At 35.2% G+C, this 144,179-nt stretch overlaps 2 protein-coding genes, 1 long non-coding RNA gene and 1 other non-coding gene across 4 annotated transcripts; 2 read left to right on the plus strand and 2 right to left on the minus strand.

Annotated features, from left to right (window-relative positions):
• Nucleotides 1–1,187: 1,187 nt before the first annotated feature.
• Rox8 (TIA1 cytotoxic granule associated RNA binding protein Rox8) lies at nucleotides 1,188–3,587 on the minus strand. Its single transcript, XM_069832621.1, has one exon. The coding sequence runs from the start codon at nucleotides 3,472–3,474 to the stop codon at nucleotides 2,254–2,256; it is 1,221 nt and encodes a 406-aa protein (XP_069688722.1). The 5' UTR covers nucleotides 3,475–3,587; the 3' UTR covers nucleotides 1,188–2,253.
• A 413-nt stretch (nucleotides 3,588–4,000) lies between these two features.
• Gcn2 (eukaryotic translation initiation factor 2 alpha kinase Gcn2) lies at nucleotides 4,001–73,984 on the plus strand. Its single transcript, XM_069832211.1, has 28 exons — nucleotides 4,001–4,375; nucleotides 11,191–11,360; nucleotides 13,133–13,268; nucleotides 14,648–14,767; nucleotides 19,143–19,333; nucleotides 23,039–23,151; nucleotides 24,154–24,320; nucleotides 24,436–24,555; nucleotides 25,937–26,108; nucleotides 26,202–26,439; nucleotides 26,556–26,673; nucleotides 26,824–26,973; nucleotides 28,464–28,706; nucleotides 33,058–33,215; nucleotides 34,579–34,782; nucleotides 40,800–40,997; nucleotides 44,132–44,309; nucleotides 45,611–45,777; nucleotides 47,785–47,959; nucleotides 48,153–48,546; nucleotides 49,564–49,751; nucleotides 51,749–51,979; nucleotides 55,367–55,524; nucleotides 59,892–60,123; nucleotides 61,613–61,722; nucleotides 65,651–65,879; nucleotides 67,421–67,587; nucleotides 72,521–73,984. Exons 1-28 carry the CDS (start codon nucleotides 4,328–4,330, stop codon nucleotides 72,645–72,647), a joined length of 4,902 nt encoding a protein of 1,633 aa, XP_069688312.1. The 5' UTR covers nucleotides 4,001–4,327; the 3' UTR covers nucleotides 72,648–73,984.
• TRNAF-GAA (transfer RNA phenylalanine (anticodon GAA)) lies at nucleotides 68,148–68,223 on the minus strand. Its single transcript has one exon. It is a non-coding gene; the product is annotated as a tRNA-Phe (tRNA).
• A 13,912-nt stretch (nucleotides 73,985–87,896) lies between the features above and the next one.
• On the plus strand, nucleotides 87,897–127,251 carry LOC138704573 (uncharacterized). Its single transcript, XR_011333369.1, has 3 exons — nucleotides 87,897–88,053; nucleotides 107,880–108,057; nucleotides 121,709–127,251. It is a non-coding gene; the product is annotated as an uncharacterized lncRNA (long non-coding RNA).
• Nucleotides 127,252–144,179: the final 16,928 nt, after the last annotated feature.

Genomic DNA, 144,179 nt, shown 5'->3' on the forward strand with positions numbered 1-144,179 from the left:
TTATAATACAAAATTAGGTGCAATTGAAAGGAAGGGCAGGAAAAGGAGCAAGAACCACTGTGTTACCAGATTTTGTACTTTAGTCCCTTCACTGCTCTTAAGAACTAAACTTTCTACTTGTAGATTAAAATGAGAAATATAACTTACATATTTTTTTCCTTACGTGTAATTTTCGTCTATAACCAGTATATACAAAAAAAAGTCTGTCATCCATAGTGTGATACAATTTGCAAAAATTTGAAGTTCCAATATTATACATATTCTTTAGCTTTTCTTAATGGAATATGGAAATAAATAATTATTTCTAAGAGCTACGAAAAAAAGTTTAAATGTTATCTACACGAGGCATCTCTAATTGGCATAATAGAAAAATGTACTGCACAGCAGATGAACGTCATTAAGCAAAAGTTGCTCAGAATAACTTAGCTATTTCAATAATTTTAAAACACAACTTGGCTGGCACATAACTTCATATTATAATTTTTACAGTATTTAAATGTCACAAGCTGAAATTCTCGTCAATTTAGAAATTTAATTGCGAATATTAAGTAAATATTTAATAGTGACAAGAGTATTAAATACAAAACTTAGAAAATTATATTGATTAGCAAATGTTCTAAAGTGGTCCTCAGGTTTCTTTCAATCAGCACAAATATTATGATGTACAGTGGAATGGTTACATTATGTGAAGGCAATTATGACTGAATAGGTGTAATGACGTTAGTAAATTGCAGTAAACATGCTTCACTTAAACCTAATGATGGACTGAGGGAGGAGGATGCCTTTTATGCAGCTGAAGACCAGACGCAACACTTTTATGTAAAAACAGGGTCTATAAAATTGACACCTTTTGTCTAATAAATGAATTGATTACCAATTCGATCAGGTATGTTATATTACATTAAAGTCCATATAGTTATCACATTTTCTGAAGGAAATGATTTCGTATTTCATAAAACGAATGTAATAAGAGATTCAAATAAAACCAATAAAATAAAATGTAAATGATTCTAACAAGTTACACCTTGATATATATTTTTTTTTAAGTGTTCACACATGAATTTAATACGTGTGAATAAATTATGGTACATAACTGCACGTTACATCAGAACTGGCCGCTATGTCCCATTTTAACACTTTCAAAATTCATGAGTTCGGAACAGTTGCAACAATCAGAAACACAGTGCTCCCAGACCCAAATATTTTATTATAACAATCAAGAAGAATCAAATCAGCACAGTCACCTTCAGAGATACATGCTTGTGACAATTATTGATTGAAACTTAAACATAATTTTTATTGAATTGTTAGTCATTGTCTCACCCGTTTTAAAACAGAGATCACCAGCAGGAAGAGTCTCTGCTTTAAAGCCCAAGACTTAACAATACGGGTCAAACTTTTCTTCCGTGAGCATAAAACCGTTTATGACACAACTGAAAAAAAAAAAAATGCCACAATGTCTCTAACTGAAAAAAGGCAAGTGCAATCAAATAATTATCACTTGTCACTGGATCCAAACAGCACATTTTCCACACAACTGGATAAACTTGTATTATATATCATTTGTTTATTTTTTGGCCTATTTCTCCACAAGACGAGAGATATATCCTGCTGGTGGTATAAAGTGGTCCTTCCTTGAACGCTCATTCCACTGTTTTTTTTATTTTTTAAGAAAAAGAATGGCTATATAGGATCAGACATTATGCTAGCGCATTCTAGCAGACCTACACAATCGTATCACTGATTACATCTCATATATACCTCTGTACTTTCATGAATGCTTAAATTTAAACTGAACACTACCTGCCTTTGTTTTGTTGCTAGACTTATAACAAAACTGAGTGGTGTTTTATATGAATCAGAGTACAGATACTGATGTAATGATAAAATAATACATGACAGGTTTTCATTTCAATGTTTATAACGTTACACAAATTATGACGACACAAGTGTCTGATAAAATGGTGGAGTAAAAAATGGTTTTGTCACTTTTACAGGAAGGTCTCCCACTTGTGGAGGCAGCAGGATGCCAAAACCATCTTTCTTCCATCCCCATTTTCTTGGGCAAGACCCGGTCGAGGTTGGTGCAACAAAAGTCATTGCCTTGAGTTGAAAATTTTCTGTGCTTAGCAGCTTACCAATTGTCTCTGTAGTTGAATTTCTGCAACGCGTATAATTTAACCGATTCTCTCTCTCTTGATATTTGCGTCCACCAAATATCACTGCATGCATAGGCTAGGCTGTCTATGCACATCACTGCGTCTGGAACTGCTGCATGGTGTAAGCCATCATGCCGGCACCTTGCTGCTGCATCGCTGCGCCCTGAGCCGCCGCGGCCATCTGCTGCGCTGCGCCCGGAACCTGTGCCTGCGCAGGCATGCCTTGCCAGGCCGGCACTTGCATCCCCATTCTGCTCATGTATTGTGGTGGTTGGTAGCCGAACTGTCCATAGGGGTAGCCCTGCATCCCCTGCAGATACTGACCTTGCATCTGGGCGGCTGCTGTAGCCGCGGTCGCCTGGTAGCTTTGTGGGTACCAATACCCCATCTGTTGCCCGTATGCATACGGGTACTGGGTGCCTGCTGGAACCTGCCCCGTGTTCTGAGCGTGGTTTGGATCGCCCGTCTCCTTCCCCCAGAAGCACTTTACTGGTTGACCATTTATCTCCGTGTTATGAATGGCCTCTATAGCGTGGGTGGCCGCCTCCTTCGTTGAGAATCTGATGAAGGCGTAACCCTTGTCTTTGAAGACGCGGATGTCTTGGATAGTGCCGAATGGAGAAAACGTCTTCTGCATTAGTTCTTCAGTAATTCCATTTATAAATCCACCACAATAAACAGTACAATTTGTAGGACTGGACTGATTATATACTTCATCAAATGTCGGAGCTTTTGTATTTCCGTGGCGCGGTCTCTCGCTCCTTGGGGGTGGTGGTTTTCTTGTAGACCAATTTGTTCGAATGCTTCGACTACCTAGCCATTGGCCGTTCATTGCGGCGATGGCACTCTCTGCCTCTGCTTTTTTGACAAAAGATACAAAAGCATAACCTTTTGATTTTAGTGTTTGTGGATCTCTAACTATTCTGCAGTTGGAAATTTCCCCAAAAGGAGCAAAAGCTTCCCTAAGCGTCTGTGTCTCTATTTCTGGGCTCAGATCTCCGACAAATATATGATAGTGGTTACTTGTGTCTTGTTTTGGTTGGTTACCTGGTGAAGTGGCCCAATTTACCTTCATCTCTTTCTCGAGAAATAACCTCTTGTTCATCGCAGCCAAGGCAGTAGCGGCTCCTTGATGGTTGGTGAACTCCAGGAAGGCGTACGGATCATTTCCGGGCTCACGGATGATTTTGCAGCCTTTGACGGGTCCAATCTGCGAGAACAAGGCACACAGAAGATCTTCGGATACCGAAGCATCCAAATTCCCTACATACAATGTCCTGGGATGACTTTCCTCGCTCATCATCTGTCTTGACATAATATTTCCTTCCACTTTGTAAGTATTTTATTATAAGTACTTCGTTGATTGGTAGCCCGCTGTATCCACATATGCTTCTAGAAATGCTTGACGCATTCCGGCTGTCTTTTGTCAAAACAAGGATGCTGTTCAGAAATCTATATCGGGATTATTCATAGAGCGCTCTGTTTCACCATCGAGCACAAGTAATCGATACATACTCCTGCTTTTTTATATAATTTCTGTCGTAAAAAATGTATGATATGTATTTCGAGCGTTGAACTTTCTTCAGAAAGAATTTTAGTCACATAAAATCAACTTCAGCTTATTCCAGTCATTGAAAATTAGTTATTGTCTTTTACGTTTTGCGAAATTCATGACAAATACTAATGGAACGGATGCGACAATCTCGTAAAATGGAATGAATTGCAAGAATTATTAGCTATAGGTGCAGAAAGTGGTAGTTCCTTTAAATTTATTATCGTTTACAGAGCACGTTTAATGGTATCTTTTAATTTCTGGAGTGATGTGACATTAAAATATAGAAATTTGTAGGCTATGATCAAAGTGTTTTCGGAAAGTCTCGGCGAGTAGGCCTATAGAAACGCATGACAACGCGGTGTATATCTCACATGTATAGCTTTTCTTTATCATTTGTTCGCAATTTAACAGTAGGAATAATACGAAGGCCTACAATCACAACTTATTTGTCTATGATCACAACTGTCATAAACGTTGTCAAGTATGACCAAAAGCATGTTGTTCAAGAGTGTGAAGTACTGGAAGTGTTGAATTTAAATTTTATTAATTTTAATGTGATTGTAGTAATAAATAGAAAGACCTTTTCCTGTTGAGATGTTATGATACGACTGGAATGGAATCTCTACAGGAGCGTCAAGAAAATGAAATACAAGCACTGAAGGTTAGAATTGTCAAAATAAGCAGAAAAAATTTGGGATAAATGTATTAAAGTGGCGATATTTGTTGGAACTTTAATGAAAATCAGCATTTTTTTTTTAAATAGACCCAAAATACTTTTATTAATAATGTAGTCTATAAATTTTTAGGTATTCACGGTATATTGTGTTCATAAGTAGACTTTGGTATTCCACATGTCTTGGAGGGATTTAACGTTTCGTAACTAGCTACATAAGGTTGTACCATTAGAGCAAAATAGGTACAGCATGACGAGTCACCCACTCTGTTAGCCTCGTTATGTCTGGCTATTCCAAACAACTAGCAATCAGTTTGTTTCGAGTTACTTTTCTTCATTACTGCTTTCAGAATAAACATGGGTGTTATTGGAATGATGAAAGCGAGAGAATTAGGCCCATGTTGGATGGTGACTGGGAAGATAAATAAATATTCTCTATTGTCAATAGACTTGTAGCACAAGTGTCTGACATTGTTAATGAAATAAACTACATAGGCCCTACTATACAACTAAGTACATGACATTGTTAATGAAATAAACTACATAGGCCCTACTATACAACTAAGTACAAATCAAATACACATACACAGTTCTAAATCATCTGAATTATGTAAATATTTTCTAATCAGTACATTTTTATCAGATATTTTTTTACTAAAACCTGCTCTGAAATAATCATTATTGCGTCTAGTGTAGGCCTAAGTATGTAATATTGGTGAATGTTGTTTTTTTAATATTGTACTTTCATTTTTGATTGCAAGAAGAGCAGCTTTATATGCATAGAGTGAATATAATGTAAATATTTTATTATGTACTAATGTTGTTTTGCACGTTTCTGCAGATTTCAAGTAATATGTAATCCTTATAGACTTTTTTTGCAATCTAAATAGTCTGATGGTGTGAATTTTTTATGCGATTCCCCGTAGGCTATTTCAGTGCCATATAAGTAAGGATATAGGCCTATCACTCCATAATATATTTGGATTTAACAAATTTAGATCACTGAAGGACTTGAAATACTGTAACAGATATAGTGACTTACTGATTCTTGCAGATATAATCTATATGGTCTGTCCAGATTAAATTTTTGTTAACGATTAAGCTTAAACATTTTTGAGAGCTTACAATCTTTATATCACTATGGTCCCTTTGCAAATAATAATTTTGAATGCTAGAAAGGCACATATTCATCACCGTGGTTTTATCCATATTGCATTTGAGATTATGCAATTCAAAGAAGTTTATGAGAGTATTTAATGTTTGTCTTGCAGTGTAGGCTTTCACGGCCGGAGTCTATAGATGTAGATTCATTTTCCGGGCTGAGAGGCCGTGGTCTATTAGTTGGTTTTATACCAGACGTTTCGTCTGCAACTGCGGCAGACATCTTCAGTGGAGTGGTATCCGAGGTCGCAAGACTCTTCTCGGCGTACCTGAGGCAACTGACCCTGTGTCTGGTTGTGCGGGCGTATTTATAGTGCGGCTCGCGGGCCGAGGCCTGTTGTCGCTGCGGTCCGCGCCGCTTTGTTCGCTGCTCCCGTTCTGGGTTCCGTCCTTTTGTTGTAGTGGCTTCTTATCTGTTCTGTTTAGGACCGGGTACCAACACTTGTTTAGCTTTACGCCTTCTTCCTTGCGATTAAAGTTGTTGTTATGTTTATGTATTTCGATCGCTTCTCTATGTAGACGGGGGAAGAAGTGCGTCGTCGTGCTCAAGATGTCCGTGTCCTTGAATCTTATGTTGTGATCGCCCTCTTGATAGGCATGTGCTGCCACTGCCGATTTGTCGATCTGTCCTAGGCGGCAATTCCTATTATGTTCTGTCAGTCTCGTCCTGACGCTCCGCTGTGTAGTACCGATGTAGACCTTCCCACACGAACACGGAATCCTGTAAACTCCGGCGGACAGCAGCTTATCTCGTTTGTCCTTGGATGACCTCAGCATGTTCCGGATTTGCTTGGTCGGCAGGAAGGTCGTTTCCACTTCATGACGCTTCAGCACCCTGCTGATCCGGTCCGTCACATTCCTTAAGTAGGGTAGGAAGACCGTGCCCTTCTTAGTCGCTCGTTCCTGTGACTGCATCGACGGTGTTACTCTGGGGCGCATGGCTCTCTTTATCTTCGGCCTTGAGTAGCCATTGGCCATGAGTGCAGTCGATACATGGCTCAGCTCCCGTTGGATGTGTCGTGGCTCGGCTACCCGCCTGGCCCTGTTGATCAGGGTTTTCATCATGGCCCGTTTCTGGCCGGGATGATGATTCGAGGTCTTATGCAGATATCTGTCTGTGTGGGTCGGCTTCCTGTAGACGTCATGACCTAGGGTGCCATCTGTCCTCCTTTGTACCATAACGTCCAGGAAGGGTAACCTACCGTCCTTTTCCGTTTCCATAGTAAATTGTACTTGCATATGGAAGCTATTCAACTGCCTCAGGAAATCCATCAATGATCGTTCACCATGGGGCCAGATTACGAACGTATCATCGACGTATCTAAACCAGCATGAAGGCTTAAGTGTCGCGGCTTCGAGGATCGACTCTTCAAGAAACTCCATATAGAAGTTGGCTGTCATCGGACTTAGCGGGCTCCCCATAGCTACACCATCCAGCTGTTCATAGAATTCATAATTCCATTGGAAATAAGTTGTGGTCAGAACCTGGTGAAACAGGTCCACTACATCTTGCGGGTAGAACTTGTGTAGCAGCTCCAGTGTGTCTTTGACCGGTACTTTAGTAAACAATGACACCACGTCAAAGCTTACAAGTAAATCTTCAGGCCGCGTTCTCAACATCTTGAATTAAGGTGATATGTAATTAATTAAGATGATATGTAATTAAGTTGGTATGTAATTAATTAAGGTGATATGTAATTATTTAAATTGGTAATAGTTGGGTGAAATAGAAGTACTTATAAGTTAGATTTACTTTTGCTTATCGTAGGCGTTATTATAGAATAGTTTTTATTTATAGTCCTAGGTTTATTGCATTTACTATTTAAAGATTTACGTTTATTTTATTTCATGTAATTGTAATTACTGTATATTATATATCACTGCCACGGGTGTATACCCAATTGTAGTGTTAATAAATACATACATACATACATGTGAGTTTCGTTCCATCCTTGTTTCATTTATTATTTTTCCAGACATTTTTATTAAATGTTCTTCAAAGAGGTAATTTTGTTACTGGAGGAAGAATTTTATAAAATCTGTGCACATGAAGATGCATTTAAGCTAATTTAAAACCTGTATTCTATGCTAGAACAAACAAAGCAATCCAGTGTTTTTCTGTAGCAAGAATGCTTTACTTTTAAGGTTTTATGCTCTGTTTATGACTTGTATACTCTTTCCATTTTTTTAGATTATAGGTCTAATACTAGGGAACTTGTACCTTTTAAGTTCCTCAAAATTCGGATGTTTTTGGACAGAAAGAAATGTATGCAATAACTTAACTAGGTTCTATGCCATTTTCGCCCAGGTTAGCTCATTCAAAATATAAGTAGTTCTGTGGTAGTCACTTTTACATCCATTTCAAAAGACTTTATTTGAAAGGAAAGTATTGTTTGCCAAATGTAGAATCTATGTATTTTTTATATATATATAATTTGAATTGATAATGGAAATTACGGGAAAATGGCTGAACGGATTTTAATAAATGACCCCTCATTTTGAAGCTTGGAACCCAAAGTTTTTCAGAAAAATAGTAGTTTTCAGTGAAATGTCAATTTTGCTACATTATTTCCCTATTTTCCAAAATCCATCTTTCTTCAGTTTTGAGAACTAATTGCATTTCAGCACGGCCATGATTTTAGAATAAAACAAAACACTCACTACAATAAACAATAGCTATTACACGAAGGCCATGACCTGCAGGATTGCTGACATATTTAGAGTTCAAATTCAATTGGTTATTAAAAACTTGAAGATTCGCTAATTTACAGGTCTGATTCTGCGGTGTGTAATTTTCTGAGTACAGCTGTGTATTGGATATTGAAATCTACAAAACTTGAAGTGGTTTGATTACATTATTACCATTAGCAATGAAATTTCATTATAGTTAATGCCATGATGTGATTATTTTTCATACATATTAATGCTATACTGATGATATGAAAGTGAAACGTTTTGGGGTTACGTAAGTAGATATAGAGAATGTGTTAAATTAGATCTTCATTTCTATAATTTACTGAGTGGCGGCTATTATATATATAAAACTTACGTAAGATAATAATATTGTTATTAAAAATCAAATATTTTTATAGTTATTAATCAAGTGGGGTTGGGTCTTTTTCATATACTTAATGGCGGTGTGGTGTAGATACTTATATGCGTCATTCTCTTCGGTATTGGCTTGAGAGAGCACAAAAATTAGAGTTGCTAAGGAAAGTCGGTATTACTTATAAAATAAGAGGCCTACAAAATTTTGTAGTCTCTCGATCATTTTAGCAAGATCTTTTACCAGGATAAAATGATTTTACCCTCTACATTTCAATCTCTACATGCAGCAGCTATATCAAAATGCTATGTCTATTGTTCCAAAGCATAGCAAACCTGACTTTTACAATCCACTATGACCTGAAATAGCTATTGCTTTACTTCCACATGAAAAACCCACTGATTGCCCTTTCATTGTTACTTGCATTTTCGCGTTGAAACTCAAGAGACATAGGATACATAGTTTCAAGAAAAAGTTTTGGACATAAAAACCATTCAGAGGGAGTATGTTTCATTATTATGGAAGCAAATAACTTTCAAAATGTCTGGTATTTTTCATTGAAAATAAATCTGAAAAATTTTTAATTGAATATGTAATGAACTTAGTTTGCAGCATTTGCTGCACAAGCCACTAGTCTATTCTAATAGTGGATGTGAGTACTCGTTTCTTTTTCAGTTACAATGCCTATGAGGGTACATTTCACAGTGACTGAATAGTTAGTATCTCTGTCTTCCACCAGGTTCGATCCCCATCTGATTCATGAAGGGTTTGTGGTGGACAAAACGGGCGCGAGGGGTTTTTCTCGGGGTTCTCCCATTTCCTCTCACCATTACCATATCATTATCCTTCCACCAATACTCCAAGTCACCCTCGCTCTGCGAGGTCCTGAACCAGACCTGCAGAACAAAATAAAAAGTGGCTGAAGGCCAGAAGGAGAACCTACGATCTATCACCGAAAGTCCTCTCCCATTGAGACTCCTATATATATATACAAGCACGCACACTATTTCTTTATCCGATTTGCTCAGCTCTGAAAATGACCACAACACAGCGGTTGAAACGTCAGCCACCAACACCAAGACAACGCGGTATAAGCCCCGAAGTTTATCCAGAGATGATGTAAGGGGTTGTTGGACAGTAATGTCATTTAGGTCAAAATTACATAAATTCTTGCTTAACAGATTAATTACTGATTAATATTTGTTACTTATAATGAAATTAACATCTGTCCATTCTTATTATTACCATTAATTTCTCTAAATAGAATACAAAACCTCTAATGGCAAAAATCTCATTACATTAATGTTCTCATTATATCAGTATATTATAGATTTATATTTCGTTCCCTATAACATAGTTCTAGTAAACTTCTATTAAATTAATTCTCATCATTTTAACCAACTAGCTATCTCAACTTAATTATAATTCTTTGCATATTGCATACAGCCTGAATTGAATTACATTAGCTCTTATAATAAATTTCTAAATTATAGACATCAGCTCAAAGAATTTTGAGTGACCACAAGGGTCCTGAATACAATAAACATGTACAATATAATGTGATGTGATGCATTAAAGAAAAAAGAAAGTTAATTGTTGAAGGCAAATATAAGTTGATTAATTGAAATAGAGATGATGTAATATTTGAAGAGAATCCTTGATAATATTTATAAGAATAGACATTACATAATCAAAAGGAATCTTATAGGTTTTTTTCTCAATTTAAATAAACATGTACTAGGTCTAGTCGTTAAAATTTAACTGAAGAATATCGCTGGAGAATCTTTTAAGTGTATTGTAAATATTCATAAATTAAATATGTATGTAACTATTGTATTGATTAAGGCTGGTTGAGTGGAAGAGAAGGCCTTATGGCCTTAACTCTGCCAACGAAAATAATACATTCTATTATTTTTTTTTTGAGTTGGTTATTTAACGATGCTGTATCAACTACTAGGTTATTTAGTGTTGATGAGATTGGTGATAGCGAGATGGTAATTGGCGAGATAAGACTGAGGATTCGCCATACATTACCTGGCATTCACTTTACGGTTGAGGAAAACCTCGGAAAAAATCCCAACCAGGTAATCAGCCCAAGCAGGGATCAAACCCACACCCGAGCGCAACTTCAGACCAGCAGGCAAGTGCCTTAACTGACTGAGCCACGCCGGTCGCATTATTATTATTATTATTATTATTATTATTATTATTATTATTATTATTATTATTATTATTATTACTGCAGTAGTACTCTAATGTACTGCTGTCTGCTTAAGTGTCCTTTTGATACAATCACAAACAAAGGTGTGCTGTGTAATACATAATGACAAACGGTTGCATTCTGTTCCCTCTTGCGAGAGAGCTCACAGCGGAAGATATGCTGCTCTTACAGTGATGGTAAACATTTGCTCATTTTTCAGAAGATATAAATTTTATGACCCATGGTTGTAGGACCTTTATTTCTTGTTTTGATGCATACTACCACATCTTTAAGTATTGTAACCTTTTTTCAGAACATCCTGTATAGACAAAACTTCGACCATGTCATTACGTGGAAGCAGATGTAGCGGTGATGACAGACATCTCCCTTTTTCAGGCAATTTTCACTCATGAGCTTCACGACGCCCGTCAGCAGGATGCCTGGAATGTTTGGCGTCCTCTGGAAATTGTGATCACTCTGACTCCCCAGCAAGGAAGCAGTGGTCTGCAGGAGGTGCATGCCCACATAGACCTCCATGTCAGCTGCTCGGAGCAGTACCCAGAAGAGTAAGTTCCAGCTGGAAGGATTTTCCTTCCCTACACACAAGATCTTCTTTCGTGCTTTAACCTATCAAGCTAGCTGCAGAGTAACATTGTGACTTTGTATTCTGGAACTCATTCACTCACTCTCTATCTTTTACTAAATTCATTCATTTAGTCTTTGTATTCATTTGTTGCTTGTTGATACAGCAAGAACATCCATTCTTGGTCAGATGGGGATCCTAAAGAAAATTGGCGTGGATTGGAAAGAGACGAGAGATGACTATTCAGTAATCTTTATGTGAAACGAGTGAAAGTGAGGATAGGAGAAGAGTGAAATTGGGAGAGGGGTATGTCAAGGATGTCCTTTATCACCTATCAGTCCACCGAGTTAGCTCTGTGGTAGCGCATCTGCTTCCAGACTAGCCGCCCAAGGTTCGATTCCCAGTCGGATCAGAAATTTTCATGTAAAATTTCTACCTCGGGACTAGGAGAGATGGCAGTGTGCACCATTATGCCTGGGTTAAATCCCAAATCTCTCCGCAGTGCACATGAAGAGAAGGCATATATCACTGTTGATAGTGATTCGCCCGTCGGATGAGGACGTTAAGCCTGGCGGCCCCCTTGGTGCTATTCGACAGGAGTAGGCTACGTGCCGGCACCGGGTTTCCCTTCCTCCCTTCCTCACCATCATCCTCACCCATTCCCTACAATACACTTACATAAGCATGCGCGAGCACACACACACACACGTATGCATCTGACGTCTGACTAGTGTAATATGTAGCTAATCGGCGATGTATGCAATGGAGGGGGAAAGGAACTGGCCACCCTACCCCATTATCTCCTGGCCTAGTTGCCTCATAATTGGTGCCTTATTGGTATCACTTGTGAGGTTCAGACCTGTCTTCAGACAGTTGACTAAATAACAACATAAGACGACCTCGAATTTAAGACGACCCCTGGTTTTCCAATGGCTTCTGTAAGATATCATTTTTTTAGTTTTTTTTTTTTTTATGAATTCGCAGGTAATTAATGCATTATTGACTATGGCTCAAGAACATATAAAATTTCAGTTTTGCTTAGTCTGTAGAATTTTAGATCTCCTGGATGAAATGAAATTTGTATCCCTGTAGGACTCTAAAGCAGTAGTGTCAGAGTTGTAAGCTTCAAAACCGGTTGTGGAGCTAGATCGGAGCGCGAACTTGCTTATGTCTGTGGAAACACCGGAGCACGCAACCAGTCTAGTGGAGCGCTCCGCTCCGTTTAGTCTCTGTCTGACAACGCTGGTCTAAAGTGTAAATATTCTATTTAAAAAAAGCTGTATACACGAACAAACAAAATGGCTTTATGGGGTTGAGGTTGAAGTACAGTGAACATTTGAAATATTTTTTTTTTCTCATATACCACGCAAATCAATACTATTGTGGACGAGAAGACCACAGGAGAAACAGCTACGCTTACTGTGTTATTTAGTGTATGTACTGTACAACAAAAAAATTAGGCAACGTTTATATTTTTCTTAATACTCGAAATTCAGACGCAAAAATTGAAAAAAAAAAAAAAAAAAATCCTCGTCTTATATTCGGGTAAATATGATATGTAATGCTAATAATTATAAGTTCTTCACCACCATTGCAAACAACAACAATATGAAGGCATGACAAAATTAATTAGTTTGTACATCGAGAGACGGTGGAGAGAAGAACAAAGTTATGATAATTGTCTGAATATTTCGTTGTTTCTGTATTTAATGCTTCATTCCATTTTTGTATTGTTACCTTGATCATTGTTTTCAGAGTACCAAAGATACAGCTGGAGAGAAGTAAAGGACTGTCAGTCCAGCATGTCATTCAGCTGCAATCTGAGCTGGAGACATTGGCAGAAGAACTTAAGGGTGAAGTTATGATATTTGAACTCGCCCAGCATGTCCAAGTAAGTACTAAGTGTTTTGTTGGGGAGTACTCCTATAAGTTGGGCAATTGATGTTCCTCCACATCACCTTCTGAATTAAAAACATCTGGTGGCTTGATAATATTATTAAAAAATACAAACTCACTTCCGTTTTCCCTTCAGTGTTAGAAAGCTATCTGTTAGGAAGAATGCATCATAATTAGTCATTCATTTTACTCTATTTCACGTTTAGGAACAAATTGCCTTCGAAAGTTCGATTTTATTAAACTGTTTCATTTGAATATAGATAATTCAAACCACAACAATCATGTCTACTTGCGTGCATTCAGAAAACTCACTGAAACCAAGGGCCACACCTGTGGAGTAACGGCTAGCGCGTCTGGCCGCGAAACCAGGTGGCCCGGGTTCGATTTCCGGTCGGGGCAAGTTACCTGGTTGAAGTTTTTTCCAGGGTTTTCCCTCAACCCAATATGAGCAAATGCTGGGTAACTTTCGGTGCTGGACCCTGGACTCATTTCACTGGCATTATCACCTTCATCTCATTCAGACGCTAAATAACCTAAGCTGTTGATAAAGCATCGTAAAATAACCTACTTAAAAAAAACCCAAGGGTGACCGATGCCTAGTGATAACTCGTTTATTTTATTTCATTTAGAATTTATTTTAAGTAATTTTTAACTGCTTATTAGGCCTAATTTCGTTAAAATAACATTTTTTATAGCGGGATGAATTTTATTACGTTAAACTGAATAGTTCGTTACATACTCGTTTTTCACACTGAACATTTTTTACATATAAATTAATAGTAAAATGGCAGCCACCGGCGTAGGTCAGTCGGTTAAGGCGCTTGCCTGCTGGTCTGAAGTTGCGTTCGGGCGTGGGTTCGGTCCCCGCTTGGGCTGATTACCTGGTTGGGTTTTTTTTCCCCGAGGTTTTCCCCAACCGTAATGTGAATGCAAGGTAATCTGTGGCGAATCCCCGGCCTCATCTCGCCAAATATCATCTCGCTATCACCAACCTCATCGACGCTAAATAACCTAGTAGTTGATACAACGTCGTTAAATAATCGACTAATAGTAAAATGGCCTCATGTCGCCAAATATCATCTCGCTATCACCAACCTCATCGACGCTAAATAACCTAGTAGTTGATACAACGTCGTTAAATAATCGACTAATAGTAAAATGGCCTCATGTCGCCAAATATCATCTCGCTATCACCAACCTCATCGACGCTAAATAACCTAGTAGTTGATACAGCGTCGTTAAATAATCAACTAATAGTAAAATGGCTGGGACTAAAAGATTATTTCGTTATTCTGAAAAATTCGTAATTGCGGCGTTCGTAATAGCAGCATTCCACTGTATATTATTAGCATTTCTCACATTTGGCTGTTACAGAAATTTCTGCATATACACAACAAACCAGGGTTTAAATCCTTCTATGAGGAAATGTTATCACGGCAGCAACAGCAGCAGCAACAGCAACTACTTATCAGGAAGCAGAAAGAAGACAAACAGGTAACTAGAGCAGAGTCCAATTCTCTGCATGAAATTTTCTTCCCTTGAATATTGAATGAGATAGTTCTCAGCATCATTAGGAGAAAATTATTTTAGGCTTTGTGATTTACGAATCAAGATTATGGGGGAAACCATGCTCACCTAAAGCATTTTAATATATTGAGGCCTTATTGTATAAGCAATTTGATCTTAGATCAGAGATAATATTGATCTGCATTGAAGCTGAACTTGGATATTTTTGTTCTACAAACCTTAATCGAAGAACAGTTTACCTTGAACTTGGGTGAACTTTGACTGAAGAAATTTCTCCGATCAAGTTATTGTATCTGAGTTCAATTATTAATTCCAAACCAAGGACATCTGCCTGGCAGTACAAGTGACCATAAAGATCCAGAATATAACATAAATTTATTAACAATGTATATAAAATAAAAGTGTAACGCTAAAAGTATTCTATTTGAGATATATTTTTAAATAAAAGAAAAAAACATGCTTTTGAAGGAAATGGTAAGTAAATAAATAAACATATTTAATTCATACATTGCTGAACTTAGAAATATTTTTATTACATATTGGGTATAGGTATAGGAAGTAAATCCCGAAAAGACTAAGTATATGATTATGTCTCGTGACCAGAATATTGTACGAAATGGAACTATAAAAATTGGAGATTTATCTTTCGAAGAGGTGAAAAAATTCAAATATCTTGGAGCAACAGTAACAAATATAAATGACACTCGGGAGGAAATTAAACGCAGAATAAATATGGGAAATGCCTGTTATTATTCGGTTGAGAAGCTTTTGTCATCTAGTCTTCTGTCAAAAAATCTGAAAGTTAGAATTTATAAAACAGTTATATTACCGGTTGTTCTGTATGGTTGTGAAACTTGGACTCTCACTTTGAGAGAGGAACAGAGATTAAGGGTGTTTGAGAATAAGGTTCTTAGGAAAATATTTGGGGCTAAGAGGGATGAAGTTACAGGAGAATGGAGAAAGTTACACAACACAGAACTGCACGCATTGTATTCTTCACCTGACATAATTAGGAACATAAAATCCAGACGTTTGAGATGGGCAGGACATGTAGCACATATGGGCGAATCCAGAAATACATATAGAGTGTTAGTTGGGAGGCCGGAGGGAAAAAGACCTTTGGGGAAGCCGAGACGTAGGTGGGAAGATTATATTAAAATGGATTTGAGGTAGGTAGGATATGTTGGTATAGACTGGATTAATCTTGCTCAGGATAGGGCCCAATGGCGGGCTTATGTGAGGGCGGCAATGAACCTTCTGGTTCCTTAAAAGCCAGTAAGTAAGTATAGGTTATTGTAATGCTTTATATATTTTAGTGTAACATAACCTAATAACACGTGAATTATTTAACCTCCTCTGAAACAATATATCGTTTGATTGTGTTATTTTTATAAATATCTGACTATTGTGATGACTCTACTGATGATGAGAACATTGCATTTCATCGGGCTTCCCGAATATTTCATTTTAGAGAAACCTTGTTAGAGGAATGACAAATAAACAGTTTAAATTGTGATTTCATTTAGAAAAAAGATGCAGTGCATTTAGAAAAAAAAAGAATGGGAGAATTTCTAGTGAAACCAATCAGGAAAAACAATCCAATAAGTATTGTCAGACCATCGGATCTGTGCCCCTGTAAGATATGCGAACTGAACCCTAATTCCTTCTCAGCCTCGGTAATTCATTTCTCTCCCTGCATTCCTATCTCTCTCTTTTCTACCTCTCTCCCACTACTCACAATTTTGAGCCTTCTTGCGGGGCAGTTTATTTGCACTTGCAGTCCAGTGTTGTCAACTCAACATGAACACTGTAGCATGGAGTGGTGAAAGAAATATTATTAAGCAAGTACGTAATAGCATTTTGCGATGAAGAGAAACAAACAGGTCAATATATGTTTCCTATAAATCAGGCAACGAAAAGAGCAGCTGCGATCACAGTTGGGGCCTATTTTATTTCAATTGATTACATATGAAAATTACTTACTTAACTAATACTAATAGTACAATATTTTTATGTAATTTATATAGGCAGATCAGAGTGCCTAACAAAGAAAATCAGGAGAGAGGGAGGCTGTGCAGGAGATGAAAAGCTAGAATCACCAGGGAAGAAAAGACCAAGGGAACCTTTAATTCTTGTAGATGATATGAACCGATGTATTTTAAGAAGAAAGGTACAAGAATTTTATACCATGTAGAATGAAATTCCGACATTGAAGAAATTACTGAAGGTTGCGAGAGACAATATTTTCCAAGGTTGGAGAGAAACGCTGTGGAAAGTGATTCGAGACATGGGATTTAGGTTTAAAAAATGTAGAAATACAAGATGTATTTTGATTGAAAGAAATGATATTGTAGCATGGAGGACCAGTTATTTATGATACCGTTTGACGGAAGTTTGACAACATCCCTATTCGGCAAGGTTCGTGGCTTGCCATTTAACGTGGTGGGAGGAAAGTGGGTGGAATGGAGTGAGTACAGGCATTAACTTTTTTAAGAACGACGACAGCACTGAAGGGGCACAGATCCGATGGTCCGACAATAACTCCAATGTGTATGTTGTTATTATCTAGTCCTACAAATTTATTTATTAATTAATGCCTTGGGAAGCTATAGTCATCAGATGATAAAAAAAAAAAGAAATAGAAGCACATGAGGATTAATTTGCCAAAATTTAAGTTGAGTAAAGTACTTCTTTTTTTTTGGGAGGCGATGAGAAGCTTTTAATTCAATTTTTAGTTCATTATCTGTTGCTTTTGTTCATTGTAGTGGTGGAGGTATGTATGAATGTTGGTAATAAAATAAAGTATTCTATGTAATAAGTTTAAATAATCTTAGAATGTGTTTTATTTATTAGAATCAAGTTTAACCTATAAAATAGCTTATTTTAACTAGTTATTTTTGTTTTAACTGTAACTCCTGCATTGATCACTGTCGCAAATAAATAAGAGTGGTTTGTATATTATAATGTACCAGTACATCTTCTGAACTCTTATCATATAGCTGAAAATCAGACTCTTAAAATGTTGTTTATGTTACAATGGGGAGTATAACCACAGTTTACTACATACAGTCACGAAGCTTGGAATGATTTTTTGCCAATGAGTTGCATTTCTCGCGATAGTTGCTAGCTGCTTGGAGCACTGTGAGTACTAGGAACAATAGACTGTGTCACTGCCATCATGATCTAATACAGGCCGTAAGGCAGACCATGTGACTCGCTTAACCCGACCACGAAGGGCGGCGTTTCAACCATATAAATTAATTGGAATGCATAAAGAGTAACATATATTTCTCTAAAATATAGTGTAATTGCATTAATAAAATTTAAGACAATGATTAGGGGACACTTCAGACATTAATTAAACATAATGTCATGTATGACACCCGTCACATTCTATTTGTCTGTATTTTAATAGTACAATTGAGTATTGAATTATTGTATTTATCTACTACCTAAGAGACGAAGTAACACAATCGTACGTACACTAATTTCATAGGAGTGGTATGGTAAATTTTCTGTCTACAGTTAAGGAAGGTAGATTTGCTAAATTAAAATCACAATATAAATTCGTTTTTATTGAACCTCAAAATAGCTTCCATTCTAAACTTAAAATGTTGATGCGAACAGATTATGTTAACACGTAAAATTCTCTTCACATTAAAATAACACAGTTTTGTAATTATTTCTGCAACATATTATGCAACAAGAAGTAAACGGAACTTATGGACACATTACACTAAATTAAGCTTAGCAATGATACGCAATAAAGTTATAATATAATATTTCACTGAGCTACATACACTGAAATAGAAAACCCGAACATACATTACGGCCTGGTGTAGATCGAAAAGGCATTGACTGTGCCGTATTTCGCTTTGTTGTGAGAAGTTGTGTAAACTGTGAAATATTCGTTATCGGTTGTAATAACTGTAAATGGCTAAAATACAATAATTTGAATAATAATATGGGACAAGGAGACGTTTGTGGTACTATAAATATTGTAAGAAAAAGAGGTCAGCGTTATCCTTCTTCCGAAAGATCCAGGAAGGTTAGTTTATAAAATATAATATATACTTTATGAAAATAATATATGAACCTTATGTATTTCACATTTCAATAGTGGAAGGAAGGTGTTAATTTTTTCAAAAGAATACGATATCGAAAGTACAATACATTATCGTCTGCTGGGGAAAGGGTCCGTGATGAGGCGATAGTAGCGATCCTGGTGGTGAGCAACTATCCATGTTTGCATATTTAGTAAGTATTGAGCTTCGTGACTGTATATATTAGACTGTGGTATAACTGAATTCTGTGTATTGACAGCTTACAATTTATATTCCAGAGGCAGGCCATTCAGGACGAGATTCAGAGGAAGCAGGAGGCATTGAAAGAGGAGCAGCGGCGTAGGAGAAGTCAGTCCAGATCTGTTCAGGAGGCAGCCGATAAAGCAGCAACAGTTAGTAACCATACAGGTCACATTGAGAGAAGTCGCAGTTGTGGTTACGTTCGTACCTGCTCAACTTCCAGAAGAAGGCAAGAGTTTCCAGTTCAATATGATATACAAGTAATGATTAGATAGTCTTCCTTCCAAACGATGATGACAGTATGATGATTATGATGATGATGGTGATGATGATGACAACGTTGACGATGACATGAACAACAATAATAATAATATAAATAGGAATCTTGAACAAAAATTAATGTGGATAGCTCTGAGCAAAATATTCATTAGGTACCATTACATATAACCTACATCTAACTCCATTACCTCTTCAATATTATAATGAAAGACATTTACATAACATATGTACTTTTATGCTCGACCATGCCGAAATGTAGTAATTATACACCTGGTAGCAGACCTTTAATGCATGTCATTAAAGTACACCTACTCATTAAAGGTCAGGTCTTTGAGCCAATGACGACTCAGGTTACAACTGTTCAGCCAATGACAGGTCAGCTTTCTACCGTTATAAAACCGCAAGTATCGATTATTCTCGGATATGCAATCGAAAGAGAATTAGCGAAAAGCCACGGAGGCTGGAAATCCAATACTGTCGCAGAAGGTTATGTTCTGTTACTATAATAATTAGCGTTAATTGTAAATAATATTCAAATAAATTCAATTTGTCATCTCGTTTTTCAATGCCTAATTTAATTTCAATGTTATCTCTGTAGGTTCTTATGGCCTAGCAAGGTCAATGTGAACATCTGTTCCTCGGAAAAAATCAATACTTTCGCGTCTGCGCATATCTCACAACATACGGGACATTGGTCAAGGTCAGATACAAAGAAACTTAATAATATCAAGTTAGAAATATGGTCGAGCATAAAAAGTCGTATGAAACTCACCTATAATGGTAATTAAGAAGCTCGTATGAAAATTATGAAACTCTCGCTCGTTTCATAAATATCCATACTCGCTTCTTAATTACCTTCATTATAGGCTCGTTGCATAATGTACTATATATTCATAGATTATGCCCTAGGTTGCCGCACTTAATGTAAGATGACCAGACTTTCAAGCTCCAAAATTGGAACACCTCGTAAAGTGGTGAACTTTTTATATAGATATACGTGAGAAATAAAAATACCCAATAAAAAAAAACAAAATCACGATAAAAATAATATATTCCAATACATGGATAAAATAACATAAAAACACAAAAATAACACAGTATTATTATTTTCCAATGGCTAGATTTGACGATCAAGTCATTTTCTCTCTAGCTTCCCAGTACAAGCTAACAAGGTCCTCAGTCTGTTGTGCAGTTGGTTTTAAGGCTGTGCAGAATAGAGAGTGTTGTTTGTCCATGATTTGGTCAGGGTTGTTGGATTGGTATATACCTATCCTGTGTAGAAGGTGAGCCAGGCAGTCATGTCCTGACATCTACCTAAATTTTGCTACAGCTTCCTTGTGGTCTTTATATTTTACTTCCATTGATACTTCATTAATTTTTTCCCACGACTTCCCTCTGGTAGCTGTAATATTTTCTTGTGTGTTTTCCATTTGAAATGTTTTCTTGATTTCTTCAATCTTCCTGCAGAGGTTTGATTTGGAGTGGATTATTATTTGGGGTTTAGTGCCTTTTTTGGTAAGTTGATCTGCCATATCATTTCCAAATAGTCCAACATGTGAAGGTATCCACTGGCAAGCTATAGACTTGTTTTGATGTCCTAGGTGCTTTAGGAGTTTACGGCATTCCAAGATGGTTTCATTTTTTGATCTTTGGTTGGAAGTTATTGCCTGAATTGCAGCTTTTGAGTCTGCTAAGATCACAGCTTTTGTGAACATTTTCAAATGGAATATAAAGTTCTTAAGTGCCACTTCTATAGCTTTTACCTCTCTATCAAAGGATGTGTTGTTTGCACCTACTGTAACATACCGACGAAACAAGACCAAGTAAATGCCAGATCCTGCATTTTCGCTCTTCATTTTGGAGCCATCTGTGAAGATTCTTAGCCACTCTGGTTCTGGGAACTTTTTATTTATTTCTTCTAATGTTAGTCGCTTGGTTACGAATGGAGTTGTGTCATTTTTCTTTATTATTTCTTTTATTGAGAGGTTAGCATTACATAATTGGTAGTCTAGTGGGTTCTGCATCTGAGGTTTTTGTTCAGTTTTGGCTTCCAAGTTGTGTTTTTGAAAAAGATGATCAGAATGTTGGTTGTGTGCTTAAGTTCTGTGGTGCTGTACTTTTTGGTTGAAGTGCTATTGGTAATAACATATTAAAATTGATTGCATGTGTTGAACAGATCGGTCCAGAAGGGAATCAGTTGATCTGCTGTGTTCTTGAGATTTTGAATACAAATTCCATCTGGTCCGGTTACTTTCTTGTCTTGCCCTGGGATGGCTGCACTTACTGCCCCTATGCTTATCATCTCTATATCGTATGACTCTGACTCTTTGATTTGACATGTTGCAGTTAGCTTATCTTTGTTGAGGAGAAGGGAGAAGTGTTTTTCCCAAGATTCCTTTGATATCTCCTTGGCAGTGCTGCTTAACTTTCTGCCAAGGGCAAGAAAGGCCTCTGTTAGCACCTCTTGAGCTTGGGCTTTTCCTCGTTCTCCTATGAAATTATATGCTTTCTTTTTCTCTTCATAGAGATTTAAATTTTGCAACCTGTGTTTTGTGCAAAAGTTTTCTGTTTGTAGCACTCGGCATCCTTTGCCTCTGGGAGTTTTCTATTCTTTTCAGAGTGGTATCTAGTTGGTCCTTTTTAAGGAGGGCTGGAGCTTCGTCAATTGCTTGCTTTCTGGTTTCCAGTTGTGTTTCCTCCAGTTTTCTTGAGAGTGTAAACAGATATAAACAAAATAAAATTCTAACAGCAAACAGTAATAGTTAAAATAATTATCATGAAAGCCTGCAGGAACGCTATTGGAATGCATATAGTGTCTGAGCTGTCAAAGCCTTTGTAATCAGCGTATTCCGAATCTCACCGGTCCGGTGGCATCAATGACGTCACGTTGCAGCGAAATAAGGAACAAAACTGCTGGAAGGATCGATGACTGTCATGGCGACTGTACAAGTTGTTGTCTGTGCTACGCTAGCAAAATTTTGCGAAATTTTCCTACTCCCATCTCGTTCAAAGAAAAGATAGCATAAACAATTTATTTCTTGAACCATAGTAATAACGGGTCCGTTGACATGTTCGCTCATAAGCCATTAACATATTGTTTTTACGTTGTGCTCATTACAAACAATACAGCAGAACTAAAGCAGAACACACCGCCATGACACAACAGTGCACGATGTTATTCGTCTGCTAATTTCCGCCCTATACAAGAACCAATCAGATTCAGTGATGGCGGCTGATGGAGACTGCCACCAGCTCTGCAAGTTGATGGCACTGGTGGAGCATCAATGACGTCATCGGTGGAATTTGGAACACCGTGATGCCATCGGATTGCTCACCTGTGAGATTCGGAATGCGCTCCTTATCTGGTTTTGTTAGGATTCAGATTCACTTTTTTTTAAGGTTGCTAGAATGTAAGGGAACAATTGTCATCAATATATGTTCAAAATGAAGGCAACAAACAACAAAATTCTTTTGTCATACTATGAAACCACACTAAAGTAATAGCTTAACTGTACATAGTTGCTAGAGTAAAGAATCTTTTTGTTCCCTGTCCAAAAATACGAGAAATGAACGCATTCAAATGTTCTACGTAAATGTAATAAATATGACATGCTTCTGCTTGTCATATTTTTAAGAACCTTTTTGTTTATTACAGGAGTCAGAGCACCTCAGAAAGCAGTGAAGGATCCTTATGCAATCACAAAGGAACAAAACTTATTCAGTTTACACATAGAGGAGAAAGGCAGATTTATAGAGGTTCATGTTTAGGTAAGATTACATTTAGATAATGCATATTTGGATATAACCATATGGAGTATACAGGAAGCACAAGTCTGTTTCCCTTACATAATGACTTTAGTAATAATAATAATAATAATAATAATAATAATAATGATAATAATAATGATGATGATGATGATGATGATGATGCAGTATATAACAAGAACAAATAATTATCTAATCTAAAAAAATAACGTTCAAGATCAGATTATTAATGTAGTTATTTCAGCTGATAAAAATAATGCCCATGGCTCGTCAATATATCTTTTCATTAATAATAATCTTCCTTGTATGCAATCGTGAAAACTTTGTAACTAATTCAATAGTTCATAACATAAATACACATCAAAAAATGACTTTCATACTCCATCGGCAAGTCTATCATGCTATCAAAAAGGAGTACGTTATATGGCAGTAAAAATTTTTAATAGCCTCCCTATCGATATAAAAAATGAAACTCAAAACATAAGATTATTTAAGGCCAAATTAAAGAAGTACCTAATTTCTCACACCTTCTATTCTGTACGTGAATTCATGACATTCAAGAACACTTCATGATATTCATACTAAAACTTTGTGTTGTACTAGTAGACTATATTGTAAATCTCGTCTGTATATATTTCATCTAGACTGTGACTATAAATTAAGACTTTATAATAGTATTAAGTTTTTTGACTTGTTCCATATTCTAGCTGTAAAACAATGTATGAATACCATGGAATATTAATAAATACAATACAATACAATAAAGAGGGAAGCTGAAAACTGCAAAGATAAAATAAATAACGAAATGTAAACATAATGCATGTGGAATGTACAGATTATGTCACATTATTTATCATTGATGCTGTAGAGCATATTTATGATGTTCATATGTTACTTTTTAAACTGTATTCTAAAGTCTGATTACTTTTAATATTTTCTTCTGTGAAAATTGCTGTTCATAAAACCTAGCATTTTAATTTATAATGTGAACTTTGATAATTTTAGGTCATAGTCCGAGAGGCAGTGTGGTATATGCTGGAGTTGACATGACATCGGGTGAAATGGTCGCAATTATCGAGTGGTCTTTCAAGTGCAAACCAAAGAGCAACAAAAAAGTGACCTTCCATGACACAGAATCTGAATCTAATGATCTCACAAATTATATGAAACAGGTTATCTTATTATTATTTTTTATAATTTTATGCAGATTTTATACTCTTAAACAATCCTTTAATTTAGTGCCAGTTAATAAATTGACTCTATAGAACTTTGATTTTTTTGTCACAGATTTATAGTATTGAGCAAGAACTGAATTATCTTCAGAAGTTACGTCACGAAAATTTGATTGGTTATATTAGTATGAAATATGCCCAAGAAAAGGAGCAGCTAGTCATTTACATAGTGCAGGTATGTCTTTTAAGACTGATTTCAGTGTGTGTGTTTGGATGATTAAGCTAGTCATGTGTAGGAATCGTATTTTTTGGTGAAATAAAATGGGTGATTTCAGTATGAAGCTTGCTACTATTTTGGTGGGTATTTCGTGAAATAAGTTGTCAAATCCGAGGATATTTCGTGAAATAAGTTGTCAGTTAACTGTATTATGTTAGGTTTAGTATAGGACTTTGTTACTTTTATTCTTCTTTTTTTCTTACACATGTCAGCATACACCATGTTTCATAAAGATTTGAGGGTTTACAAAACTTTATTGCAAGTAAACTAATGAACTTACGTTAATGAAAGAGTTCACATTCCTGCCTCTAGGTCATTTGTTTTGTTCAGAAACAGATTATATTTCTTATTATTGTGCAATGGTTGCATCTTGGACTCTCACTTTGAGAGAGGAACATAGGTTAAGGGTGTTTGAGATTAAGGTGCTTAGGAAAATATTTGGAGTTAAGAGGGATGAAGTTACAGGAGAATGGAGAAAGTTACACAACACAGAACTGCACGCATTGTATTCTTCACCTGACATAATTAGGAACGTTAAATCCAGATGTTTGAGATGGGCAGGGCATGTAGCACATATGGGCGAATCCAGAAATGCATATAGAATGTTAGTTGGGAGGCCGGAGGGAAAAAGACCTTTAGGGAGACCGAGACGTAGATAGGAGGACAATATTAAAATGGATTTGAGGGAGGTGGGATATGATGATAGAGAATGGATTAATCTTGCTCAGGATAGGGATCAATGGCGGGCTTGTGTGAGGGTGGCAATGAACCTCCGGGTTCCTTAAAAGCCAGTAAGTAAATAAGTAAGTAAGTGCAATGGTTGCATAGCGGGTGGAGAAATCGTTCTGTTTTTTTGGAATGTCACACTACTATGTCGGTGATTACTGTCTTTACTGTCTTACGTGCGTTTCATATAAAATTCGAAAAGAACCCACCTAGCAAAAATTCAATTTGCAAATAATTGAAAGAAACACGTTTTCTGTGCAAAGGAAAATCACAGAGAGAGAGAGATAGAATGTGTGTGTGTGCGTGCGTGTGTGCGCGCAAAGAAAATTAAAGTAGATGATCACATGATCACATCTTCTGCTGTATATAGTGACTCCACTGTCAACGTCTTAGGCATTATTGCTATCACAAAACAGAAATGATCCACTTCTCTGTACCAAAGAATGTTAGGGAAAATTATACTGGAAAGTAGAAAAGAAAAAATTAAATAAAGTTTACATACACCTCTTGCAAAAGTTGCAAAGAGGCCATATATTGCTTTAGTCCTGCTGCTTGAATAGCTCTTGCTCAGGCTAATTGAAAACTCAATCTCACAGGCTGCTTTCTGTTTCAGGAACTTGTAATAGGTATAAATTTAGCCTTCTACCTTACGGAAAACTTGCCTGTAGATGTAGACCTGTTACGACATTATGCAGTTGGGATTATGTGTGCATTATATTTCCTGCACAAGAATAATGTTGTCCATAAAGATCTTCGAGACACCAGCGTATTTGTCGACAAGTCTGGTGAGCTAATAGTTTGAAATATCCCAGTTGTAACACTTGTGAATTATTAAGGATATGTTAGACAGTGTGAACTTATTTTGATTTTTATTTCAGGTGTCGTGAAGGTTGGAGATTATAGCATAGATAAACGGCTGTCAGATATATTCCAAGCATCTGTAAATGGAAAGACTGAGAATATTTACCCTCCATCTCTTGGTCGTGGAGGCAAGAAAGCTGATATCTATCGTTTTGGAATTCTCATGTTATCTCTCATTAAGGGTTGCATCATCCATGACATCGTACCTGAAATACCAAATGCACTTCAACCTGATCTCAGGGATTTTCTCTCCAAGTGAGTATTCACATTGCACAGCAATGTTTGCATATGGAAGGGAGTGAGAACATTATGTTGCTATGTAGGCCAGGATGTAAGTTTTGTGATGTCGCACACTCTTGATTTTTTGCTAGGTGCCTATTGAAAGATGAACGACAAAGGTGGAGTGCCGAACAGCTACTGGATCACCAGTTTGTTAAGAGTCCTGTAGAACATGGAATGAGTCCTCAGCGAAGTACGGAGGAAAAGCAGGTAGAAGTGCTAATTATTAATATTTAACACACAGCTCGACAGGTTCTAATATTCATTTCAGATCGTCAGTTAGACTACATGCTGCAGTCTCTGTGTATCTTGAATTATTACAGTTTTTGTGTCTAATGTCTTGAATTTATTCTCTTACAGAGAAAGAATACAGAAGAAGCAGAAGATGAAGAACCAGATTCTGATATACATTTATTTTTACCAGCTAATCCCAAAGGTCAATCCAGAATTCAAAACGAGTTTGAAGTTTTAAAGTGGTTAGGAAAGGGTGCCTTTGGAGATGTGTTAAAGGTATTTCTTTTATTACTACTCCTGCTGTTGTTGCTGCCGCCGCCTTTATTATTACGATCACTATCCTGATCAGTATATTTATTGTCTGCTGCTACTGTTGCTATCTTTATTATTATCATGATCACTATTGTGATCAATATCTTTATTAAGTATTATTATTATTATTATTATTATTATTATTGTAAAGGTAAAGGTATCCCCGTAACTTGGGGGGCATGGAGGTAGAGCCCCATGCTTTCCATGACCTCGGCGATAGAATGAGGTGGTGTGGTCGGCACCACGCTCTGACCACCTTTTACCGCCGGGAAAGACCCGGTACTCAATTTTATAGGAGGTTGAGTGAACCTCGGGGCCATTCTGAAAGTTTGGCAACGAGAAAAAATCCTGTCACCACCTGGGATCGAACCCCGGACCTTCCAGTCCGTAGCCAGCTGCTCTACCAACTGAGCTACCCGGCCGCCATTATTATTATTGTTATTATTATTATTATTATTATTATTATTATTATTATTATTATTCTTGTTGTTGTTGTGTTTGCAATGTATATTTTAGGATATATTTAACTTCGTATTTGCAAATTATGTTGTTGTGCGCAGTAGACTTCTTTTTTTTTTTATTATTATTTTATGTTATCAGTATTGAATATTTTGTCCATTGCCCTTCTTGCAATCCATTACAAGTCAGCTAGTTCTGTGAAGTTGTTTCCATAGTCCCATTTTCTAGTTGTCCTAAGGATTATTATTATTATTATTATTATTATTATTATTATTATTATTATTATTATTATTATAACCATCATCATTATGATTATTAATTTCTATTATCAATATTATTATTATTATTATTATTATTATTATTGTCATTATGATTATTAACGTATTATTATCATTATGATTGTGATGATGATGATGATTATTATTATTATCATTATTATTATTATTATTATTATTATTATTATTATTATGATCATCAATATTATTATCATTATTATTATTAGTATTATTTCATTATTATTATTATTACCGTTACTACTACTATTATTATTATTATTATTATTATTATTATTACCGTTACTACTGTTATTATTATTATTATTATTATTATTATTATTATTATTATTATTATTATTATTATTATTATTTGCTGGCTGAATCTTAATTTTCAGACATTCCTGATATGTTATGTGCTGTCAGTTTTTTGCTCTTTCCCTTTCTTTCCTTCCTTCCCATCTTCCCCTCTTTTGTCTCTCCTACATTACCTCTCACTTCTTTCCTCCCACTCTCTCTCTCTCTCGCTCTCTCTCTCTCCATCTCTTTCATACTCTATCTCTTCCTCTCTCCATCTGAATTTCGCCATCCAAAATTCTGCTGCTCTGTTCACCCAAACGATTTCTCCCATACCAAAACGTGCTCTGTATGCACAGAGTTCTAATGTTTCTGCAGTTTGTGTGCATGAGGGTATTTTTTATTTTATATCTTATTTGATATTAGGTTCGTAACAAATTAGATGGTGGAGTATATGCTATAAAGCGTATTGAGTTAAATCCCAAGAATAAACAGCTGAATAGGAAAATAACGCGTGAAGTGAAGCTTCTTTCTCGTCTGAACCATGAAAATGTGGTGCGATACTTCAACTCTTGGATAGAGAGTGCCACCATCGAGCCTGCATCTGCATTCGGTAGCATCACTCCGTCTCCAGCTCCAAGCCGCATCAGTAAATTCAATTCTAACAAGGTCAGTAAAATTGAGCATTGTGTTATATATGAAGTGTTTCTAGTACATTTTTCTTGGAAATGGAGCCCTGATGATCTGTTGCAATGAAGAGCAGCCACTGGCATAGCTCGGTTGGCTGATGTGCTTGTCTGCTGATCTGGAGTTGCACTCGGGTGTGGGTTCAATTCCCACTTGGACTGATTACTTGGTTGGGGTTGTTTCGAGTTTTTCCCCAACAGTAAGGCAAATGTCAGATAATCTATGGCGAATTCTCGGCCTCATCTAGCTGTCAAATCCCATAGACGCTAAATAACGCAATAGTTGATACAGCGTCGTTAAATAATCAACTAAAAAATGAACCACCTGAAATAAATGGTTAATTGAAAAAAAAATAATTTGCACCATGTCTAATTTTCATATATGAGTTACACAGTACAGTGTTTTGAAGCTCCAGCCATAATACAACCATTGTTATCTGAATGTTGTTGTATAGAATAACACTTGATAAATATTTGATTGAATCATTACTACACTAAATTCTATTAAAATATCTTATGCAATGTAAGAACATGATAAAATACAAATGCTAGTTTATACAGGGTGATTCACAAGGAATAGTAAATATTTTAGGAGGAGGTAGTGTGTACTATTTGAGTAAAAAAAAAAAAAAAGTTCATATAAACAAGTATAAATAATATGAAGGAATGAAGAATGTCTACATACAAAGGAATAGTATGTGTTGCTCTTCTGAGATCATCTGATGACAGCACTGTTCGTAATGGGTGTAGAGAAACATCTGCTTGTAGTTTCCTTGGCTTCAAGGATGGACATGTTCTTTAGCATTATGGAAATCCCTGTATATTTTAGCCATCAGGTGACATCGAAATCTCACCTTCTCCAAATGATGGATTTGTCACAGGGGTCACGTCTGTTGGCCATCAAGGTCCCCAGACCTTACTCCTGTCGATTTTTGTGTGTGAAGGTGGATGAAAGACGAAGAGTACAAAAAAACAAAGTAAACATAAAGACGAATTGGTTGCTCGCATTATGTTTATTGTTGTCATAAAAGAACAACAAGATGATCTCAGAAGAACAACACTTACTGTTATCAATAGAGTGGAAAAGTGCATTGTACTGCAGAATGTAATGACACCATGTAAATAAGCAATAAATGCAATTATTAAGTCGTTTGTCTTGACCTGAAATGTTTGTTATGCATGAAATGAAGGGTTTGCAGGAAAAACGATGAATGTCACAATTCTGTTAAGGTTGATGTCATTATTTAATTCAATGGATCACTACAAAATTTAGTGTTGTTCTTATGAAAACTGGTAAAAAGGAGAATTACCACCACGAATACAGTAATCCTTTCCTTTATTTTCTATAGTAACAGCAATACATCTTGCAGTTACAGACTCAATTAGATCATTATCTAATCCTTAACAGGAATGTGACATTCATAGTTTTTCCCACAAACCCTTCAAATTCAAACAGCTATATCTCTGCAACCATTGAAAACTGGACACATGTGTTTATGAATATTTTTGCTGAGAGTAGTCCATACTATCACCCCTTAACATATTTACTATTTCTCTTGAAACGCACTGTATAATTCGTGGTCAGATTATTATTAGAAACACTATAATTTTTGTAGAAATATCAAAGTTGTATTTTTGTGCTTATTGTTGTTTGCTAGTGTCCTGGATTTTGGATTTCTTCCATTTTCCGTGTGCTTATTGTTAACTGATGTAAACTGAATACGCATTATTGTAATTACTATATTTTTACGTACCGGTAACATTAAATGTCCTTAATCATTTCCTTTCTGTGAACAGCAAATGTGGACCTAACATTCTAAATGTGCTAATTGTCAAAAACAACTTCCTGACAATTTGATGAAAAAACACTGCACAATGCTTGTTGAGATTCGTTCAACACCGTCTTTTGGCGCACAAATGAATCACATACAGTTGAACTATGACAAAGACAATTTAGTGTGATATTCTCATATGGATGTTCCTTCCTTAGGTTGAATAAAATGAAATTTGAAAAAGTGGCACTTAGTACATTTAGAATGTTAGGTCTCTAGTTGTTATTCTCTGTGTTAGGATTAATGAACCCTGATTTTGTTTCCCCTCCCTGATGAACTAAGAGTCATACGCTGAAGAGTTTGAGTATTTTAAAGTAAATCATGGGAAGCTGTGTGTCACTTTGTGAGTTCATATGATTATATGTCATTTCGAAATCATCTTCTTTCTTCTAGCTCGTGTTCTCTTTCAAGCTCCTACCACACTATGATAAATATTTCAATTGTTATGACGATTGTTTATAAAAATCATAATAGTTGTAAGTGAGATTATAGCTGCTTGTACAGGATCAAGTTTTTCTTCCAATTCAATACTTTACAAGAAAACTTCTCAAAGATTGGTCAATATTGAAAAAGATTTGTCAAAAACTGTTTCATATTGCTGAAGATTTGGCAAGATTTTAAAACATATGCTTCAGTTCATTGTAACCTATATAGGCCTCTCTACCATATATTACTGTATAAATATGTAAATCCTTTGGAGAATAATTAGACTGTACAAAACAGTATTTGTATTACTTAACTGCATTGTACCCTAAAACGAAGAATATTATAATTGCATATTGTTTTAAAACAAAATATTTATGATTAGTTGATTAGTACTTGCCTAGATTATAGGTTAGAATTTTCTTCATTAAAAAAATACATGTATTGGTGCTTAACTCGAGAAATCTGCCTTGCAGATTCCTCGTATGCATTATGTTTTTTCTACATCTTGATTACATAACATTTAACACTGTATCACTTCGGAATATGTATGATAAAATTTTCTTGTGTTAAATTCTAATGTACCTTGTTTACATGTTTCGACCTTTTATGGGTCATCCTCAGAACTGGTCGTTGTTGGTCTTGGTGCCTCTTGCACCAAGACCAACAACTACCAGTTCTGAGGATTGCCTATAAAAGGTCGAAACATGTAAACAAGGTACGTTGGAATTTAACACAAGAAAGTCTTATCATATATGTTGTTTCATTTTAATTAATTGATTAACTAGTGGACTTACTCGTGTTAATTATGTAAGATTTGTGCGGCTTACAGCTGCTTCAGTGCTTCACGCACCATCCTCAGAGCCTACTAGATCACGGCATCATCTCGAACTTCTCTGCCTGTTATGTGGGTGTGTTTGATTGTTGAAAGGTGTTGAAGAGTGGAGTCAAATAGTGTGTGTGTGTACTGAAATTGATCTGTGTGTTGAGAATTTGATCGGGGTGTGTTTTAGTGTGTTTGTATATTTCGTATTGTTCTAGTGTGTTGAGTTTTTGGTTCTTGGGTTGTATGTGTAGGATTTCCATGTCCGTATTTATGTTATTGTATGTATGGTTAGCATTGGTTATGTGATCCGCGTATGTAGATGTATGCTAACCATACATACAATAACATAAATACGGACATGGAAATCCTACACATACAACCCAAGAACCAAAAACTCAACACACTAGAACAATACGAAATATACAAACACACTAAAACACACCCCGATCAAATTCTCAACACACAGATCAATTTCAGTACACACACACACTATTTGACTCCACTCTTCAACACCTTTCAACAATCAAACACACCCACATAACAGGCAGAGAAGTTCGAGATGACGCCGCGATCTAGTAGGCTCTGAGGATGGTGCGTGAAGCACTGAAACAGCTGTAAGCCGCACAAATCTTACATAATTAACACGAGTAAGTCCACTAGTTAATCAATTAATTATATTCAAGTGTTAAAAGTAGTGTACGCAAGATTCAAAATGGATTTTTCATTTTATTGTGGTAATCCACTGAACCCATGGCATACAGGCATGAGTTTAATCCACATAATTGAATTAACTTGGAAACAACATCTCTAGGCCAGAATGTCATATTTTTTGTGATTTTTGGTGCTGTAATAGTTTCGAGTACCATTGGTCATTTCCTTCAAAGAATTGTCAAGTCTTTGATCAGTTAGAACATGTTTTTATTTACTTTCAAGACAATCAAAGACTTTTAAGATATTGTAAGTAATTTGAAAGTAAAAGTTGTAGAGTATTGGCAAGTGTTGTGAAGGTTGAATTTGACAAAAATTTGATTGTGTACAAGCAGCTTTAGAAGCAATATAACATTTGTTTTACCTTTTTTTTTTTCTGTTTAATGGTCGACTGGTCCTTACTTTCCAAATGGCCCTTCACCCATAAGGCTCCTTCACCCATTTGTTAACATATTACATGAGTTGTACAAACCTCATTTATTTAGTGTAACTCATATTGGGAATAATGAGTGGCTCTGTGATCTGAGAGAGTTTTTGTTGTCTAGTTAGTTCTCTCTGATGACGTCGAGAGGTTAGCACCACCCATGAAGGATGTGAGTGTGGAGTGGAGCGTGTCATATGAGTCCAGAGCAAGCATCTTGCTCGAAGAAAGTGCTAGTTCAGACGACAGTTCTGATGATGAAGACGACTGGATTAGTTTCTTGTATGTATCAATATTACATTTAGTAAACAATTGACTTTTCTAATATCTCTGCCTACAAGGATTTTTATCTCTCTCAGTTTTGGGTGTATTTCAACCTATGGTTTTATTTTGTGCTTGCCATATCCTATAGTAGCAAATACCTATATTTATTTAAAAAAAATCTTTATTCTATACACGACTGAAGTATACATCCTTGATTGAAAGGCTGCTAAGCTGTTTTAGCTCTATTGCAACTTTCTGAAAATTATTGTTAACATCTGTAAGATAAGAATACAGGATGAGTCATTTCAAGGGAACTATTTTGAGATTGAAATAAAGTCTAACTCATGACCATTAGACACATACATACATACATACAGACAGACAGACAGACAGACAGACATACATTACATACATACATACATTACATTACATACATACATACATACATACATACATAATACATAAATAATACATACATTACATACATACATTACATACATACATACATACATACATATATACATACATACATACATACATACATTACATAGATACATACATACATACATTACAATACATACATACATACATACATACATACATTACATTACATACATTACATTACATACATACATACATACATACATACATACATACATACATACATTACATACATACATTACATTACATACATACATACATACATACATACATACATACATATTGGATTCAGAACATCTCAAAATCTGTGCGTCAGTGGCTAATCATGACAATATCTTTGAAAAATATTGGAGTGCAAGAGGTCAAATGACTTTATTGTCAAATGCCTGGCATTAGAAAACAACAACAACATACGTACATGTTGTTGTTATTTTTTAATGCCAGACGTTTGACAATAAAGTCATTTGACCTCTTGCACTCCAATATTTTTCAAAGATATTGTCATGGTCAGCCACTGACGCATAATTCAACCAGAGAGCTTTTACGTGATAATTCAAAAAGTACTTAGATGCTATTATGAAATTTTTCATGCGTGTATAGTTCTCCCATGTTAACTTCATACTCTAGGATTTTAAATTTAGAATGTGCAGTTTATTTAAAGAAAATAATAATGATCAATTAAAAAAAATTAGTGTGAAATCAATTGTATCGATTTCAGGATTTTAATCCAAATACACATTTGTAGGATTCCTTATAATGAAAAAGGTCTTTTTGGCATACCATCTCTCTCATTTGTAAAATATTATTGTTGTATTTCATAGCTTTCAATTCAGTGTTAATATCATAATTTTACGTAGTTGTAAGTTATAATAACATTGATGCTGTGTTGAAAGGGTCTTATAGTTTGATGTTAATTCCTAGCGAGATTAATTTTTTTCAGGCCTCGATCGGATTCTTCAGATGGAATTGTATTTGAGAAGGATGAAGTGATAACTACATCATCTTCGAATATAGAGTCTCAAACAGATTCATGCAGTAAGGGTGATGGTAACTCTGAAGCAAATAAAGATTCTATTGATATAGATTGCAAAGAAATCCAGTTTATGTACATCCAAATGGAATTTTGTGAAAAGAGTACGTTAAGGTAAGTCTGCTATAATTACTGTTTTAGACAGTTGCATACAATAAATTAACTTTCATGTCACGCATGCCTTATATCGTGCAGACTGATATCAGTTTTAGAATAGAAGAACGTGAGAAATTAGAAAAGAAAAAAATGACAAGAATTTAGGAGCCCTTCTAGTAAGAGATTTCTCCCACATTGCAGGGTTATGCAGGCTATTGCAACATCACTACAGACTTGTTTACATGAAAATAGAAGGGAGTTTGCAGCATAATGTTTATTATTATTTTTGTCTAATTTATTAAGCTGTAGGGGAGAGAGGGGATACAGTGGACATGGGGATACAATGGACATATGCAAATTTCCCTCTATATGATCTTCCATGTTGGCATCAATGACCAGAGATATTCATTTGTTCATATCTTATGAAAGTACAATGTTTTTGACCAGAAGTACAATGAAGATTTTCGAACAGCAGCATTTTCCAGTTTTTCGTAGTTTTGATGTAAATCTTTAGGTAAGTGCTATTCTCTATTAAATAGTTTCTTTTCAAATCATAGTGCAAGTTATAACGTTTTACATTTGTGGATATTATGAGAATTCATTTCATGTATAATGCTTTAGCAAGGTTGAAATCCTTTGTGAAAGAAAAGGAAAAAAAGTACCAAACCAGAACATGGGGATATATTGGACAGTGATGTCCAATGTATCCCCTTAAATTAATATTCTTTTTTATATTTTTTAAATATATCTACATTAGATCAATGAACTATTTACTTTATTTGTCTGCAGATGCCTCGAGTCTACACAAGAAAAACAGATCGTGAGTTTTCTGAGGCGGATATTAAAGCAGCAGTTGATGATGTATTACATAATAATATATCTCTGCGAGCTTCTGCAGAACAGCATGGTGTCAAAAAATCCCGCTTGGCAATGTATGTGAAGAAATCAAGGGAGGTTGGGTTTGATTCAATTAATTTCAAGTCCAATTTTAAGAATCGTCAAGTAATTCCAGGTCACATGGAAGAAGCTCTTGCTGATTATTTGTTGTCATGTTCAGCTATGTTTTATGGGCTGACACCAAAACAAACAAGACGATTGGCTTTCGAATATGCTAAAAAGAATGAACTGATGACAATACCTGCATCTTGGGAAGCAAATAAGGAGGCTGGTTTGGATTGGTTCTCAGCATTTTTGAAAAGACACCCAGCACTCTCAATCAGAACACCAGAAGCTACAAGTCTAACCAGAATGCAGGCATTCAATAGAGTAACAGTGGGCCAGTTCTTTGATAAGTTGGACATTGTGCTGCAGAGACATAAATTCATGCCGCATCAGATTTTCAATTTAGATGAGACTGGCTTGAACACTGTACCACCTGTGGTAAAAGTAATCGCAAAAAAAAGGTGAAAAACAGGTAGGACAAGTGACTTCCAGGGAGCGGGGTGAACTTACGACACAAGTTGTTATCATTTGCGCAAATGGGAATGCCCTACCTCCTGTGTGGATATTCCCCCGCGTTCGCTTTGACAAAGCACGCATGATGGCTGGTGCACCTACAGGGGCTTTGGGTCTTGTCCACAAGTCAGGTTGGATGACAGCAGAAAATTTCTTGAACGTTTTGATATTTTTTAAAGAAAATGTACGTTGTTCAAATGGAAATCCGGTGTTGCTGATCATGGATAATCATGAGTCCCACTTGAGTGTAGAAGGCCTAGATTATTGCAAGGGAAATGGCATTACCATCTTGACCCTTCCACCACACACATCCAATAAGCTTCATCCCCTGGACCGCTGCGTGTTTGGTCCTTTCAAGAAATTCTTCAATGAAGCAATTAACGCCTGGCACCTTAGTCATCCAAATGAAAGTGTGACAATCTTTGAATTACCACGGATGAGTGCAACTGCATGGGACAGAGCAGCAATCCCAGAAATCATTAAATCGGGATTTAAATCTTGTGGAATTTCTCCATTTGACCGAAATATATTCTCCGATGAACATTTCTTGTCATCTGTAGTATCAGATCGCCCACCTCCAGTGCTTTTGAACCATCAAAGTTCTCCAGGATCAATTGCAGAAGAACAAGCAGGATCTAAAGTAGAAGATGCTATAATTACTTCAGTTGTCAGCTCTAGAACATTAGAAACTCCAACATCTTCGACAACCGAAAATGCATATGTCAGTCCTGAAGAAGTAAGACCCTTTCCAAAAGCACCATCTCGCAAATTGTCCTGTCGTGGGCGAAAAAGGGGTCGTTGTATGATAGCAACAGATTCTCCAGAAAAAAATGAGATCGCAGAACGGAAGTGTAAAAACTCAAAGGGAAAACAGGCAGAGAAGAGGAGAGTTCGTCAGAGGTCTTCATCATCTTTAGAGGAAGTTGGTGAGAATACCTCTGACTCAGATCAAGACTCACATGAAAATGAAGTTGAACCCATTTACTCCCTACATTCTGGCGATTTTGTAATTGTCAGAGTTAGTGGCAAAAACACTTCAAGAAATTATGTAGCCCAAATTGTTAATCGTGCCGTGGATGGATATGATGTGAAATTTTTCAAACGTCAGATTGCTTCTAATCGGTTCATTGAAACTGATGAGCCAGTTTCATTTGTGTCATACGAGGAGACTGTGCTGAAGTTACCTGAACCTATCAAAGACAACAAAAAGCGTTTTGAAAATATGACCTATTTTGACTTTGATTTCATGCCATTTTGTATCCAATAATGTATTGTGATGATTGTACATATGTGAATTTAGTTGTAGTTTGTTAGTATTATTGTATTTGAAATTTAGAGACCATGTATGATCATTTTTTTCTGTACACAAAATATTTTGATTTCTGTCCAATGTATCCCCATATCTGGGGATACTCTGGACAAAGTGTATTTCTTCAAATATATTCAAATGATGATTTCAGTTTTACTGATATGAAAATGATTTAAATTTTTAATGACAGCCAGATGTCCAACAAATCAAAACCAGGTGGAAAGAATCTTTTTAATTAATAAGCTTAGTGCACAAAAATTTAATAAGATAAACTGTCCAATGTATCCCCTCGCTCCTAACTTTGATTTGTCCTCTATGCAGTTACTTTGCACATAACCTGAATGTCTAAGAGTAATTCCACTGTTATCTGTGACAATGTAAAATGTTTGTTGTAATTCAGATACTTACTCTTTTTCCAAGATTAATAATACATTTTAATAATAAACATGATGTTTACTGGTAATAAAAGTAACCAAAAAGTAATTAATTTAAGCATTTGGTAACAAATATAACGGATTTAAAAGACTGTTATTCTGCTTCAGTTATTTAATCTTGGCGCCATTTTCTGAGCTGCAAGGATTGGTAGTCAGTGATTACATATGTGAATCTGATACAGTCTAGAAGGGAGGAGAGAAGTTGACTGCACGTCCATTGAATGAAGATGAGAGAACTTAAGAAACAAGTCTGAGACAGATCGCAACATGACTGAAATGTGATTAATGGTTTTTCATCGTATTTATGAGTAATTATTAAGTTGTGATAACTGAAAAGTAACCAATTTTTGTTTCACATTTTCGGTAGAGACCCTGAATAAATTTCAAAATATAATTAATTTCTTTTATTTCTAGTGCAGTGCAAAGATGCTTGAAATGATCATTTCTAAAACATGAATTAATTAATAATAAATAGGCCTGACACATGTGAAAATAGAAAAATAAATGAAAAAGTTAAAATATATGTTTCTTGGTGGCTCCCCTTGTTGTGCATGTAGCAGAATTCATATACTTTAATTAATATAAGGTTTATGATTTAACTGCGTTGATTGCTTGGGAAGTTATAAAGTTAAATATTTCATCATTATGTCCCATGCTGTAGCCATGTGATCTAGAGTGTCATGCCTTATCCTTGCGGAATAGAAGGAGTGCTGGTTCGAATCCTCATTACAGAAGAAATTTTCTCATAAAATTTAGGCCAGTATATGGGACCAATGGTCATCCTATATTGTGATGAATTTGGGGAGCTACAGTGAATAACAAATTCAGTCTGCAAGTCATCTATAACAGCTGGGATAAGGATTATCATGCTAACAACACATTACCCCTATACTGCATAGATAATCATTCACTTCTGCTAAAGCATGTGGACATGAGGCCAGCAGTTGGTTAGTAGAACTTGACCCTCCATGGGCTGTCGTGCAATGCTTTGTTTGTTCCATCATTGTGTGAACTTTCAGATTCAAATAATAAAGGACGTATTTCAACATAGCTATAAACCATTATTTTGTTCTTATCTCAGAATTTTATATACAGGTTTTTTTTTTTCAAAAGTAATGCATAGTTGCAATTAAAATTGAATGAGAGTATTTTGGACAAAAATCTCAGACACGTCAAATCTTGTATTCAGAAAGAAATTTTTTTATGGAAACAAAATATTTTTGTGATTACATTACTCTATGACGTCATAACTCGCACAACAATAGTTGCAAAAAAAAATTTTGTTTTCATAAAAATATTCCTTTTTAAATACAAGGTTTGCAATATCTGAGTTTTTTTGTCCAAAATCTCCTCATTAAATTTTAATTGTAATTATCCCTCAGTCTTGAAAAAACGCAGTATATGCAAGTACGTAAATTTACAAGGGATGGAAAACAAACATTAAAAATCATTAAGATAAAATAATTAAAATCACGAAAAAATTTATATATAAAACAGTTCGAAAGCACATGAATTATGTGAGAATAAAACTCATTAAACAATCAATATATATATATATATATATATATATATATATATATATATAAAAATGGTCAATAATAAAAATAGAATTAAAATCAAAACCAAGGAAGAAAACTGATTTTTTAGTACAAAATTAACTTTGTCTGGACTGGGAAAGTTGGAGACAAAATTACCAACCAGATGAAGTTTCCTGCTTTGTAAACACATGTTTCTGCAGATGTCTTGATTGAGACTGCAGATTTTTCTACAGGACAACGTACAGTGAGGCCTGTGATGTACAAAGCAGGAAATGAAGTGGAGAATATTAGGACAGGCACAGTAAACCAATAGGCAGCAATTTACGCAGGTCTGGATAGTAAAAATCAAATATATAAATTCATTATACTGCATAATAAGTATTTGTACTACATTTTTACATTTGCATTATACAAAATATGAGACGGTATGGAGATTTGGATGGGTGGGGTTTCTGATTTCGAGATTTTTTTAAATGCATATTTTCAGCATCATTTGTAATGAAAAAGTGATTTTAGGCATCATCTGTATGTTCGTACACAGCAATTTCTCCTATAAAACTGTCCATACCTGTGGAGTAACTGTCAGCGCGTCTGGCTGCGAAACCAGGTGGCCCAGGTTCGAATCCTGGTCGGGGCAAGTTACCTGGTTGAGGTTTTTTCCGGGGTTCTCCCTCAACCTAATACGAGCAAATGCTGGGTAACTTTCGGTGCTGGACCCCGGACTCATTTCACCGGCATTATCACCTTCATATCATTCAGGTGCTAAATAACTTAGATGTTGATACAGTATCGTAAAATAACCCAATCCATCTCCTATAAAACTATTGGACGGATTTTGTTCATTTCATTACCTACTAATCAGTTTGTGCACATTAAGTATAATGACTTTAAGTAAAAATTGATATAAAATGGTCGTGAACTTTAAATCCATTATAACAGTTCTTTTTTTCTTCTATTGTTTCTTGCACAAGATGAAATAATGAAATAAGCAGTCCATCATGTCTCCACATCCCTGTTTCAGAGAAATTAAGTATTATAAGAAGAATTATTTCTAATTTTGATTGCGAACATTCCAAATCCAAACAGACTCCAGTCTAAGCAAGTTCGTCATAGCTAGGAACTGTATTTGTGTTGATTTTGAAAATTCCTCCCGGACAGCAATTTAATCCTCGAAAATGAGCACATGTCCAGGAAAACGAGGACATACGGTAACCTTACTCTTTTTAGAGGTGTTAGTCTTAAATATCAGTTGCATGTGTAGCAGTAACGTGACACTACATTATTGTTGTTTTCTTACAGAACTGCAATAGACAGTGGATTGTATGAGGATGAAGAACGAGTGTGGAGATTATTCAGGGAGATGGTTGAAGGTCTGACACACATCCATCAGCAGGGCATGATTCATAGGGATCTGAAACCTGTGAATGTTTTCTTAGATTCTAATGACCATGTGAAGATTGGTGACTTTGGACTGGCTACAACTAACATTCTGTCAAGGTAAAATGAAAACACAGTGGTTTTAAGTTATATTTCCTAAGGAAACAGTTTTTTTTTTTGTCAGACCTGAGGTGTTTGGGAAATTGACAAAGAAAATTATGTGCTACATGCTTTCATATTCATTATTTTGCGAAGCCACTAACACGAGCAATAACTCAAGTGACAAAAGGATTATGATTATGTTTTAAGTGAAACTGATTCTTTGTTAGTGTTTTTGATACATGGTGATTAATTCAGTATTGACAATTAGGATCTCCTGGAGGAATAATGATCAACAACCTTTGAAATTTAGATACTGTGCTCTTTGCTGATGACTAGGGACTGGGTTTGTAGGTTTTTACGTATTTTTTTTCCTTGCTTCTGAAATCCTAATTTCTTCAATACTTTTCCGAATCATGATTGTAGGAATCGTATGTGTGAATTCTGTTGAACCTAAAAAAACCTGAATTGGACCTTAGTACCTAAAAAAAACCTAAATCATTGTTGATAAGTGTTATCCTGGATTTACTGAGTTATGTATTAATTTTTTTTTTATTATTTTGAGAGAAATATCAATCGAGAGAGAGAGAGAGAGAGAGAGAGAGAGAGAGAGAGGAAAGAACAGAGTAGGCTGCCTCAATCCTTAAGGCAAAATCTGTACTTAGCAGTGACAACATCTATGGCTCCCTTGTTTTCCTCAAGGCACATTTCAGTGACCTTCCAAAATATATTGAGTACTTGGAATCTTCGTTGCTATGAGCAAATGCTGGGTAACATTTGGTGCTGGACCCTGGATTCATTTCACCGGCATTATCACCTTCATCTCATTCAGATGCTAAATAATCTAAGCTGTTGATAAAGCGTTGTAAAATAACCTACTAAAATAAATAAAATCTTCGTTGCTACAACTGAAAGATGCAATTGGTGTCATTGTCTCGCTTCTACAAAAACAAGTACCAGGACCCGTGAGTGAAGCTGTCACATTAAAACTGAAGAAAGTATTGCAGAGGAATCCAGAGTTTCAAGAAATGAAGAATGTGTGCTCCATTCTCCAGGGGGGAAGCTTCAATTGTCAGTTACCGTGGGTTTCTGAAATTTGCACCTATGACGTCATGTGCTGTCAAAAGAACCTTTTCATACTTCAAACATATTTTAAGGGACAGTAGAAAAAACTTCTCAGTCGACAATCTTGAAATGTATTTGGTCATATATTGCAACCAGGAACAGTACCAGTAAATGTTTTGTTTGTTTGTTTGTTTGTTTGTTTGTTTGTTTGTTTGTTTGTTTGTTACTTTTTAAAATAATTCTTGATCAAATTTGAACAAATTTAATTCAGAAGTTGTGTATGTACTGTACCTTTTATCAATTGAAAATTGAAATTTGTGTAGTTATATCAAGACAAATTATATTAGATAAAATGTTAATTATTACAATAATTTATTGAAACTACTAATAATGTTACAGGGAAAGGAGCAAAAAAATTCTAATCTTATAAATTTTGATAAATAGTTTGGTTCTTGAAAAAGTCAGTTTCGTGGTGCATGTTACATTAATAAATATATATTTTATTCTTTAAGAATAACTGTAAGGATCAGTGGCGGCTTCTCAAGGGGGTTGCAGGTTTGTACATCCCCCAGTAATGTTCCTAATCTCCCGGCTTTGTTACTTTTAAAAATATAATTTTATTTTACAATTTTCATTCATGACTATCTGAAGCTGGCGTCTTGTTTTGTACGTCTGCAGGAGCCTCCGAGCATCTTGGTTTGTAAAGATGTTGAAAACCTAGGGAAAGTAGTTTATAGAGATGTTCGGCTAATGCGGGGACATGGGGGCTAGAGGCGTGGCCTACTGTTTTCCTCATTGAGAACGGTTTGTCGCACTCCCTGACATGGACACCAACGTCAGTGCAGAAGAAACTAAATTCACTGGGAAAGTATCTGTTTCACCTAGACATTTGTCCGAAGTAATAAGCATGAAAAATGTATTCATTCGGCTTGTGCAAGGAACAGTCGCATATTTCGCATTTACTTTCTCAATCTACATGCACACAAACGGCACAATACATAAAGGAGCTTGTATTTTGTTTTAAAGTTCTAAGAGTTGTCGTTCTGACAATAAGTGCTGCTATCTCCCAACAGCCTACAAAAGCTGCATTTGAATTTTATGAACGAAAACGTTGCACTTGGAACTTGGTAGCATTCTGATGACGTTTCTATGCTCAAATGTTTTTCATGAGGGTAAATCGCAATAAAGAGAGCTCTGCCCACGACCCCTTCCACTTTTGGACTTTCTGTATAAATAGGTATGCTTGTATTTAGTCATTTTACTTATTAATTACATATAAATTAGCTTTATATGTATATCCCCTCAGGTATACACGGTTTTAAACTTTAAAGTAAAGTATGTTTAACTCCTCTTCGATATCCATTGTGCACCACCATATTTTCAAACCACCAGCCACTACTGGTAAGGATACATTTTTAACAATCGGGCAGTTTTTGTGAACCCTTTCACAGATTGGACATAAAACCTAAAAAAACCTATTTCACCTATTCCAAAAACTAAAATAATCTTTTTAAAAACCTAAAAATCCGGCCCCTACTGATGACTATGTTCTTATTACCATTAGAGCATGTGATCTAGAATTGAATATAAATAGCAAAGTCATTTAATTTAGAGATACCTTTAAATAAAACCAGAGTTATTGTCTTCTCTTAAAAAGACCGATTCAGAAGTAAAATTTGTGTCAATAACGCTCTGAACATCTAGTTCTGCGTAGGAATACTTAAAATAGTGGATTAGTAGTTCGGTGTTTCTCTTAGTAGGATACTGCAGAAATAACAGACTTTTCCACAAACTAAATCATTGGAAGAAATATTTTATTTCCTGTAGAGCTGTAGACAGTTTTTTCGCATCCTTTAGTTTTCTTTTAACTTTCTAGTTTGTCCCTTTGTCAATTGTTTAATTTTTAAATTTAAATTATATTTTGTTTACTTCAGTACAGATAACTTATCATTGTATTAGCAATTTATTACAATCACATTATACACTGTATATGTTTAATTATGTTTAATGTATTTAATAGTTATTTACATGTAAATTAATATCAAATTTTCTGATGCTGATATTTATACTTTCTTTGTCTCATGTTCTAGGCATCCTACTTCAACTCCAGCGAAAGATCCATTGGTAGGAAATGCCGATGGAAAATTAACTGACACACCTTCATTTTCTCATGAAATGGGAGATGGTTCTTTAACCGGTCAGGTGGGAACAGCTTTGTATGTTGCACCGGAACTCAGTACTTCTGGTTGTAAAGCCATTTATAATCAGGTAATATAATAATAATCTTTCACGTACTACATTCTAAAGAAATCATGATTGTAGTACAGAAATTTTTTTGTAAGAAAATATCAACATAAAACTGTATTTTTGAACAAGGACCCATCATTTTCTTAGCTTGAAGTATACTTCAACCTATAGACCTCTTATGCATGCTCTAATTTTCTCTTATTAGTGATAAATTGGTGAAGTGGTAGGGGACACTGGAATAAACTGAGAAAACTTGTCTCAGAACCACAAATTCCGCTTTGAATCACATTTTAACCCAGATTTCCAATGCAGAAATGCACTTTTATCATTTTGCTATCAGTGTGACTGTTACATGATTGCAAACATTGGTATGTATGCATACATTATATTGATGTTTTAAAATGTATTTAGTCTAATGATATACTGTATTGTAATTTTCATTTACCTTCTGACTTGTCAGTAGAGTCGTCCTTGTTTTTTTTTTTTTAATTTACATACAAAGAGCATAATTTCTTAAAATGTTCTTAATCCATTAACTCGATAGGTAATTTCAAAATAGTTATAAACAATTATGACCCTATAATTATCTGAAATGCTACAACTGACTACTTGATTCCTTGGTTAGTCTGATCTCGTGCTCTTGTTTGTTAAAATTTCATAGCAAGATGAACTTGAATGACCAGAATAACAGGAAGTTTTGTAGACAAATTTTCAAAACAGTAATATATAATGTTAAACCAGCTATAATGGCTGAGAAGATCATCGTGCTAACCACATGATACCTCCATTCTAGTTGGATGATCGTCCACCTCTGCTTCGGCATGTGGATGTGAGGTCATTAGCTGGCTGGTCGGTCTTGGCATTTCATGGGCTGTAGTGCCACGGAATACATAATGTTTTCATGGGAAAACACCTCGATATAAACTGTTTACTATACAAAGATATAGTCACTGTTAAGAGCACCGAAGTACAAGGTAAAATAACTGGAGAAAAAGGTAAACAATTCTGAAAAAGTAAGATGCTGAGTTGTTTCATACTACAGATTTCTAAATATGTGAATTGAAAGTGTAACTTCATGAGCTACAAAATGGGAAAAAATCTTTACAGGTGTGGTACTTCAGTTCATATATTATCATCCAACAGCTGGATTCACGATTTGTCTTTCATTATTCAACCAAAAATTTGGTACTTTAAAATTGATCACACTCTCCTCTTCCTGTATTTTAAATTAGTTGTTCAGAGGATTAAGTGTAGCAGTAGTGTAACAAACTTACGAAAAGTATTTATTTCTGATGCTGTGAAATTTTTTTTTCTGTTCACAGAAAGTTGATCTGTACAGTTTGGGTATAATTTTCTTTGAGATGTGCTACCATCCACTTTTAACAGGCATGGAGAGGGTCAAGGTTTTAATGAATCTTCGTAAATCAGATATTATTTTGCCGTCTGATCTTACAGAAGACGAAAGTCCTCAGCAAGTTCATATTATTAAGTAAGTAGATTAAATTATTTTTTCATAGTAGAGTTGTCTCTCATTACTAAGTTTTCACATGTAATTCATTCAACTAGCATTGTTATCATAGAGTTACCATATTCCGAAATCTGAAAATGCTAACACATTCTCACCAACTAACTCCTTGTACCAACTTCGTCATTTATATCACTTCTGTAGCTCCTGCATATTTATCACTAGATCTAATTTTCTTTAACGATCCTTTGTTACTTACTATACAAACAGTCAAACATTCATGTAAAATGACGGAAAACATATGTTTACATGTAAAATGTCGAAAATTAAATTTCACTGATTTAAATCTTTCACAGAATCGATGGTAAGTCTAATCTATGGTATTTAATAACATACTTGATAAGTTCACTGCTATTTACAATTAACAAAATGAAGGATGTATTTGGATAAACAGCATTTACATATTTAACAGCCATATACACTGCAATATGCTTCTCCCAGCTCACAGCAACATGAGACCAAACAAAACAAAAATGAATAAATCAGACTTCAATATGAAAAGTGGACAAATTAGAGGATTTCTAAAAATGTATTCAGACGACTATTTTGATTATCAAAAAGCAGACATGTCCGCATAAATGCTGACATATGGTAACTGTATGTTATCTGATACCCCATGCAGCATCATGATCATAAAAATTGGGATTATAAGGATAATAATAATAATAATAATAATTATTATTATTATTATTATTATTATTATTATTATTAAATGAGATAATAAGTGTTCAGTGGAAGTTTGTCAAAGAATAGAACCAAATACCTTACTATAATAATACCGGACAGCTAGCAGTTTTGTGTGCGAAGATGGTGCTGCTACCTGCCTGCCAGTGTGGAGATACTCGTGAAACAAGCTGTAATCAACTGCAATGTATATTGTTGCTGGGCTAGTTAATAGTTTTATTAATTAGTGCTGTGTTAAAATGTCAGGATGTATGTGTGCTGTTTATAATTGTGACAATTGCAGCATTACAAATTGCTCCAAATCGTACTTTCGATTTCCGACAGTTCATAAAACGTGAGTCAACAAAATTCGTTATTAGGCCTAATGCCTTTGTCTCTGTGTTGATAGAACAATAAAAATTAGCTTTTTTATTTAGGCCTAATAAATTAATAGAAGTTAAAATATATTAGAACTGTTAACGTTTTAGCAAATTAAGTTTTATTGTTGTCTACATGCCTTTACTAATAATTATTACAAGCATCAGAATACTACCATTTTTATTTTTGCAGTTGTCAGCAATGGGTATATAAAGCATTATTGTAAATTCATTCCTAATGTCAGAACTGATTTTGTCTCACTAAAGCAAAGAAAAAAATATGTAACAATTAATAATTACAGAAAGTAATATGAAGTATGCAATATTCTCATATATATAAGGTAATAATTGAGTAGTTTATTATCAAAGACGGACATCTGTCGTCTCCATAATTTTGGTCTAAAGGCAATTTTTTTGTTTCACAGTGTTCTTTGTAGTATTTAACACAATTTATTTTATAAATGTAGTGTTAGAGTTTGCATATGGTTTCACTATAACTGGAAAGAGCATGAAGAATTGTATAAAAATCCACAGCTATCTAACTTTCTATCTGAGGTCAGATGTCCGCCTTTGATATTAAGCTACACAATTATTACCTTATATGAGAATATACTGTTAAACATTTCTTAAGTGTTTCATATATTATTCCACATTAGTAACTCACGTTTTAAACAATAGTCCAAATCCCGCTATGTTAATATTTGTATATGTGGACGTAATTCCATCCCCCTCCGCTAGATGTCAGGTCCGTGATATTTTGCACTCACGCCAATGCTACTAGTATACAGCTGTCCGGTATTATTATAGTAAGGCATTTGATAGAACCTTGGAATCATGCAGAGATGTATTTGAGTATTTCAAGGATTGTGTATTAAATAGAGTATCATTGAAATACCCTAATTTGTGTGAGTGTGACATTATTTCATACCAGGTGGCTCTTAAATCACGATCCAAGTCAGCGGCCAACATCACTTGAGCTACTGCAATCAGACTATGTTCCTCCTCCACAACTAGAAGAGGCAGAGCTGCAGGAAATGGTTCGCCACACACTGTCCAACCCACAGAGCAAAGCATACAAGTATCTCGTTGGTTCTTGCTTCAGTCAGGTAATTGCAACTGTAACAAACACGAGCTGTTTGAGCTCTTGCATTCATGCCAGAAATTGTTGATGTGTTTCCAATGACAGTGAACAATATAATAACTGATCACGAAGCAACTCAAATTAAATGATAAGCACAGGAACGGCATTTCGTAAACATAACATTTTAACCCTGGCATGTATATTTATTTGTTCAACAGGAAGTGACTCGAGCAGAAGACATAACGTATGACATGAATGTGGGCAAAAATGTAGCATTACCACTTCCTATGATGCTGCAAGAGCTTGCAAAGGACAGGATCACCAGGGTGTTCCAGAAGCACGGAGCTACGTGCTTGTCAACACCGCTTCTGATGCCAAGAAACAGCTTGTATGACAACACTGAATCATGTGTACGGCTCATGACGCATTCTGGTGGCATTGTTACCATCCCACATGATCTACGTGTTCCGTTTGCACGCTATGTGGCTTCGAATGGCATCACATGTCTCAAGAGATATGCAATTGACAAAGTTTACAGGGAGAAGAAAGTGTATGGATTTCATCCCAGGGAACTGTATGAATGTGCATTTGATATTGTGACACCAAACTCAGGTATGTGAAGCACATAGCAAGCATGTTTGTTGTTGATCAAATTGCAAGAATGAAGGCAAAATTTTTAGGTTGTTTAAGTAGCAAATTATGTGATGTTACAAGTTACAATAAATCAGAATATCTTAATCAGCCAAAGTTACAAATATTTTCATTGTGTTGATGCTAAAAGCTTTAGTGAAAAATTATGCTCGTTCTATTTATTTACTTCTTTATTTCTTTTTTATTTATTTACATTTAACTATCTCTTTATTCGTTTCTTTATGTATTTATTTATATACATATTTATTATTTATTTTTAAAATTATTTATGTATTTAATTAATTAACTATTCATTTGTTATTTATTTATTCATTTATTTCCGGCTTTGAAGAGATGTGCCCAATATTTTCTTGGACATCCGATTTTCCTTTTCCTTAGTGATATATAATACAAAAACTTGTATGCCAGTCATTAATTATTTATTTTGTTTATTATTAATTATTTTGTATTTATTTATATATTTATTCATTTATTTTCGACTTCAAAGAGATGTGCCCAATGTTTTCTTGGACGTCCAATTTCCCTTTTCCTTATTGGTATATAATACAATAACTCATGTGTCAGTCATTAATTATTTGTTATTTCTTTATATATTATTTAATGATTTATTTTGTTTATTATTAATTATCAGTACTTTTTATTTATATATATATTTATTCATTCATTTCTCCACCATTCATGAATTTATTAATTTATCCTGTGATGAACCCTGCAAGTAGTTCCAAATGTTGAGATGTTAAGTCCCAACATGACAGAAAACCCAAAACTCTTTCTAAAATGTTTTATAAAATTGTATTGTAAGTTCTTCCACCTGTTACAAGATATGTTGTAATGTTTCACAATATGGCTGAAATTTGTCAGTTTCTATATTGCTTTTGAGGTGTCTAATTTTTTTTCTAATTTTGGAAATAAGTTATTCATAAGTTTTTAGTCATTGCTATAAACTTAAATTTTTAAAATGTCCCTTAAACATCGTAGGTACTTTAATGGTTGAAGCAGAGCTGCTGTCTGTGGTATGGGAAGTGGTCAACGAATTTCACAGCATGAGAGATAAGACTTGTTTAATCCGGTTGAACCATACGTCGCTTTTGAAAGCTATTCTCATGCACTGCGGTATAGAAGAAGAGAAATACCACGATATATATACCATTCTCAGTGAGGCAAGGGTAAGTTCATAAAACGATTGTTGCTTTTGAAATGTTAAAGAAAATATGATGCTAAGCATAGAGTTGTATTTAAATATATGTATATTTATATGAAGTTTCAAACTTGGTGCGCCAATATTGTAGAAATTGAAAATGCACCCTAGATTCAACTGTAAAGTATCCCCGAGTTCTTGCTCTCAGTGGACTCATTGCGTCTACCTCTCCAGGATCACACTATTAATATTGTTAATCCAGTTCCATTTTTTTTTGGCAAGTTTTAATCTAATTGTAAAGGTCTCCAGAATCTTGGCAAAGAAGCTATCATTTCATCATTAAAAAAAAGCATGTTAACTGTAGAACTAGGTCAGTAAATGCTTTGAAAAATATAAATAAACGTTGCCACATTATACTTCACCAGTATTGTCAACCCATTTATGAATATCATGTGACAGAAATAAAATTATAGATTTCAACACAATTACGGTACATTTGATCATTTTGCACATTAATTGTGTGGAAAATACTTAGTTAATCGAGTATGACATACATTTCAATTGTAGAAAATGTTTTACTTTTGTTTAAGGTTCACACACACATAAAAATAAGTATATTCATTCTGTTCATTGTGAAATAATTGTTCATATTCTATATACATCCATGATAAATCACTAATTCATTAATGATAATGTAAACATAATAATATGGCAAATTATGTATATGTAGGCTTGTAGTACAATTTTATTGAAGACTACTTTATCAACAATCAGCAATTAATCGGCTAATCTCTTTCTGGAACCTCTTCACATCACTGTAGCCAATCATCATCATTATTTCAATTTGTTCTCTTTTTTTTGCAAGATTCGCCATGATTAGAACCATAGTTACTCAATTTTCTTATCATCATTTGTCTGTATTATTTAATTAATGGCACCCTTATTCTCCATAGTGATAAATTCGTTATACTGAAGCATTTCTCTTTGTTATGTACACATCCATTGGAATCATAAATTTGAGATAATTCTTACAAAATAATAGTTTATAAATATATATATATGATTTTCTACATTTTGCGACCTAAAGAGTGCAAAAATGGAAAAATAAGTACATGCTGCTATTAAAAACAGTCTCCTCGACACACTCTTTATGAACGAAAAACATGCTAAAAATATTCCTTTTTTCTTCCCCTACAACTTTTGTATTTAGAGTTCCTTAATAAAATTAAAAACAGGAAAGCTACAAACACTGTTTCATAATTTTTTATTCATCTTGTATACTTGGAGATACATTATTGTCATCATTAATGCATAAAATGATTTCAGATGTTCAGAAGCAAAATTACTTTAATTTTTAAACAATTCAATTGCAAGAATCAGTTTTAAATTCCTGTGAAGCCATTTTCTGCTTAAAATGTCACATTATAGCGATAGAAATACCACATTTACGTCATAGGTGTGCTTTAAATCAAGTATTAGATCCGTAATTTTTAATCTTTCTTCAGTTTCATAGTACAAAAAGTAAATAAAATAAGTCAGCTGTCCTATATCTACATTGCTAAAAAACTGAATGTTTGAGGTTATGATGGCAGCTGCTCGAATCTTAGCATTATTTTATTTTTACAAAAACTTCAGTATTAGGAGAGTTAACATGGTCAGCACCACAATTACAGCCGCTTTTGTCTGTACACAATTTTATAGAAGGCTGAGTGAACTTCAGGGCCATTTCATGAGGTACAAGAAGTTGTAAAATTCGGCCTTTATCTGAGCTTGAACTCAGGTTCTACAAATCCACAGTCTATCACACTGTGGACAGAGCCAATTTGGCTTTCTCTTTTGAAGGAAACTGCACAATGGATTTTTATTGCCCTTAAAAAGCCATCGACCTTGGCTGGATTTATTGGTGTCAAGGATGATTTTCAGAAATATTGTTACATTTTCATTCATCTTTTCATATCAGTAATTGTACTGTAATATTTATATTTCTCTTGGACGGATGTTTAAAAGGAATCTCTTTATTTGCAGGATGAGAAATATTCCAAATTCCAAGTGCAGACCCATCTGATAAGTCTGTGCTTAACAGATCACGCAATGGTGACACTGTTCAGCCTCATAGAAACAGAAAGTCCCATATCCAAAGTGGCCAGTGCATTCCGTGTGATCACAAAGCGGAAAGGTGAAGCAGCCTCCCTTGCCAAACAAGGGTTCCATGAGTTAGAGACTATTATCTCCAACACAGAGGCTCTTGGAGTAAAGGTATGTACATCCCATGGAATATTGAATTTTCATTAAAATCAAACTTTTTTTCTCTGAAGTATTACAGTTAACTGGTTACTATCCAATACTCTGGTGTGGCAGTTAAGCAATTTAAAATCAGAAAAGTGTACGTTCTGCCAAGAACCAAGATGAAGAACACCTGCACTGCAGAAAAGTTGACCTGGCACGTAAGATCATGTTATTCTCACTGATTGCTAGTGCTTTACAAATGCTGACGTGGTCTACAACCATTTCTTCTTATTTATTCCTTAACATACAGTTTGGAGATATTAGAATTTTCAATCTGTATAAGTTTTTTTTTTTTCTAATTCACTCATGTTCAGTAGAAAGGGTAGAATTATCATCATTGTCATCATCGTCATCATCATCATCATCGGCATTACAGCTCTTGCAGCTTAGCCTTTGCCTCTTAATGACAGCCATCCAGTCACTCTGATCACAATATAAGAAGAATCAGTAGGGACAACTCTTGTCGGCACCTTTGATGTTGTTGGTACTAAATTCAAGCTCAGTAAGGTCTAGTTCTCAATGAATCCAACTATGTTGCTAGTATCAAATCACTATCAAAATATTAGTAAAATATTTATTTATTTATTTTATTGGTCAATAATACGAATAATCTTGTATGTATATTATCTATCATTAATATTATGTCGCTAGGAAGTCAAAATACTTATATCCATTGTTGACGTTCATGTTCGCATTTCACCGCAACGGACGCCATGATGTATTATGTTGTACTTGGATCAATTCTACCAACATAAGCCTCAAACAGTGACTTGAACGTTAGCATCAGTTAGTGAATATTTTTATGATGATTGCATACGGAAGTAATTATTATTACACTCAGGGACAAAAAAAAACCGGACACTTTAATATTTGCTGGTATTTTGCAAAACATTATCTTCTCATACAATATTATGGTAGCCATCTGTTGTTATGGAGACGTGTATACATTGTTGATTGTTTTTTGTTTTATAAACAAGCCATTACAACCAAATATTCCAATTTTGCTTTCGGAATCTCAGCTATAACAATTTTGTCTCAACCAGTTTGTGCTTCATTATCGTTGTCATTCGTTATTTTTTTATTTTTACATTTTCTGAGTTTAAGTGGGGTTGTAACATTTGTCTTAAAACAAGATGCGACCTGAAGATGTGGCTCGAGCTGTAGCCCTTTATGATGATGGACGCAGTGTACGTTACATTGCAAATGTTATTAATATGGCTAGAAGCACAACCCATGATCCCATAAAATGGTATAGAGAGACCCTAGAATATACCAGAAGATCAGGTTCGGGTCGTCCAAGAGCTACAAATCCAAATGAAGACAGGTATATGGTGTTGAGAGTTCTCAGGGAGCGCAACCTGCCAGCTACTAGTGTAGCCCAGCAATTTGTTAACATGCATGGACGTCCAATTTCGGCCAAAACAGTTAGAAGGAGGTTGAAAGCAAGTGGACTGATATCAAGTAGACCTGCAACTGGTCCCAGACTTCTCAGGATGCATCGAGTTGAACGACTGCATTTTGCAAATGATCACAGGGATTGGAGAAATGGACAGTGGAGCTGTGTTCTGTTCACCGATGAGTCCCGTTTCAATCTGTGCTCACCTGATGGACGTGAAAGAGTTTGGAGAAGGAGGGGAGAACGATTTTCACAGTGTTGCATTTCCGAAAATGTGCCGTATGGAGGTGGTGGAGTGATGGTTTGGGCAGGAATGTGTACGGATGCTCGTACAGAGTTGGTTTTTGTTGAAAATGGAAGACTAACAGCTGATAGGTATATAAATGAATGTTTGGCTGATCATGTTGTGCCATTTGGCCAATTTGTAGGCGATAATTTTGTTTTAATGCATGATAATGCACGGCCGTATATTGCCCATGCGGTCGGAGATTATCTCCAAGAAGTGGGAATCCATGTTCTTCCATGGCCAGCAAGGAGTCCAGACATGAATCCAATTGAACACGTGTGGGACATGCTGGGACGGTGTGTTAAGAATAGACGACCGAGACCAGAATCGTTACAAGAGTTGAGGCGAGCATTTGGCAAAGAATGGGAACTTATTCCTCAAGAAGACATTGCTAACCAAATTGAGAGCATGCCAAGACGTATGGATGCAGTTATTCAAGCCAGAGGGGGTAATACCCGTTACTAAAAAGAGTTTTTAATGTTTAAGGCACCATAAAATGAAAAAACAGTTAGACCAAACGATGCCATAGTTATACGCCCTTTGTAATTTTTTGTAAATTTTCTCATCAGAGATTTTTTTTTTCAAATGTTGTCGTATAAGGTGCTAAATGAAACATTATTTTGTTTAAATGGGTTTTGTTTCATTTTGAAATAATTGGCAACAAAATACAAGCAAATATAGAAGTGTCCGGTTTTTTTGTCCCTGAGTGTATTATGGTTATATTGCCATTCCTTTGCCTCATGTCTTTAAAATTATTAAAAGATGAGTAATGAATGTTTTCAGTTAATATTAAATTATGTCAGCCCTGCGTAGATGGAGATCCATCTGGTGGAGGTTCCAGATAATACACCCGGTTTCGTGACATGCACACTCAGAATTTGTTCCCACGAAATATAGCTTAGGTGTCTTTACTGTGTGTTCTCTATACTGTGCTCTGATCGAAAGCTCTCCATCTCCTGATGCCCACTTTTATGAGATCCTTCTGCACATCGTCCAACCATCTCCATTTTTTTTTTTCTCCTGGATTTGAATCAAGTATAGATCTTAGTATTTTGTTATTATTCATTCTGGGAACATGTCTCAATCACTCAAATCTTCTAATTTTAATATCAATAACAGTGCTGATATTTTTATACATATTTTTGGAGCTCCCCATTTGTTCTAATTTGCCACTCTCCCTGCTCACATATGTGCATGCCTATATATTTTCCTCCATTTTAGTATCTGGTTGTTTGCAGATGGTGCATTGAAGTGAAATGTAGGTTTTCAATCTGTGAAGTGTGCAGTCAAGTAGTCATATCCAGTAGTTCATCGAAATAATGCTACAGCTTTTTTCCATGAAAAATCAGGAATCAAATTTTTATTTTCAAAAATGGATCTGTACAGTGTATCCACTCTGTATCAAAAAACCCTGGTCCTAATAATGTAGATGGCAACATAAAAGATGATAATAGTTTCGTACATATGTATTAACTTACTCTTAATGGTACTCGTTACATATTTTAGTTTAGACTTTCATCCTAAATGTCTTTAAAAATTCATCATTGTTAAAGACTTGTGGTTTTCATTTACTTTCGCTTCATGTTATAGTGGCCTATGGACTTAAAGATATTTTTGTCTGTTGTAATTTCATTTGTAATGTAAGACAGAACCCTACTATTGCTCTGTGTTGCAGTGTCCAATCGTGGTTGCTCCAGGTCTTGTATACAATGTACAACAATACTCTGGGATGATGTGCCAATTTGTTTGTGAGTTAAAGAAGAAGCGAAGAAGAGGTGGTTTGGACGTTATTGCAGCGGGTGGGCGGTATGATAATATGCTAGCTAACTTTCGGTAAGTTTAGTATGTAGTGACAGCTAATACAATGTCGTCGCATTTGGAAAACAGCTTTTCTCCGTAATTTGTCTATACATCTCACTACATGGAACAATTCCGTTCCCATTTTTTGGATTATAACAATATGGTTGCTTTTTTATTTTGTAGTGCCTCCAGTTGTAGTTAAGCTAAGATTTTCTTAGATTGACCTCAGTAGGTTAAGGCCCAGTTGTACTAACATGGAATGAAGTCTTGTTAAAATTAATTCCATGGCTGTGCGAGAAATGTGTTTACGAACTCGAAATAGTGCACTATTCAGAGGATATCTTCCAAATAAGCTATTCTATGCTTTCAGTCACTGTTAAATTTTTATGTACAGAATAAAATATAAAATGGCAGCAGCATTAGACATGAATCTCTGATAGTGATGGTGAATTACTATGAATTTTTTTGTTCGTTTGCATTGAACCCTGGAACTTTTGATAGAAAACTGTGTAGACACATGAATTTAACACTTTCTGGAAGAAAAAAAAAAAAAGTGGAATCGGATGTGATTTGTAGATTTTATTATATAATGTATTTTTATGAGCATGAAAACAAACAAAAGAAAATAAGACATAGATCTTATCTATTAAATTATTATTTTTTTTTTAATCTTTACGTAGATTCTTCACCCAAGAATGCATATTACTGTGGGATCCTGGCCACCAAGTCGCTCAATTGAGTGTGCTCCTTGTATAATGGCAGTTGAGTTAATATAATTGTCAACATATATGTCGAACTTGGAGTCAGGCCACAAAGGGAAAAACATTGGAGGAGAGAAATTCGATCTGGTGCTGTGGATTGAACTTCAATGCTCAGTGCTTAGAGTTCTTGGTACGTAGAACCAAGGACCCGGGTTCGATCCCCGGCACCAGAGAGCGAATTTTTCTCCTCTAATAACCATTGTTACCATAACAGATATATTCTGTATGACCAAAAAATAAATCTTTACATAGCTTCAATTGTATGTTGAAAGAAAACAATAAAATATATTTGAATAAAGTCACATTTGAAAATTTATTCTCTCTTATTTCTATTATATACATGCATAATTAATAATTAATCTGAATATTAATATATTGTAATGCAAACAATAAAAAAAAAACAATAAGCATAACACAGAGCATGAATATTTTACTCATCACAAGAATCAGATGCATAATTGGAAGAATTGTCTGAACTATCTTCTGTCACTTCACTCTACTAATACACAGGTTACAACTTAATAAAATTGATTACGAAGAAAGTACCTTCTCGTTTCAAAACGAAGCAGGCAAGTAACGCATAACTTGACAACAGTGCCGGTTTCTCAGGGGAGGGAAGGGAGGAACGTCGTCCTCACATTTTTCTTCTTTTGAAAGTAAATATCAAATGAAATATATGCCTTGAAATTTGAAGAAGATTCGATAACTTTTAAGTTCTCAGCTATAAGAAAACCTCGGTTGATCAAGTTTTAAACGACGCGTGCTCATGTGCCGCTAGAAAACTGTGAGATTGTTTGTGTGGAGGAAAGCAAATCCTTTACTCCTTTCCTTCGGTTAACACACATAGACAACAGCGCACTAGCGGCCAGAGAAAGAAGCAGAGTTTTAAAGCAAGCGAATGAACAGTTAGGGAGGAGATCATCCTCTGAATCAGCGCATGGGCGGGAAATAGAAACCAACTGGTCTTGCAGCAAACCGCAAACTCACTACAGCTGCCATCTAACGATGCTGCATTCAACAAGACTACAACACATCCAGGAGGAGGCACAATAAAAACAGTTTTAACGCAAAGTTATGACACCATATAAACTTTTTTTAAATCATAAATCAAAATATATTATTCATTGCATTTTATATAAACTACTACTCATGGTTTGAAACTTTCGAGGATATCTGAAAGTTGAAGATAGATTTATATAAAACAAAGAGGAAGTAGTTCTACGTTAGTATCGCAGATCTTTTTGGCCTCTGAAATTCACTTCCATTCATTGTTTACTAGATAAGACAGCAGCCAAGTTATCAGTTTTGTACAAATATATTTGAAATTGAAAGTACTCTAAACTACATTATTTTTAACACAAAAAAATTAATCTGCCACCTGCAGCTTTGAGCAATAATGGTAGTATGACTTTACAAGAACTGACATTCTTCAAAAGCATGTGATACTGAACTTGTAAAATGTACATGTGGCAACACAGACCATGTGAGTGGGTGCGATATTCTCGCTTTCCTAACAGATTTCTCATTCGCACTTCCGTAAAACGGTTCTGGTTATATGTTAGTAGCTAGTCTCTTCCAACACGTGTGATGCTGTGGTGTGCGCTAAAAATGCTGCGAGTTTGTGAATTTCCTTGTAATTGTTAATTTGTGCAATTATCCACCAATGAATGGAAATGAAAACATATTTGGACAATTCAGGAAACTCAGTTTACAAGAACAGATAATTGCTATACGAAAGACAAGGCTAATCCTAACACTACCTGGTGTTACATGTATGCATGTAGGCTAATTTGTAGCATGTTTCTCTCAAGAAGGTGTCATTTTGCGCTGTTAACTTCTTTCCTCCTCTTAAGAAATATGCAGGAGCCACCACTGCTTGACAACACCACTAGGTGAGGAGTGTAGAGCGGAGTGGGGTACTGGTAGAACTTCAAGTCCACATTCTTGTGCCTCGTGCTATAAATGGGGATTATGTTAATATAAATCCATACAATGCGGTAATTGAGGATGTCACCCGAGTAAGGGTGTATAGATCATTCTGATATAAACTTATTTCAATGTTGTCAGCTGTCAGGTTCATCACAGTTGTGTCGAAAAAGTTTTTCTTCACTGTTAAATTATACTTTTTCGACACAACTATGGGCCGTATTCATAAACGAGACTTTGGATGAAGACTTCCCAAAGTCGACTTTCGTAGTAAAGTTTAACTTTGTTAAAAGCCCTATTCATAGACAATACTTCTGAGACTTTGACTTTGACTTCGGTAAGTCGAGATCTGACGATCTTGTTCTAATGTTGGCAATCAAAATCACTGCCTTCTAAACGAATTAAATTAATAGATAGTTGAAATAGAGTAGGCATTGCCATAATCAAAGCCATCTTTTGAGTCACAAATCAATGAAACAATTGAACATCGGTACATGTTAAGCGATTGTTAACCTTTCTTGCAGCTTTACATAAGAATAATATTATTCGAGGCTTATTGTGAAACTAACGTAAGTACAAAAATTAACATGTTTAAGTCTTTACACCAATCGATAATAATTTGTTCTTCTACCTGGCCACAAAAAATCGTAACTCAGTTCGAACAGTCTTGTATATAACACAATTCATAACTACAAAACATAATGGTATAGTTTATCTGAAATAGTATTGCCTGTTAAGAATTTTGTTGTGAATAAAACATATTCTATTGTAGTTACGTTAGTTTCACATTAAGCCCTGAAATTATTTCATTGTAAAATAATTTTGTTGTGAAGTATGGAAGATAAGATTCCACCAAAGACAGACTATGAAAGAGACATATTATCCTGCTGACAGATGGCAGAGTTATTCCCTGCATGTCTGCAGAAACTACTTAAAAATTATCTGAAATCAATATGCAGAAAACATTATTATGACGACCGCAAGGATTATAAATTAATTGCATTTCCAACTGTATAACCTATCCTCTATAAAATTAAATAGTAAGAATCAATATTAAGTTATTAATCCTTACCTATAGCGTAAAATCAGGATGAAATAAGTTGTATTATTTATTGGTGGAACAGATAATCCTCTTTGATTATTCATCAACGAAAGTTGAAACATGACGAGGATATTTAATACTGTCTATCAAATGTGTACATTGATTTGAATTTATAATCTATAATAATAAGCTAAGGAACATGAGAAGCTTTAATAATCTCCTAGATATCTTGAATATTCTCGGCAAATTCAACAATTTCCCAAATATCAGTCATTTACCTTTTGTCCACGAACGAAAGTCAAAGTCAAAGTCTAGATTTTCAGCGACTTCGAAGTAAAGTCACAATTGAAGTTTACTTTCCTCAAAGTGTCGACTGTGAATAGAAAAATGGTGACTTTGTATTTTCCAAAGTCAACTTTGATCCGAAGTCTCGTCTATGAATACGACCCTATGATCAACCTGGCAGCTGACAAACATTGAAATTGGTTTATATCAGAACTACATTTTGCTCTATACGCCCTTATTCGGGTGACGTCCTCAATTGATAGTGATGTATTGAATTGTAAGAAATGTGCTAACTTATTAAACATTTTTGCACTTGTATGCTTGTTAAGCTCAAAAAAATTCTTGTGAGCACTGCAACTTCTGATTAAGTGATGTTATTGTTACAGTAAAACTTTAGATATGACTGGAATGACGTCAAAAGAGATATGTCAGTCAGCAGCTGGGATTAGCATATCACTTGACAAGATAGTGTCTGCTCTGCAAGATGAAGATAACACACCTATTGTAGATGTTGTGGTCTGCTCATTTGGTCATCGCTCCATGGTCAAAGAGAAGGCTGCAGTATTACGAGAACTATGGACTGCTGGCATCAGAAGTTCCCTTGTAGACAGTCTTCAGGTTTGTTTAAGCTTTTAAACCCGGCATGAAGAATAAATCTGTTTCCAGAATTGAGTGAATTATATTCCGCAAAAGTTTCATCCTGAGGATGCCTGAAAGGATATGCATATTTACCTTGCAATAAATTTTCTTTACTCGTTTATTTTATTTTTGAATGAGTTTATAGCTGAATGGTATTGTAACTTCCATGCTAAAATAATTTTGAATACTATTCCTAGAAAAAAAAAAAAAAAAAAACTAGTTATCACAAAGATGACACATGCTGTCTCATTGTATGTTCTAAACGTTTAAAAAAAATGTATTCCCTTCAGAATATTGTGATTGACTGGATTCTACTTTGGTGTTACGTGCTGTCTCTTCTCACTTTATAGATCTCTTGGGTATGGAACAACAAGTTTTGATGGAGAAATTATTGCAATAAGCGAAAGTCTCAGGAATCTTCTATGCCACATCAATAAATTTAAGAATGCAGTTATATTGTCAGACTTCAAAGCAGCTATTCTATCAATAGTCTCTAAACACACACCTTCATCTCAAACAGCAGAAATAACTAAAATGCTCTCTCAATTAATATCACTCAATAAAATAATTGTATTCCAGTGGATACCATCCCATTGTGGAATCCTGGGAAACGAGAATGCGGATGCTTTAGCAAAGAAGGGCAGCACTGCTACTTACAAACCTGTTACTAAATCTACGTATTCCCCTGTAAAAAGATTTATTAAATCTACATACTTAGACTTCAACAAACAAAATTTGATAACACAATCTCAAGGGAAAAAATGGAACTCTCTGCATCATAATCCACAGTTAATTCCCGATTTACCACGAAAATCGTCTGTAGCTTCATGTAGATTGGCAACAGGCCATGATTGTTTGGCCAAACACCTGCATAGAATTGGAATATATCAGTCCCCTAACTGCCCATTGTGCAACTCAAACCAAGAAATGGATTCGGAATATCTCAAAATCTGTGCTTCAGTGGCTGGCCATGATAATATCTTTGAAAAATATTGGAGTGCAAGAGGTCAAATGACTTTATTGTCAAATGCCTGGCATTAGAAAACAACAACAACTTTTTGTCTTGAAATATTAATCAAGAGAGATAACTAAATAAATTAATTTACCAGTAATATGCATCCAAATAAAAGTATGAGCTTTCTTTCTCCTTTTTTACACTCAAGAAACAATGTCTAAAATTCTAAAATAAGACATTTGATTACATTTATAAATGGTACAGATTAATTAGATATCTGTATGTAATTAATTGAAGGAATCACTAGCAAAAGGTCCTACCTAACAAAATCTGAATTTGTGCTAAGATGAACTTCCACTTCCGATCCTGCTATAAATATAATTCAATCTGAACAGCAGATTCGCATGTTGTTTCGGTTAATTCTTTCTGAAGAATTTTGCACACATTGGATATATACATACATGTATCCTTTAAACAAATCTGACGTGTTGTTTTTTTCCTTTTGTGTTTAAGAGTTTGGAAGAGATCCAGAGTTACTGCCAAGAAAACTTAATTCAACATATTGTTATGCTGAAAGACATAGAAACAGGAACACTAAGAGTTCGCAGTTGGGAGAAAGAAAGGTCAGTATGGAAAGACTTCCTAAGCAGAATTTTGTCGAAATATTAAGTTACTTACTTCTTAATACATGTGTCCACCTATAAGCTGATTAAGATGTTGAGAAATGTGAAATTTAGAAGTTCTATAAAATTTTATCTTAACTTTTTTTTTATAATACGAGGGAGAGTCAAAAAGTAACCTTAATAATTGTTTTATTATAGTGGAACACAGACTTCTGAAGTGTTCAAGGTCGTACGTAGTTTCGGCCGCTTACCCACCCTCCTCACGAACTTTTCCCTTTGCAAGTTACACTGCAAAAAATAATCTCGTCAGTCTCCTTGTGCTCATTTCGTCCATTCATTCTTGATCGTCTCAGTTCCTTTTAGGCCTATAGGTCGTTTATAATTTACTAGTGAGCGTCTCGTCAATTGTAAAAGAAGACTTATGAAATAGTGTTGTAGTAACACGAGATAATCAGGAGAAAGTAACTGATAAGACGATCAGGAGTGATTAAATGATTGGGACGAAAGTGACAAGAGATGATAAAAAAAAGATTTAAGACAATGGGAAGGAAAATAAAATCCAGGACTCTTAGGGTAGAACGACTGACGAGACGGCGTGAAATAACAGAGAGCTGAGAACATTTTAATAGGGACATAGCTGAAAGGACAATCAGAACTGAATTAATTTGATCAGAAAAAAATTACTGAAGAAACAACTATAGGTGAAATGAAGGGAAGAAAAAAAAGATTGACGAGATTAATAATAGGCCTAGTAAACTGATTGAAGGGACGATCAAGAGGAAAATTAGATGATGGACGAGACTATGAAACGGAAAATGAATTATGAGATGGTTAGGAGAACGGAAAGGTAGGCATGGATCATTTTGTAGGGACTCAATCGCGTCAATACAAACATTTCTATTTCTATTTCTATTTAGTCTGGCTATGCATATTTAGACTGTGAAGCATACTCGAAGCATAATAGTATTTATTAAACACAAGTTATACAACTTCCAGACTTCTTTTTATTTGTTCTGGACACCTGGCTTAGGATCTCGCAGAGTGATGGTGATTATGGAACATTGGTGGAATGACAATGATGAGGGGAAATGGGAGAACTCCGATAAAAAACCCTCACGCCCACTTTGTTCACCATCCAGACGGGGATCGAACTCGGGTCGCCACGGTGCAAGGCAGAGAGACTAATCACTCGGCCACAAGTTATTGAATGCTTTAAAAAGTGTCTACATATATAAAACAGAATAACACAGCTTAAGTTTAGACAACTCTCAGCTATACACATAACACAGAAGAGCACAGCACAAGCTTAGACAAGATACTGAATTTCTTTGCAGTGTAGGAAGTTCAGATTTTTACAGTAGAACCGGTCCCCAACCCATTAGGGTGGCAGGAGGGTGAGTAAGTTTGCAGTAAGAAGAAGGGAAAGTGTGTGACCTTGGCAACCATAAATGCTTGTGGACGACTTTAATGGGATATGTACAAAAAGAGTACAAACACTTCATCGCTTTTCAACATAGTCCCCACTACATTCAATGCAAGTGTTCCTGTTATACAATGTCGAAAAGTGATTGTTTGTAGTCTTATTGTACATATTCAATTAATAAAATAATTATTAAGGTTACTTTTTGACTCTCCCTCGTGCTTGAACTGCTTTTGTTTATTTATTAATTTATTTATCTATCTGTTTATTTATTTTGAGGGACCTTCTACTATATTGCACTGGATACACTGCAACCTGTAAGCTTTTTGTACCCACTCTCTTATTTCTACATAGAATTTGCATAGAATTGGAATATATCAGTCCCCTAACTGTCCATTGTGCAACTCAAACCAAGAAATGGATTCGGAACATCTCAAAATCTGTGCTTCAGTGGCTGGTCATGATAATATCTTTGAAAAATATTGGAGTGCAAGAGGTCAAATGACTTCATTGTCAAATGCCTGGCATTAGAAAACAACAACATAATATGAGCTGTTCAGAGCAGAAGTGGTGTATGTCAAAAATGGGTAATGAGAGTTAAAGTAAATATTTGGCAAAATATAGCGCAAAGTAGCAATTAATATTCAATTTATTTAAACTATTATTAGTCAGTGAATAGCACGAAGGATATATTAATTGCTACTTCGTGCTGTATTTTACAGAATTTTTACTTTAAACCTTATTACCTAATTTTGACTTACACCACTTCTGCTCTGAACGGCTCATATATTTTCTGATTTGAGCACCTGAGGGCTCTACATTCCCAAAAGATATTATACAGGCACCTCTGCAGTCTCAAAATTGTGATATTGAATAGTAGAGGCATCTATCTTAAAAACAAATTACTTACTCTCTTTCCAGTTAAAGATTGAAGTAAATGTAAATAAATTCACGTGGCATAATGGTTCCTGATTGGCTATTGGACGCACAACGCCTCCAAACTCATGCTTGTCATCTTCTTCCTCACATTAAAATAGTTCCTTCTAAAATAATAAAATGTATAATGTACATGGAATACGAGTGAATGAAACATGCTTATAAGAACACTTTCTTACGATTTAAACAACATGTTTATATTAGTAGTTTCAAACATTGCGTGTTAAATCATTGTAACATGTATTATGGCAACGCGCATGCGTAATAGGCATTAAATCCCTCCCAAGGTGACTTGCAGCTTCACAGAGCACATCAGCACAGCTGGTATAACACAGTGCGAGATTCAGTGTTGTCAATCTCAAATAAATTTCTGTAGAATTAAATAAATTCTCCACTCTTCAAAGAATAACATTTAATCATGAATCTACAGAAAATGAAAATCCACTATTCCGAGTAGAAAAATAATAAATATTAACCCTCTGTGAGCATTTTACGGGTTAGTTCAATGAATGTGTTCAAATGTCTGCATTATATCAGACAGTGGCTGCCCTGCGTGCTCACTTGCTGAAAATAATGCGCCCTGGTGGCTGCTTTGGTAGCTAGCTTGCGATTGCGGAGTAGTACATTTCGTCTCTAAACACACACCTTCATCTCAAACAGCAGAAATAACTAAAATGCTCTCTCAATTAATATCACTCAATAAAAGAATTGTATTCCAATGGATACCATCTCATTGTGTAATCCTGGGAAACGAGAATGCGGATGCTTTAGCAAAGAAGAGCAGCACTGCTACTTACAGACCTGTTACCGGTACTAAATCTACATATTACTCTGTGAAAAGATTTATTAAATCTACATACTTAGACTTCAACAAACAAAATTTGATAACACAATCCCATGGGAAAAAATGGAACTCTCTGCATCATAATCCACAGTTAATTCCCGATTTACCACGAAAATCGTCTGTAGCTGCATTTAGATTGACAACAGGCCATGATTGTTTGGCCAAACACCTGCATAGAATTGGAATATATCAGTCCCCTAACTGCCCATTGTGCAACTCAAACCAAGAAATGGATTCGGAACACCTCAAAATCTGTGCTTCAGTGGCTGATCATGATAATATCTTTGAAAAATATTGGAGTGCAAGAGGTCAAATGACTTTATTGTCAAACGCCTGGCATTAGAAAACAACAAAAACAACAACATTTCGGTTTTGTTTACGTCTACTTCAATCTTTAGTTGGAAATAGAGTAGAGACATTTATCTTAAAAATACATTACTTGGTGGTGCAAAAAATAGCTCACTGGTAATTTTGGATAGAGCCCTTTCACTCAAGGGCAGGGTTCTTTTACTTGCTGTAAATCTACGACACGGAAGCCCTGACTTTACTTTTTTATTCGAAGACTTTATTGCTTTTAAAAATCCTTCGTCCTCAGGGGTCTGAATCAGCAGACTTCAGACCCAATGGGAAGCATAGTAACATGATTCCTAAGAAAACTAAACTATCAATTGTTTCTTTTGGTGAAATAAATATCAGATGAACTGAAACATTTCAATATTATGGTGCAGGTTTCAAGAGAAAAAGGTTAACACATCCGATCTGGTGGAATACTTGCAGCGAATGCTGAAGAGCAGCAGTGAGCTGACAGATTCGAATAACATGTTGACGAAATCAGAATCGAAACCGCAAAGCACTGATCCTGCATCTTCGCCCTCAGTGGGGAACCCTTTGTTGAACTTCAATTTTGTCACAGTGGAAAAATATCCAACCAACACTCGGAAGAGATTTGAAGCTCAGGTAATGTGACATTCGTTTTTATAATAATTACGAAGGAAATTTTATTCACTAAATCTGAGAATACACTCTAAAATATTTTATTACTGATCTTTCATCATCATCATCATCATCATTATTATTATTATTATTATTATTATTATTATTATTATTATTATTATTATTATTATTATTACTATTATTATTGTTGTTGTTGTTGTTGTTGTTGTCGTACAAATAGTTCTGTTACTGCTGCTGTTTTGATAACTTTCACAGTTTTACATAGGCCTTGAATCTTCAGTTCCTCCATGAGTTGGTTAAATTGAGCATCTTTAAGTTTTGTATTCACATAATCTTTACTCTTAATGTTTCACAGTCCTGGAAAATTGTGGTATACTTCCAGAAATTTTGAAATATGGTTCGAATTTCACTTAATTTTATAATTACTTATTATATACTTACTTACTCACTGGCTTTTAAGGAACCCGGAAGTTCATTGCCGCCCTCATATAAGCCCCCCATTGGTCCCTATCCTGAGGAAGATTAATCCAGTCTCTATCATCATATTCCACCTCCCTCAAATCCATTTTAATATTATCCTCCATCTACGTCTCAGCCTCCCTAAAGGTATTTTTCCCTCCGGCCTCCTAACTAACACTCTATATGCATTTCTGGATTCGCTCATACGTGCTACATGCCCTGCCCATCTCAAACGTCTGGATTTAATGTTCCTAATTATGTCAGGTGAAGAATACAATGCGTGCAGTTCTGTGTTGTGTAATTTTGTCCATTCTCCTGTAACTTCATCCCTCTTAGCCCCAAATATTTTCCTAAGCACCTTATTCTCAAACACCCTTAACCTATGTTCCTCTCTCAAAGTGAGAGTCCAAGTTTCACAACCATAAAGAACAACTGGTAATGTAACTGTTTTATAAATTCTAACTTTCAGATTTTTTGACAGCAGACTGGATGATAAAAGCTTCTCAACCGAATAATAACAGGCATTTCCCATATTTATTCTGTGTTTAATTTCCTCCCGAGTATCGTTTATATTTGTTACTGTTGCTCCAAGATATTTGAACTTCTCCACCTCTTCAAAAGATAAATTTCCAATTTTTATATTTCCATTTCGTACAATATTCTCGTCACGAGACATAATCATATACTTTGTCTTTTCGGGATTTACTTCCAAACCTATCTCTTTACTTGCTTCCAGTAAAATTCCCGTGTTTTCCCTAATCGTTTGTTTTTACTTATTATATAACCTCAATTAAACTTAAACCGCACTTTTTTTCTTTCAGTAAGCCATTAGCACAAGAGTCATTACATCAACGACTTCATCCACTACTCTTATTCAGCTTCCAAAGATGCTGCAATGCAGCAAACGAATATCCTCTGTGTCATATTGTCTTAACTTACTCTTTGAAGCTCAGCATCATGAGTTGTCTACATCAGTTAAAAATATTATATTTTTATTCTTTACCTTCATATAGAAAGTGCAACACATTGTCTCAATTTTGAGGAATATACTGCCTTCGAGAATAAACCTTTTCACTTTCCTGCAGATGATGTCGCATATGTCAAACACGCTACAGTGTCTCTCTGCTAAGGTGCGTGTGGAAGTGTTAGCCCTGACTTTGGAATCTGCTGTAGTCAAGACATTGGCCACACATCTCGAGTTGGATTCAGACCAGCAAGAATTCCAGAAGAGTATTGGATTCGTTATTGAAAGGTATATTCTGTTATTCATTTAGTGTTTTGTGTCAACTGATGTATTTGTTCGTGGTGTAAATATAAATTTGAAGGAAATTTTGCTCATGTCAGCAAGAATTTCAGCTTATCTCAATGTTTTTAAAGAACAAATAACATTGGATCTGTTATGATATGGTCACATGTCGCTATTTAAGTAGCATAAATTACTGTGCAAACTCATATACTGCGACGTATGAGTGACAGTGCTACTCAGAAGATAGTGGCTACCAAACTAGTTGTTTGGAAATTATTCTTGCACAGCTTTAGAGTAGTGCAGTGCGAACAGAGTTCCCATGGTTGCACCTGTAGCTCTTTTGATACTGTGTGCCATTAACACTTTATGTCGTTTCTGCATGTTATAGTTTTGATGTGACGAAAATAAACGACTTGTGACTATTGCTATATTTACAGTGTAGACAGAGTATATGTGATGATACAATTTTTTTTAATTTGAAACAGACGAGTTGCCAACATTGTTTACAAGAATAGTACTGTTGATATTATTAAAGTATTATTACTATTTAATACGAGAAAAATTCGTACCGGCACCGGGAATCGAACCCAGGACCTCTCAGCTCTTCGCGCTGAGCGCTCTTTCCAACTGAGCTATGCCGGGACACGATCCACGGCGCCGACCGAACCCCTCTCATAATGCTTTTTACGGCCTTACTATCTGCATTTGAGACGATTCACGTCATATATGCAGGAGCGCATATTTAAATGACTTTGTGGCCATTGGCATTGTATAAAATATAATAAAACTTCGAAACTTCACAGTGTTAAAATGTTACTTGAATTTTATGTACCGTGAAACCGTCTTTTGTCGACCTGGGGGTCTAGATTCGACCACTGTGTACACTTTCTAATTTCACGTGTTTATTCCAATAGAATTGCCTACTAGCCGCCACTGCTTGCTTCCACCTGACTGATAACACTTCCCCTTTAAATCTCGCAAGTTAGTGCCGAACGTATTTTGCGTCCTTGATTATGTAAAATTCATTGTTGCCAATAGCAAAAATAGTAACAAAAAAGTACTCTGTCTAACTTTTAAGAATTTAGCCTTGTTTAACTGTAATGCAATACAAAATAACTGTATTTCTGTAATCAGAATTTTAAGCTTAACAACATATTACAACAAAAAATAATTTTCCATATTATTGAGAGATGTCAGAAGTTGAAGTTGTATTCCAGTACAGAGTCGACCATGCAGGCCTGTGGAATTAATCCATTCGAGCCACAAAGAGTCCTTAATAAACTACCACAATCTGGTTTGACAGAGTCTCCGGAATCTCAGTCCACACTGGCACTGGTGGGAGAAGGAAAATTGAAATTGAACCAGGAAAAAGTATTGTATCAGTAGGCCTACTGAAGGCGGAACATCTCAGTCAAATGAAGAAATCTCTCATCCTGTCTCAACTGAGGAGCCCAGAAAAAGTGAAGCCAAGAAAACCACCAAGAAAAGAAAACAGAGAGGATACCAGGAGTCCAGTGATAGCGATGAAGACGGACGACATTCCACTAAAGATACGTCAGATGAGTGGGTTGAAGAGGAAGATAACAATGATAATGACAATTTCGATTACCCTAAATCAGGGGATCAGCTTTTAGTGAAGTTCCCAACTAAAAAGACAATTAAATTTTATGTCGATTGCATTGAGGAACTGGTTCCAGGAGGACTTGAACTTCGTTTTGTTAGAAATTGTGGTGGATTCCAGTTCAAATATCCTGAGGTGGAGGATGTGAGTCTTATTGACTATGTTCAGGTAGAAAGAAAACTAAGTGCTCCTGTTCCTATGGAGGAAAAGGAATTCTTAAAATTTGGTGTTGATTTTCAGGGTTATGATATTAATTAGGAGATGGAAACTGTATTTTCTGTGTTTTTCAGGGCTATTTTATTAATTAGTACATTAATAATGTGATAATGTTATGTGTAGTTTGACGTAATTTTATGTCTGCTAATTAATTAAATATTTTCTATTAAATTTATGAGCCTTAACCTATTTAATGTATGCACATTAAAATAACTGTTTAAAATTCGCATTTTCCTATCCCAAATAACTTAAAAATAAAAAATAATAAAGTAAATAATAATAAAAGCATCCAAAAGGAGGTCGATATCGACTGGAATGAGAGCAAACATTCATTTACATGTATTTTTAATATGGTGGTCGACTTAACTCCATGTACAGGGTTGAGTCGACCGGCGTTTAAAATTTGTTTTCCTCAGTGACCGTGGAAGTTCATAAAATGAAAATAATAGAAAACAATCCCTGAGTTGTGCGCTATAACATACCATTTTCAGTGTAATACTAGATAGCATTGTCTGTGAAGTAACGTTAAAAGTACAAAAAAAAAAAGCGGTCGACTCTAGACGGTTTGACGGTACCATGATTTCGGAATTTTATTCTCAGTTGTCTACTGATGTTATGATCTTTGTTTGCTGATGATTACTGACTTCTATGAAAAGGGGAGTGTATGGGTGTGGTGGTAGGTGATGATGAGAATGCCTTTGTATTGCAATGTCAAAAAGTTTGATTAGGTGTTGAGTAAATGTTGTTTGTGTAATTTTGTGTGTTTGTATATGTCTGCCTGGGCAAAAGAGAACGCCTGCTGGCCAGATTAAATAAATAAATAAATAAATAAATAATTATTTTGTATTGTTCAATATTTGTTTACTTTTAGGTGCAATATGCAGTATTTCCATATCTGCTTCTATATTGTTGTAATTATGGTTAGTGTTGATAATATGTTCTGGAAATGTTGCATATTGCATCTAAAAGTCAATGGTTAAATTGTACTTGAACAATACGATTTTTTTTTTTTCTAATGCCACCAGGTTAGATTCTCTTTCGACATTTCTGGTTTTCACTCTAGACAGTGACTTACGTGATACCCACTCCTGAGGTTGGGGTGCATGGAAGATAGAGTTCTGTTACCCCGATGATGTGATGATTATGTGGCACCAGGAGAAGTTTTAAATCTGAACTTAACCTAAATTCCATATCCTGGAAGAACACAGAAAACAGTTCACAGTTTTATCATAAAATTACTTCCCTCTCCCCCAGATTTTCAGAAGTGTAATGTCATATAGATTTATATGATATATGTTGTAACCTCAGTTACAAATAGTTTCATCTGAAAATAGCACGAGTCCTTTTCTAGAGAGTCATTCTATAGTTTTTGCAGAAAGCCACTCCCTCTTTTAATTTGTGCATCAAAATTATTTTTAAACTTGTTTCCTCCCGTTCTTTGAAATATGATACATACTTACTTACGTATGGCTTTTAGAGAATCCGGAGGTTCATTGCCGCCCTCACATAAGCCCGCCATTGGTCCCTATCCTGAACAAGATTAATCCAGTCTCTATCATCATATCCACTTTCCTCAAATCCATTTTAATACTATCCTCTCATCTACGTCTCGGCCTCCCCAAAGGCCTTTTTCCCTCCGACCTCCCAACTAACACTATATGCATTTTCTGGATTCGTCCATATGTGCTACATGCCTTGCCCATGTCAAACATCTGGATTTAATGTTCCTAATTATGTCAGGTGAAGAATACAATGTGTGCAGTTCTGTGTTATGTAACTTTCTCCATTCTCCTGTAACTTCATCCCTCTTAGCCTGAAATATTTTCCTAAGCATCTTATTCTCATATACTCTTAACCTCTTTTCCTCTATCAAAGTGAGAGTCCAAGTTTCACAACCATACAGAACAACTGGTAATACAACTGTTTTATATTCTGTAGTCATGCTAGAGGATCAGTTCCATTCCGAGGCTTATTTTGAAGTTTCGTAACAAGCTATTTTTACGATGATGAGCTGTTAGCCCTTCGCCTAACCCCCAAGCTGGAGGACCACTCCTTATTGGCTGTCCGTGACTGCTTATGCAGTATATTCGCAGCTACCCTTTATCTCTGGAGCCGTCTCTATCCACAACCTGACATACCATGCCATGGTGATATAGGCCCACAATACATGGTGAAATAAGATACAAGTGTAGAGATTTATGTAAATGCTCGCAATTTTTGCGTAGTTATAGCACATTTATTCTGTTAGCGAAAATTAAACAAAAATTTAATTTGGTGAATCCCGCACTGATTGAGGTATATGTTAATTTTCGTTTTCATCGTACCTATCGATAGATCCTACTTCGAACTTCTCCGATTAAATTGTGTTTAATTAACACAACTATCGAGAAGTATAGAGGAGAGAGAAAGTGTATAAGCAGATGTGTTGAATAAAATATAAGGAGGCTATTTATAGGAAGTGAGAATAGTGACAATGGATTAAGTGTAAGCAGAATAGTGAGAAAGTGAAAGTGAGCGCAAATAGGAATGAGAGAAAATAGTGAGAAAGGGTTAAGGGACGTGAACAAGTGACAGCATAAAATTAGTACTAACATTTGAACGTTGGAACAGTAAATGAATATAAGAGAAAGATGGGAGAAAAGGTCAAAGAACAAATAGGACAAATAATTCAATATGATAATTTATAGAGATAAATTGAAATTGAGATTTTAGTGAATAGTAGTTAGAGGATAAAGGGGGTGTGAAAGTAGTATAGGATATTAGATATATTAGGTTTAAGGAACAAATAGAGAATAGCAAATGAAATGTAGGAGAAATACTGAAGGGGAGTTTGACCAAATAACAAAAAAGGTACGTAGTGTAATTGGGAGTATTTGTGTAGACGTGTACTGCAAATAATGTGTTATTGTAATAATATGTTAATGGTGGCACCGGATACAGAAATGTGAGGTACACCATTACATGTAAAGAAGTGCTGTGACGAAATATATCATATCATATCAATTAACACAATTGTATGACTTATTAAGTTGAAACATTTCAGACAGTTCCTGTGTATGAGTATTAGCACATTGTACTACAATACTTTTCTTTGTTTTACAGACATCCTCGACATAGAAAGTATTTAATTCGCATCTGTGATGTAATCCATGAGCTAAGAAGAGAGAAGAATTGCCCTGTCATCATTTTATATAGCTTGGGTGATAACACTTTCAAGGTTCTTATGTGAATACAAGTTCCTAATTTTTTTTTGTCTTGTTTGCTTGTGTGAAATGTGAAATGTCTTTCAGGTATTTTTTTATTAGTCTTCGGTATCGATGTAATCATTAAACACAATAGATCTGTTCACATGATAAACGAAAGAGTCACAGTCCATTCAGAAATCTGAAGAATATGTGCATGTGTTTACATCATTTTATTCTTTCGTGTACAGATTTTAAGGATGGTACTTGTGACATCTTGTACCTCATCGATTGAAGAGATGCAGACATTGAGTCTCTGTGTTGATATTTTTAAAGAAGTATGAATGTTGTGAACAATTGACGTAAGATTTTTATCGTGTGACGCCATAATTTATAAAATTGACCTTGCCCATATGAGTAATATTAATATAAGAGTAAGTTTAATGTTGTTAAAATGATGACCATTCTCCAAATGTCGTCCAAGGAAGTTTAGTATTCACTGCCGTTATTCTTTTGTTCCAGTAAATAGTCTCGTAACAACTTGAAAATGCATTTATTCAATTTTTATAATTGAAATCACTCCTTAAATATGATAATGTGATTTATGTGCAACATCTTAACTACATATAGCCTATACAACACTCAGAGTCTTTTGGTTTAGTGAAGGGAGTGAGAGAGAGGTCAGCATTCAGGCCTTATCTTCACCTCATAAACGTGTCGCTTACCCCATAGCTTGTAATAAATAAAGCAATTCAACCAATGTTGGAATCTTTATTTCTTACTTATTCTGGTGAAGTTACATATCATCGCTGTGCCTCCAAAATCTACTCTGTGCATTTAAACAGATTTTTCAGAAGAAAGAAAAAAGCATTATCACTTTTAATTCCATTGATTTTCAAGGCTGCTTTCGATATAATTTCAATCATTACATGAAAAATGATGAAACTATACTGAAAGTAACATTAAAAATCAATGGAATTAAAAATATAATGCTTTTTTCTTTCTTCTGAAAAATCTGTGTAAATGACATAGCAGATTTTGGAGGTGCAACCACAATAAGGGAAATCATTGCCGCATGCTAATATTAGCACATTACTACTGCTACTGCTACTGCTGCTACTGCTATTATTATTATTATTATTATTATTATTATTATTATTATTATTATTATTATTATTATTATTATTATTATTATTAATGTATAAAGGTCAGTGAAAATCGCGAGACACAATAATGCGAATTGTCATTTTGTTAATTTTTTTCTGCGCCATTTCTTTATGTTTCTTTCCATAATCCTCCTCCCCCAAAAAAAACACTTTTAAATTGTGAAATAACGCGAATTCTTATTATAATAATGCGAAAGACACATAATTCAAGTTTTTGAATGAATGTTTTTATTTGCGAAATCTTAACAATAATGTATTTTAAAGTAATATTTTCATAATTTTTACTCTTTTTTTTTTTTTTCGATGGTACATTTATTTTCTTTCCGCTATTTTGTCGAAAAATAAAATGCAGCCATATATTGAGTCTGTATAAATTGTAAAAACTGAAAATTTATGTTGAAAATGCTCCATTATCACTCTTGTCCAGTTTTATAATTTCACGATTATAAAAATATAAATATGTAATTTTAAAAGAAAACCACCAAATTGATGATAACACCGAAATCTTTAAGTTTTAAAACTAATTTTCGTTAAAAATTAAATCACTTTCATGAGAATCTATTAATATTGTTGTTGTTATTATTATTATTATTATTATTATTATTATTATTACCTATTATTGTTATTATTAGTGATAATATTATGAAATAGTGCAATACTTAAGTGACATGTGGTAGCCATGGGAAACAATAACAAATCAGCGGCACATATTATTTACAGTGTTTACAAAGTATTGTTAAATAAAATATTACTACTACTTTCCGAAGAAATCTATACATGATTTGTATTCTCTTCGAAAACCTATGAACTTACCCATAATGAACGTAATAACTAGGTTATATGACGAACGTTTTATATTGAAAACATTGTCAATTTTTCTGTTTGTTGGTTCACTTGAGATTCCACTATCAGTACTGCCATCACTGTTTTTTTATCATGTTCGTAATTACTGCCCCATCTGTGAACTGTAGGAGATCAAATAATGGTTTAAACTCAATTCTGAGTTTATTAATATTTGCTCTATGGCGTGATTTTGAGAATGGTTATTGTTAAGAATGTATAAATGTGAAAAAATGTATGAAATCGTTTAGTAGTCCAGGAAATCCTCATTAACCAATTGAGTTACATAATCTGCTATAATGAGCATTCTTTGAAAAAAAAAAAGAAACTATTTAGAGGTTCAGAAAAGAAAATGTTTAAAATAACAGAATTCAAGGTTTAAAGATCTTTTATATGCCACAAACTTAGTGTAAGGAAAACAAGCTTCGAAGTTTCTAGTTCGAAAAATCCACCACCCTTGATAATATTCAAATTTGTATGCAATAGTAATGCTAATATAGTAGGGAAAAGAAAGATGCTTTAATTTAAAAGTATTTCAACACATAATTTTGAAACTTTGTAATACTGTACATAAAATATAATATCAAAGAAATTAACTAACTGGTAGACAGTCGAAACTTTAATTTGAGGTTATGATTAAACGAAACCTACTTCCGACCTGAAGCATGATCAGAATATATTATAGTTACAGGTAATGAAATCAAAACCTTTACACTGAGGTTATGTTTGTTCAGACTTTTACATACCTACCATCAACCAGTCTTTGAACTGTTGACTAATCATACATTATGTATATTTTACACGAATAATACGTGACTTGAAATTGATTTATTTTCAGACCAACCTCTAAATTAATTTTAAGTTACAAATTTTTCATTCTCAATTAACTCAATCTTAAAGTAGATTTTTCTTATTTTCATCAAAATGGTTTCTATTATGTTTGAATTTCACTCATGAATGAATAGACAGTTATTGAGAATTTCCTGACATTACTACATTAGGGACTTATAATTTCCTCCATCAAATGTGTTGATACTATTTTTTTGTTCATGTTCATTGCACAAAGTACCGTAATGATTTTGTTACATTTTGTAACCAATATTATTATTACATATTTTATTGAATATCAATTTTGAAATCATTTTGGTTAAATTATCCAAAAAAAAAATTTGTTGATGGGCGCGTTCTCTTGCATTTGAATGTGTGTGCGCATACAAACATTATTAGCTTCAGTTGGTTTTCGATATTCATAAAAATGGGCTATAATAATAATAATAATAATAATAATAATAATAATAATAATAGAAACAGTTTATAAATTTTCGAAGTAACATTATACAGAATTCAAAATTTGTTGATAATTCAAGTTGATACAAAACTTTTTCAGTATTATGGTCCATTAGCATATTTTTAAATACGCCTACAGAACATAATTAAACATCTTCTTAATGTATCAGCTGTTTGCTGACAACATAAAGTCCACTGTAGTCCATTCAGTTTTTGTTTTTCGTGAGAAATGAGAGGTATTTTAATCAGTGTTTATCATAAATGCCTGTTGCTAGTAGCCAGAGTTGGGGTGTAGTCAATATATACTGCAAGGCTGTGTCTTCTGCAACTGGTACTGATAATTTTAATTTACTTCTTTTGTAGTTTATGACGGACAGGATAGGAGAATGTGTTCCAGATCTTTATCATGATTATTACACCACAGACAAGTAGGATTATCAGAAATGTGAAATCGGTGTAGGTACAATTGAGTGACAATGTGACCTGTTCTGGCTCTTGTTAAAAATGTTTGAACATGTCTGGGCAAGTTTTTGTACATTTCCAGGTCATTTGGTTTCTTTTGTACGAACTGTAAAATTTGTCCTTTGTCAGAAGAGAGCCAATTGTTGATCCATAGGTTTATAAAATGAGACTTTACTGAAGCAAAAGCACTGGATAGAGATATCACTTGAAGAGGTCTTGGTTGCAAATATGTTGTCTGTTTTGCAATATTATCGACTTTCTCGTTTCCAGGTATACCACAATGACTAGGTATCCATTGAAATGTTATTTCCTTTTGGAGTTTTTTTTAGTTTATTTAGTTGTTTCTGAATTGGAATAATTCTATGTGCATATAGGTTTGGTACATTTTGACTAAACAAGTGAACGTATCAACTTGGAAATGTCAGCAAAATGAAAGGAATAACAGTGTCACTAATATAAAACTCAATAATTGAACCTGCAGTGTAAATCACAGGGAATGGGATTACGGTGTTGCTGTCATAAAAACTTTGTAAGTTCCTCTGCCCCCTGCAGCAAACAACATTTATATAAATTTATTAGTTACTGAGCTATAAAACTTTTTTTTCGCTAGTGTTTCTCCTGGACATCCTGTATATTGCTGAGCACTATATTTAACCTGTAGCATGTTTGGCACAATTTTCTTGGTGGGATGTAAGAAGTATGAAGTCAGTAGTAATTTAGAATTACATTTTGATTGTGCAAGATGCATTTTCTGGGCGTACAATGCATCATATAAATGGACACACACATATTTGAATGCAAGTGTATGCACTTAATCCATAAAAAGTGATTAGAATAGGGTGGTTTTCATTTTTCTTAATACACTGACTTTTCCAATATTAAAGCCAAAAAATTTATATTAATGAATTTGAAGCTTAATAGGGGACAGAATATCAGAACAAAAAATGAAAGACATAAAATATCTGTAGTTTAATTTATTACACAATTTCATGTAAGATTACAAACATATTTATAGATTTGTGTAATGTACAGGTTGTTCGGTTAGATTTGAGCTATGACTTGCTCATCCTTTCTGAACGTGTGATTATATTTGATCTATGATTTTAAATTGCGAATACAATAATATGATTTTAATTGGTTCACTACTGAGACAAAATTGACAGCTTTCTTCTCCCTCCCTTCGTTATGTGTTGTGTGCCACTAGAGCTCAAGTCTTAACGAACAACTGTAATTTGTTTCAATGTAACAGAATCTTCAAAGTTTTTTGAGGTTATGTTTGCGTTAGAAAGTAGTAGTTCTTACAGGGTCTTGTCTTCCTGACAAATGAAGAGGTGAAAAATGATGTCCATTTGTAGAATTTTCATATCAAACACAAGGTGCGAGGTTTTTGGGTATTTGCATCATATCCTGTATGTGAAGACATCCAGCGTTTTGGAGCTATATGTTGGCTTTATCATCAGGGAAGTTAGGGAACGTGGGACAGAGAAACATACCTTTGGATTCATTACCAAGAGCTCTTCTCCAGGACTGAACATTGAGTGAATGTGGGATGAGTGGATACAGGGTGATTCAGCAGGAATAATAAATATTTTAGGAGTGTTGGTATGAACTATTCCGAGTAAAAATGTTCTCATAAACATGTGTCCAATATTCAGTGGATATGGAGATACAGCTGTTTGAATGTTACAAATATCAAGCATTACAAGTGGCAAGAAAGACAAATGACTTAGTGATTACATTTATTACTTATTTACATGGTATCAGCACATTTCAACAGTTCAGTGCACTTTTCTGTTCTGTTGACAACAGTAAGTTTTGCTCATAAAAGGGTGTATTGCCATTCTTTTATGAGGATAGCACTATTTTTATAATGCGAGCAACCAATTCCTTCCTTGTGTTTACTGTGTTTTTGTACACTTCGCCTTTCATCCGTCCCCACAGACATAAATCGACAGAAGTAAGGTCTGGGGACCTTGCTGGCCAATACATGTAACTACCGTGGTCAATCCATTGTTCGAAGATTTTGAGATTTAGACAGTTTAGAAGCTCTGATATGCCCAACCTTGTAATCAAGAGAACTAGAACTACAAACATCTGTTTCTCTACATCCATTATGAACAGTGCTGCCCTCAAACGGTCTCAGAAGAGCAACATATACCATTTCTTTGTATGCAGTCATTTGTCGTTCATTCGTACTATTTGTAAGGCTTGTTATGCATAACATTCAAACAGCTGTATCATGACACAATAATTGAAAATTGGACACATGTTAATATGAACTTTTTGACTCAGAAGTCCATACTACAACCTCCTAAATCATTTACTATTATTCCTGAATCACCCTGTATAGTGGTGAGAAAGAGTGTTGGGTTCTTGGAAGAAGAGTCACCTTGGGCTAGTTTAGTGTTTAGTGTTCTCTGATTCACAGAAAGTGAAGTGCTCTGGGTATATGGAAGACTCAGATGGGTAGCCACAGAAACATGAAACGAATCCAAATCCAGGAGGTAAAACACTATAAGTGTATGGTGAAGACTCGGATGGGTGGTTGCAGAATGTCTTCGGATCTAGGATATGGTACAGGTACCCAAAAACCTCGTATCACGTTCATCACTGTGAAAGCTTGAAATCATAAAAGAAATTTTTTGTTTCGTTAGGCCTTCTGAAATGGTGTGATCAAGAGGAAGATCTGTATTTTCTGTACATGCCCCACTGTGTATTCCTTTGGGATTCTGTTTTAAGCAGAGTTAATTTAACTTGCATTTACTATATTTGTAGGACAAGTCAGAATTGGCTGCTGTAAACTGGTTCACCTGCTACTTTTTATTTCTGCATCATCTTTCTCCATTAACTCTACATCAAAACAAAGCCATTTTCCCTGCATTGTTCAGAAAAGTGTCTGTGCTGTTGGTAAACACGAAAATGGATGTGATGATATTGTCTTCATTTAGTAATTATTACTACTAACTAGTGGTAGTCGGTGAAAGTTTGATGATTTCCTGTAAGCAAGCAGTGTTGAAATAGCATTGCTCACAGATACCACATTAAGGAAAGAAGCAGTATCTTGAAGACAGTCGACCTAATTGGCTCAGTTGGTATAGCGCTGGCCTTCTATGTCCAAGGTTGCGGGTTCGATCCCGGACCAGGTCGATATCATTTAAGTGTATTTAAATGCGACAGGCTCATGTCAGTAGATTTACTGGCATGTAAAAGAACTCCTGTGGGACAAATCCGGCACACTGGCGATGCTGATATAACTTCGGCAATTGCGAGCGTCGTTAAATAAAATATAACATTTAACATTTCTTGGAGACACAGTTGCAAATTTTATGCGTAAATATGTTGCTGATAGAACTGCTGTTAAGGTAAACGTCAGCAGTGACAGTGTTGACAGGTGAGTCATTCTGACTCATCCCTGACTTTGGTTGTCTTGGAAATACCTACGTCATATCCAATAAACTCGGATTCACAAATGCCACTGAGGCCACCTACCAGATTTGGACAATTTGGACAAGATGGTTACCATATTCTGAAATCTGAAAATGCTGACACATTATCTCACTAACAAACTCCTTGTACACTGACGTTCAAAGATATCTGATCAAAAATTTTCTGATCGTGTAAGTGAAATTTTTAACCACAGGATAAGTCAGAACGAAAGATATAAAAAAATAGGCAAACTTTGAAATACTTCTTCTAGTTTTCAATATGTGACAGTGTTATTGGGAGATGTAAAAATGTGTTGGAGAAAATGATTATGTAGATTAAGTATAAATTCTCATAATTGACAATATAAGCCACTTTCCGCTAAATCTAGAGCTTTTTGCAATCTGCAGAAGAGGATGAAAATAATGTTGAATTCTGTAATGCGGGTATATTTATGTACTATTGGCGACACTGACTGTTATCTTCACCATCTATTCATATTTTCTTATAAATGGCTTTTAAGGAACCCGGAGGTTCATTGCCGCCCTCACATAAGCCTGCCATCGGTCCCTATCCTGTGCAAGATTAATCCAATCCCTACCATTATATCCCACCTCCCTCAAATCCATTTTAATATTATCCTCCCATCTACATCTCGACCTCCCCAAAGGTCTTTTTCCCTCTGGTCTCCCAACTAACACTCTATATCCATTTCTGGATTCACCATACGTGCTACATGCCCTGCCCATCTCAAATGTCTGGATTTAATATTCCTAATTATGTCAGATGAAGAATGCAATGCGTGCAGTTCTGCATTGTGTAACTTTCTCCATTCTCCTGGAACTTCATCCCTCTTAGCCCCAAATATTTTCCTAAGAACCTTATTCTCAAACACCCTTAATCTCTTTTCCTCTCTCAAAGTGAGAGTCCAAGTTTCACACCCATACAGAACAACCAGTAATGACCATCTAATCATAGAGATAGTAACTAAAGAAGTCACACTTACACTAACAAATAATAATTGATCACTTTCGATTAGTAGAGGTCAGGTATCTTTGAATGCCAGTGTACCAATTTCGTCAGCTTTTGCATATTTATCACTACACCTAATTTTCTTTCACAATTCAACATAATTTCCATCGCTGTGTGGCCGGGAATTGAACCCAGGCCACCTGGATAGAAGACCAGTCAGTCCACTAGTGCTGAGTCACAGCTATAATCGTGGGTTCATATTTCATTACGGGCATGAATATTGGCCATTGTCAATATTATGCCCTGCTTTGGTTTATATGGAGTCCTTTCGTCATTCACCCATATGAAGCCAATTGTGTAGAGTCGTTGCCAGGATGCACCATAGAAGGCTGCTCTGTGCTCCAGCCACGATAGGATGTGATGACGATGGAGATTTTAAAATTAGATAAACAGAAAGAAAAAGGGAGTAAGCTTTGAAGGCCATAGCAAGGCTGAAGAAAGAACATAGCTATTAATGAACATTGTTTTAAAAGAAAGACCTTTGTACAACATTAAGTTTTTCCTCAGAACCAGATTTGGTTAAGCTACTCGTAAATGCAGGGCGAGTCGTAATTATGTACTATAAAGTATTGCAGAGTATTCTACATACAAAAACAAACATATTTTGTCATAGACACTTTTGCTCGTGACAGCTTCATTATGGGAACAGTAGATGATATGGGTAGAATAATGCCTCATGTACAATTCTCCACATTGACTTCTGAGGCAGTGTTGAGAGGATGTACATTTAATGGCCATGTACTTGTACCTGGTGAACGGTCTACGGAATGCAGAATGTTTCCTTCAGCGGCAGCAGTCTGCAATTTCGCAGTCTACCGACATTGTTCATTACAGGTGCAAAGCGACCAATTTCCCTAAGACAACGTTCTACTGCTACAAATGTTTTTGGAGTTGGGTGTCGTCGGGCAGGAAAATGTTCAGCGTAGATATGAGCAGCAGCAGCAGAATTTTTTCTTACTTCATCATAAATCAAGATCATATCACCCATTTCACTGTTTGTGTATGGTTCCCCCATTCTGTATTAGTGTCAACTGTTATGTTAAGCATTCAGTAAAGTAAAAATAAAGGCTCATTCACAATGAAAATTAAACATAATGTAAGCGTTAACTTACGAATGTAAATGTTATGGTAAAATCAAGAAGTCATACCATCATTCACGATGGGAACATAAACACCTTCATCTCAAACAGCAGAAATAACTAAAATGCTCTCTCAGTTAATATCACTCAATAAAAGAATTGTATTCCAATGGATACCATCCCATTGTGGAATCCTGAGAAACGAGAATGCGGATGCTTTAGCAAAGAAGGGCAGCACTGCTACTTACAGACCTGTTACTAAATCTATGTATTCCTCTATGAAAAGATTTATTAAATCTACATACTTAGACTTCAACAAACAAAATTTGATAACACAATCCCATGGGAAAAAATGGAACTCTCTGCATCAAAATCCACAGTTAATTCCCGATTTACCACAAAAATCGTCTGTAGCTGCATTTAGATTGGCAACAGGCCATGATTGTTTGGCTAAACACCTGCATAGAATAGGAATATATCAGTCCCCTAACTGCCCATTGTGCAACTCAAACCAAGAAATGGATTCGGAACACCTCAAAATCTGTGCTTCATTGGGTGGTCATGATAATATCTTTGAAAAATATTGGAATGCAAGAGGTCAAATGACTTTATTGTCAAACGCCTGGCATTAGAAAACAACAACATAAACATAACAGCAAACATATTTGGTAACCATGGAAACACAACAACGATGCTATTTCCTCATATTCTGTCCTGTACTTCAGCGCTCCACGATTGTGTTCTGTTTGCAAATCACATAAGCATAAGCATAAGCATGAAAGTTTGCAAACTTTCATGTTAACGTCTTACGGTAATTAATGTCATTGTTTATGTGAATCATTGTGAATGATCCCATTTGGTAGCCTGTTAGTTACGATTTTAGCCACGGGTAATTGGTAGACTAGCTTTGAAATAACGCAGTGTTGCCATACCTTGATAACAATGCAGTATCAGCTATACATTTATATGACAAAATATGTTTGTTTTGGTGTATAGAATACTCTGCAATACTTCATAGTACATAATCATGACTCATCCTGTATAACCCAAGAAGGTCCTTCACCTCTTGTTACAACATTTGTACTGTTTGATATGAAAATCAAAAAAAGAATTAAAGTGTTAGTGTATATAATTTGTACCTGAAGTGACTGTTTTTTTATTTTTTGTAATTTTGTCAATTTAGTGATCTTTGTTTTTTACTTTCCATGTTTTCAGTTTACTTGTGTAACAGTTATATTAAAAGCAGTTGCTGTTAGATATAATTAGTGTAAATAAATTATATTATCATAAATTGAGTCCAAATATTGTGAAGTAAAATAGCAGTGTATCAAATGAATTATTATTTTTGAAACTGTCAGACATTGTGTAAGCTAAGAAGGAATGAAAAATTTTTACTGCTTCAACTGTTTCAATATACTTGTCTTTTTCATTATTATTATTATTTTTATATCTATTAGACCTTGCAAAGTATCTCCATTGAAGCAAATTTATTAGCGAACATAATTTTCCACATAGAGAGCTACATCTTGAATGTTCACCTTGTGCAGGATTATGTGAAGAAATGAAGAAACATTTTTACGGAGGAGAATCCTAATTTCACCATCTTAGGTAAGTTTATAGTATATAAAATTCAGTTGGCCTGAGTGGCACAGTTGGTAGAATGCTGGCTTTCTGTGCCCGAGGTTGTGGATTCGATCCCGGCCCAGGTCGATGGCATTCAAGTGTGTTTAAATGTGATACGCTCATGTCAGTAGATAGTGTTTCTCCTGGACACTCTGTATATTGCTTATTGCTTCATACCCTCCATTAAGAACTTCCTAAGCAATAATCAAATCAAAAGCAGAGATGAGAGGAGTAGATAGCTCCTTGAAATGAAATAAAATATTGTAGAATGAAATACAGTTAAATAATAGTTTTAGTAGTACGATTCTCATTGGTGAATTGAGTATCAGTAAGCTCGTTCATTGGCTGAAAGACGTTCGACGCAGTTTAATTGCTGAAGAAGTCGGTTTGTTCTTGGAATACTGTAATCTTACTTAATTCACTTTGTATAGTTTTCCTAACTAATAAGCAGGCTTCGAGCAGTTCAGTGGGAAATCTGCATAACGGCGTACTGAAGGTAAAGCATACAGTGGGTGGTGGTACTGTAGAATGAATGCCAACAAATACATAAAGAAAAACTCTCTGGATTTGAAGGTTCTGACGAATAATTTGGTTTTCATACAAATCTATTTCCAAACTGTGTCTGAAACTATTACACGGTAGAAAAGTCAGAGCAAGAGATGCCAGAGCCCTCAAATTAGTTGAGGAAATGACACAGAGAATTAATGAGACACCAAGTACACCGGTTACTGAACGTGTAAAACAGAAGTGGAAATCAATTTTATGTAAAAATAACGGATATGGAACATTGTGTAACATAAACAGCAAATTAGTGGACATAGAGTCACCCGAGAATAAAGGACTGTCTCTTAGAGACTGCAATGATGTTAGGTTTTTTCGTCATGCGACGTAGAGCGCAGCTTTTCACAGTACAAACTGTGTTTGGCGGATAACCGAAAAAAATTTACGTTTGAGACACTGAAAATGTATATTGTAGTACATTGCAATTCGGTACTGTAACTGCACTTCCTAAAGACGAGCAATAGGATAAATGAAGAAATTAAAATTGCTACATGTTTATTTCCACCATTAACACTGTGTATAATTAAACACAAATGCTTATAAAAGACAGGAGAATAAATGCTTTTCACATTCTTTTGACATTGTCATTGTGTAATATTTACTTTCAGAATGTACATATGTGTGCGTTTCCCCATACTACCGTACTATATTCTAAATAACAACGTTGTTACCTCAACACATCTCTACCTTTCACTACCTGCAGCGAGTCAGCAACCTATAGTACATGCACAGTAAACTTACTGTATCGGGTCCCAAGTCTCGAAGCCTGCTAATAAGACTAAATGTCAGGGGCGAATGCTAGTCTCGAAAGTTAGGCTTGCTCTTTTATTCATAGGGGAAGATGGGAGGATATAATAATTCATAATTAATAAAAATAATCAGACCCACATAAATAATTCATTTTATAATTATGAAATCATTATGAGTCATGGATCATATTCGCTTATCAGATGTAGAAGTTCGATATAATATAACAAACATGGCCAACAAAACAGTTTATTTAGTTTTTTCGACCCTGCCAACCAATGCACATTGTTGTATTGAGCTGCACTGAACGAGCGCACATAGGCTATTCTCTATAATGTCTGTCTTCTCTTGAATAGTCCTTCGGGAAAATGGATTTAATAATAAGGTTTCAATGACACACAATTCCGAACTCATTGCAATACTTCAAATTAATGTTTAAGAATTAATAATGCATGCAGCAGCTAACATATGCATTCCGCTCATACAATTACATTGCACTTGCAAATCACAGCACATTCCCGCTGTCAGTACTGCTCTGTGTAACGTTAAATAGTCGTTGGTGTAGCTCTCGGACCAGAGCTTCAAACAACACATAACAGAAGCATGTGCGCCTAGGATGGACTAAGGAGGAAGGCACTTGCGCACGCATCATATTCTCGCTATTTCTGCGTCTTTCCTGTAGCTCCGAGAAACGAGCAAGCGTTGCGATACTTGCGGTATGCAACCTGCGGATGGTATTACGCCTATACAATATTCTAAAAATCAAAATAAATTTTAATGTACGTAACGCCATTTTGAGAAATACACATTCTACGAAAATATTGGGCTTGCGCAGCAAGCATAGCATGCCCTGAGAAATCGCCCCTGCTAAATGTAAACAATTTTATTCTAAATTTTACTTGTGTTGGGACTATTTTGTTAATGTCTCAAGCAAAGGAATATTGTAAGAAAGTCTCATAAAGTAACTTAGCAAGAATAAAACAAATCTTAACCCGCTAGTCATCTGTCCTCTATGCAGTTCCATGCAACTTCGGTGCTGCATCATAATTTTAAATTACCAACAATAGGATTTGTATCTCACACGCATCAGATGTGCCATGTATCTAAAAGATCGAAAGTATTGTTCGGGTAACTAGTAGGACTACAGTAAAACCCCATTTTAACGAAATGTGAGGGTGGGGGGTAATTTTTTTAACATGAAACTTTTATCCTCGAGTGTCAATTGGATAATATATTACGGAAATTTCAACATCTGACGTCACTTGCTTAGCAACGAATCAGATTCATGCATTAATATGGTGTTTACTTGTTTGTTTCAGCACCCAGAAGGTAGAAGGAAACAAGGGTGACCCAGGAGGAGGTAGATGGATGATATCAGCGAAGATGTGCAGGTGCTGGAAATAAGGAATTAGAGGTGTGTTGTGGACAAGAAAGATTGGGCGAGAGCTGTAGGAGAGGCCAGGATCCTTCATGGATTGTAGTGCCAGGAGAATGAATGAATGAATTTACTTGTTTGTTTGTATATAATGAACTTACTTTCTTGCATGAATTATATTTCACTTATCATAGACCCATACTAATGACTCTCCAATAAACCAATTCATATGAAGCATAGTAAAAGGTAAAGGTAAAGGTATCCCCGTAACATGCCATGAAGGCACTTGGGGGGGCATGGAGGTAGAGCCCCATGCTTTCCATGACCTCGGCACTAGAATGAGGTGGTGTGGTCGGCACCACGCTCTGACCGCCTTTTACCCCCGGGAAAGACCCGGTACTCAATTTTATAGGAGGCTGAGTGAACCTCGGGGCCGTTCTGAAAGTTTGGCAACGAATATGAAGCATAGTAATCCATTTTAAATATTGTATAGGTACAGGTATATGGTATATATTCAATAAAGAAATGAAGGAAAATAATAATTAAAAAAGAACCAATTCATTAAAAAGCTAAATATCAATAACATCCAATTGGGTGCATAAAGTTTCACTTTTTTTTTTTTGTGGGTTTTTCTTCCAGATTTTTGAGAGGGGCAGGGCATGTAGTATGTATGGGTGAATGTAGAAATGCATACAGAGTGTTGGTTGGAAGACCTTTGGGGAGGCCAAGGGCGTAGATGGGAGGATAATATTAAAATGAATTTGAGGGAGGTGGGATATGATGGTAGAGACTGGATTAATCTTGCTCAGGATAGGGACCAATGGTGGGCTTATGTGAGGGCGGCAATGACCTCCGGATTCCTTATTAGTATGTTTTATATATATATATATATACACACACACACACAAGATCTCATTATTGCATTGTTTCATAGACTATTATCTTGATCTAGGCTATTATATATCATTATCTCATTGTTCTGTTCTCAGCCTTCTGTGTCAATATTTATATCTGACTACAGCTTCTCTGCTACGTTGTGAGCATGTGTCCCAAGTTTGGTAACATTATATAAATATTTAACTGTGATACACTTTATTAAAAATTATTTCGTAACAGCCGGCTACTATTCAAATTTCATGTACATTTAGTTAATTTGTACGATGATTGGCAACGCTGATTTGTTGTGCTTATTGTATTGTATACTCTGGAGATATCAATGTAGCCAATATCACGAAGAAAGCATGAACTACAGTGCTTATTAAAAACGCAAATATTCAGTAGGATGTTCGTTCTATACAATATTTCTATCCAGTATGTAAACCATATGCTCTATATAAATATGTACGTAAGTTTCTATTGGAATGCGAGATCCCTTCACTACGGTACCACTTACTCGTAATACAAAGGTTAAATTACGGGTGAACTAGAGTAATTTCTTATTGAACACTTTGTACGTTGACAATATTTTATATGAACATATAATCATACTTATTAGCTGTTTCAATCATTCTGTAATTGTTTCGAACAGTGACACTCCAAAGGAATTAGTGTACCGTATTGACCTTAATTAGTTCTAAAATGTATATGTTGGCGACACTACTGATTTGAATATCGCACTATATAAAAAACGAAAACTGTAACACCACTGCCACCTGGCGAATGAAATTCTAACTACTTACTCAAGTGGAAGCTTTTGATAGGTTAGGCTCTTGTGCGACATAGTTGCCTAAGCAACAAACAAACAAACAAACAAACCTGGCATATGAAGAGAAGACCAAGTCCATTTACAACATGTTTGAAGATAACAGTGATGCTGACAAAGAATATCAACCCAATTATGGTGATCTGATTTCATCAGGTAAGTTATTTTTGTAATAAGTATATTTTAATGGATGATTTCTTATTTTTAATTGTATTTTTTGCAAAGTTTATGTAATGTGACGCTTAGGCAAGTTTGTCTCTTACATTTTTTCAAAACCCATAAGAAATGCAGAGGGTTAGGCACTATTTTTGGTGGATATTTTCGTTTATATTTTCGGTAATTTCATAGAAGACGGGCACCTGGTTGGATGTACTAAGTATTACCAACTTTTTTACTTTAGAGTTAAATGTTAGTGATTTTTAGTAACTTTTATATGTTAGTTCTAGGTTTTTATACTATGTGTCGCATTGATGATGTTTCAATTTGATTGGTTATAGTTGTCATTTGTTCTAGAATTTTCGTTAATTTTGAATGGGTAATGACGTTGTCAATTGTTCTTGGTTGTTTGACGTGAGTGGTATTATACTGTTTTGCTGGCTAAAGCTATTGGAAGTTTGTCATTTTATGATTTTCTTTCGATTTGATTGGTTATAGTTGTCATCATGTGTTCTAGAATTTTCGTTAATTTTGAATGGATAATGACGTCAGTAAGTTGTTCTTGGTTGTTTGGCGTGAGTGGTGTTATATTGTGCCTGATGGGTAAAGCTATTGAAAGTTTGTCATTTTATGATATCTGTGAAAGATGTGTGAACATAGAACAGAGTATTAAATTTTATGTCGATTTTGGTTCAGTTCTTTCGCTGGTGAATAAAAATTGTGTCGATTGTTGACGAGAAAACTGTTCCTGTGATTCCAAGGAATTGTTCATTGAATTTTCCGTACAAGTTAAGGTGTAATAAGAGTTCAAAGAGAATTTCATTTTGTGTAAATACATGGTTTAGTTATGTGAAGTTGACTGTACGACAAAGTGGTGGTTTAGTTCTTTGTTGGCTGCATGCTTTAAGTTTAGATTGCCTTGAAGCCTGTGTCATAATGCAAGTGAAGTGGTTGTCTTTGAAGACGCCAATGAGGATTGAATTTTGTTTGATTAGGTGATAAATTATTGTTTTGTTTTGTGTTTTAGTGATTTGTGGGGGTAAAGTGCGGACGAAAACTGCCAGAAAAGTACTACCAACTTTGAAGTGCAAATGCCACCAAACACCATAAAAATCAAAGATGAAAAATTAAACGTATTTTCATTTTTTGAAGGGCTTTTTCTTCCTTAAAAATATGAATATATGTTTGATTTTCCATCTTTGATTTTGTAATGTTTGGTGACATTTGAACTTCATAGTTGGCAGAACGTTTTGGTAGTTTTCGTCAGCCATGTTGGATTTTGCCCGTCTTCTAGGAAATTACCATATTTTCAATTAATATTTTATAATGTAAGCAAGTTTAGCTCTATTTGCATGCGTATGTAATATAATTAAAGGTAGTATTTTACGAATCAAATCTATTAAAATCCCTTGATGAAGTTGGTTAGGCAAGCTTAGTGCTAAGTACGAATAAGTAATTGTTGTTGTTTGGCTAAAATTTACAGCTTATGTTACCACATGTACCATTTTATTTTGTCATTTTTGATGACTATGGAGTTCGGAATGGCATGTCTTCTCGATCATACCAATAATTTTCTCCCACAGACAACCAAAGTTCTTACAATCTATAGTGACAGCTGTGGAGGGCAGAATCGTAATATTAAAACAGCTCTCTTCTTATCTTACGCATTGCAAAACCATCCAACCCTTGAAGTGCTTAATCAAAAATTTTTCATTCCTGGCCACAGTTTTGATATCTGTGACATAGACTTTGGAGTCATCGAGAGGTCTAAACGCTATCACGAAGAAGCATATGTTCCTGAAAAGTGGGAAAGAGTAATAGCTGATGCGAAGAAAAGAAATCCAGAATTTCAGGTTCATCGTATGACTAGCGAATTATTCTATAGTTGAGATTCTTTAGAAAATGAAGTAACAAACAGAAATATATTAGAAAATAAACAAAAAATGGAATGGCTCAAGATTCGATGGTTACAGTTTTGGAAAGATGAACCCAAGAAACTTTTCTACAAAACATACAGTGTGTCTGACTTCATAGATTTTGATGTGGTCGATATAGCACGGAAAGGGACCTAAGGGCGCCCATCGCGAAACTTTTCTCAGAAATTGAACCTCCTGTATCCCAGAGATCGGCCAATCACGAAAGAGAAGAAGAAAGATTTAATGTCTCTACTCAGATATATCCCTCCAATTTACCACCATTATTACCGAAATCTGAAAGTAGAAGGAGAAGGTTTCAACAATCCAGACATGGAAGCAACTGACGGGGATAATAAATAAAGAGTTCCATATTTTTCTTTGTGTTCCAAAGATTTATAGTTCGTAACTTTGTTAATTAGTCCAATAAATCGGTCATCATACCACTGACCTGCAATGATTTTAATGTCTTATACTTTTGAACCTAACTTGCATATCCCACTTATTTGGGTTTCAAATTTTTTTTACGAGGGCCAAACTTGCCTAACATTGCCTATGGGTCATTCCATGGTTGTGTGTGTGACATTTTAACAGCAGATTCACTTACAAAAGACACTGTAGATTAAATGTTTTAAGAGCTAACATTTTTATTTTTATATATTATATTAACCATCAGGCGGCCGGGTAGCTCAGTTGGTAGAGCAGCTGGCTATGGACTGGAAGGTCCGGGGTTCGATCCCAGGTGGTGACAGGATTTTTTCTCGTTGCCAAACTTTCAGAACGGCCCCGAGGTTCACTCAGCCTCCTATAAAATTGAGTACCGGGTCTTTCCCGGGGGTAAAAGGCGGTCAGAGCTTGGTGCTGACCACACCACCTCATTCTAGTGCCGAGGTCATGGAAAGCATGGGGCTCTACCTCCATGCCCCCCCAAGTGCCTTCATGGCATATTACGGGGATACCTTTACCTTTTACCTTTTTATATTAACCATCACGTGAATATGTTAGGAGAAAATACACACACGATTAGGGAAAACACGGAAATTTTACTTGAAGCAAGTAAAGCGATCGGTTTGGAAGTAAATCCCGAAAAGACAAAGTATATGATTATGTCTCGTGACCAGAATATTATACGAAATGGAAATATAAAACTTGGACATTTATCCTTCAAAGAGGTGGAAAAATTAAAATATCTTGGAGCAACAGTAACAAATATAAATGACACTCTGGAGGAATTTAAACGCAGAATAAATATGGGAAATGCGTGTTATTATTCGGTTGAGAAGCTCTTATCATCCAGTCTGCTGTCCAAAAATCTGAAAGTTAGAATTTATAAAACAGTTATATTACCGGTTGTGGTATGGTTGTGAAACTTGGACTCTCACTCTGAGAGAGGAACATAGGTTAAGGGTGTTTGAGAATAAGGTGCTTAGGAAAATATTTGGGGCTAAGCGGGATGAAGTTACAGAAGAATGGAGAAAGTTGCACAACACAGAACTGCACGCCTTGTATTCTTCACCTAACATAATTAGGAACTTAAAATCCAGACGTTTGAGATGGGCAGGGCATGTAGCACGTATGGGCGAATCCAGAAATGCATATAGAGTGTTAGTTGGGAGACCGGAGGGACAAAGACCTTTAGGGAGGCCGAGACGTAGATGGGAGGATAATATTAAAATGGATTTGAGGGAGGTGGGGTGTGATGATAGAGACTGGATTAATCTTGCACAGGATAGGGACCGATGGCGGGCTTATGTGAGGGTGGCAATGAACCTTCGGGTTCCTTAAAAGCCATTTGTAAGTAAGTAATATTAACCATCACAGTTATGAAGTTTTGATTTGGTTAAGAAGCATACACTTAACAAAAATAAAATGTCAATCTTTGTTGCGTGTGTGACAAAATGATACAACTCCTGCTCACGCAAGTGAAGATTTTATTACAATTCTGTTCTCTTGGATTATGAATATGATTGTAACTTGTTGGTGACCTAAATAAAATGTATACTTTTGAGATGATATAATAGAAGTTGCTGAGGAACATTAACATTCAACATAAATTCTAATTTGAAAATGTTGCGTGTGTGACACTTGAAGACATGTTAAGTTTACATATTTTTATCAGCAGGAATGTGACATAGATATTTTTTATTTACAAACTAACCAAAATAATATCACTGCTATTGAAATTAATTTAAAAAACACATAAAAATTTCAAAAATTTTTACAAACATTCATGTAGGCTAAAACGCGAGCATAGTCACCTAAAGGCAAATTGACTCCTGTTATTAAGAAAATTAGGAGGTTTCACTTTTTTCAGGATCAGTGACAAGTCTTCCCAAAACTTGTCCTCATTTACTGACAACACCCAACACTTCCTCATACTTCATCACAATAGCAAAGAAGACGTCTTGTTTCCTCTTAGACTTTCCTGTTGCAGTTAAAGATACAAGTACCGTACAAAGTCCCCTGGCTCAAGTTTGGTATTGTCCTTGTTGTTGCATGAAGATCTAGACTTCTCCTCTTCTTCTTCTTCTTCTTCTTCTTCTTCTTCTTGATGTAATAATTGGACTGTTGTTAATTCTTCTTGTTGAAAGCTTACAGAAACCTTCACCAAATCTTCTTTAATAGGAGACACAAAGCAAACTTTATGCAGGCTTGGAATTGGCTGTACATTTTTCCAACGATTATCCAGGAATGATGATAATGAATTCACTTCTTCTGCAGATGTAAATAGTGTTGTTACACCTTTTACACTCTGTTTGGTACATTCATAGAATTCGTAAGGCGAATTTATAATCACTTGGTGTGATTTCAGCATTTTCTAAACAGTTCTTTTCAAAGTTCTCCCATCATCAACCGCTCCTTTGCCATGGGAAGTGGCAAAAAAAAATTCCAGTCTTCAGAAATATTGAAGTCAGATTGAAAATGTGTGAGGTTCAACACTGCGATGCAATTCTTGAACCGTGCAGCACGGCCATCAGAGAATATCTTAACATGTTGAATATTCGGAACTTGTTTCAGTTTCAAGTCTTAGAGAAGGGTTTTAAGGAATATTTGCTGTGTGACAAGTCCTCACTTATAATGACATAATTATAGTCCTCACTTATAATGACATAATTATAGTTCTTCCCGCATTTCAACCAAACAGCAGCAGTAAAAATGGTGGTTTGTCACTGACTCCAGTCAGCACTTTTGAATTTCATCTTGGCTCAAAGATATGTAGTTTTCTGCAAAATCAATTTGGATGACTGCATCATGAATTAGAAATTTTTTCTTCGCCTCTTCAAAGTGTTTGGACTGTTATCTTTTCACGTAACTATAGAGCTTGAATGCCGTTCAACTGGATTTGTATTTTCTTGACATATTCAGATCAGTCCCAGTTTCCAGGACAGTTTGAGGATGTCCTTCCACGTCTCTACACCAGTAGCGGCCGGTGATCAAAAATCCTCGGTGAGGCCAGATGTAACTAGTTTAAGTGCCTCCGATAGGAAATGTTTGTTTATGATATTAATTATTATTGTTATTATATTATTAATATCATTATTATTGTATTATTATTATTACTATTATTATTATTATTATTATTATTATTATTATTATTACTACTATTATTAATATATTCTTATTACTATCAATGAAAAATAATAACTTCACTCACCAAATAAGCTGTTATGCTCTGAGTTTCAGTGATTGTTTCAGTGTGATGAAGCATCCCATATTATGTGTTGAAATTCCCTTTTCTTTCTTTTCTTTTTATTTTTTTCCTTTGACAGCAACAAACAAGGCTAAGAGAAGTTTATTTTGCATCACATTACCACATAACCATTTATGTTGTCCATACCAGGATGCAATAGAAACTCGCGTTTTAAGATTATGTGTCAGAAAAATTATCAGCGATGTCGTAGGTATCTCGGTAGTCTCTCTCTTTATTTAAAACTTACTTTCTTTTAGTATTATTTCTTCTCGAAAAAGGACACTCTAACAATGAATTAACTGCACCAGCATTATTTCTCTCATTTGTTTCTGTTTATATTTTCCCGAAATACATAACAACCTTGGCCCAGATTCACTACTGTACTACGAAGTACAATAGTAGAAAACCCTCGCTTATGTCATAAACTGAGACATAAGGGGAGAGAATCTCGAGTGGGTTTCTGCCTGCCAAAGAGCTGGAATTTTATTTATGGCCTAGTTAGGAAGAGAAGTCACCACTGCTATTCCCACCCCACTCTACCCTTGAGGCCGGCCCATGGATGGGAGGAGTGAAACCTGCGAATTGTGCCTCAGCTACAACGTTTTAAGCGTAAACTCAAAGCCCGCAAAAGGACATGAAATGCATTAAGCCAAACCTGGCACGAACGATTCTGGCCTCAGGAACAAATTTTACTGCAAAACAGGTCTATATACATCACAAGCCAGCCCCGGCACGAGCGATCCCTGCCTCAGGAACAAATTTTACTGCAAAACAGGTCTATATACATCAAAGTTTTCAAATGCTTCTACAGAGATATATGCTTCATTCAAATAACTAATACATTATATAAAAACACAAAATTTGATTTCAGTTAAGCCAAGTGACTGAGGCCCGGCCTCACTTGCCTCAGTCAATCAGCCGCCACTGCTCTACACTGAGGCCATTTCATTTCATTATTAACTGTTTCTTCATCACTAATGATATTTTGAACAGAATTGCAGGCCGATTTGCATTTCTCACATGTATCCGACATGCATTCAAAGCTTTCAATGTCACATACAAAGATGGCTAGTAAATCTTGTTTACTACGTGGAAATACACCAGTTTCTTTCCTACACTTTCCACCAAAAACTGCACGTTCCCATGGTAATGCTATACATGTGTTACGGGTCATATGGGTCATATGAATTTCTTTATCACACAATCAGGATATTCCTTCACAAACTCTTCATAGGCTTCAGCAGTGGTCGTCATCATCATAGTATGTTTCTGTACCACTTCTTTCTTGCTGGTTTGAACATTCTTTATGGTGACTTTGTTTTTTTTTTTTTTTTACCTAGCTCAGTCCTGCTTATGTCATCATGAAGATAAAACTGCACCATGTTATCTTTTGTTTCCTCATTCAATCTTTTACGGTACTTCTTTTTTTTAATTTTTGTAGCAGATGTAGTCTTTTTGTAAATTCCGGCAATTCCTCAAATATAAATTTTGATACTACTGTTTTCCTTTTCCTTAGGCTGTTTGATAAACCTCTATTCACTTTAAAAAACTGCTTTCTCTAGTAATCTGTTACTCCTATATGAACCCCTTGTTGGAGATGCACAACGAGTTAGATACTATAGAGAGGCCAAAGACCTCAGAAAGTTGAAGACAATTGAACATCGGTCCGCCATGTTTCGGTTAGTCAAAACAAAGGGGCGTGGCTCGGATGTTGTAGGAAATGACTGTGATGAAGTTAGTATTATTGTGAATTGAGTTACATATTAAGACTATGTTAATAAGTAAAAAGTAAAATACATACAAAACTTTACGTTTTATAACAGCCTATGTTTTATTAGTTTCACTAAGTATAGCCCAGATGTTAAATGACAAGCTATACTCGATGCAACCAAAGCAAAGCACCTAAAGACGAATGAATTTAATCAGCAGAAGAAAAATAAATAATTTTTTGACTTCGTCACAAATTTAATTATCTTACAGCTAATCTAACCTAATATGAAATTATGTAATTCAGTGCTCACCAGGTGATTTCAAGAGAGACGACATATGTAACTAATAGGAGTAAAATATAGGAAAGGTAGTGGCGAAAATTAAAAAAAAATATCCAGTAATTAAGTTATTGAGAAAAATTCATTTGAAATTGGAATTAATACAGAGAACTTTTGAAAACTGCAATTATTAAAACTACAAATAACCTCTTAGCATGCAACATAATAATTAAAGGATGACACTAATAGAAAGTTACTCGTGATTATAACTCTCCACATTTATTAAAATGATAAGATACTTACGATTAACATTGTTATCAGAAACAACAGGAGCCACAGCTAGCTACACTTCTTTTCGCGTGATGGAGACATCGTGTACTCTAATATAATTTGAAACAAATATTGTCGCGTGATGGAGACATCGTGTAGTCTAATATAATTTGAAACAAATATTGATCTCACACTTGTCTCGCAACTAAGCAGAGGCATTTTCAGAATAAAACTGTTCTTACATTATTTTGAACAATAATGACAAATTGTGTGTGATGCAAGTGCTAACTTTCCCCTTTGTTAACAAAAAGAGCCCTACGCATTAATAAAAAGAAAATTGGAGTAGGCCCTATAAACACAATAAATTCTAAACTCTTGATGGTACAAACTTATTAATACAGATATTTCGCTTATGTTCAGTCCGTCTTATCTTATAATTCTCTGTGGCAATGGTACCTGTATTGAGAGGGTTTAATTATCCAGCAACGAATATTATGATTTACGGTACATTTCATTTAAATCCGAGGGAATGAGACATTTTTGGAAATTTTAAAGTCTTAATTGCAGTGTACCTTTGATAAGCACTCCTTGCGGAGGCTGGCGGTACTATAGACCGCCATGTTTTTTAGGGAACAATCCATAGTACTGTTGGCCTCCGCAGGGAGCGCTTATCAGGGGTCTTCAGCCTCTCTATAGTATCTAACTCGTTGGAGACGCATTATTTATCTAAGGTACCTACTTTAGTTTTTCTCTGTGCCACCTCTGTCTTATTCTATCTTGCTTGCGCTTTAGCATTAACTTTATTTCATCAGTTTGAAGAGCTTGTTTTGTCTTTCCCTCTTTTTTCATGTTTTGTGTTGTCGGTGTGACATTTGATAATATGAGGCTAATGTTACACATGCAACGCAATTTTGAGTGCAAAATAGTCATGCTACCATAAAAGTTGTTATATGTTAAAATTTAGATCTTGTGGATAACCTCACTTTCTGAAAGTTTCACTTTGCTAAGTTAATTACTTTCTTACGGGCATAAATAAAATCCGCTATACTGGAGAATTAGCACGGCCACTTTGAACCGTGCCGTTACGTTTACCACCAAATTTAAGTAAATATACAATGTCACCAACATAAGAACATGACGTTGGTGTGTGGCGTAGTTGGCGGGAGAAATTTTTTCTCTCTCTGTCTACCTCCTTCGTTCTGAACATTATTGAGAGATAGCACCACTGTTAGCGACAATGTGTATTTGCGTAAATATTGCGAGTAAATTATGACGAGTGCCTTAGATGAGAGGCTCGGGACAGAAACAGTTTTGCTGTAGCGCATGCGCGGACCTCTCATGCAGTGGGAGCGTGATCCTTACTTGAATTTATTTTTGCGTGTACTTGCAGATTAAATGATTGAGATCCCTTCTTGCTCCGGTTACAGGCCTTGCATTTACGAAGGTTATGTTATGTTAGCTTAGATTAGGTTAGGTTAGCTTAGGTTAGGTTAGATTAGATTAGCTTTGGTTAGGTTAGATTAGCTTTGGTTTGATTAGATTAGTTTTGGTTAGGTTAGGTTAGCTTTGGTTAGGTTAGCTTTGGTTAGGTTAGGTTAGCTTTGGTTAGGTTAGCTTGATTTGATTCGTCCATGTAGTAGTTAAAATTATATAATATGACAGTTTTTGATTCGTAATATTGTTAAAAAATAATAGGCCTATAATGAAACCGGTGAATAATTTCATGGTCCTTAAATTTTTTTTCGTAAAAGGCTAGGTATTTTTCGATAGGCCAGAAATAAAACAGCAACGCCGTCATAATTACGTACTTTACGCTTTGGCGAACATTAACTGGAAATTTACTTTCCGTCATTTTAATTGTATTCCGTGAAACACACCTTTTTTCCTGTTAATTTCCCTGTGATAACCTAGTTTATTATCTTATTACATCTTCATTTTCTTTTAATGCATTCAAAAAACCGCCGTTGTACTACATAAAACCTTGAACTAGACTAATGGAGTGAATTATTTAAGAATATAGTCGCGAATTTGACTACCACCATTTCGATTATATTTTGTTTGATACGGCTCGGTACGGCCCGGTGACTAGTGGCCAGCGAGTAGAGTCGACTATCGATATTGGTCTGCCGTGCGTATTATCCAGTTGTTCCATAAAATCATGTTTTGTGTTGCGGGTGTGACATACGATCTTAATATTTTGATTTAGTCCCATGTACTTGAAAAACTCATCTGATTTGCTTCAAAATTGTAGATTGTGGAACATCTACACAGCAAGTTTCTCACGCAACAAAAAATCAGAAGACAAGCAAAGATGATCAAAGCAGGCAACATATGAGGTGTATTTTTCCTTTTGCCAGCAGTACTATTAATACTAAAGTCAAATATGCATAGACATTAAATAATTCAATATTTTCATTAAATTAACCGTTTATCTGGTATAAAAGTTCATCTACTCTAGAAATATGAATATGGGCTGTTCCATGTGAAATCGGACAAAATTTAAGAAAATTTGACCTCGCATTTTTTTAAAAAAGCGGTATTTCTGTCATTGAAAGGCCTTCACTGGACAAGCCTAATGGTGAATTAAAATATCCCCAACTAGTATTACTTTTCATTTTATAGAGCGTCATATTTATCGTACTTTCATAAAATTCTTAGCTTTGGAAAAACATTGCTCAGAGACATTTAGTGGTAGAATTTTCAACGACATCTCTTTTTAAAGCAGACTCAGAGAGTAATATAATGACTTTGGAGGGATTTTTTTTTAAATTCTTATTCACATGACTAGGCAGATTTATTTCTTTTACTTTTTTTCTTGACGAAATAACTCAAACATAGAAATACGACAATATATGCGACTTAATATAGAATAAAACACAGTTTACAGATCCAAAATTTTCTTTGGGTAAGGGTGGAAAAAAATAAAGAAAAGAATTCTCATCGTGGATTTCTTCGCCGCATGGCTCCATCCCACAGCAAGCTGGGCGTGCGTAGTTGGCCAACGCTCGTAGGTTCCGTCATGCGAGTAGTTCACGGATTTTAAAACAACTCGAAATGAAAGATGTATTTCTCTGAATACTGAAATAATTACATAATCACTACACTAACCTGTTACTGTTTACTGATGGTTACTTCAACACTATCGGCAGCATGGGAGAAAAGTTTCATTAGAAGTACCGGTATAATTCATAGGGGGTGGTCTAGTATTGTATAATTGCACGGAACAAGTTTTACACATTCTCACAGAGTTTTTTTAAGTTAATGGGAATGTTAAACTTTTCCAATATCCGATTTGGTACTACCTTTAACTTTTCTGTGGTCCTTTTTCTATGTAATCGTTGGAAGGGGTTGAAGCAGTGATCTGTCCTAAAACGATTTTCCATTTTGGGCACCCCATAAAAAAGGATTTGAATTTTCAGTACTGATAATGTGCACATGTATTTTTGTAATGTGATTCTGTAATAGCATGATTGATATCTATAAGTCTTACTTCTAAGGCAATACGTAATCATTATCTTACCTTAATATAGTAGTTTTTGTTGAATTTTCTGCAACACAATAAAAGAAAACTTTTCCAACACTGGAAATGAATATCCACTGTCACCCTGTAATAATTATACGCAGAAGATTGGCTGGTGGGTCACGTATTCGTCTCATTCCTTGTGTTGTGACAACACCCCAGCTGTTTCAAAGCCAGCTGATAATATTCTGGCTCCTCTCACATCGCTGCATGACGCTGCAGGGAGCGCGTATTTTTATAGCGAGATTTGAAATATTTATTTTAAGGCTTTTCATTTTAAATAGCTTTTTAAAAAAATTGTATGATTTTTGTCTCAACAATAACTAACATTATAGTATTTTATATCCATACTTTTTTGGTGGTAACAACTTATAAATCACAAAAAAACAGTATATCCATAATTTCCACAAACAATAAAATATATGTGTTACACCCCATTAATACACATAAATGTGCACTACAAAATTAGCTATAGCTTAATTTTTTATTTAGAAGCCAGGCGTAGTAGTACGTGTTTAAAGTAGGAAGAAAATACAAAATACGCTAAATTTTAAGGTATTTTATCTGAAAAACTACTGGGCTAAGGAGAGCCAAAATTTTTACATTTACTAGTTCCCATATACTAAACGTCTGTACGAATTTTCAGACAATTCTGACATGTCATGGTATTTCGTTGTCCGATTTCATATGGAATAGCCCGTATTGCAATTACTTTGAAATATTTTAATTTTTTTGCATTCAGGGTCCTTTGACATGGAATGGCTTGAAATATAATTTGTTTTAGGGCTAAACTTGCCTATCATTCGTTTTACAGTTAACACATTTCTGTGTTAATGATATTTTTCAACTTACTTTTTTACATGGACTAGATACATACTAGATTACGGTAAAAGAGAAATAATTTCCTTTTGACATGTGATTATTTTTAAAAATGACGTCCAAATTTAGACTTGAATAACTCTTTTCAGTGTAATTGTGGTTTAGGCAAGTCTGGCACTGAGCCACTCAATTATTGTTAAATTTAACTTGTGTTAGGTGATCAGCATAAGTATTAAATGTTGTATATCTGTATTTATTGTATCGTTTTATTACAGAACAACTATTTTAATTACCTATTAACATATTTATTATGAGGCTTATAATTTATTGTGTCAATTTCTCTGGGAATTTTTGAGACAAGCATAAATAACAAAAAGTATGAAGACTCACCTAGTTAATACTCCTTCATCCATGATTTTAAACATGTGAGTGCATTCATATGCTCTGAATTAAGTGCTGCTCTATGTTTAGTAACAAGGTTTCCTGCATCACTAAACACGAAAAAACTTTTTTTCTGTCAAGCACTTCTCCACGATCGTTCAATTTAAATCCTAACATTTCACCAAGTTTACCTCTCAAATTCTCATATGACATAATGGAGTTTACACTTTTCACAAACCACAGAAAACTGATTTTTTTTTTCTTTATCAAACTAAACACACAACCTTCATATACCAACTCAGTACAGAAACTGCAACTGCAAAAGTACAGCGGTCGAAACAGAAGACTGGCCCCTATTGTAATCGAATTACCAGATTTTAAAAAGAGAAGAAGGTAGTTATGCTCTCACTTGCACACAGTATAGACATGGCTATTTTGAAATGGATGAGGGAGACGAAGCCCAGAAAAGTATGTATTTCATATGCTAGCCAGATGATCTCAGGATTGATTCCGCTCGGAAACTACAGCGTGTTCATAATGCGTGCGTCCGCTTCATTTGTAATGTTCGATACTATGATCATATCTCACCTTCTTTCAAGAAGTTATCATGGCTTAGGTTACATGAGAGGAGAAATCTGCACTCACTTTCTCTCTTATATCGAATTATGCACTCTTCATCCCCCTATTATTTATTCGCTCGATTTCATACTCTCTCTCGCTATCATAATATTAATACTCGATCACAACGCGATAACACGCTAGAAATTCCACTTCACGCATCGTCTCTGTATTCCTCATCCTTCACTGTTGCTACCTCTCGTCACTGGAACTCTCTGCCGCCTGAAGTCAAGGGCTGCCGAACATTGAATTCTTTCAAATCCAAGTTAGAAAATTATCTTATGACGAGTTGCCAACAAACTAACTTACTATTATGACAAGTGTTGTATTGCATGTTTCCACATATTCACATTTTTTTATGTTCTAATGATATTCAACTTATTTTATATTTTTGTTTTCATATTTTCCGATAATGTTATATCTCTAATGTGATAAGTTGAGCTATATATAATCTTAATTTTCCTTATTGTGTGTACTTAGAAATATTGTATTCACTGTATACTTTGTACTGCTCTATTTTATTATTACTATTAGTATTATTATTATTATTACTATTCTTTATTATTATTATTATTATTATTATTATTATTATTATTATGAATAATTGTCTTTTTTTTGTATGCCTCATTTATTTTGACCTGCTGTTCACATATTATTATGCTTTTTTCTTTCTTTCTGTATGTTATATATTATGTCTGATTTCTTCTTATTTGTTGTTTATTTTTTATTATTATTATTATCTTATTCAGTTTTGTGTGTAAAATTGTAATGTAATTTGTAAATTTGTAGTGTTTTTGTAACGCAGTCTTTACTCCTGGTTGAGTGTTAGAGAAGGCCGTATGGCCTTAACTCTGCCAGGTTAAATAAATCATTATTATTATTATTATTATTATTATTATTATTATTATTATTATGAGCTGACAACAAGGTGGAAGTTTCTTGGAAAACCATAAAACTTAATAAGGGTTTTGCATTGTGTTTCAACTTTCAATAGAGGTAGACTAGGTCACTGTCCTCATATTTCCATCTCTTTCTGAAATGTTTGTGCAAAGATTTTCCCTACGCTACCTCCTTTGCAATAAAAAAATAACAGTATTATTGTGCTTTTTAAGTAAGCAATTTCCAAGAGAGGAATATTGATTAAATATTTTTGATTGATTAATCTTACAACAGAAATTTATCAATTAATCAATTAAATCCCACAACACTAGTTTTAAGCCCATATACCGACCGAACAATGAACAAATGCATTTGCTGACTGAATTCGGAACATGTGGACGGTACAGCGAAGGTAAACCAGTCATTTGGTTTGCTTCGTATGTGATCCATTGCTTGTCAGTACATCAAAGGAAACTGGTATTCGCTGTGGATGGGATTTGTCACTTTTTCGTAGTTTTTTGTAGCAGCAGACCGCAGTGGTTGATGTACCTAATTTCACAAACCAGTACTAGTGTATCAAAACTGGAATGGATTGAAGAAGATATCAACAAAGGGCCATATTTACGCATGGACCAACATGAGCCATGGCACTGGCTGGCAGATCGCTAGCTTGGTTTGACAAGGTTCCAACTGCAAAAATCATTATTCTGAGAAAATTGATTTTAAAGTTTCATTGTACTATAACTTTTTTATTTATGAATATTTGTCGAAATAATTTTATATACCTTCTTAGATATCAATGGAAAGTAGTTTTAATGAGTTCTCTTTCAAAAATTTCTTTTTAAATCGTAGAATCTGAGGTAGCGAAAATGCAGTTAGAACCTTGTCACTTTAAATTTGACGCTTCAGGAAAGTTACAGAGGTGTAAGTGCACATAGAACCTTGTCAAACTAACTTTTTAATCACTATTAAAAAAATGTGTTAGTTACAACTCCAGATTATAGGGACGAAAAATTAAAATACCGTAAATCTATGTTGAAAAAAGAACATTATGGTATCAACTATAAAATAATATTGGATTGTGACACTATTTCACACAAAAATGTATTTAGTCTATACTAAGTGGGTCGCTGAGTACTAACTTGTCTTGCAGAGCCGTGAAAGGGATAGCTGCTTTGATGTTTTTCAAATCTGAGAGTTCAATCTTCTTATTTTGAATTTGTGGTTTGATATTCAAAATAGGCCTACGTATTGATGCTGTGGATCAGGCTTCAACACTCCTCTGTGTTCATTAAAATTGATATTAGCAACTTCTTTTGTTCATCTGTCTCATGGGTTAATTTGTATTTGATTTCATGATAAGGCCTATGTTTTTGTGAACTTCACAGTAGCTAGTTGCGAGAATAGAACAGTCTTGTAGGCCCTAATTTAATAGCTCTATAGTTGCTGAAAAATCCTTGATATCTTCTGCTCTCATTTGTATTAGCCAATAAGAGTTCCGACGGTTCACCTGCTTTAACAGTCTTATTAGATCTATTGGAGAGTAGCAGACTGCAGAAAATAATAGGTTCTATGAAGCTCTACTTGTTCTTTGTGAGTATTTTTTCGCTGCATTTATATTTGCATATTGCCTGACATTTTTGGTATATTTACAGTTTCTTATGAAACAGATTTTCCTCTCCTCTACGATTAACATAGTCTACACCTTACCTTCCTGATGTGCTTTCTTCCGCATATTACATTTCCACGATACTGGTTTGGCCATAATCTTCCGTACATTCTTTTTCTTTGGTGTATTTTGAGGTGGTTCACGACTTGTATTAGTTTCAATTCCAACCGTACTCCTTTTTTCTACTTCATTTTCATCAACATCCGTTTTAAAACTGTTTGTTGTAATGTTACTTTTATATTCTGCTCTTGCTGTCGCACAATAAATATTCACGTTCAATGGTTGAGGAATAGATCTTCACATAATGTAGGAAATTTTAGTTTTTTACGTCATGATGTCTTTTTTTACTTTCTTCATCTAGTGTTTAAAACAATATTATAAGTTACTCACTTTATAGACCCACAGAATTTCTGAGTTTTATGTTCCTGTTAGTCAAAAGTAACACATTTATAACAGTAACAGAAAATAGTAATAAAAATAATTTATTGAGCTCACTGTGTATACAAAATTTTAAATAACACCATTATTATATTATGTGATATGGTAAAAGGGGCTCATAATTATTAAGGTTATTCTAAAAGAAAACTAATTCTGGAATATGGTATGTGACAATAATGTCTAATGGATAACTATGACACTCATACAAATTTAATTCTTGCGAATTTTGTTAACTGGTTCGATTTTTTGGACACACTGTAGTTACAGAAATAATTCAATTTATTACTTAGCAGTATTTTCATCACTACTGGTTGGTCTTGGTAGAAGTAGGTGGGACGAAATCATCTGAATCACTGTTCGAGAAAATATCTTGTTCGGATTTATTTTCACTCATGACTGTATTATAAGATTCAGTCTAACAAAACATAAATAAAGTCACTTCAGGAAAAATTATTTATACGAGTATCTAACAATGAGTAGATAACCAAGAATGTTTCAGTAACAGGAATGCACTTTTAAACCGCTAACACTGCAGAACAAAAGCATGAGCTATGGTTTTGTAGTTGCAACCTTGTCAAATTAAAAAAAATAACCAATTTCATTGCAGATAGAACTATGGCACAGTACTAATTTCTTTGTTTGTCAATGGATAACAATAAAAGTCAGTTTCCTATAAAGATCTGATTGAATGAAAGGTTATAAGTACACAATCTCAATTTCACCGATTTTGTCAGTTAGAACCTTGTCAAACCAAGCTCGCGAAATTTTTGGGATTAGTACCATACTCAAGCTGTGAAAATTTGAGAAATTTTATACACATGTGCATTTATGACAAACATTTTACATTAATTTTTATATATCCGAACAATAGGTATGTTTATACTATATGCGAACAGGATGTAATTAATTAACTAATTAGTAAAAGGTAGTAAGGTTGTCTGATTATAATATACCAGTCAAGCTTTATTTCACATGTGTGTCACATAATTAAAGCTTGTAAGTTACCATACTTAATTTTACATGGCAGCTCATAACATCTCAAAGCAAAATAATACTTGTTCTATGCAAAAATTGGTAACTTATTGGTTAAATACCTGAAATGTTATTTTTTTAATTTTATTGGGTTATTTTACGACGCTGTATCAACATCTAGGTTATTTAGCATCTGAATGATATGAAGGTGATAATGCCGGTGAAATGAGTCCGGGGTCCAGCACCGAAAGTTATCCAGCATTTGCTCGTATTGGGTTGAGGGAAAACCCCGAAAAAAACCTCAACCAGATAACTTGCCCCGACCAGGATTCGAACCTGGGCCACCTGGTTTCGCTGCCAGACGTGCTGACCGTTACTCCACAGGTGTGAACTGAAATGTTATTATTATTATTATTATTATTATTATTATTATTATTATTATTATTATAATACTTATACTTACTTACTTACTTACTTACAAATGGCTTTTAAGGAACCCGAAGGTTCATTGCTGCCCTCACATAAGCCCGCCAGCGGTCCCTATCCTGTGTAAGATTAATCCAGTCTCTATCATCATACCCCACCTCCCTCAAATCCATTTTAATATTATCCTCCCATCTACGTCTCGGCCTCCCTAAAGGTCTTTTTCCCTCCGGTCTCCCAACTAACACTCTATATGCATTTCTGGATTCGCCCATACGTGCTACATGCCCTGCCCATCTCAAACGTCTGGATTTAATGTTCCTAATTATGTCAGGTGAAGAATATAATGCGTGCAGTTCTGCGTTGTGCAACTTCCTCCATCCTCCCGTAACTTCATCCCGCTTAGCCCCAAATATTTTCCTAAGCACCTTATTCTCAAACACCCTTAACCTATGTTCCTCTCTCAGAGTGAGAGTCCAAGTTTCACAACCATACAGAACAACCGGTAATATAACTGTTTTATAAATTCTGACTTTCAGATTTTTGGACAGCAGACTGGAAGATAAGAGCTTCTCAACCGAATAATAACACGCATTTCCCATATTTATTCTGTGTTTAATTTCCTCCAGAGTGTCATTTATATTTGTTACTGTTGCTCCAAGATATTTGAATTTTTCCACCTCTTTGAAGGATAAATGTCCAATTTTTATATTTCCATTTCGTACAATATTCTGGTCACGAGACATAATCATATACTTTGTCTTTTCGGGATTTACTTCCAAACCGATTGCTTTACTTGCTTCAAGTAAAATTTCCGTGTTTTCCCTAATCGTTTGTGTATTTTCTCCTAACATATTCACGATTATTATTATTATTATTATTATTATTATTATTATTATCATTATCATTATTATTATCATTTGAAATGAACTAGTACACAAGTTACAAGTTTAAAATGACTGTCTGCAGTTGTTAAATTATGAAGTTTTAAGTTATTAATATTATTAAGTTTGGATACGAAAAGAATTGAGGCTGAATATAGAAAACAGTGAAAACTTAAAATAATTAGAAAAGAAACAAAAAGTGCTTATGTAGTAAGACACACAAAATCGAGTTGTTCAAAATGAAACTGAGGTATTCTTTCAAAAACTGATGTGAGTACATCGTCACTGTTATGTGATACATCTTCTAAACTAACAATAAGTATGATAATGAAAGTGAAATGAATGGCAGTATTGATCAGCACCCATGTAATTAAAATAATGACTGATGAGTATGGAAATGAAATAAGTAAAATTAGATCCAGCATTCTGAGCAATAAATGAAGTAACTAGAGACTATTTCACCAGTCAAGGAGTGAAACAATAGGCCCTTCTAGAAGATTTCAGTTCCAACAAAAAGCAGGGCAGTGATCGCTGAATGTACTGTAATACAATACTGACATTTAAAGTTATATTTAATTTTATTTCTTTTGTATTATTTTCCCTTTTTTTACTAATTAATTCCACTTGAATATTGACTATTCGATTCTCTGTCTTAATTTTGACTAATTTTCATAATTCGTTATTTATGTAGAGGGGGCAACATTTCTTTAGTTGCCTGAGGTGGCAAAAATTTTAAATACAGTCCCGCATCAACCTTATTGAATTATATCGGGACCAAGAAATTTTTGGAAAAATCATGGAACTCAGCTGTTTGGAAACTTCGAATAAATACATAAAACTTGTATACGAATCCTCTGTTGCCAGATATTGAAGTGTTAGTGCTAATCTTTCATGAACAGGTATTGCTTCTCACCAGTCTATCTTTCTTGCCTATTTTGCATAGTAACATTTCAAAGTCTGTTGCTGAAATTCGACAGAAGTTTTAAAACTATCCCACTGAATTTAACGTAAGTAATTAAACAAGTCAATGCTTCTATTCTATACCAATTGCGACTTTTGTATAGTGGAATCTGTCACAATCACCCTTTATTTTTCAACTTTATTTTTGTTAGACAGCCCATAATAACTGCTGCACTTACTATAATAAATCGTCTACCATTTTTGCGAATTACCAGCAAACACGAATGTTCCCTGACCATTTGCTGATTATTTGTATGTTGCTCCAAACAGTGAAAGTTCGCTTCACTATGTTCCCTATGTGTGTACGCACCTTTATTGATGTCACTAATGAGGTTCAGACCTGTCTTCGGACAGTTGATAAACAAACAAATGTAAAGTAAAATATTGATGTTTGCATTAAGGAACACTCTCGGGACAATTCTAAAGAGGCAGAAAGTTTCCGTGAACAGCTCAATACTCGCAGTGCAGAATATGTGGAAGAAATCTTGTCACCTCACTTTGGTGGCATATTGCAGTTTGTGAAGGAAGGTGAAGTGCCGGTTGACAAGGGACAAGCAGATGAACTGAAAAATCATGAAAGTGAGTATCTTTGTTGCATATCATTTAATTTTGTTACTGCCACTATAGATATTATTGTTGGTGACTGGTAAATCCGGCCCTGTAACGAATTTCACCCACTCCACTTCTAACAGTCTGCACGCTGTCAACAAACACGTGACAAACAGAGGTAGGGGGTAGAGAAGGGACTGCCCTGCTACAGCTACTATTGATAAAGAAAACTTTTTACTCACCGGTGAATCATTATGGTGTTGCTTCAATTACATTAGCCTCAGAAACCGTTTTAGCTGTTTTTGATAACAGCCATCCCATTAACTGAACACATTAACCTGTTGAAATATTTTATTTACTATTACATATTACTTGCTTATTTTCTGTTACAAAAAAAGGGCGCTCTTTAAAAAAAACAGCACTATATGAACGGTTGGATACACTTACATAAATCACACGAGAAATGCCGAAATTCAAACATTAACCATAATGGCATATTGTAAGAAAGGGACGAATTCACATTGCATATTTCTGACAACAAAATGAGAAGGAAAATAAGTTTGAAAAGATTTCTAAGACCCTGGTAAATTACTACGTACATTAGTTCGCTGAAATTAACTATTTCATCAAACATTTGTGATGGATGGTAATTAAAACATTATTGGAAACTTAGGACTGCAGAGTCCTAAATGTAATAAATCAAATAGCAAATACACATTAAAGCGATCTGAGGGTATTCTGAAAATGACTATAACTACAGCTAAATAGTAAATATTAGTTCACTATTATGTAGTTTAATTAGTAACGGGAAAATGTTATGCCAATCCAGTCGCAGTCCTTTCAACAACTGTAATGAATTAACATACTCCTTTAATAAACTGCGAGTTAATCACACTATTCAGTAATTTCAAAATTGTTTCAATAAGCTAACTGCAAATTAAGAGGAAGTGCCAGCCAGCACTTTGCTGTAAAAATATAATAAAATAATACTTTTAAGAAGTCGCGTTGTGAAAGTAGCTAGCAATAAATTTTCACAAGAAAGAAGTGTAGGGTACGCAGTTACGACAACGTGTGCTTCCCAACTAGACAGTCCGTGGTTCCATTCCTGACGTGGGGTGAAATTTATCTCTATGCCACAGGACTCGGTAGGTCTTGCACTTGTCCTGTAACGTCTCCACAATGGTCCTGTATTGTGAGAGATATGTCATCTCCTACATCTCAGCTTGTTGAGTCGGTTAAGGCGGAGATAATACAAGACAAAGAAAGAAGTTGTGTACGAAGACCTGCCGAAGGATGGCGAGACTCCCTCGAATCATTAAGAAATGGACAAAGGGCTAAAGTAATGAAGAAGTTCATTACGCGTCATCATCAGTAATTATGAAATCAGGCTTGGCATTGGAATCAGGTTCCCGCTTTCAAACTAGGCAGAGGGAGTCGGATGTTAACACCGAATGGGTAAGTCCAAGGCGACATTTATTATAACTAAAAACTTGAAACAATCATAAAGAAGAACACACTAACTAAACTAAATTGTTATAACAAAAACTAAAGAGCTAGTAATATATTACAGAACGTGAAAGCGAAAGATCACGAGACCAAATGTTTTCAATACGTACAACACACAGGCAGGCAGGAAGGCAAGACTGAGGACCTGACCACCTGACAACCATAAACTGACTGACAAACTCTCGCTACTGAAGCGTGTGGTGGGTGGGGAGCAATTTTCACCCCTAACTTCTCCAAGTTCTAGGGTCGGATTTACCAGTCACTAACAGTAGATACTTCCAACATGTTGTTATGGCTGGTTCTACCGGTCATCAGTTTTGTTATGATCAGTTCTGACACCAAAATTATTGTGGCTCTACTTGTATAATCAGAAAGGTAATGGTCGAGCTATTATCTTAGATTGGTACTGCATCTACAAGACAGGATCTTATAAAGTACCTGACAGTGGCGCTGTCGTCAACTCTTTTGAAACTCATTCTCAGAAGTCTTATTTAATAACATGCAAAATTACGATAAACAATCATGCGAGTCATACAAACGCTTCATAAGTTGATCTGGAGCTGTCGAGATTTCCTAGCACGAATCTGTTGACCACTGATGATGGGTCCTTCAACAAATTCCAACTTTTCTTCCTCTCGATGGATAAAATTGCTAGATTACAAAGCCTTGTGCTTGACATGGCTATCCTGGTGTAAGTTTTTATTTGTCATGATGCAGAAAAATTCCTTTCTGTGGATGCAGTCATGATGGGACAGATCAGTAGGCCTATAATTTGTAAAACTTGGAGTAGTTCCTGGAATGCCAAACCCATGCTTATGTTCTGTAGTTTAGAATATAGGTCACACACACGTTTTGATTTAATATTCACAGGGAACACTGTTTCTCTAGAAGTTCCTTGTTTATGTTTAACACAAAATTTGAAGATCCATACAAGTCAGCCAGTTCTGGCAGCGTCTTGAAGTTCATGAAATCAGAAGACTTTGGATCACCAACTGATACTGCTTCGCAGAAAACAGAATTTTCTTCAAACCATCTTTTCATTTCTGATATGACATTATCAAGTATATTATATAAACTTGCTCTCAGCAAAATCTTATCTTGTTGTTCTGAATCGGAACTCTTCAGTGTAGCGTCACCATCATCAGTAACGAAATAGTCTCTTACCAGAGACTGAGGTGATCGAGGTAAGCAAGCCTTCATGTATGGTTCAAAATATGGATTTTTGGATTTCTGGTGTTTATTAGTCCTTCTAGTGTTCTGAATGCGAATATGCGGTTTATAATCGATTCGGACCAAAATTGGATGTTTACTGAGCATATAATTGATTGCATGTCTTTTCTGACCACGCCCACTTTTGCAGACATTCATGTTTTTCTATGTATTTCCTAAACCGCTGAAGATATTTTTATCAACCAACTCTTGTTTTTTGAGAGAAATTTCATATTTTCTGTTGATGCCTCTGTCAACTTTCTCTTTGGTCATGGTCATCTATGGTTCGGTTTCCAAGGAAACGGGAAGCGAGGCAAACGTAAATATTTGTTATTTTGTATTTGTGAAGGTAAAAATTGATAAGAAATAAGAAGTTTGGAAAGAGAAAGTTTACTGGGAACATTCATACAAGAAAGAAGGAAGTTACTAGTGATTTAATTAGTAATGGAAAAGTTAGTAATGTGTTTAGTGCAGAAGAGGTTTGACCGAACACCATGTGAAGAAAATGTAGCAACTACCAATGCCGGTAAGTGTGTTCATCGAATAAGAAACTTTCATTTTCCAAAGAGCTATTTGATGAGATGTGTGAAATGCAACAGTCTAATATTTGTGAAAATAACATGTTAAAATCTGGTTATGTACTAGTGGACTGATGTCAAAAGCATTATCTCAACAAAGTGTAAATACTGTGAATGTGACTCTGTCAATTCAAGAAGGCATAAAGAAACGAAAAGGACTTGCTACATCATTAGTAATAGTGTGTGCAGTGTGCAGAAAGGAAGGTACTTTTCAAACATCAAAAGTTACCCCTAGTGGTTATGAAGTGAATACAAGATTCATATATGGGCTACACTGTAGGCTATTGGAAAAGGTTATGCTGCTGGTAGATTGTGTGTCATGATGAATATCTAAGCCTCATTAAAAATTTCGTAAGGTGATTGAACATATTCAAGAATCAGCTGATAGTGTCTCAAAGATAGTATGTTAGAAGCATGTAAGGAAGCAGTGCAATGCAATGACGGTGATGATAAGATTCCGGTTGCAATAGATGGGACATGGCATAAGAGACACCACATGTTAAACCATGGAGTTGTGGTAGCTACTTCAGTTGATACAGGCAAAGTTTTAGATTCAGAATTGCTATCGAAATATTGTTATACATGCAAAGTGTTAGGGACTCATAAAGGTGGTGTAAAGAATTTTGATGGAAGCAGTGGTGGTATGGAGGCAGAGAGAGCTGTATGTATTTTTCAACATTCCAACCAGACTCGTGGTGTAAAATACAAACAGTACTTAGGTGATGGAACCAGTAAGGGTTTTGTAAAAGTTGTGGAAAGTAAACCATATAAGGACGATTGTATTGTGGAGAAACTGGAGTGCATTGGACATGTACAAAAGCTATTGGGTTCCAGGCTTCGCAAACTCAAGAAGGATTTAGTGGGGCAGAATCTTTCAGATGGCAAAGGTGTTGGGGGATCAAAGAGACTTACAGATGGGATGATAGATAACTTACAAAATTACTATGGTCAAGCCCTAAGAAATAATTTCGATAGTCTACAGGATATGAGGAATGCAGTATGCGCTACATATTTTCACGAACTCTCCACTGACTATCATCCCCAACATGACCTGTGTCCTGAAGGTGACAATTCGTGGTGCAAATATAATAGAAAGGAACCTCATTATAAACACCATGGTTTACCAGAATCTGTCATGCTTGCCATAAAGCAATATATATAAACTTGTCCCATTCAGAGTTGCTAAAAAAATGTTTTCACGATGAAACTCAAAATACAAACGAAGCATTTAACCGTGTTCTGTGATGCAGGATCCCCAAAACAGTCTTTGTTAGTGTCAATACACTTAGATTAGGACTAACAGATACCATCATAGCATTCAATGATGGAAATATTGGAAGAGTGGAAGTCTTACAAAAGTAGGGGATTGAACCAGGCTTGAACACCATAACATCTTGAAGGAATTAGACTCTCTTCGCATCAAAATAGCAGAAATGGTAATGGAGGAAATGGCAAAAAAGGAAGAAAATTGAAGAGGAAAAAGAAGAGAAGCCATGAGGACACAGAAGATCCAGATTATGGTGCTGGAATGCTCTAGCAATGCACTTAGGTATGAGAATACTTGTCAAAACTTTAACTCCATTTTTCTCATTTGTGCATTTTTTGTAACGTTGGTACACGTTACATCAACACCATTAAAGATAAATGCATGAAATTTGGACTGGACATTAGGAAGACCATAACTAATAATAATATGAAAGGAAATTGTTGTAAATTACTTAGAACCTCGGTTTTCAAATTTTGAATTACAAATTTCAAACAAAAAATTAAACATTTAGAAAAAAATTAATAATTAAAAAACTAATAACATCTGATCAAAACTGGTTCGTATTATTAAAGGTAAATGTATATTAAATAATCTCTGGAAATTTGGAGGTTGTACCTCAGATACATCCAGAATAAAGTGCACCTGACATTTTAAAATTTAACATGGGCGGTATAGGGAGGGTTTGCTTACCTTAACGACACTCACAACTGCAGAGGTTATATCAGCATCGCCGGTGTGCCGGAATTTTGTCCTGCAGGAGTTCTTTTACATGCCAGTAAATCTACTGACATGAGCCTGTGGCATTTGAGGTGATCAATGATTTTTTTTTTATTGTGCAGAGACACTGATTCCGAAAACTTCTGTCATACAAACAGCACTAGAATAAAATTCTTCGAATTTTTCTTCGTTTCGGAGCTTTGAAAAGTTTTCTATCATTGTCTTAATGAGGGACGAACATTTACTAATATCCATTTTTGAAGACTGAGGTGCTTCCGATAATGAATTTGCAAGAGCAAGAACATGGTCAAAATAAACCAAATAAAATAAAGTGTCAATGAACGCATTTTTGACTTCTTATCTTAATTATTGCTCTGGATCCATGGTTTATTTTTGATGTTGAGTGTTTTCCGTAAAAAAAAACTAAAAATTCACTAATTTTTTTGGGCCCAGGCCCACCCGTTGGCTGCACCACTGACGACAATTTCAGTACTTTTTGCACTGTTGAGTAAGAATGCAATGATTATTTTTTGCACTAAAGTAAACAAGGTCTTATTTGCAGCTTGTTTCATGGACATTCTTTCAGGCTTGTGTTAGTTGTTCCAGATGTTGTCTTAAAATTAAGTCATAAGTGAAATGGAGATATCAGAAATAACAGATAATATAGCTATGCAGAATGCTAGTACAAAGAAAATAAAATTTTTTGATGTACTTCTAACTCATCGAAAAGAATACAGATCATGAGTCAAATAAATTACAGAAGACGCTTGTTTTAAGTGTTGAGGATTGAGATGTTCTCAGAATATTTTACTTATAGAAAGGAGTAGATTAATGAGCGAATGAAATCTAATGGCTTCCTGTGCTACATAGAATGCTCACCTGTCAGGACATCATTGTAAATACTATGAGGTCCTACAAGAAATATTAATTGATTTTTTTTTTAATTAGTACAGCATAAGTTTTGGGTATTTCAGAAGTGATGCATGTATTTGCGATAAATTTAGAACCAATATATCTCAACTTGAATTAGAAATAAACAACGATAAAGATGCAACTCAAGTACACAATTTGAATAGGCAAAAATGACAGTGACTCAAAATGAACTACATAAGAGGAAAAGAGATACTTTGTATGAGGTAAAGTGTTCTGAATGTTTGGATACCTTTCAAGTCCAGAAAGTCTATGATTAAGGAAGCAATTTCTTTGGATTACCGGAAGAATCTTTCAATTCCTAAACTTTCAACAAGTGAAGCATATTACTCCAGGCAACTATATTCTTTTCGTGCTAAGTCCATACACTTTCTACTGGAAATCTGTATTTTGTACACATGATGAAACGGTTTCGAACAAAGCGCATGATGAAGTATGCTTAATGTTGTGGTATTCCTGTTTTGAAATTTTTCCTGACTATACGTGAATTCAATATGTTCTGTGAATCCTGTTGATGACAGAATAACAAATTTTATTGTGATTCGATTTTTCCATTTCTTAGTGCATATAGGCTCCGTGCGTATAGCAATGTGCTGCTACAGGCGGATACTACGAGAACTACTTGTAGGCTTGTCATCAACAGCTGTGTGCTCTCTGTGTTAACAGCCGACTGCTGGAAGATTCGAATAAGAGTAATTTTATACGCATTTATTCAATCTTTCATACAGTGTTGTCTTTAGATTACTATTTTGAAAATGTCAATGCGGTCCAGCAAAATTATGTGCTGTATTTTTGGCTATAATAATAAATATTGTAATACAGAGCAAACTGTGAAATTTTATCGTTTTCCATCACGAACCCATGAAATGGATTTGAAAAGATGGTGGATATTAGCAGTAAATCGGAAGGAGTAAATTTAAATTAAGTAGTTAACTAATAGTAACTATTATATGAGTCGCCTAGATTCAAATCCCCCTAAATGCAATTTTTACATATTTTCATGTTTTTATACTATTTCAATCTGTATAATGAATTCTAATACCGTTATAAATATTGAAGTTGAAAGCCCGGGCTGAGATAGAGCGATGAAAATTGACTTTAGTTTCAAAATTACCTGTAGAACGTAAACTTATAAAGTTGTTAGAATCGAAATCCTCTGTCAACAAAAGAGCCAATCGATGATGATAATGATGATGATGCGGTCACGTGCCATTATGGCGGTTATGTATTCTGTTGTAGCTTAAATACGATTCTGTTGTGCAACGTAGTTATGTTTTTTGTTGCAAATCACAGTAAAAATGAGCGAATTTAGTGCACATGCTTCTCTTGTTCCACCAGGTAGATCCATAAAGCGACAGAGACAAAGAGAAAACTGGAAAAGAAATAGAATGCGCCAAGATAGGTAATTAACACAACCTCCAAGTTTGTTTACGTCCGTTTTATTATGTACGAGTACCTACTATTATTGCAGTCAACATCAACATTGCTACAGGTTTTCCCCCATTCCAAACACAAGATGAAAATATTCCGGTGTACAACATTACGAATGATTGATATAATGAAGTTCCATAAGATATTTTATCAGTCTAAAGAAAAATACAATAGGATAATTGTATTCTACAACACTGCAAGTGTTCTACAGTAAAGACTACCTGTGTACAAAATTCAAAGAGAGGATTGACATTTAGATACAACATTCATTGTTCGTCTACAGGTTCCCTAATTCCTGTTTTGAAGATAAAGGTTCCCCAGAATAAAAACTGTATTGGAGCAGAGCAATGCAATTTTGGTAATGCCACTCTTTATGAAGGAAGGTCAATCTTGAACCATTGTTGTATGTGCGGATCCACGTGAAACTGCACACTGTGCTGCTAGACGATCGATAGATTTCTTTTCACTCCTTTCTAACAATGATCTAATTTTGCCCAATTTCACTTCTTAAAATAGTCCTTCTACTGTATGCTTCCTTGTGCAACACCAATGCAGTACTGGTAGTCTATTATTGACTGGTACATTTACACCAGGAAATGTTCTTATTCTGTAACTTATACGATGTATATTTTGCAATTAGTAATACGCGCTGTTCCTCTTTTTTATTCGAAGAATGGAACGTAGCCCTTCGATCTTGGTGCACTCCTCAACGTATGAAGTACTTACTTGAGTAATTATCTGTGTAGACTAATGATGTGTTGTAGCCCCCTCCCTACTTGTTACAATTATACGTTACACTTGTGAGGTCCAGAGCCTTGTTTCATAAAAGCTAATAGTCTTTTAATACAAGTGTCTGACTTGTTATCTTGTCTAGTTTTACTGGATATTATCGAATTAATATTAACGAGGTTTGGTGAAATTGGCCAACAATTAGAAATATTAAAACATATATTAATGAAATCATTTTATATTCAAACACATATTATTGAAATTATTTTATTAACTTGTTCATTGTTTGAAGTTTGAAAACAATTATATATGTATTTTTATATTTGCAGTAATTCATATTTTTATTTCACTCTTCGCTTAGGCACCACTGATAGGGCTCATGTACAGTACTACCAGTGGTGCGCGTATCATAGGTTGATAATCGCTGCATTACACTATTGACTTGTTGCTTGTAGCTTTGTAACTTTTATGAAACAGGCCCCTGAATGCAGTACTAGGGAAACTGACCATTTCCCTAGTGATTCGTCCTGGACTTTTCGATTGTTATGTTGGTAATTATATCTAGTGGGGAGGAAGCTATAAAAATGTGTTATAAGATTTAATTGTAATTCATTAGAAATTGAACTATATCCACAAAATCCTCTTTCTTCATATGGGGAGTCAGGCCCAGACAGTTTACTAGCATACTTAGGTTTAGCATAATAATGTGTGGAAAGTTGATATACTCGTACATGGTTGTGTGCTGGCACTGTTTCCGTATAACTGTTTTTCTTGTAAGTTCAATACATGACTACTTTATGCTAGTAAACGACCTTTATTACGAGGGAGATCCAGGAAATAACGACTGTTTTGTTGTAATAATTAAAAAAAAAATATTTATTTGAAAAAACAAATTCTGTTACATAACTGAAGCTTCCTTTACTTCTCTACATAATCACCACCTACATTTAAACATTTGTCGTATCTGTTCACTAGCTTTAGAATTCCCGTGTTATACTCCTCTGCCGCCAGTTCATTAAGCCAGGTGTTCACTGTCTTCTTCAACTCTTCATCACTTCCAAAACGCATACCACCCAGAAAGTCTTTCAGCTTAGTGAAAAGGTGAAAATTGCTAGGAGCAAGGTCTGGACTATAGGGCGGATGATCAAAGATTTCCCAACCGAATTGATCCAGCAATTCTCGAGTTGAAGCAGCAGTGTGCGGGCGGACGTTGTCGTGAAGAAGCACAACTCCTCTCGAAAGCATTCCTCGCCTCTTGTTTTGGATGGCTCGCTGTAGTTTTTGTAAAGTCTCACAATAACGATTTGCATTGATCGTAGTGCCTTTTGGCATGAAATCCAGCAAAAGAACACCTTTGCGATCCCAAAAGACAGTAGCCATGACTTTTTGTGTTGAGAGAGTCTGTTTGAATTTTCTCGGTTTCTTGGGTGATGAGGGATGATGCCACTCACATGATTGGCGCTTGGTCTCTGGGGTGTTGTGAGACACCCAGGTCTCATCACCAGTCACAATTTGATCAAGAAAGGCGTCTCCATCTGTGTGATATCGCATCAAGAATGTCAATGCTGAGGCCATTCTCTGAGTTTTGTGTTGGTCACTCAGTTGCCGTGGGACCCATCGTGCACAGATTTTGTGGTAGCCAAGATGTTGCGACACAATTTCACCAAGCAAAGAACGAGAAATGTCAGGAAAGGCAATATGCAATTCGTCGAGTGATGTGCGCCTGTCTTGCAAGATTCTGTCGTTCACTTTAGTCTTCAGGTCTTCTGTGATGAGTGATGGGTGTCCAGGTCGAGTTTCATCGTGGACATTTGTTCGCCCATTGTTGAACATTTCGCACCATTTTCTCACATTTCTTTCATTCATTACAGTATCACCATACACTTCTTTCAATTGCCGGTAAATTTCTGCAGGTTTCAAATGTCGGGCATTCAAAAATCGAATCACACTCCTCACCTCACAGTCGGCGGGATTATCAATCACGTCGTTCATTTTGAAGTAACACAAAATGCACAATGGCGACTTGTTGCAACCAGTACTCACAACATTATGAGAACACATGTTAAGGACGCCAGTTAACCTTCAAACGAGGTAGGGGAGTCAGCTGCGCGGCGGGTATGCGCGAACGGTCGTTATTTCCTGGATCCCCCTCGTAGAAGAATTTGGCCGATTACTGTCATATAAAATACTTTGAAATACCACTGTTATTATTAAATCTGCCATGATAATACGCGGTGAGATGACGGCTGATGCTAGCGCGGTAACACGCAAGAACTTACAATTTTCGCCACTCAGAGTGCGGTAGTGCATTTCTCCCTGCAACACACGGAGCCTATAGTGAAGAAATTTTGTTTGTTGGCAACATTTCCAAAAAGAGGCCATTCGTACCTCAAGTGCAATAATAATGTAGAATTTATAAACCAGAAGATAAGATGTGAGTATCCTGATGACTAGTGACATGAGATTGCTAATCCTAGGAAGGAACCTGAACCATTCTTCATAGTTTACTGCAAGATAGAAGAAGTATTTTAGTCCACGCCTGTGGAGTAACGGTCAGCACGTCTGGCCGCAAAATCAGGTGGTCCGGGTTCGAATCCTGGTCGGGGAAAGTTACCTGGTTGAGGTTTTTTCCGGAGTTTTCCCTCAACCCAATACAAGCAAATGCTGGGCCCTGGACTCATTTCACTGGCATTATCACCTTCATTTCATTCAGACGCTACATAACCTGAGATGTTGATACAGCGTCGTAAAATAATAAACAAAAAGAAGTATTTTATGGATGGGGAGAATTTCTGAATAGCTACTGCAAAAAGAAAAGCCCTTTCGCCTAGAGGTCCATTGCAATCTACAATGTAAAATAAGACACCGTACTAAAAATGTGTTCCTGATTATCATCAAGCGGACGATATGAAAGCTATATAGTGAGTTTCTATTTTATTGTCAAAATTATTTTGTCTTTAATTTTATTTATCGCATTTTAATTTCAGATGCTATTAAACATCCAAATTAGTCTATAATAGTCATTTTCTAACATTATTTTAATTATATTTCAAGCCACTGAAAAGAAATCAGAAGAAGAACAATGCAAAAGAGTTGAAAATTTCAACCGCTTTATATGCTGACATATTTCAAGTCCCGCACTGTGACGTCGTGGTCTCAGACGTACTGCCTAAGGCTCGCGTTACGGAATGCGTGCTGGTTTGAGTCCTCGTGGGGAAAGAAATTCTCTCATGAAATTTCGGCCAGTGTATGGGACCGGTGCCTGCCCAGCATCATGATGCACTTGGGGAGCTACGTTAGGTAGCGAAATCCGGTTGTGAAAGCCAGCTATAATGGCTGGGGGATCATTGTGCTAACCACACAGTACCTCCATTCTGATTGGATGATCGTCCACCTCTGTTTCGGCATGTGGACGTGAGGCCAGCAACTGGCTGGTCAGTCTGGGCCCTTCATGAGCTATAGCGCCAAGGAGTATTAGATTTGAAAATGGCAACATTCAATTGACTTTCAAATAAAGAAGCAGTTCTGCAGTCCTGCAGTACAAGACCAATGAAAGGAAAACGAGATTTATATTTTGAAATTATATATAAAACGATCAAAAGCAAATTAAATGTCTGAGGTAGAAGTGGTGTTTCACTATAATGCATGCTGTATCCCAGGGGCGAACGCAGGATTTTTTTTCGGGGAGGGATTTGAGGAGATAGTAAAAATGGAGTAATGAGAAATAAGTTTATATACTCACAATTTGTTTCCGAGTCACAAACATTTACAAGTTGGCCTGAGTAGCGTAGTCGGTATAGCCTTCTGTGCTCGAAGTTGCGGGTTCTACCCCAACCCAGCTTGATGGCATTTAAGTGTGTTTAAATGCGACAGGGCTCATATCAGTCGATTTACTGGCATGTAAAAGAAGTCCTGAAGGAAAAAATTCCGGCACACCGGCGATGCTGATACAACCTCGGCAATTGCGAGCGTTGTTGAATAAACCATATTTTTTTTAATTTTAACATTTACAATGACTGCAATACAAAAACAATGACAGAATGACATTTATAGAAGAAGGCGGCGAGGCTTCTTAGACATTTCATCCAGTACTTCATGAGCTTTTACTTCTACATTTTTATGTATATACATCAAGGCCAGTGCATTGAATCTGTCTGCTCCCATCGTGCTCTTCAAGTAAGTCTTCAAATACTGCAGTGTTGAGAACGACCGTTCTGGTGTTGCTGTAGTTACAGGCAATGTGCAGGAAAGTTTCAGCGCCTTGCGAGTGCAGGGAAAAAGTACACCTGTTCAAAGATGATATAAAATCAGTAGGTATTAGGTGAAGATTTTTCTGATCAAGGAAATTTCTTCTCCACATCTTCAATTCATTGAAGAAAAACTCTGGTGATGCATCAACATCATTGGGCCACTGATCACTATAGCCTGAACAGCAGTTTCTAAATCTTCATCTGATGCTCGCACTATGTTTTTAGACAGCAAATTTTGTATGGACTTTAGGATTCACTTATGATTTAAAAACCTGTCCTTGAGCTGACTAATGAAATAGTCTAAGAAGAGAAGGAAAATTAAAAGCCTAAAATAACTCTTCATGACTCTCTGTCTTGAAGTAAGAACTCTGTGTTTGTCTTCCTGCAGTTCTTGGAATTTAACATTTTAGCAAAGAGAATTTACGTGGAAAACTCTTTAATTCCTACGTGCATTCACGAATTAAAATTAATATTATTTTTGTTTATTGTTTCGTATTTTTTCTCAAAATTTCGGGAGGGGATATATCCCCTTAATCCCCCCCCCCCTTGAATCCGCCCCTGCTGTATCCCATGTATCTCGAAGTTTCCTATTTGGATCTTGATCGTTCTTATTTTGGAATTTTACACATTGTTTGTTTATATTGCATTTTCCATTGTTGCCAACCAAATTTAGAACAAAATGGCATTGTATAATTAATAAGAACTATTCGTTCTTTACATTCCACCACGTCAATTTCTATTAAATACACATATAACTAAGTACTAAAACTTTAAAATTCGTTTTTCTCGAAACTTTCTAAAATGAACCTTGATCTTTATTCCTGTGTACCCTTCAAATGGTAACAGAAAATGAGATAATTGAAATTCCGATGATAGGATTTGGTGACAGAAAGCATAGACCTATACAACAAGAGGTATGCCACCTATTTCTGAATTCTCTCATTTTTCCTGACGAGTGATGACTGGAACTTGAGAGCTCAAAATTTAGTAAACATAGCCAGTCCTAATGACTGTATATTTTGCAAAATGTTCTGAAAGGTTAAAAGTTTATATCTTCTTTCCAGAAAAAGCATTGGCACTTGTTCAGTCTTTCTCTGCGGGATGGAAACGATCTTTGGAGGAGTTGAATCGAGAGATCCTGTCTTCATTTCCCAATTTGGTGACTGGTTCCTCACCTTTGCAGTTGGCTCTCACCCAGTTGGTACAGTACTATCACCGTTTTCAAAAATTATTAATACCAAATGCTCGTGCGCAGCTGACGAATATTCATCGCATCAAGGTAGAGCTAAAGAAATACAAGACAAATTTTTGAAGATATATTATGGCCTGCTGTGATAGGTAAATAAGGGATTAGTTTGATGAAGAGCTTAGTATATTTAAGTTAGGAATATTTGACTTTTTTAAATTAATATATTTAAATATTTGTTAGATCTGAATGGTGGGAGAATTGTGTATATATAGTCACTGTTTAATTAATCATATATGAACAATTAATGTGTTGATATAATTTTTGTTTTAGTGTTTGAATGCTAGATACCCATTCGCAGTAATGTGGTTCAGGTGTTATTTATGAATTATTTACAAAAATGTGAACAAAATTTAAAATTGGAATCATATCATAGTTGAGCATTGTTCTCAAATCACGTGCGACAATCATACTGGTTTTGTGGTGCTTCAGTTTGTGGAAGTTGTACCAGTTAGTGTCTGCAATGTTTGGACATGAGAGAGACAACAAGACATTAAAAATTTCGCCTTATTTCATACGAAAAACTAATTGCAAGATCTGTGCTAAAATGCTTAAGCAGTTAAAACATGAATGGGTGGGAGGGGAGAACAGAGAATATTTTTTTAACAAGATAGAACAAACACGACAGCCTCCTCCTGCAGAGCAAACATTGGCATATATCGAACTTCGTTGTACTTGACAAACTTGAACCAAACATACCAACTGTATTAAATGAATGTACAGACGTGGACAAATTATTAACAAAATTCTTACAATTTTGCACACTTCTATCATTACAATAGATAGAAATATGAAAAAATGTCAACTGTACTCTAAATTGAAGAGTCAAATTTTGTAAAAATATATAATAAAAATCTTCATTTTTACTAATAAGTGTAAATACGCAAAACTTCAACTGTAGTCCAAATTTAAGAGTCTAATTTTGTAAAAACATGTAATAAAAATCTTCACTTTTGCTAATAATTTGTAAATATGCAAAATGTCAACTGTAGCCCAAATTGAAGAGTCAAATTTTGTAAAAATATATAATAAAAATCTTCAATTTTGCTAATAATTTGTAAATATACAAAATGTCAACTGTAGTCCAAATTGAAGAGTCTAATTTTGTAAAAATATGTAATAAAAAATCTTCAGTTTTGCTAATAATTTGTAAATATGCAAAAATATCAATTGTAGTCTAAATTGAAGAGTCAAATTTTGTAAAAATATATAATATAAGTCTTCAATTTTTCTAATAATTTTGAAATTCGCAAAGATGTCAACTGTAGTCTAAATTGAAGAATCAGGTTTTGTGAAAAATATAACAAAACTCTTCAATTTTGCTAATAATTTGTCCACGTCTGTATTGTCTTTAGAGACAATTAATATTAGGTACCCTCCACAAAATTGGCTTCATTTATACACCGATGCATCCTTGATCTCCAGGGAACAAGGTGCAGGTGTTACGTGCTGTCTCTTCTCACTTTATAGATCTCTTGGATATGGATCAACAAGTTTTGATGGAGAAATCGCTGCAATAAGTGAAAGTCTCAGGAATTTTCTCTGCCACATCAATAAATTAAAAAATGCAATTATATTGTCAGACTCCAAAGCAGCTATTCTATCAATAGTCTCTAGACACACACCTTCATCTCAAATAGCAGAAATAAATAAAATGCTCTCTCAACTAATAACACTCGATAAAAGAATTGTATTCCAATGGATACCATCCCATTGTGGAATCCTGGGAAATGAGAATGCGGATGCTTTAGCAAAGAAGGGCAGCACTGCTACTTACAGACCTGTTACTAAATCTACATATTCCTCTGTGAAAAGATTTATTAAATCTACATACTTAGACTTCAACAAACAAAATTTGATAACACAATCTCAAGGGAAAAAATGGAACTCTCTGCATCAAAATCCACAGTTAATTCCCGATTTACCACGAAAATCGTCTATGGTTGCATTTAGATTGGCAACAGGCCATGATTGTTTGGCCAAACACCTGCATAGAATAGGAATATATCAGTCCCCTAACTGCCCATTGTGCAACTGAAACCAAGAAATGGATTCGGAACACCTCAAAATCTGTGCTTCAGTGGCTGGCCATGATAATATCTTTGAAAAATATTGGAGTGCAAGAGGTCAAATGACTTTATTGTCAAACGCCTGGCATTAGAAAACAACAACAACATATACAAAATGCTGATTCCTCTGTAGTTGTTATATTTATTTCTGTGTCTTTATTTCAGTTAGGTATATGACCGAATTTTAAGATGTGTTTAATAGATTTAATGTGCGGTAGGCCTGCGAGCATATTTAATTAGATCATTATTAATATTATCGGCACCAGAGAAGTCTTATAAAGTATAAACTATGTGACGGATTTTGTTCATATTCAGTATTCACAAATCAGTTTATCTTAGAATGATGCACGTGAATTACAATCATTTTAGCAAAGAAATTAATAGATATTTATTTGAAATAAATAATGGGGAAAAAAAAGGCAGTCAACACGAAATTGACTCCATTTTTATTTCCTTCTTGCATGATATGAAATAAATTAAATAGTTGCCATGTTTGCCCACAGACATTTTCTGAATGAAATATTGGCTTTGAATAGACTAGTTTTACACACAACAGCACTCATGGGTATTCTCATTGACAGCAGTAGGAGATGACTTGCATTATCAAAGGAAAGGGATCTGTACCCCATTTCTAGTAGTCAACAAGTCACAGGTATTGATGTGCATTTCAAAATTATGCACTTCTCAGAGGTTACAATCACAGTTCAATAATGGTGGTGTCCACTTCAGTTACAGAGTCCATGTAGTTTCCTATAACATGGTCGAAATTCTCCTATCTGAGGAGATTGTAACCTTCCAAGTCTGTGAAGATGCCTGATAATGAGCGAAAAAGGTGTTGGCACTTCTACAATTGTCTGAGCAGACTTCTGGACATATCTTTTGGTTTGCTGTTCTCTTACAGTACAGTCTCAACTATGTTTCCAGTTGCTCACCTTGCATCCGTAAATCTTGATGATTCTTCCCAGTTCTTTTTATTTTTGTTGACGTTATTGCATCCTTAGCTTAAAAAATGGGAGTATAAGGGTACAGTACATCAGTTATTCATAGATTTCAAAAAGGCTTATGACTCGGTTAAGAGGGAAGTATTATATGATATTCTTATTGAATTTGGTATTCCCAAGAAACTAGTTCGATTAATTAAAATGTGTCTCAGTGAAACATATAGCAGAGTCCGTATAGGTCAGTTTCTATCTGATGCTTTTCCAATTCACTGCGGGCTAAAGCAGGGAGATGCACTATCACCTTTACTTTTTAACTTCGCGCTAGAATATGCCATTAGGAAAGTTCAGGATAACAGGCAGGGTTTGGAATTGAACGGGTTACATCAGCTTCTTGTCTATGCGGATGACGTGAATATGTTAGGAGAAAATACACACACGATTAGGGAAAACACGGAAATTTTACTTGAAGCAAGTAGAGCGATCGGTTTGGAAGTAAATCCCGAAAAGACAAAGTATATGATTATGTCTCGTGAGCAGAATATTGTACGAAATGGAAATATAAAAATTGGAGATTTATCCTTCGAAGAGGTGGAAAAATTCAAATATCTTGGAGCAACAGTAACAAATATAAATGAGACTCGGGAGGAAATTAAACGCAGAATAAATATGGGAAATGCGTGTTATTATTCGGTTGAGAAGCTCTTATCATCCAGTGTGCTGTCGAAAAATCTGAAAGTTAGAATTTATAAAACAGTTATATTACCGGTTCTTCTGTATGGTTGTGAAACTTGGACTCTCACTCTGAGAGAGGAACATAGGTTCAGGGTGTTTGAGAATAAGGTGCTAAGGAAAATATTTGGGGCTAAGCGGGATGAAGTTACAGGAGAATGGAGAAAGTTACACAACACAGAACTGCACGCATTGTATTCTTCACCTGACATAATTAGGAACATTAAATCCAGACGTTTGAGATGGGCAGGACATGTAGCACGTATGGGCGAATCCAGAAATGCATATAGAGTGTTAGTTGGGAGACCGGAGGGAAAAAGACCTTTAGGGAGGCCGAGACGTAGATGGGAGGATAATATTAAAATGGATTTGAGGGAGGTGGGGTATGATGATAGAGACTGGATTAATCTTGCACAGGATAGGGACCGCTGGCGGGCTTATGTAAGGGCGGCAATGAATCTTCGGGTTCCTTAAAAGCCATTTGTAAGTAAGTAAGCTTATTAACCCATGTTGGGCTTCACTTTCACGCCTTCTGTCAAAAATTATTAGTCATTTTTAAGATCAGTAAAATATATTTCGTAACAATTTGTATCACCATGGTAGATGCCCTTGATTTGGGACAATGCTCAGCTATTATCTGTGTGTGTGCGAGTGTGCATGCATTTCAAAATTTTAACAGAGCTGCTGCTGTTTCAACAAAGCTAAAATGCAGTATTTAAGGAGTTAGGTACAGCTTACAGGAGTAAAAATGTTTGGAAATATTAATTTTTTTCCTCCATTACTGTATCTTGTACAATAATGAAAATTGGTATATGTAAAACACTGTCCATCTGCTATATGAAAAAAAAAATATTTTTACGATTTAAAAAAATTATTTTTTTCTTCAAAATTCAAAATGGTGGCAGTTCACTGTACAGTGATGAAGCATTTCCCTCGTAACTCATAAACTTGTTAACTTTTTCATGTTCTCTCCCTTTTATTTTTTAGCTGAAACTCATGTTTACAATATCATGCTCTTTCAACTACATTCCTTAATAAATAATATTTTTTTTTATTTTGTGTTAGAAGAAAATACTGATATTTGATCATATTTTAAATGAATTTATTTTTTATCATACAATCTATCAAAGGTAGAGAAGTGATTCTGCATCATATCGTAGATATGACATGCATAAATACATACAAAACATTTCATCACAGAATGTTAGATAGTTTTTTAATTATGAGGGAAACGCTTCATCCTTGCACAGTGAACTGCCACCATTTTGAATTTTGAAGGAAAAAAATGTAAATATTTTTTTTAAATCGTAAAAGTATTTTTTTATATAGAGAAGGACAGTGCTTTACATATACTCATTTTCATTATTGTACAAGATACAGTAATGGAGGAAAAACATGTTGAATATTTCTAAAATTTTATTTCTGTAAGCTGTAACTAACCCCTTAACCAAAGAAGTGAGCTGGAAGTATCCCTCAGTGCACAGATGCATAATATTAATAAAGAATGACTGGTAGAATGCTAGTGTAATTAGGTAAACATTCCAGTTTAAATAATTTTACATGCAGTGTAAAAATGAAATATGAACATGAACAAACGAATAAAGAAACCTCAATAAAAAGTAGTTTACATTTTCTTCTAAGTTTTCATGTAAAATTTCACCCTCGGGTCTAGGAGAGGTGGCGGTGCATAATTTCTAATCACAGTGCATATGTCACTGTTGATTGTAATTCGTCCGTAGGAGTGGGCTATGTGCTGGCACCGGGTTTCTCCTTCTCCTTTCCTCACCATTATCATCATCGTCATCATCACCCATACCCTACACTACACTTACACATACACTCACCGTAGTACACAACATAACTCTTCACAGATACACATCATGCACAACATGGCCCGCCGAAGTGGTGTGCAACTTGAAAATGGGTCACAGTCCTGCCATCTATCCGCAGTATGCGGAACGCGAATCACGCAAGTGAAGTGGGTAGGCATTAGATACAGTGGCGTGCGGTGCTATTTCTCGATGGGGAACAGGTCAGAAACAACACTAATAATAATAATAAGAATAATAATCTGTTAATGCATATAGAGTGTTAGTTGGGAGGCCGGAGGGAAAAAGGCCTTTGGGGAGACCGAGACGTATAGGAAGGATAATATCAAAATAGATTTGAGAGAGGTGGGATATGATGGTAGAGACTGGATTAATCTTGCACAGGATAGGGACCGATGGCGGCTTTTGTAAGGGCAGCAATGAACTTGCGGGTTCCTTAAAAGCCATTTGTAAGTATAATAATAATAATAATAATAATAATAATTTAGCAACATTACCAATTCTTTTTTTTACTTCATTTACAACTTAATCAAAGAAAGAATATGTTAATGTGAAACAAATTAATGATATTTTATTATTATTATTATTATTATTATTGTTATTATTATTATTATTATTATTATTATTATTATTATTAGGCCTAAATATATAATACAGTTAACTAAAAATAAATAAACCTCAATTAAACCTACAATTTACCGCTTGACGAGCACGCAGTTAACCATTTCACAGAATTATAGTAACTACTTTGAAAATGCTTTGTATAAGATTTTGTTTTAGTTTTAAGTTACGTAAGGAGAGGAGTAGGTTTGCTATTCAAAATAATCGCGCTGCTTTTCTCAGCAACATTGATCGAACTAAACGCTCTCGACTTCAGCTGATCGGTAACACTACACTCACTGTCTTGGCTCGCTCAGCCTCGTTGAAGTTGGAACAGGCAGGAGTCACCTGTTCCATTGCCATTACTTCGTCAGATTTAACTCAGGCTGTGAATGCGTAAATCGTATGGACTTTTTAAGAACTATTGTATAATTTCACACACAATATTATGTCACACGAAAATCTCTTCGAACTTAATTGTTTTCCAAATTATCACTATATAAATAAACTAGCTTGATGAAACAGTATATTCCACACTTCTCAATACTCTGCGAGGGAAGAGGTAACTCTACAGCTTCCAGCGATACTCGGGTAAGTTTGTGTCCACTCGAGCCTGCTTCGAAGAAAACATTGCTTGAGACTCCCACTCACATCATCACGCACAGCAGATGAGATGGGCTCGAGTCGTTTTCACTTCACTGCAATAAACCTGCTGATGATATCTGTTTTCGCTTTTCGAAAACTGCAATTAGCCTGTCCTTTAGAATGAAGTATATCTCACAATCTCAGTTAAGGGGGCAGGGAGGAAGGGAGCAGTCTGTTCCCTCTATTCCATGGAGGAACTGCCACTGATTAGATACACATACATTTTCTGAAAATGTTGTATACATTGTGTGTACGTGTGTGTCTAATGCCTACCCTCTTCACTTAACGTGATTCGGGTTCCACATACTGCAGATAGATGGCAGGACTGTGACCCATTTTTTTTTTCAAGTTGCACACCAATTCGGCAGACCACGTTATGCATGATGTGTATCTGTGAAGAGTTATGTCGTGTTTTTAGGTGAGTGTGTGTGTGTGTAAGTATTCGTGTAAGTGTATTGTAGAGAATGGGTGAGGAAGGGAGAAGGGGAAACCTGGTGCTGGCTTGTAGCCTACTTCTGTCGAATAACACCAAGGGGGCCGCCAGGCTTAACGTCCCAATCCGATGGATGAATCAATATCAACAGTGACATGAAGGGTACACGGGAATAACGATCAAGGTCCATTTTAGAAAGTTTCGAGAAAAACTAATTTTAAAGTTTAAGCACTTAATACTTTGTTATGTGTGTATTTAATAGAAACTGACATAGTGGAATGTCAAGAACAATTATTTCTTATTACTAGCTAGACCACATGATAGTACTTCCTTTCCACTGTAAGATGGCATTATTAACTCAATTTCGATTTTTGATGGACCTTGATCGTTTTTCCCGTGTACCCTTCATATGCCATCTCTTCATATGCACTGCAGAGAGATTTGGCATATTGGCGCTCAATGTAGTGATTAGTACACAGTATATTTTATTGTAACAAAGGGTTGGTTTTGTGTGGAATAAAACATCATTTCAGTACGGAAAAACGAATATAATGTCTAGTAGATCAGTTGGGAATGGCTACAGACTCAATTGGGTCGTGAGTGGTGATGGGATTTTTCTCGTTGCCAAAACTTTCAGAATGGCCCCAAGATGTACTCAACCTCCTATCAAACTGAGTAACAGATCCTTCCTGGGGATAAAAGGCAGTTGGAGCGTGGTGCCAACCACACAACTTCGTTATAGTGCCGAGGTCATGAAGGCATGGAGCTTTAGCTCTATGCCCCCTCTAAGCTATTATCTTTTGTATAAAGAAATGAATTGTTTATTTGAATATCCTGGTACACTATCTATTCACATGGAAGTAATAACTTGGACAAATTTTAATTGATTTTATCCATTACTCGTATCTAACCTGGTCTTTATTTCACCGTCCTTAGCAACCTAAACAATTACTTCATTCACAGCAGTGAATTAAAAGTTTTTAAATCACTCTCTCCTTGACAGCATTAGCACACCAATAAAATCCATACATTCATTCATTTATATACATCTCTCTAATTTTAAAATGGAGCTTTAACAAATTTTCAAGTTGGTACATTCACAGATTCACATGAGAAAATGTTACGACTGCCGAACTCTAAATGGACAGAAAAGAACCTCCCTTCTTCAATCCTTAAAACTGATAGTAGTTTCCTAGGAAAGGTAACACAGATTAAATCCAAATTGAGCATTCCTAATACAAGAGAAAATTTATTTATAAGAGAAAATCCATTGGAATTATTGCAACCTACCTTCAGTTTGGAATTAACAGAGGAAATAAGTAAATCAGGCACACCAAAAGAAATACAAAAACTTCTAGCACTGGAAATGATCAATACTAGATACCCTACAGAAGAATGGCTACACATATATACTGATGGATCGACCACAGAAAACCTTACTGGAGCTGGAGTTACATGTACACATTTTTCCTTTTATCATTCTGTTGGCAGAGACACAACAAATTATGTTGGTGAAATAGAGGCTATACACATTGCTCTCCGACAGTTATTAAATCTTCCTTTAAATAAATATAACAAGACAGTAATTATTTCAGATTCTAAAGCTGCAATTCAGGGAATATGTTCAAATGCTACAAAGAAGTCAACAAAAATAAGAGAATGCTGCAAAATGTTGACACAACTCCAAAAAGTTAATAAGATTGTCCGTCTCCAATGGATTCCAGCACACTGTGGAGTCATGGGGAATGAAACCGCAGACACACTTGCCAAGAAAGGCACAACAATAAAACAAAAATCTAAATTTAATTTCTCATATTCCTCAATAAAACGCTTGATCACTACAAAATTTTCTCATTCATACCTACAAGAAATAGAATCAAATGCTAAAGACAAAAAATGGATTACACTACTTTCCAACCCAGATATAATCCCCCAGAGACCAAGGAAAACAGCAGTTGCAGCCTTCATACTATTGACAAATCATGACTGTCTAGCAAGTCATCTCTACAGAATAGGTATCTCAGCTTCACCTATATGTGTCCTGTGTAACGATCCAGCAGAAATGAATGAAGACCACTTGCAGACCTGTGAAGCATTAAGATCAGAAGAAACTACAGTTCAAAAGTATTGGAAAGCATGACTGCTAATGGCTTCATTGCCAAATGCAAGGCACTAGACAACAACAACAACATTCACAGATTCTCCCTACATTATTATTACTAGAAAGCTTGATACAGTTCTTGCATTATCGTGATTGTGTTCTCCGTTTATAATAATTACATTTACATCCAATAACATCTATCAGATGTGGCAAAAGCAAAATCACTCCTGTGTAGAAAAAAAAACGTTTACCTACAACATTTATATTACATTTTAAAGCAAGTTTTGTAGTTGTACTATGGAGAGGTTAGTTAAACATTGCAAAGTTTTGAAATGATAAACATCTATGATGTTACTACACAGTTCATCACTGTAACAAGAACGAATGTCTAACGCTCGGCTTATACCGTTCGAGGATTTATCGCTCGCGACAATTTTACCCATCATGCATGTGCACTACCTATCGGATTATGCTATGAACTACTTGGCGCTCGAGCAAAAACATCCAATGCAGACCTCTAGTTTATGTCGTGTGTCTCCAGCAGGTTATCCAGTGCTAATTTCAGTACCTACCTATGCTTTTTAACCCTTCCACATTTCATAAGAGCATAGTCCAGAAGTCCTTTCCTGTTGTTTCTGTGAGGGTCTGTCCGATCGTTTTCTTTCTTTCTTTCTTTCCTTCTTCTTCTTCTTCTTCTTCTTCTTCTTCTTCCGGTTTCATGACTGCTGATGCCGTCTTCCAGAAACCAAACGCCATCCTCCCTATCCATCCACTGCTCTGGAAATCGCACTGCTCTACCGAAATCGAAATGGTTTTACCATGCAGAAGGATCGAATATAGTGTGCCTCTCTTCGAGGGGTATGCCCACTTTGAATGCTTTACTGGTGCCTCTTGTCTCAAATACAAAATTACAATGGTTTTGTCTATAAGGCAGAACACTCATAGTGTTGAGGCAATGAAAACTGCAGTGTGGTGTATTTTATTTCACATGTCTTCGAGTGACAAAAGTCCAAATCATGAACTATGCCCTAAAGGTGGTGACTCTTTGTGTAAATACCAAAAAGCCAAAGAATCTGGCCAACCTTTCAGTCACAAAAACAGTTTACCTTGTGCAATAGTAGAAGAAATCAAGTCAATATCCTGTGAAGTGCCACCCCACCGAAAAGTATATTGCTTAAAGACAAATATGTACATACATATACAAGTCAATATTCAAAGATCTTACAAATACTGAGCTTTTGAAAAAATGCCTCCACGATCAGATACAGAATCCAAACGAGTGTATCAACACTATCATATGGGCACAACTACCAAAGAGACTGTGTTTGTTTCAATCAGTGCACTTCACTTTCGAGTGCATGATACTGTGATTACATTCAATGATGGCAACATGTGTAGATGTAAAGTATTACAGAGCTTGTTGAAAACCATCGGACTCTGTACAGTGAAAGCCATGTACAAGATGGACAAAGAAAGACTTGGAGCTGGTGATTAGTATGCAAGGGACATTGAAATGAAGACTAGACAGCACAGAAGATCTGCATAAAGAAAACTAGTGGATGACCTGGAAGAGGAAGCTGACAATCCATCATATGGACCAGGAATTTATTGAGAAACTTCAGCGGCCATTTCCCGTAAGTTGTGTTTTTTTCTATAAACTGTACTTTTTTTCAGGTTGTACTGGTAAAAATTAGTTCAGATTTTGAGATTACATCAGTAATTTAACACGAGCTTTTTGTGATTTTCAATTTTTTATATGAGTTATAGCTAAAAAATATGATGAAAAATGTTGACAAGATGTCTGAAGAGAGAAAATAATTAATCAGTATACTACAGAGTGATTCGTTTGGGTGTGGTTAAAATAAAACAACCGTAAAACATTTACTACTGAACTTTATTTGTTGAAACTTTGTGCATACAACACTGAAAGATGGGAGATTCCTCAGAGCTTAACATGACCCCCATTGCGCACCCTGCACAACTCATAACGGAGATGTAATTCAGCCCATGTCCGTTGTAACATAAGAGGGTGATTTGTTGAAAAGCTTGAGTAATTTTTACTCTCAGATCATCAATGTTCCTGGGTTTTTGTGAATAGACAATGTCTTTAACAAAACCCCACACGAAGAAGTCAAGAGGGGTTAAATCTGGGGAATTTGGAGACCAAGCCAAGAGATAGCTGGTTTTCTTATTGGGTTTCGCCTGCGATCTCTTGCATGTTTTTTTACAAATATTCGATACAACAACATTATGGAATCATATTTAGGTACATTATGCACACCATACTCACATCGAAATTCCTTTTGACCTCTTTTAACACACTCAAGTTTAGCATACCAAAGAACACATTGTGCCCCCTGTTGATTCTTAGTAGCCATTTTAATCATCTACGATTTTCATTTGTCCTTTCAGATTATGCATTGTTGATTGTCATATATGGAAACTCCCATCTTTTAATCATAATATAACCAGCAAGAAATTTGTCCTACCATCATAATAGTTTTATAATGATAAATTAATATTATTCATATCCAAATGGATCAGACTGTATATGACATAATTTGAAAAGCCCATGTTAAATTGCTCACAAGTGTCCCAAGGACAAGTCACAAAATTTCATAGTTCTACTCCAAGCAAATCCTGAGAAAACATACACTTCAAATCAGTAATTTAACATTGGTAGGTGAATAGGGCGTGCCAGAGTGCCTTAAATCTAATTCAAATTCAAGTAACTGTTACGAAAATCTTAATATATCTGTAATTTAACAGGAATATATTGTATGAATGAAAAATTGCTTCGAAATGTTTGTAATTTTTCAGTCACTTTACGAACTCACAATATCAGAGGTCTTACAGGTAGCCACGAACTGATGACAGGTTCCTCGAATAACAGCCAAATTGACATGAACTCATCTTTCTTTTTTGCTACTCCTATTATCGAAGTGGTCTCAGTGTTGACAGAAATTGAAATATATTGAATCCCATAATTGCTTGTATCTGACTTGATCTTATCACTTGTTTGGGTCCCGTAGCTCATCATCGATTAATTTTGCCTTAATATCATCCCCATTTCATTTGACGCTGAGTGATCGCATTAAATAACAGACTTACTAATTGGCAGAAAGGAAAAAAAAGTGCATACATTTTATCTTTCCACGTTCGAATGTGGAAAGCTGCATTGTGTGTACTGCATTGTCGACATTGCCTCCAAGAGCATGGAGAGAAAAGATACATGCACATATTATAATGTATCAACTGGAGTGTAATCAAACTCACATTCCCAGCACACGAGTCCCTTTCCCTACTCCATCTTTACCGGTTATCACTAAGGAGCAGATTCCTATGTAGCCTAATTAAATATATTCTTTTTTTGCGTGTGATAAAACACAATTAACAAAGTTAAAAATCCCGAATGTGAAGTTTCAAATTTAAAACCCGAATTTTATTCACATAAAAACACATATTTTCACAAAAAAATTATGTAAATACTATTTTCAGGAAATCTATTATAAACACATTAATCTTGGAGTTTTTTTTACTTAAATAATTTTTTTACAAGAACTTTCAAATATTTTAAAACTAAATGAATTATATCAGTCAAAAGTACGTTATCTTTTTAAGAATTCTTGGTTCTTCTTAAGAATTCTTGCTTCGTGTTTCTGTGCTCTGTGTGGCATATCCTTGATTCATTTTTGTAATAGTATCGCCTCAAGTTTTAGAACTGCTAGGCAGCATATCAATATTATTATTAGAGAATAAATTAACATGGACAGGAAGGAGAGATCTTGCAACATATAATTAGGAATGTTTATTGTTGCTGAAGATGACTTCATTCCCCGCTTTGTTTGTGATACACAAACACAACAGATAAGAGCTCGGGTATAAACATTATTTTATTTAAACAAATCTCTCGCCTGTCACCTATGGCTATCAAGTGAGGCAATACATCTTGTTGTGATTCCCTGTTATTGGATCATAATCATAAGCTGCGTAGTGTAGGTGTAGTGTCTTCACTATAGGAAGCTTTTCTCCGACATTGTCAGTCAGTAGCTAGAAAAGTTTACGTTAAGACATGTGTCTGTTAGTCCCTTGAGATGCCTAAAATCAAATCGAGTTTAAGATCGCATCTTCAGCAATACGTAAATGAATTTAAAAACATTTTTACTACCGACAGAAAAGTGTTATTTTACCAACCATATGATAAATCAGCAAATGAAGATCAGCGCTTTCAGGTAACCCAACATTTGTCTGGAAACAAGTACATTGCCGCTGCTTCATGTGTGCATTCAAGACAAGTGCTAATAGGTGGACCAGCTTCTTCCAACGTAGGACCGTCAAAGTGTTCCCAATATTATTTAGGTTTATGCAGAGCATTTGTCTTCTTCTTCTTCTGCTTCAAGCTGTAGGCTTTAAGCCCGTTGCGGCTCCTTTATTTCTTGTATCCATCTTTTTGCTGGTCGGCCAATACTTCTTTTTCCAGTGGGTACATAGCGATTATTTTCGGGGTTCTATCTTGGCTCATGCGTTGTACGTGTTCCCACCATTTCTGTTTATACTCATCTACAGTTTCTAACAGGCTGTTAACTTTTAGATTGTATCTTATTTCCTCATTCCTGATGTGATCCAGTCGAGTTACTCCTACTACACTTCGAAGAAATCGCATTTCAGCTGCCTGTAGTCGACTTCTATCTTTCTCTTTTAACGTCCAAGTTTCACTCGCATATAAGCCCGTTGGTATTGCCATAACTTTATATAGTTTAATCTGTGTACCTTTCCTAATTTTATTACGGAGTGTTCTTCTAATGGTCCCATATATATTGTTAAATTTGGCAATTTTATAATCAATATCTTTTTCATGAGTATATGATAGATGGCAGCCAAGGAAGTTAAAAGTATTAACTTGTTCTATGATATAGTCTTCCACTACTACCTTTGATCTCACCACCCTTTTGCCCATAAATGCCATTACTTTTGTTTTTTCTTTCGAAATAGTTTGATTCATATCTTTCGTAATTTTATATAATTCAAATAGCCCCCTTTGTAACGTATCCTCGTCACTAGCTAATATAACTTGATCATCAGCAAAGAGGAGGTTTTTTTAAGAATTTTTTGTTTTTAACGTTTTCTGATATGTTGAACTTCTGCATTTGCAACTTAAATTTCCTCATTGCTCCGTCAATATAAAGATTAAAAAGTGTTGGCGACAAACTGCAGCCCTGTCTTACTCCTAAATTTACTGTCTCATAATCAGGGAAAGGATTTATATGTAAATACATATTTACTTATAAAGCTAATATAATTTATATTTTGCATTATCTTTATGTTTCACAATGTGTAGGGTTGAAAAATCCTACTTTTATTTTCCATATTTTTCCATATTTTAGAGTTTAGTACATATTTTCGTTAATTTCCATATATTTTCCATATTTCATATAAAACAGTCCATATTATATTAGGTTTAACAATAAAACAAAACAAAATTCCATTAACTTTTAAAAATACATTTCAACAATAGAGATTTAAACACATGTTCAGTAATCCCTTTAACATCAGAGTTATTTGAAAATTAGCAGTCCTATCAACAATGGGAAAGTAAGTTACAAAACTGTATTAATTTAATTTAAAATTTTTAACAGACTTCAGTTGTGCAGCTCAACAGTTAAATGCCAGTCAGAGTACACATAGGTTCAGTTTTGTAAATCATACTATAAAGACGGTAAATATGCCAAAAGTACGTCATTCAGTCAATTTAAAATCAAAACTAACAAGTTACATTTCAGAATTTAAAGAAGATGGTTTATCAACTGACAATAAAATATTATTTTGTAATTTGTGTCAGTGTGCAGTATCATCTACACAAAAGTTCCTGGTGCAACAACACATTACAACTAGTAAACATCAGGCCAACAAACAACTAAATTCCAAGCAGAGACAATTGTTTTTAACACAACCAACAACATCGAATGTAAGATCTGAGTTTAACATCAACCTGTGCCGTTCTCTCATCTCTGCTGATATTCCTCTCTACAAACTAAAGAATAAGGTCTTCAGGGAATTCCTTGAAAAATATACTCAACATACAATCCCGGATGAGTCAACACTTAGGAAGACGTATGCTCCATCCATCTACGATGAGACAATACAGAAGATAAGAGATGAAATTAAAGATAGTTCAATTTGGGTTTCCATTGATGAGACTCCCGACAAAGAAGGTAGACTTGTTGGTAATGTAGTTATCGGTTTGTTAAGTGAACAATATTCTGAACGAATTCTTTTACATTGTGATGTTCTAGAAAAGTGCAATAACAAAACTATAGTTAAACTGTTCAACGAAGCTATGGGTATCCTGTGGCCAAAGGGTATTATGTACGATAATGTGTTATTCTTTATTAGCGATGCTGCCCCTTATATGGTCAAAGCTGGACAAGCATTATCTGTTGTATATCCTAAATTGACTCATTTTACTTGTGTGGCGCATGCATTTCATCGTGTGGCAGAAGTGGTCAGAGACAATTTCCCTAAAGTAGATTTGTTGATTTCATCAGTGAAAAAAGTATTTCTCAAAGCTCCCAGTAGAGTTAATGTGTTGAAAGAAATGTACCCTGAAATTCCATTGCCACCAAAGCCAATTTTAACTAGATGGGGTACATGGCTAGAAGCAGTTGAATATTATGCCGAACATATAGACTCTATTAACAATGTTCTCCTTGCATTGGACTCTGAAGATGCAGTCTCAATTGATACTGCGAAAACAGTTACCTGTGACATAAGTGTGAAGAATGACTTAGCTCACATTCAGCATACATTTTCATGCATCATAAAAACGCTCAAAAGTCTCCAAAATAGGCACCTTTCACTATCTGAAAGTTTTGAAATTATAAATAGTACTGTGGAACAACTGAATCGTGGTAGAGGTAAAGTTGCAGATGCAGTAAGAGCTAAGGTGGACACTGTACTTTCAAAAAACCCTGGATATGAAGAACTACAAAAGGTTGTTGCTGTGATGAGTGGTGAATCAACAGTGAAGATTAACTTGGACTTATCCCCAGCAGACATTGTGAAATTGAATTATGTACCAGTTACTTCTTGTGACGTCGAACGCTCTTTTAGTCAGTATAAATCTATCCTCAGAGACAATAGAAGAAGATTCACTTTTCAGCACTTGAAAGAAATGTTTGTAACCTATTGTTATGGTAACAGACAATAAAAATTGTGTTTTGTTGAAACTACATTGGAAGATAAGGTACGTCCATTATATTTTTTGTTTAGTTTGATTAAAATGTACCAATATTTAACGTACATAGTCATTTTTTTATAATTTTAAGTCCATATTTAATTCCATATTTTGGTAAAAATCCATATTTAATTCCATATTTTGGTAAAAATAACTACATATATATTTACATATTTCATATATTTTTAGTCCATATAAATCCGTTCCCTGCTCATAATACAGTTTTCCTTCTTTTGATTTGTAGCATATGGTGGAGTTTTCATATATACTTTTTACTGTATCTATTAAATGTTTAGGAATACCTCTTAATTCCATAATTTCCCAGAGTTTATCTCTTTTTATATTATCAAATGCCTTCTGATAGTCTATAAACAGTAAATGGAGCTCTTTATTAAATTCTTTGGATTTTTCCATTATTTGTTTTATTGTGAATATGTTATCAATACATGATCTTCCTTTTCGGAATCCTGACTGTTCTTCCAAGAGGATGGTTTCGGTAATAACTTGTAATCGTTTTGTTATTACTTTTGCATATATTTTATATGCTTCATTTAATAAGCTAATTCCTCTGTAGTTAGTGCATTTACTTCGATCTCCTTTTTTGAATATAGGAATAATATTTGCTACTGTCCATTCTTCTGGGATTTTCTTCTGGATCCAACATTGATTTAGGAGTTTCAAAAATCTCGCTTTCCACTCAGCTGGAGTGTATTTTATTAATTCTATTTGAACATCATCAATGCCTGGTGATTTTCTATTTTTTGATCTCTCTAGAGCTTCTTCTAATTCCTTTAATTCAATATTATCAACTCCTATAAAATCTGTTGATATATCCTGGTGTTTTATTCCATTATATATTTTTGATTTATCTGTCCACTGTTCTTTAAAATAAAGGATCCATTCTTCTCCCGATATTACATTTATGTCTGCTTTATCTCTTTCTTGTTTGGACAGATGTTTTATTATTTTATATGCATTTACTTGTCCGTGTATATCGTGTTCAATATTCGCGACGTATCTATCCCAACTTTCTTTATGTGCCAATCTTACTTTCTTTTTTGCTTGAGCTGCAATCGCTTTATATGCTAATAAGTCTTTTTCCTGTTTTGTCTGTAACCATTTCAGATATAGTAATTTCTTTTCCTCTATCAAAGTTTTAAGGTCATCATTCCATATGTAGAGTCCTTTTTTATCTTTCTTTTTATTTCTAGTCCCTAAACATTCATTTGCAGCCTTTTCTATGATTTTCTTGATATTTGTCCATTCTTCAGTAATATCATCTCGTTCTTCATTTTCTTTAGTATATAGGGATAGTCTTTTAGAGTATAGATCTCGAATGGATGGGTCTTTTAGCAAATAAGTTTTCCAACATTTCTCCAGGGGTTTTTTCTTGTTACTACCTTTAGCCCATCTTGTTTTGAGTTTTACCTTAGCTAATACTAAGTAATGATCAGTGCTAATATCTGCTCCTCTATAAACTCTTACATCATCAAATAGATTCCACATCTTTTCATTCGCTAGAAAATAGTCAATTATTGATCTACTTCCCCTTGCTGCCCAAGTGTATGTATGTATGTATTTCTTTATGACGGAAAAAAGAATTCATGATCCTTAAATTGTTGAAACATGCAAAGTCTCTAAGTATCTCTCCATTTTGGTTAATTGTAGGTTCTCCATTAAACCCAACTATATTGGTGATTGGTACATTTCCTATCCGAGCATTAAGGTCTCCTACCAAAGCTATATAATCATTCTTATTACATTTTCCAATAACATATTGTAGTTGTTGATAAAATTTTTCGGATTCAGTTTTACGGCCATCTTCTGGGGCATATACTCCAATTATCGATTGATACCCTCTATCTATTTTAAACTTTAATACAATTATTCGTTCACTGTACCATGTGTATGAATGTATTTTCTTTTTCCATATGAAGTTTACAAGTACAGCTACACCTGCTGATGCTATTTGTTCCATTGGAACTCCTCCGTAAATCATAGTATATTTTTCTAGATCTATCGTTCCTTGCATTTTCTTCTTTGTTTCCGTGATAACAGCTATATCAATTTTCCTGTCTGAGAGTTCATTCTGTAATTCATGTATTTTATCGGTGAGTCCACGTACATTCCATGTTGCTATTTGTATATGTTGAGAGATTCCAAAACTTTTATCCTTATTCATTTGCCTAGGTTGTTGTAATAGATCAGTCCGGCTATTTCTTTGGAGCTTTCGAGTAATTGGAGTCCTCTGGTGGTGTTACCAGCACCACGCAGAGCTAGATTGGTGGCAGGGCTGCTACCTTATGGTATCCAATCAGGCCATCATGTATATTAACCCTGCATGAAGGGGTGCTCCCTCCACCTTTCCAGCCGTTGAAGTCTTCACCCTTGTTACCCCGGGTATGGGGTGCTAGTTTTGGTCCACCCCGAGTATTTCATTTCCTCGGTACCACCTATATATAGGAGGCGTTCCCTAATCCGCCACCTAGGGAGGCACCCGATGGGGGACTAGCACAAACCCCTCACGGTGCAGAGCATTTGTTGCAGCCGATATTCCACTCCATAAATTAAATAATGTGGAACTTAAAAATATCCTGACTAAATACATCAACATCGAACCTTCTGAGGAATCGACATTAAGGAAATATTAGCTTCCAAAATGTTACAAGAAAACTTCACAGAAAAATTCGGTCAGTGTGTGAAAGTGAAAAAACTGTGGGTGAGCATTGACGAAACAACCAATTCAAGTGGTAGAAAAGTAGGAAACGTTGTTGTTGTTGTGTTAAAGAATGACAAAACTGCTTGTGAACATTCGTTTTTGTTAGCGTGTAAAGAAATGCCTACAGCAAACCATGTCACAGTGGCTAGATTATTTAACGAAGCTATGCATTTAGTATGGCCAAATGGGGTGAAGTGTATGACAATGTGTTACTCCTACTTACAGATGGTGCAGTGTATATGAAAAAAGCAGCTGAAGGCTTTATAGTGAGCTTTCCAAAAATGATAATTGTAACATGTGTGGTCCATGATCTACACTATATGAAACTATGTGTCTCTGTACCCCAAAGTAGATAAGTTAGTGTCATATGGAAAAAAAAAAAGGTATTTGTTAAATCACCCTCAAAAATTAATGTGTTCAAACAGAAATATCCAGATCTTACACTTCTTCCTTTGCCTGTGTCACATGCTGGGGTACATGGCTAAGTGCCGTTGTATATTATGCAAACAATTTTGAAAGTTTTGCGTCTGTTGTGAATGAACTGGACAAAAACGATGCTTCGTCAATTGATATCCTTCAAGATTTACTGAAAAATGGTTGTTTAAAAAACTATTTGGCTTTCCTATCAGCAAATTTAAGCTTTTTGTGTGACACCATAAAGAACTTGAAACATCCATGGATTAAACTAGACTCGCTACCAGGTTCAGAAGTACAAGTAAGCCTACTAAGTGACAAATTCCAGAATGTGTTTGAGAAAAAACAGTGGATATAAAAAAATGTGTGAAGTTACTCAAGTATTGGAGGGTGTGCCTGTAGGTGAAATTGATGGTGTACTGCAGTGGTTGCCAAACACCACCATATTAAAAGAAATTGTGACGTAATAGAAATGCAACCCGCACACCACTATCACAGGGAGAGAGGTGGAGTGGGTATCTCCTCAGTTAATGCAGTGAATAACAGTGCAGAGACGTTCTGTGACTAAAAAACGAAAGCAATATAATATTCTTCTACTTATTAACTATACATAATTTTTTTCCATGTTAATTTTTTATCCTCCTATTAATTATTTTTGTATTATTAATAAAATAAAATACATTTATTTTCTTATTTACCATAGAAAGAGCAGGTACTTTACATCAGCAGATATTTGAAATTAGAAAAACGTACCAGACTGGTCACGAAGTTGTAAATTACACTACATACTTCAAAAAAACGTTGAAGTATTTTACTCCAATTAAGACATAGAAGCCGATATTTTTTTAATGTTTATTTATTAATGAAATATTCAAATTACACTCATACGTAGAAAAAAATGTGGAGGTATTTTACACCGATTAAAACATAGAAGCCAATACTTTTTATTGTTTATCTATTAATGAAATATTCAAATTACACTACATACGTCGAAAAAAAGTCGATGTATTTTACCCGATTAAGACATAAAAGCTGTTACGTTTTATTGTTCGTTTATTAATCAAGTTACAGGTAAGGGCGTGGTAGTCTTCATAACAAGAAAAATAATGACAACGTACATTGTACTTTTATACTTCATTTAAAATTTTACAACAAATTAAGTATCTCATGTTGATCTAAATGAGGGGTTGGAAAGCAATGGTGGATTGTTAATGTTTAGGTGAGGGGTTTGGACTTTTTCCATTGCTGGTTGTCACAATCAAAAAATTAAGACACAACGTTTCGAAGGGTGGTACAATAAAAAAATTAAGACACAACGTTTCGAAGGGTCATACAGAATAGCTGTACGTAACGATCTCAACAATAGGTTTTTTTCTCTACTCTCCTTCCTTCCACCTGAAGACGAAGGGAGAACCACCCTTCGAAACGTTGTGTCTTAATTTTTTGATTGTGACAACCAGCAATGGAAAAAGTCCAAACCCCTCACCTAAACATTAAGTATCTCATGTTTTTGCCATCTGCACAAAATAAATACTTTTCCTTCCATGCTCCTTAAAATTACGTTTTTACTTACTATCTGTTTTCGAAAAGACATTGAAACATATTATCCTACACACTTGTAACATTACATGCGTACGTCCGCTGGTGATAAATGTCTTTACTTACATCGAAGTGATGGCTGTAAACAGAGGTTGGGGATATGATGTCATGGTCATGCTTGAGTGGAGACAGGGGCATGTGTCGCGACACAGCTTTTGGCGATCACTGGTGTACTGTATGTGTTTGTGACATTCCTCCCTTTAAATATTCTTGTCTGACATCCTGTGTTGTGGAAAGATCGTTTTCACAGTATAAGTCGTTGTTCAGAGATAATCGGCATGCATTTGTGATGGAGAATTTGAAGATGACCTTTGTTGTCCACTGCAATTCTCGGCCAGCTATTAGCAACTGATACTCAAGTGTGATTGGTGAGTACCTAGTAACAATTTTTTTCAAGCTAAGTAAGATATTTTTGTCATATTAAAAGAAATATATTTTTTTAGCAAATATGTTCGTATTTTTTGCACGTAAAAAGTAAATATATTAACAATGTTTAGCAGATAAAAATGTGCTCCCTACTTATCACTAGCTGTGTTAAGAAATTTTAGGTGGATTTTACAATTCTTTCAGAACTTTCAAAACAGTTCCAGGAATCTGCATGTAATTCACTTATTCAATTATCGAAGTTTCTTGCAGTATTGTAGGTTTATAGAGAAATCTACCTGCAACAGAGAAAATTAAAAAAAAAAAAAGTGAATTCTAAATGTTTCATAGAATCCACTCATTCAGGAATAACACTAATTTAATTGCGTCGATCTACATCATGAGACGCCCACTTTATTTTTGTTCTAAAGTGAGCCAATTTACGGCATTGTAGACCTTAAAACTTCACCATTGTCGATTAAAATTTTAACATTTATTATTCCACATTTCTGAATTTTTTCTAAAAATAAAGGAGCCCATGCAGTGGGAAGGCATCAATGCCGAGAATGACATGCAGCCCATGGAGTGGGACCCTGTAACTAACCCAGTCAAA

The sequence above is a fragment of the Periplaneta americana genome, chromosome 8 (assembly GCF_040183065.1).
Source record: "Periplaneta americana isolate PAMFEO1 chromosome 8, P.americana_PAMFEO1_priV1, whole genome shotgun sequence".
In the NCBI taxonomy this organism is placed as follows: Eukaryota; Metazoa; Arthropoda; class Insecta; order Blattodea; family Blattidae; genus Periplaneta; species Periplaneta americana.

What these genes read in the sequence shown, in the direction of transcription:
- Rox8 (XM_069832621.1), bottom strand. Translation starts at nt 3,474, where the DNA reads ATGTCAAGACAGATGATGAGCGAGGAAAGTCATCCCAGGACATTGTAT.
- Gcn2 (XM_069832211.1), top strand. Translation starts at nt 4,328, where the DNA reads ATGGAATCTCTACAGGAGCGTCAAGAAAATGAAATACAAGCACTGAAG. An exon ending in TTGGTTCTTGCTTCAGTCAG is followed by an intron (nt 47,960 to 48,152) that starts GTAATTGCAACT and finishes TTTGTTCAACAG; the next exon opens with GAAGTGACTCGAGCAGAAGA. An exon ending in CAGAGGCTCTTGGAGTAAAG is followed by an intron (nt 51,980 to 55,366) that starts GTATGTACATCC and finishes TCTGTGTTGCAG; the next exon opens with TGTCCAATCGTGGTTGCTCC.